The sequence below is a fragment of the Melozone crissalis genome, unplaced genomic scaffold (assembly GCF_028551555.1).
Source record: "Melozone crissalis strain CALT ecotype California unplaced genomic scaffold, PUWL_Pcris_2 ptg000019l_1, whole genome shotgun sequence".
Lineage (NCBI taxonomy): Eukaryota > Metazoa > Chordata > Aves > Passeriformes > Passerellidae > Melozone > Melozone crissalis.
In genome coordinates, this window is record NW_026535797.1 from 3,861,242 (window position 1) to 3,989,556 (window position 128,315).

Sequence of the window (128,315 nt, forward strand, 5' to 3'; positions counted from 1 at the left end):
GGCTGGAGCATGGATCTCACATTTTCCTGCCCAGCCTGAAAATTCTGCCAGGCTTTTATTCCTTGGGCTGCCCTTCAGAGACCACCATGGGAGGGAGAAAGGAGAGGCAGCTTTTCCATGCTGCTCTCCTGCTCTTCCTTGTGACGGTGCTCACAGGGGTCTCAGGATGGGGGAAGAGATGAGGATCTGACTCCATGTTTCAGAAGGCTGATTTATTATTTTATTATATATATTACATTAAAACTATACTAAAAGAATAGAAGCAAGGATTTCATCAGAAGGCTAGCTAAGAATAAAAAGAGAAGGAATGAATAACAAAGGCTTGTGACTGACCAGACAGTCCAAGCCAGCGGACTGTGATTGGCCATTAATTAGAAACAACCACATGAGACCAATCCCAGATGCACCTGTTGCATTCCACAGCAGCAGACAATCATTGTTTGCATTTTGTTCCTGAGGTCTCTCAGCTTCTCAGGAGCAAAAATCCTAAAAAAAAGATTTTTCATAAAACATGTCTGTGACACTTCCTAATTTCCCACCACAACTCTGTGGTGTCCTTATCTCCCACAAACCCACAAAAATGTTGATTTATGGCCTTTCATGTCTCCCCACAGAGAATGAGGTGCAAAGGATAAGAAAATTAGTTTAGATGGAAGGGACAAATCCATGAGGGCAGGATCAGTGTGGGGCTGGAGGATGTCTTGTGAAGTTGAGGCAATTCTGTGCCTTGGATGGACCTTGCTGTGCTGCATGGACAATTGTCACTGCCTTTCATTGGCTGGGTCAGGGACTTCTGGACAAGGGATGGAGTGACAGGACAAGGGACAATGGATTCAAACTGACAGAGGGCAGGGTTGGATGGGATTTTGGGATGGAATTGTTCCCTGGGAGGGTGGCAGGCCCTGGATCCCTGGAAGTGTCCAGGCTGGACGAGGCTTGGAGCAGCCTGGGGCAGTGGAAGGTGTCCCTGCCCATGGCAGTGGGTGGAAGAAGATTTTTGAGTCCCTTCCAACCCAAACCACGCTGTGATTCTGTGATTCAGGCTTCCCAAGCAGAGATTTTCCAGCAGTGCTGCTCTCCTGGCTCAGCAGCAAATCCCAAAGGCAAACGTGAGAGCTGCCTTTCCCCCTCAGGATTTCACACCTTGCTGCAGCGTGGGCAGGGAGCACAAATTGACCATTTCACGCTGTGCTGCGCTCCAAAGGCTGCTGAGCTGAGCCCCCAGGTGTGCTGGCACAGCCTGGAATGCTGCTCTGCCCTGTCACCAGCCCTGCTGGGCATGTCCTGCCTGTGCTCAGCCCTGGCTGCCCCGGGATGGAGGAGCCAGAGGGATGGAAAGTCCCTGAGAAGTCCTGGGAGAGCTGCAGGGCACAAATTAAATAGAAAATCCACCAACAAATGACTTCTACCTTTGTGCTGTGCAGGCACTTGAAGTTGGTTTTTAAATCTTTCTAATAGAAGGTTGTTTTTTCCCCTTCTAATTAACATTTTACACTTCTCTTAAGATTTGGTCATAGCCAGAAAGGAAACTTTATATTTTTGTTTCTTGGGTTGCAAAGGAGGGCATTAAATAAAAGAATTGCTTTCTCTTCTAAAAGCATTTACGGCACACAACACAGGGAAAAAGGCAAAAATCAATTGTAAAACCTTTTGAAATTATATTTATATTTCTGGAGGGGTAAATAGCCTGGGACTCAGCGGATGTTTCTTTTCTTAGGAAGCAGAAAAGCACTGGAAAGGAAAACCAAACTCTTCAAAACTTTATTTTCATAACAAGGTAGTCTGACTACCATAAGAACCATCTGCTAAAACCAGGCTTTTTTGTCTTTTTTTGACAGAAACTAATGTGAGACTGGATCTGGTTTCAACAACACACAGTTTTCAAAATATTTTTGTCCTCAATAAAAGGAGAGTTGTGACACAAGACGACATCTTCCCACAAAACTCAAAGGCTGGGCCTTGCTAAATCCAACTCTTTTGGTTTTAAATCACTTCCTTTGGTTTTAAATGACCTTGATGAGGATATAGCATTTATTGGGCAACATTTCACAAGAGCTGACCTTGCAGGTGATGTGGTCATAGGGAAAAGATGAGGTGAGGGGAGCTGGCAGGGTGTTGTTAACCCTGAGAGTTTGCATGCGAATAGTCCCAGTGAACAATTAAAAACTGGAATTTGCAAGAGTGAGGATAAACCAGCCCCTCCTGTGCCCACATTTTGCTCCTATAAACTGTGAAGTGCTGTTCTTGCTGGAGTGGCCTCTTTGCCCCCTTCCTTCCTGCACTGCAGCTCTCACAGGGCTGCTCTTGGCTAAGAACACCCCAGATTGGGAGCATTTTATACCTTTAAGTAATTGAAGCAGTCTGCACAGCCAGGTACCCAATGAACTATGTAAATGCCAATACTAAAATGAAATGGTTAATTGAATTTAATTTCCCTGCGCTGCTGCTTCTGCATTCTTGCCGTGTGCTGCCCTAGGACAGACAACCCTTTCAGGAACAAAGAGGGGCTTTGCATCCAGTGGAATAGCATGAAGCCCATTAAAATCCCTGGGAGTCTTTCCATGCTGTTTAACAGGTCTGGCTCATCCCATTTATGAGCTCTAGGGAAGAGTGTTGCTCTTGGCCCTTTCTGCAGAGGCCCCTCTCAGGGGTCAGCCCCTCATCCCACGTCTCTGACTTGGGGGGATGGACCCTTGGAAGGAATTACAGCTCAGGCAAGAGGCCAGAACACTTTTTCTCAGGTGATTTTATACCTCCTGAGAGGCGTGTGCTGGGCAACTCTGATTTATTGCAGGAGGAGCTGGCACCTCACATAAAACACCCAATGTTGTGCTAAAACAATTCTCACAACTGCTCTCTCTGAGGCAGCGCTCCTGTTTGCTGGCAGCTCGGGGTAATTCTGATGACAGATGAGTGTGAATTTGTGCATGCTGAGACCTCCCCAGGCCCCGGCACAGCCTGGGAGCTGCTCTGCAGAGTTCCAGTGGCCTGAGAGCACAACCAGCCCTGTCAGAAGGGATTTGGGGATCCAGAGGTGGAGGAGACCTGCAGTGCTGAGACTTGAGGATCCTCAGCTTCTAATGCTTGTGCCAACACTTCCCAAGGGACACTCAGCATTATCCAAAGCTGCCCTGGGGACAGAGGTGGCCCTGATGCTGGTGGGGTCACAGCTGCAGGGGCTCTGGCATTAGGGCCTGTGATGGTGTTCACAGGGGTTCTTGGATGAGGGAAGAGATGAGAATGTTGACTCCATGTTTCAGAAGGCTGATTTATTATTTTATGATATATATTATGTTAAAACTATACTAAAAGAATAGAAGAAAGGATTTAATCAGAAGGCTGGCTAAGAATAGAAAAGAAAGAATGATAACAAAGGCTTATGTCTTGGAGAGTCCCAGCCAGCTGACTGTGATTGGCCATTAATTAGAAACAACCACATGAGACCAATCCCAGATGCACCTGCTGCATTCCACAGCAGCAGATAATCATTGTTTGCATTTTGTTCCTGAGGCCTCCCAGCTTCTCAGGAGGAAAAATCCTAAGGAAAGGATTTTTCATAAAAGATGTCTGTGACAAGTGCCTCCACTTGAGGCTTGTTGTGCACAGCCTTAAAAACTTTTTGTTTTGGACTTCAGATTCTTGTTAGTGGAGTTCTCCATCTGCCCAAAAGTAACACAAGTGTGATCTTTCCCTCCCCTTGCCTTCTCTGGAGCATCTTTGATGTGTTTCGGCAGAAAAACATCAAATTGGAACAGCAGCAAGGACTGTCTTGGTTGTTCTTGTGCCTTCCTGTCCCCAGCTGCTTTTTGTGGGCTCTCTGGCACTCCCACACAGCCCCTGTTCTGTTCCCAGTCCCTTTGATAATCCACCCCTCCTGCTCACTCTCATTTTTGCTCCTTTTCCCATTCTCACTGGATATCCATGGCCCAAATCCTTCTCTCCCAGCAGTCAAGCTTTTAGGGATTTACTGCTTTGCTCATCACTTCCCTTCTCTTCAAACGTGACATTTTAAAGTGGCCCATTGCATCAGGCTTTTGGCCAAAAAATCTCTGATGACCTGGAGCTTTAAGGTCCATATGGCCACATTCAGCCCTAGATTTTGGTGATTCCTCAGTCTGGGAGTGCTGAAGCTTTTCTTTACTCAAAGGATGTGAGGCCCAGAGCAGCTGTGGCTGCCCCTGGATCCCTGGAAGTGCCCAAGGCCATGTTGGACAGGGCTTGGAGCAGCCTGGGACAGTGGAAAGTGTCCTTTCCCATGGCATGGGTGGCACTTTGAGTCCTTTCCAACACAAACCATTCCAGGATTCTTTAATCTTAAGGCTTTGCTGGAGCTCACTATAACGATAGGAGCACCCTGCCAACCTCAGCCTGAGGGACAGAGCATGCTGGGGACAATTAGGAGGTGGATTTTGGGGATCAGCCAGCTGGAATGCTTGGCTGTGGCTTGCTCAGGCTGCAAGGTGAGTGTGACTGAGCCCATCTGCAGGATTCTCACTGCCCCAGGCTGTCTTAGCTGTGCACAGAACCTCCCAGCAGCACAGAGCCATTCACAGCACGTCTGCAGCTCTGCATATTCCAAAATTCCCTGAGAAGCCACCTCCATCCCCACAGCTGCTCTTGGCAGCTCCTTCCAATTTATTTTCAGGTTGTACCTGCTGGCTTCCCCTTCCAGAAAGGATGAGCTCTAATTGTTCCAGTTCCTTCTGAGTCTCTCAAAAGGCTGAGCCACAACTTCTGCAGCTGCTGCAGCCCTGAGCTCCCCACGGCCATCAGGTATGCAAAATGCATTTCCTCCTGCCAGAGGCTTGGAGATTCCTGTGCACCTGTGAGGAGCTGGCTCTGGTGCACCTTTCATAGTGTTTCATGTCAGATCAGAGCTTTTCCACCCTGTGATATAATTCTGCCTGAATTATAGGAAGCTCAGTTCTCAGCTTTTTGTTACACAAAATTGAAGTTGGTGACATTTCATGCTTTGAAAAGCTGCTCCGAAGAAGCTAAGATATTATTAGGAGTTATTTCAAAAGCATTTAAACTGTCTCAGCTCCATTTTTTCCCTCAGACTGTTGGGATGAGAAGTTCTGGCATGGTGTTTAATCTGGAATAGCCAAGGTCCTGCCTGCAGGACAGATGACCAGGGGTGGGCAGGGTCCTCTCCTGGCTTTCTTCTCTGGGAAATCCAACTGTGCTTGGCCTGCTTTGAGGTGGGATTATCAAAAAAGCACATTTGCAGGGAGTATTAGTAAAGGAAGCATTAAATTGTAGCCTCTGCCTGCAGCATGGAGGCATCTGCACTGCAGCTCCTTTATGTCTGGATCCATCAATATGGATCTTCCCCAGCCTGAATGCTTTGGCAGATTTGACACATTTCATCACTTATTTTTAATTTCCATAGTCATCTGATGATGGATACGTTGTACCCTGATGTTTCATTTATGCTTTTCTATTCCTGTGCAAAAATCCCATAGTTCTTGAGAATTAACCATATTTTTAAACCTATCTCTACCTCCTTTTTTTCCCCCCAAAACCTAACAATCTTCAAAGGTGCAATTTCAACTTTGACTTAATGTCTTAGGCTACAGAACCCTTTGGTAGTATTTTTTCCAATATAATATTTCTGCTTTACTGGCCTTTCTGGTTGATTTTTAACACTATTTTCTGCTATGACACTTGCCTGAGTACCAGTTTATGGCACACCGAAGCTGAATTGTTCTTTAATGAAGGATTTCATTCCTCTCTACAGGATTTTGTGAACAGGCTCTCAGTGTACAATTCCCCTCTCCACCAGTCTGAATGGCCTTTGCTGGATTCTCATTCATTTCTGCTCATTTGGCTGCAAATACTTGGGAAAATTGTTGCATTTCTTCCAATACTTGCAGTCCTTTCCCTCAAAATTTGCCATCATGAAGCCTCTGAAGTCCATGTTTGCTGCTCAGCAAAGAAGGGAGGAAAGTTTCCATGTTATTGGCAGCACGAGGCATCCATCACCTGCTTCCCATTGTGGAAATGTTTCCACCCATTTTTCACAGTGAAACATGGATAGGAAACCCCTCCTGGGACTATTTTAAATGCCTTGTGCCTGGATTAATGACTGACTTGCTCAGTTCTTGGCTCTCCAGGTTTCTTGCATCAGATGAAGAGCACAGATGACACGAGAGCACAGCTCCTGTTTGCTGCAGAGTTTTACTTTTGTCTGCATTTCATGCAAAGAGCTGTGGCCTCAACCAGCCCGCTCCTCAACACTGACTCTGGTTTTCAGCAGGATAAATCCTCCTTCCTGTGGCCTCTGGGGTGAATTAGAAGCCCTGACATCTCCTGGGGGTTTGGTTGGGCCTGGCTGAATTCTGCTGCTGCGGAACCAGGAACTGGCAATGTGTTTTAAGGAAGAGCAATAAAGTGTCAGGGTGAATAAAGTGTCAATAAAGTGCTGACAAAAGCTGGCCCCTGTGTGCTCAAACAGCCTCAAGTCTCACATCCTGATGCTCTCAAACCAGGCAGTCCAAATTTTCTGCCTAAATTGCTGCTTGTGGCTGAAAAACCAGGCCAAGCTGCCTGGGCATCTCTGTTATCTCCCCCGGTGTCTGGGTCCTGCAAGCAATTTTCTGTGTTTTCACTTGAATTTCATTTTGCATCTTGCACAGAAAGGTCTCTGTACATTTCATTTAAGCTGGGATTTACCATTCATTTCCCTGCTGAAATTAATTGAACTGTTTGCCTGGAAAAGCTGCAGCATGCAGGAGCTCTTGCTCTGTAACACATCACAGATTTCCATGTGCTTTGGTTGAAAAATTGTCACTAAAAAAACATGCAAATAATTGAAGGTAGCTGGGGCTGAAACTCCAGGTTGTGATGAGTTTAAGATTGAAATTCCCATCTCCACTTGTGGCCCCTGTTTGCAATTTGTATTTTTTTTCTTATTTGTAATATGAAAGCAACATTTTTCTGCCTAGAGGTGGATGCAAGTGGAGTTGGTGGCTTCACTGGAGTGACGGCAATATTCTCACCTTTTCTTGTTGATTCAAGCTGCAAGTCTTTTCCACTCTGAAGGATTACCACGAGTTTGGTTTTCCAGCCTGGCTAGGAAACGTTTTGTATCCTTTGAAAATAGGAACATTCGAGTTGCAATTGGCATGGACTGAGAAAGGCCTTATTAATGAACCATCCTGTTTTTTCTGCTGTAACTCCCATGCCCTTGGAGTAGGGGCAGGAGGTGACGCTTGTGGACATCAGGCAGGGTGGGAGATCAGCTCAGCTCCTCTAATAAATCAGCTCTAATTCAAAATGTGGCCACAGATGAGGTGACCATCATGCCTGGTTGGGACAAAACTGGAAGTCAGGAGTCTGTTTATTGATAGGAAGAATTGCTGTAAAGCTGCTGTGGTGTTGGGGTTTTTTTAAAATAAAAAATAAAGACACATTTGTTCCAGTAAGAAACACTTCATGCAGCTGAGCCATGAATAAAAGTAGAAAGGAATAGTGGAATTCAATGCATGATGTTATTTATAAAAATGGCCTTCACATTTCTGTGGTTTCTTCAACCTGGAAAAGCAAATTTGCCCAAGTTTTCCTTTCCTAAGAGGAGATAAGAGCCCCACTCCCTGGAAAAAGCTCAGTGAAAGGCTCAGCCTTGATGTGTGCTGGCTCATAAAGCTCTGCTATATGTAAACCACAGAAATGGAATGTAATTGCCAACTCCTGCTCCATCCTACATATACAGTGCCCAGACAGTCTGGTCAGCTCTGCCCAAAGCTGGGGTTTGTTCTGAGGGAGCCAAAGCTGTCTGGGTGTCTGCTCACCTCTCTGTGCCCCCTCCCTGCCTCCTCCCTGTGCCTCCTTCCTCATCCTCCCCCACGCCTGCGGAAGAGCTGGTGTCTTCAAAATAAATGAGAGCTGAGTGCAGGGAGGGTGATTTACTCACTTTGCAATGCTCAGCAGGGCTTTTTCTCAATCTAGCAGAAATCCTGCTGTAAACTGTGAATTGTGGCAGCCCTGGGTCTGCAGAGGGGTGTCAGAGAACCCCCCCTACATCTTCCTTCCTTCCCCCTGTTTTCACATTTCTCCACTCTGAATCTGAGCCCTCCTCACCCCATTCAATATTTGATGTCTGAGCAGGTGATACAATTCTTTTTTTGGTTTGGAGTTTGGAGATCAATGGCCCCAAATGGGATCAATTGCCCCAAATGGGACAAATTGCCTCACATGGGATCAATAGCCCCAAATGGGATTTAATAGCCCCAAATGAGACAAATTGCCTGCTGTTGCTCCAGCCCTCAGAGTTGGTGTTAGAAAAGGAGCTGTTGCCTGCTCAGCCCTTCTGTGTTGCCCCCAGCCACCTCCTCTGACCCCAGATCCCAACCCCTGCATCTCTCTCACTGGAAGGCAGTTCTGGTGCAGTGCCACCAACACTTACCTCAGGGCCTAAACCCCTCACACAATCAGGTTGGAAAAACTCTCTAAGATCATTGAGTCCAGCTGCTCCCCCAGGGCTGCCAGGGCCACCAGTGATCCGTGTCCCAAGTGCCACATGCACATGGCTTTGGAGCATGTCCAGGGGTGGTGGTGGGCACTCAGTGTTTAATATTCATGCAATGGGCAGTCAGTGTTTAATATTCATGCATCACTTCACATTGCTCTTCCTATCCAGGACCATTTGCTTGGACCTGTCTACATTGCTTTTATTTGCAATTATTTGTGTCCTGGTTATCATCAGATAACTCTTTTCCTTTCCTTTCCTTTCCTTTCCTTTCCTTTCCTTTCCTTTCCTTTCCTTTCCTTTCCTTTCCTTTTTCCTTTCCTTTCCTCTTTCCTTTCCTTTCCTTTCCTTTCCTTTCCTTTCCTTTCCTTTCCTTTCCTTTCCTTTCCTTTCCTTTCCTTTCCTTTCCTTTCCTTTCCTTTCCTCTTTCCTTTCCTTTCCTTTCCTTTCCTTTCCTTTCCTTTCCTTTCCTTTCCTTTCCTTTCCTTTCCTTTCCTTTCCTTTCCTCTTCTTTCTTTCTTTCTCTTCTTTCCCAAGTACAGATATAACTTTGCTCTTTTTTTGTCTTTGCTCCCAGCTGTCTGAAGCAGTGATTTGGATGAGCCATGACCTCTGCAGGACTGTGGCCTTCACCAGGAGCTCAGCTGCAGCCTGTGGCAGTGCCAGGCAGGCAAGAGGACGGGGCCACCACTGCCCCATTCCTGTGTTAAACCACATCCTCAGGGCTGTGTTTACTGAACTGTGCAAACAGCACCTCCAGCTAAATGTTGGGTACTCTAGGAAAGGCTCATTCCCTGCAGGGCAGAGCACCTGGGGTGGATGGGCTGGGCTCAAAGCCATCCCCTCTCCCAGGAAAATGGTTTCTGGAGGAGGCTGTGCCCCAGTCCCACTGGGTTTGCCTCTTGTGGGATTTCTGCAGCAAACCCCTGTGCTCTGTCCCCCCCAGCTCCTGATCCTGGTGGATCTCCAGGGCTGGGAGCTCCTGCAGGCCACAGGAAAACACCCAGATTTTACCTGCTGATGGCTTGAATTGCATTGAAACTGGAGGAGATCTATGAATAAAAGACCCTCCCTATAAATCTATAAATAAAGCCCCTCCAGTCCATTACCAGCCCTCTGCAGTTCAGGCCTGCCAGAGTCACTGCATTTCCAGTGGAGCTGTAGAAATGAACCCTTACATTTTCACCTCAGCCATTTAGGATCACATGAGCCTTTAAAAGCTTTCCCAGGCTTCAGTTGCCTGAGCTGATTATGCACAAATCTGATTTGGGTGCTGGCTCCTGTTCCTGTTATCATCCTATCCTATTTCAGCCACCCCTTCCATCTCTCCCAGAGTTATGGAATCCAGATTTAAGGGGATTTGTCAGAAGGCCCATGAAAACCTGTCTTACTGAATCTGAAACTGATTCCAATAATAATTAATCTTTCCAGCAAATCTTTGCAAATGTTCTTCTCTCACTTTGCCCAGCTACCAACATCCATCCCAGTCACTTTATTCCTTCCCTGCTCTGTTTTATGAGTGTTTTTCTAAGGAATAATTGTATTTTATAACACAAGAGCAAGCAGGATTAGCTGTATTTCAATAAAAGAGACAAACAGAAGTTAATTTACACTTGGCAAGCACAGAGATAATCTGGGACTACAAAAATCAGGTGCTGAATTTTAGGTTGTCAAGTAACAAATGTTTAATAGCAGAGGATTTTTAATGGAAGGAAAATTACATGTACTTCTCATATTCTCTGCTGGGACTGTCAAAGTTTGGGGGAAAGTGCTACACAAGCACTTTTCCTCCTGAAGAACAAAAGAACTGCCTAATCTTTCATTTCATTCTAACTTTTGTTTAAAGCTGCCATAATCCTCACCCCTGCCAGCTTCCTCTGGGATTATTTCTGAGTGGGATTTCTCTCTTCCTTTATTTTGCAGGACTAGCTGGAGCATCACCTGTGCTCCTGTTTTTGGGGGGTTTCACACAAGATGCATCAGCTGCTCCCAGACATGAGGGTGGGAGAGCTGCAGCCCTTCCCTACAGCACCACTGCTCAAGGTTGTCTTCTAAAACCTCCACATAAAGGATGTAAACTTTATTTTTTTTCCTTTCTCTATAAGCCTGGGGAGATTTAAAAGTCATTGGGAAAATGTCCAAAAAAGAGATGGAAGTGTTTAATAATGCTATTTTTGTCCTGGACTCTGTGAATTCCTCACATCTTCCCCTCCTCCCCTCTGCTCTGATTTGCAGGGTGGGATTAATGAACTGATTCAAGTGCAGATTTTGAACCTCAGAGGTTTTGCTTCTTTCTTCTGCTGAGGTGTTTCCCCCTCTCAGCCCAGCCTGACCTTGGATTGCAGCTCTGCAGCACCCAGGAAACTGCAGGGGGGATGCTGGGGTGCCAAAACCAGGCTGGATTCAAAGGGAACCTCGACCCACAGCACCCTGAATTTCTCCTCTGCTAATTCAGGATTGAATGAAGCCCTTCAGGAGAGGGGACAGTCCCATTCACAGGGACCTGACACAGACCAGGCCTCTCTGGTTCCCTTTCTCTCCTCTTGCTTTTCCCTGTAAGCCTCCTCACAGCTTTGCCATGGCTGATGGAGAAAATTTTTTTCCTTCATTCATTTCTTCTCATGCGGAACAATGTTTTAGCTTTCCTGCTTTGCTGGTTCATACATTTCCAAATTCCGCCTGTTTTCTCCCTTGTGCCCATTAAATTCCCTCCCTTCCTCGGAGTATTAATTAAAAATATTAAAATTTTAAACCTGATTTGTGATAATCTTTCAGAATCGGTGAGGGCTTTGGGGATTCTCTGGGTGATCAGGTGTTGGAGACAGAAAAATCTGCAGTTTGATGCTGAGAGTTGCCCTGGTTGCTGTGCACCTGAGTGACTCCAGCCTGAGGCTCTCCTTGGGCATTTGCTCTTTTTAGGCCAGGTGAGGAGGAAATGCAATAATTCTTTCAGTCCAGTCTTCAGCAGGATTAAGGGTGTATAAAATATTGTAAATTAGCAGTACTTGTACTTCATATTCTGCTTAAAACTAATTTGAGCTAGAATAAGACTTAAGTCTCCTGATTAAAGCTTAATGAAATATGAGAAATTACAGAGTTAGGAGGAAGGAAATGAGCCTCTTTTCTTTGTGAATGAAGATGATCTAGAGTATACTTTATACAATTTTTACATTACTCTACTCTAACTGATGGATCTTCCAGCTTATTTAGAGGTAATTTTCTAGTCTCTGGCATTGTCACCACCTGGATAATTAGTAATTTGAGAGAGAAATAAATCTATTTTGTTTTCAAGGTAACAACATCACTCTTAAATAAAGCAGATACTTTTTGCCAAACTTATTCCAAATTGCCTTAAGGAGCTGAATCTTCCTCTTTGAATATTGTTAGGAAAATAAATAATTCTCAGAGATGCAAGCAGTGGTATAAAACATGGAAACCATGTTGTGAGGTGAAGTTTTAACAGGAGTTGCACAGTGTATCACCATTCCAGCCCATCTTTGCCCCAGAAAGCATTTGCTCTTGATTTATCTTTGTTTGGCTTCAGTTTTGCACTAGAAAACCCAAACAAAATGATTTCATGTTTGTGTAATATTTTAAAACTTACCTATCCAAAAACCAAAAAACCCAAATAACTCTTCCCCCTCATTTTTTGTTTTTATGATGTGGTGAAGCACAGACTTATTAGAGGGAACACAAACAGCACATCCTACAGAGAAGGCATTTGCCACGTTGTTTATCCTAAGTTAAAATGGATTTTGGGGGTTGAATGGGTTGAAACCATGGGAGAGGTGAGAGCAGCTGTACCCAGAGCTCCCAGAGGGATGGGAGAGGGTTTTTTATCACCCTATTTAGGAGTATAGGTGAATTAGAGCTCCCAGAGGGATGGGAGAGGTTTTATTTCACCCCATTTAGGAGTATAGGTGAATTAGAGCTCCCAGACAGATGGGAGAGGTTTGATTTCGCCCCATTTAGGGGTATAGGGGGGCTCCAGTGTCTCTCCTTGGCTGTCACAGCCCCTCCAAACCCACCCTGTGGGTCCTGCTAGCCAGGCCTGATGCTTTCCCTGATTGTCCAAGCTTTGTTCCCCTGTTTTTGGGATCTGGAGCTCAGGGATGCAGGGACAGATCCTGCCAAGCCTTTGGAGCTGCCAGGACAGCCAGGGGAGCTGCTCCTTGTATTTGCTGTGCAATTGTGATTGTTGAGCTTTGATTCATCTCAATCCCATTCTGTGCTGGAGGAGGAAGGGCAGGGCCTGCTGGAGAGGAGCTTTCTGCTGTGTTTGAAGCAATATCTGATCATTGGGATCAGCTCAAGGATTTCCTCTGTGGTTTGGGATCAGGATTTCCTCTATGGTTTGGGATCAGGAATTCCTCACTAGTTTGGGATCAGGAATTCCTCTCTAGTTTGGGATCAGGAATTCCTCACTAGTTTGGGATCAGGATTTCCTCTATGGTTTGGGATCAGGAATTCCTCTGTAGTTTGGGATCAGGAATTCCTCTATGGTTTGGGATCAGGAATTCCTCACTAGTTTGGGATCAGGATTTCCTCTATGGTTTGGGATCAGGAATTCCTCTCTAGTTTGGGATCAGGAATTCCTCACTAGTTTGGGATCAGGATTTCCTCTATGGTTTGGGATCAGGAATTCCTCTCTAGTTTGGGATCAGGAATTCCTCTATGGTTTGGGATCAGGAATTCCTCTGTAGTTTGGGATCAGGAATTCCTCTATGGTTTGGGATCAGGAATTCCTCTCTAGTTTGGGATCAGGAATTCCTCTATGGTTTGGGATCAGGAATTCCTCTGTAGTTTGGGATCAGGAATTCCTCTATGGTTTGGGACCAAAGCTGCTTTGCGCAGTGCTGGCAGTGCAGAGCAGCCTAAGCCTGGCTTGGGCAGAGCTCTCAGCTCTGTGGGTGCTGCTCAGCACCCGTGGCCAGGGCCCAGCAGGGATCCCAGCACTGGGAGCACTGGGAGGGCTCCTGTGATCCCAAAACCAGGGAAATTTTGGTGTTTCCCTGAGCAAAACTCAGCGCTGCTCCAGCAGAGCTGCCTGGGCATCCTTGTGAGGTGGCTTGGGATGGTTGGTGCCTTCTGAGCCTCCTGAAACACCCCAGGGGATGTAAAAATGGGTAAAAACCCATTTAAAATTTATTGTTGAGTGTTTAACTTCGAACGTGACTCCAGCACACAGCAGTAAAATGCCTCATATCAGCTCTGGGGTTTGTGTGTGAGCTCCCTGTTAATTCCAGAGGCAACAGCAGCATTTAGGTGGTCAGCATCTACTTAAAAAAAATCAATCCTAATGATACTTGATACATTTTTCCTAGATTAAATCAAAAATTTAAATCCATTTATTTCCCTTCCCCCAAACAAACAAACAAATAAATAAATATGACATTTTTACTTTTAATGCTTTTAAGCATTTCTCAAGAAGTTGCAAGTAGAGATTTGTTACATTTCATTTCAGAAGATTTATGGCCTGAACTCACTCCTGGTGAAAAATGAATCAGGTTTTTTCAGATCTCTGCTGAGGGTTTGGAGGAGTTTTTAATTATAAAAATGAGATACAGAAAGAGAAAAGTACATGTGTGTTTTCAATGCTTGAGAAATATTTTCTCTGAGTTGCACACACACTGCTGGACTGGTCTGCTGAGCTTTTGCAGCAGCACAGGTTTGTAAAAGCCTCAGGAAAACAGTTGCATAATTGTATTTACTGAATTTTCCCATAAAGAGCAGTTTTCCTGCCTGAGAAAAACGTTTTCATTACAAAAGGTCTAAGTAAATACAGTCATGTTTCCAGAATTTATTACTTCTTGGGGAAAACATTTTATTGGGAGTTTTATTCCATTACAAATGTTGAATAGGAATTCTGGAGGGGTTGTGTTTGTTTTCTGAAGCGTGCTTAATTTCAGCTTCACCATTGGCCACGACTGCTTCATTACCATACTCAGTAATGGACTTGCATACATTAACATCCATTTCTATGTCCCTAAGAAGATTTTCAGGGGGAAAAAAGTGAGCATTACATTAAATATCCCATTTTCTAGAAGAAGAAAAGTTATAGCCAATTAGGGATGCAAGATCCCAGCTCCCAGTGATGTCAGAGAGCTGAGAAAAGAGGAAGTTTTTTCCTATTTGACAAATTCCCTCAAGGAACTTGTCATTTCTCAGCTTTGTTTCTCTCTGTGAGCAACCTGAAAGTGACTTAAGGTTTTGTTTTATTCAATTTGCAGTCAGCTAATTCCCTCTGATGAACAGAGAGGGGGAAGTTTGGAAGTCCTAAAAGTGGGAAAGTTCAGGGGTGGCTGGTGAGCTCAGAAATGGGTGAGCAGAACTCCCAGCCCTCCTGTCTCCAGAAAGATGGGAGAACAAATGAGGCTCAGTGCCAAGCCAGCAGACACAGATTTGAGCTGTGGGAGGGAAAAGTGGGGGTTTTGTTTGAGGCTGGGTGGAGGAGCAGTCCCACACTCAAGTGGGGAGATGCATGTCCTGTGTCAGCTCATCCCTGTGCACACAAAACCAAGGGACAGGGCTCAGGAGGTGGATTTGCTTCAGAATTATGTTATTCACTTGCAGGCTTCCCAAGCTCTTTAATTCTTATTGGCTGATTTGGTTTTTTTGTTGTTTTTTTTTTTTTTTTTTTATTTTGTTTTTTACCTGGCATTACTGCACCACAAGTGGACTGGTGGAGAAGAATCTCATTAGCAAGGGAGGAAATTCTATCAGATATCAACAAAATAAACCAGAAGAGTCATCAGCCTTTAGAAGAAAGCTTCAGGTGGTGGAGACACCCTGAAGAAGCAGCTGGGGAATGGTTCAGATGAGGGAATCTGAGGGTATTGGGAGGCAAATAAAAAAGGCACAACACTAAACACCAGGATGGAGCATTTCTATGAGCAGCTACAAGGGTATAATGGCCATAGCTAAAATAATGACTTTTGAATGATCTGGGGGCTTCAGAAAGCTTGAAAAAGAGAGAAATAAAGCAAAAGTTTTGTGTGATGCTACACCTGGGCTTGGTGCTGAGTGAGGAGAATTAAGGTGAGGGCTGGCATGAGCTGACACTGCCCAAGGAAGGGTGCAGGAGATGTGATGAGCTGTGCAAAGAATTGTTCAGGAGCAGCAGAAAGCAATTTTTGGCATAAGAACCACTGAAGGGTGCATGAGCAAGAGAGCTGCTTCCCACAGACATTCTCAATATCATTCAGTGTGGTGAGAGTTCTGAAAAATCTGCACAACCATAGAATTGTTTAGGTTGGGAAAGACTCTGGGGTCACTGTGTCAATTCACCCAGCACTGCTACCACTGTTACCCCATGTCCCCACATCCTCACAGCATTTAAGTCCCTCCAGAGGCTGTGAAACCCCTGGCACTGCTCCCCCCCAGGTGCTGCCAGCCTTGCCCTGTGCCAGTGCCACCCCCGTGGCACCACCAGGACCCACCTGCACCACTGCTTCTGGCGGCCACTGGCACTGCTGACATCAAGGTGCTGAATTATTTCAGCAACAGCCAGCCTCAAAAATCAACCTGGGCTCGAGTTTCCTGTGCAAAAAAGCAGATGATGAAGCCTGAAGTGCTAATTGAAGTTAATCAGTGGGTGTTGATGCTGGAGTTGCTGCACACATCTGTGTGTGACAAGCAGGTCTAGATCTGACCACCAGACAAGGAAAATAACTTGCCAGCTCCATTTTCCTCTGGGACAATCTGTCCTTTGCAGGATCACACAGGGGTTCCAGGAGTGCTCTGGCAGGAGGGATCCTGCAGCCAGCCATGGAGGTGCTGTGGAAGGAGCACACAAGGCTCTGCAGGCTGCGCCACAGCATTTATGCACCTGGAGACCACAAAAACCCATCAAGGAAGAAAGGCCCTGGGGCTCTGGGGGACCTGTTGTAAAGGAAGGTTGGTACTTGGTGGGATTTCGTGTCCCTTCCAACCCAAACTACTCAGTGATTCTGTGATTCTATGAAAAAAAGATGAACATGGTTGGGATGACCATGAATAGGATGGGATGGCTGGCTTGGCAACCCTGGATTGCACAGCATTTCTGGTTTGACAACAGCTCCTTGTCCCCAGAAACTGGGATGGATTAATCATTCCCTGCCACGGGGACAGCATCTTCAAACAAACACCCAGAACCAAGGCTGCTATAAACAGCAGCAAAACCAAGAGGCTTCCAGCTTGCAATTACATTTTCTTTGCTAACCACTTCTGGATGGGGAATCCCAGCCCTTGCTCTGAGCCCTCAGGATCTTTTCCCTCTTCCCTGTGCTCGATTTCAGCAGGCCCCAATCCCTAACCTGACACACACACCCAGCCCTGGCCATGCTTGTCTGCTTGGAGCCCAGCCCTCCCCTGCTTTTCTGGGATGTGGGAAGGGAGAGACAAGGAGGCTGGAATGACTCACCGAGGAGACAAAAAGGATTGGGGATGTTTTTCACACTCACTTTGCATGGCAGCTGCTCACATCCCCCTGGCTGTCTCAAAGCAAGCAACCCAGAAAAAGGTGGGAGTCTCCCCAAGCCAGACGTGTTGTCTTCAGAATAACACAGAATCGTGATTTATCTCATTTTTTTAAACACCCAAATCTTCTAAACTAAAGTCTGTTCTTCTGAAAGACGTTTTCAACATTTAAATTTTGTCTGGACTGTAGCTACAGTGGGATTTAGATACAAATCTGCTACTGATAAATTAGAGGTATTAAAATCAGGCAGAAGAGAAAGGCTCCCAGCTTTACTTAATTGAAGTGGATTTATCTGAAAAGGAAGGCTTTCCTTCTCGACTGAAAAATGAGATTATATAAAAATCCACCACCGGAATGTGGCAGGTATCACAAAATTGGCCTTCCATCTTTGAATCCGTGTATGCAGGGAAACAATCTCCTCAATCCCTGACTCCTCACCCACGCAGGTGCTGGGACCCATCCAGATTTTATAGCTTGAGGCAGCTGCAGTGACACAAATCAGCAGCAGCTCCTGGCCTGGACCCTGACGCTGTGACATGGAGCACTCAAGGCACTGAGGGTGAAGCTGCATCTGCCCCTCTGACAAATTAAGTGTTAATTCTGCACTCATGCTCTTCTCCAGGTCATAAAATGCACCCACAAAAAAGTTCTGCAGAGTTTAAACCAAAACACTGAGAGCTTTTGGGGATTTGATCTGTGAGCAGCTTTCACCTTTGTGGCTCAGTTCCCACCCCTGTGTACCTGGCACCAATTCCATCCCAAAAACACTGACAGAAAGGAAGGTTGGTAGAAAATCTGTAGCTCTGCAGTACAAAATTTGGGGGGAAAAAATGGAGGGGGAAAATATGAATCTCTGATTTACATCTCAGCCAAAAGTTTTCCTCCTCTCTTGGCTGGTTTTTGTGGGCACAAAGTGTCTTGGTCAGGGATGTGCCTCATATTTAGTGTGTACCCACAGGCAAATCCAGGTGTGTAGGGTCCCCCCAGCATTGCCCTGTGTGTTTCCCTGTCTCTGGACACAGAAACAAAATTTTCCAGGCTTTTTGAGCCACCAAATGATGGGAGAAGATTGCATTTCACAAATCTTCAGCTGATTTGGTTCACCCCTGTGAATAGGATGGGTGTTTTCTGCCCCAGCAAGAACAGACCTGAGGACAAATCACTTCTTGTCTGCGTGGCAGGATCACCCACGCAAAAATAGTTCTGATCAAAAAAAAAAAAAAAAAAACCAAAACAGGTTTGTTGCTTGCTAATTTTAAATCAAATTACCTACAGATTTGCTTGTTTGGAAACAAAGCTCGGCTGATTTCAAACCCAACATTTCAACAAAAATGTGTGTTGGTTTTTGCTCTGAAAGAATTTCCTGTATGAAAACCAGGCTGCATTGTTACTGGAAGTAAACAAGGCAAATGTTTACAAATACCCATATGCAGTTTTGGTTTGGGCAGGACATTTTCATTCCACCCATCAAACAAGTGCAAAATCCATTCTTCTTGCACTGCTCTCTTTTAAAGGCAGTGGAGTCAGGACAGCAGAGCCCAGCCTGATAAATATAAAATAATACACAGCATAAAATTTGGTCCTGAAATACACACACACCACAGTACTTGACTCCATCAGCATCTTGGAGTTTACATATAAATGAGAATATGGTGAGTTAATATCCACTGATGTACGAGGGCAAGCTCTGACACACTGTAGAAGCAGAGAAATCTCTTAAATGCAGTTCACATATTTCATTTCAATCCCAAGAACAATGTGTTTAGGGAAGGAGGATCAATAGCTCCGTTGCTGCCAGCCCTCTCAAATGCAAACTGGGCTGCTTTCTCAAAAGAAAAATCTTGCTTCTTGAAAAATCAGAGTCATGGACAGGCTTGGGTTGGAAGCGACCCTAAAGATCATCCAATTCCAACCCCCCAGAATGACATCATGGTGATGGAATGCTGTGATCACCACATTGCAGGATTCCTCTGGGCATTGCTGGAGTTAGGTCAAGCTGAGCAGCAGAGCAGCACTTCCCTAAAGGGGCCAGCAGATCCAAGGTGGGAATTAATGTCAGGTTTCCCAACGAGCGCACAGGTCCAGAGCTCCAGCTCCAGCCTGAATTTCACTCTCTGCCCCCACTGTGTGGGTCCATGCTGAGTTCAGAGGGAGCACAGCTCATCCCCAGGGGGGTTGATGTGCTGCCACATGAGTAATGCACACCCACTGATGCTGGACCCCTGTCCCTCCTTAAAACAGCCTCTGCAGCAGGGCAGCCTTCCCTGGGGAGGAATGGAATGAGAAGGGGACAGGAGGGAAGGAGGAGAGTGGAGATGAGAGAGGAAACCCTCCCACCTCTCCCCTCTGGCTGCACGGCCCATGGGAGACTCGGTTGCTTCTCCACATTTCCAATATTCCACTGCAGGCTGAGGCATGGAGGAGTTTTATATCTGAGGCAAACACAGTGGAAGGGAAAGGAGAAGTCTTGCCAATGTTTGTGTAGCCTTGCTGCCTGATGTCCTGCAACTCTAGTACTGGGATTTGCATCATGTGCCAGAACTTGATGAGAATGATATTTCAAGATCAGCTCAGAGCGTGGGTGGAGACTGCTCCAAGACATCATTTTTTCTGACTTGAACTAGCATTTACTTATTGGAGAGTCTATTTACACTGCTGGTAGGCCTTTGTGTTCTAAGGACCAGGTTAAAATAAATGTTATAAGGAGTACAGGCAAGCCAGGGCAATCAATTGAATAACTGTGACATTTCTGGGGCACCTCTGGAGTCGATCACAATCAGAGCAGTAATTAACTCCCTGTTATTTATAATAGAGTCAAGCATTTGATGTGAGTGAAAGATGTAGAAGAGTTTTGACTGACAGCCTTCCATTATAACAGACTACAAAGGAATTTGTAGAGCTGTCAAGCAGGAGATACCCGGAATGTTGGATTTGTCAAGCAGATGTCATCATATCTGTCTGCTGATTGCTGGGATTGTGGGCTTTACAACTCAGGAGCATTGCTCCACCACCAGGAGCACTGGAAGATGCCCTGAGGAGCCCCTCAGCCTGGAAGATGAGTTGGCACAAGGGCTGGTGGTTGGGGCCATGCCTGGGTGCACCACAGCATCCCACTGGTCTGGTGAGCTCCCATCCCAAACAGGGAAGGATTGGAACCCACCAAACAGCTGCTCCCTTAAAACAAACAGAGTGATTCACACTATTAATACCCCAGTGACATTTTAATTAACTTCAGGATGTCCAGAGTGCAGAGAGCTCCCTGCTGCATCCCCATCATGCTGCTGTCCCTTGTGTGGTGAGTTAATGCCACGTGGTGCATCCCCAGCGCGCTCACTCAGAGTTTATTTCTGACTCTGACCAGGTCAGCCCACGATGCACAGGCTTGTTTGGGAAGCTGATTTGACTCATCCCAAATATTTGCTGGGGAGCTGCTGCCTCCCCACCTGCGTGGGTGAGCCCTGCAGCTGCTCAGCAATCCTGGGAAGCACCCATGGCATGGGATCCCAATGGGATTGGGAAATCCCAGCTCTCAGTCATCCTACACTGGCTGCTGTCTCCTCAAGGCTCAGGAAAAAAAAAACCCTCACTCAGGCTTTTTTTTGTGTGCAAATTAACAAATATGGCAGTGAGAACATTTTTTTTGAACTTGAGGTCTATGGAGAAGAGCTCTGGGAAAATGGGAACACACCCTGATAAACAACAGTTCTGGTATGAGTGTGATTGCTTTAAAAGCTGTGCACAACTGGTTTGTGCTTCCCAGGTAGTTCCTTTGGGATTAATTAGTGCAAGATTGTTTGTTAATCTTGTGTCAGGGAGGAAGTTTGGAAGAAACAGTCGCTACTGACCTCAAAGTTCTGGATTCTAGGAAAACCTGAAGCAAATATATTTAAAAGAAAGTGAACTTCTCTCTTTAATTCTCTTTGGACGAGTGCTGTTTCCCTGAGTTGGAAAGTGACATTTGAAAACTGCTGATGGAGATGAGAAATCTTGGAAAGAGTTTGTCATAGATATCACATGGAAACGGAGAGAAGCTTCAGTATATTTATGCTAAAGCATTTCCATGGAGGGAGGACACAAACTGAATGGAGTGATATTTTCTGTGATTCCAAACCTGATAAATAAGGAAAGCACAGGGAGCACAGTGCAGCATCTCCCCACTAGAATCTGAGAAAAGCAGGCTAAAAATAAATGGTTTGGAGATAAATACTCTGTATTTATGTGCTGAGTGCTGGAGGCTGTTGCTGGCCCTTTGTAGCTGTTGGTTGCAGCAGTGAAAATCACACACTGAGGGAATGTCTGAACACCACGAGGTTTCAGCACGAGCCCTGAAATTACCAAGTATTTTTAGAAGGTATTTTACACCACAGAGAACCCATTGGATGTCCATTGGGTTGCTCAGAGAGGCTGTGGGTGCCTCAAACCATGTCCAAGGCCAGGTTGGATGGGCTGGGAGCAGCCTGGGACAGTGAGAGGTGTCCCTGCCGATGGCAGGGGTGGCACTGGGTGGGATTTAAGGTCCCTTCCAGCCCAAACTATTCTGGGATTCCATGAAAATCAATCATTTCAATCAATCAATCATTAGGATCTTCCTAAGATCCCACCACAGACAGCAGGGCTGGGCACCTGGTCACATGAGATGTCATGGATTAAAATCAGCAATTCTCTAGAAAACATTCCATAAACCCCAGAATTCTGGACACCACAAAGGCAAGAAAACCCCACTGCTCCCACCATTCACAAGGACTTTCTGGTTGCTCCCTAAGCTAGGAGGGTTTTTAACCAGGTTGCCATGGTTTGTGTTCACCACCCCAAATGATGAAGGCACATTATTAACCTGAAGATTTCAGCTGAAATCTCCTCCAGTGTCCAGAAATTCATGGAGAGAGCACCCAAGTGCTTTAGGAGGACCACAGGGGACAAAGACCACTGAGAAAACAACAAGGGAATATTAAAAATATTTGTTTTCCTCCATCAGTAATCACTTCTCTCCAAGTTACCACTAAAGAAAGCAATTCCAGAGCAGAGGATTTTGAACAGCAGTGGAACCATAACACCAGGGAATGTTATTTAATTACAGGGCCAAAACAATGCCCAGCATTTCAGCAGCCTTACAACATAAGTCTTAGCTCAGTAACTTTTAGGGTTTGTTATTCTTTGCCTTACCATCCAGTTGTAACATCATCCAGGTGGTTATCTCCACAAGGTTTAAATTTCCAATCTATTAAAGCAATCTTAGCAATCTATTATTTCTAGGCCATTGAGGGAAGGTTAAAATGAAAATTACACTGGAGGGAGTAAGTTCTGTTCCAAGTACAGGTTGAAAACACCTCAGAAGTGGAAAGCAGTAAGGTTTCAGTGGAAGAAGGGAAATGAAATGACTGATAACAGTCATTTAAAGTGATTTAAAGTGATTAAAGCAGCTTGGGAGAGGTAATGTGAAAAGATTTTTCCCCCCACTAATGTAATGGGGAATTTCCAATGCATGATTTAGACAGCTTCTACCTCTGAGCTGTTTTTGTACAACTGAGTTAGGATTTAAGCACTACATTACAGGAATGGAAAATCTCATTTTCAGGAGCACACGAGAGGAGCAGCATCCATCTCCACACAGCCATCCACACAATTTAAATAGAGCTGTGTTGCATGGGAGAAGCAGAAAATAATAGAAATATTTGGGAACAAGAGTGAACCTAGCTGAAGAAAGATTCTTTGACATTAAGACATCATGGATCCCAGCTGGATAAATCACCTTTAGCTGTGATGGGCAGAATCACAGACTGGTTTAGGTTGGAAAAGGACCTCAAAACTCACCTCATTCCAACCCCTGCCACAATCAGGGACGCCTTGCACAGAAGCAGTTGTGCCACAGACATAGCAAAGCTCTGTTTTGGCCAGGCTGAGTGTCATTTATCAATTTCCCCCTGTTCCTGCCAGTGAGATAAATCCCAGGGAACAAAACCCATGTGTACCTGTTGGTACAGCAACAGCAGCAGCAACACAACCTTGAATAAAAACCCCTTAATACCAGCTCTGTTTATACCAGGTCTGTTTGGTTTTTTGCTAGAATAGCAGCAGTTTATTTTATTAATTTTTATGGTGCTATTGGGAAATTTAATAGTCCTATAAAAGCCAGTTTAAAACTTTCTGATTGTCTTATCTCTTCAAACAAATGCATACTCTGGGAATTTAAACATAAAAAAAAAAGGGGAGCATCAACTGGATAGGGCCATTACTATGAATAATTTCCCTCTTGCTCAACTCCAGAGCCCTGACACAATGGACAAGAGCCTCCATGGGTATTTTTGGGGGGGTGAATATGCCAAAGCTCACAAAAAGGGTGTTTTGTTCCCTGTCCCCTGCCTGCTGAGGGCTCCCTGGGAGCTGCCACGTGTGCAGAGCAAATGGCAAGGCAGCCAGGGCTCCTGGCAAACCAGGGATTGCACAGCCAGTTGTTTGAAAACAAACAATTCAGTCATTTAATGGATTTTCACACAGTGAAACTGGTGAGTGGCTGCTGGGCATGAATGGCTCAGTGAGGGGAACAAGCAGGCTGGGGCCCCTGCAGGTGAGGCTGCAGGAGGCGGAGGTGAGGGAAGGCCTTGGGGGTCCCAATTTAGGCAGAGGGAAGAGGGAAATGGATATTTCATGAGAGTGGGGTGTGAGGTGACAGCACCTCTGTGTGCCCTCAGAAATGTCACTGTGCTCATACAAACCTCGATGCTCTGTGATTTGTAAAAAATGAAGTGGTAGGTCAGATGTGAGCAGTAGAGATGTGTCTGTATCTGCAATTTCCCTGTACAACATGCCACAGACACACAAGAGGGTGTAAAAATCCGTTTTCTCCTTTTTACTTTATATAACCACAAAGCTACACCATAGAGGTAAGTAAAATTACTGCCAGGCCCGTTTTGCTGCAATTTTTGTGGCTTTCTGATCACTTCAAAAGAAAGCCAAGCCTTTCTAGCTCACCCCTTCTTACAACACACAGCAGGCAGAGTGGTCCACCTCCATCCCAGCACGTCCCAGTCAATCCCAGTATGTCCCAGCTCCATCCCAGCATGTCCCAGCTCCATTCCAGTATTTCTCAGCTCCATCCCAGTATGTCCCAGCTCCATCTCACCACGTCTCAACTCATCCCATCATGTCCCAACTCCATCCCAGTATGTCCCAACTCCATCTCAGGATGTCCAATCTCATCCCAGCATGTCCCAGCTTCCTCCCAGTATGTCCCAGTAGCCACTCCAGCATTCTCAGGGCTCACCACCACTCTGAGTGCCCAGTCTGCTGCAAACAGGGTTGGTTCCCCATCTCCTCAGGGCAGGGTTTCTCACAGATCACGTTTCCATTGAGTTATTCTTGGTTCTGACAATGCCCTTCACAGCTGCAATTTTATCTGAGGTAAATGAGACTTTTGAAACAGAGACTGTAATGAGGAGGTTTTGCCTCCTGCGATCACCTCTGCTGCTGACAGAAGCTCTAAGATGGATGTTTAATGCTCTCCTGTGCAAGAGAGAAAATGAGAATGAGAGCAGCAGATCCTGAATGGGGTTTCTGTCTTCCTCCACGAGCTCAAGCAGCTCCTCACAATTCCCTCAGGCTGGTGCCAGGGTGGTTCTGCTGTGGGCTGGAGCTGAGGGATGGGGAAGGACATGGGGCAAGGAGGAGACAGAGCAAGTTTTGGAAGAGAACATCCCAGGCTTGCTCTGTGTCCTGAAGGGCTCACAGATCACCTTCTCCTCATATACTTTTATTTTACATTTTATTTTTTACTTTTTATTCTACTTTTAAGTTACTTTACTTCCACTTTTTAACCTAAAAGAGGATTGATTCAGGTTAGATAGAAGGAGGGGATTTTTCACAGTGAGATGAGGTGGCACAGGGTGCCCAGAGCAGCTGTGGCTGCCCCTGGATCCCTGGCAGTGCCCAAGGCCAGGCTGGACAGGGCTTGGAGCAGCCTGGGACAGTGGGAGGTGTCCCTGCCCATGGCAGGGGTGGCACTGGGTGAACTTTAAGCTCCCTTTCAACCCAAACCATTCTGGGATTCTCTGCTCTACCCCAAACCTCCACAGGACAGGAATAAATTGGTTTTGGCCCATTTGTGTAAATACTTAAGATGCTGTTCTCCCTTCTTCAGCCTCCTCTGCATGCTGAGCATGCAACAGGCAGATACAAGCTACATTTTTATTTTATTTTTCTATTTTTTTCAGAATGAAAGACACCATCTGTGCCACATCCTCCTGTTTATGTCTGCTGCATCTCTGCAGGCTGGAGCCACTTGTGGCTGCCAAAACAGAGCCTCTCCAGCTGATCAACTTCTGGGTTTGGGTTTTGCATTTTCTTTCTTTCTCACACAATAGCTCAGAGTGAAAGAATTTCCAGTTGCAGGGCTATTCCTGAAAGTGTGCTTGGCACCTGAAATCTTGCCTGGAAGAGAAGGTGTAGAGTCCACAACACCCAAAGGCAGAGTCCTGATGAATTCCTGATGAATTCCTGACAGGGAGCATTGAGTGGCAATTCATCCATCAACCTGGGGAAGACTCTGCACCTCTCTTCCAGATAATTGAACTTTAATTTATTTAAATTTAATGGAAAACCATATGGAGAGGAACAGAAAACTAATTTAAAGCACTGCTCAAAGCAATCAATATGTTAACAGATTCCTTCAACATTTCACACTCGGTTGCTGAAAAATGTTTAAAATGTATGTTTTTTTTAAAATTAGTATTATGAAAACACAGGATTTCTGGCATGTTGTATTCAAAACTCAAGAGCCAAAATAAGCCTCTGTTGTGAAAATTGAAGTATACACTGGAAGCACAAATCATTTTATTGGAAGTGGAAGTGACAACTGTTTAATATTTTACCAAAAAATGCACATCTCTGAAGACTTCTAGGAAGACACCTATAAATCCTGAGGGCTCACATCACTGGGTTTCATATGGCCCTGAAATAAAAGCAGTAAATTAGTTGTAGGAGTTGCATTAAGAGATTGAAGTTGGCAGGAAGAACACACTAAGGAGCAGTTCAGTGTAAATGGATTAAACACAGATTAAAGCAGACAAATGCAAAATTCCCAATTATGCACATCAAAATTTTAATTATTTTCATATTTTCCTGATTCCTTTGATGCTTCTCAAGGTCAGTTCTCTCCATTCTGGCTTTTGAAAACAAGATTTTTTCCAACAGAAGGATAATTAACACTCTCCTACTCTTAAATGTTGATCTCCTACCATTGACCATACTCTGCCCCACAGCCAAATGCTTTTTTTATTCAAGGTACAACTTAATTTACTTTTATATTAAAAAACCCCAAATGTGTAGGCAATTTAAGGTCCTAGAAAGGAATAAATGTCCCCATTCTATTTTATCTTATAAAAATACAAGGGTTTAATGATGACAGTGATTCTTATACCTGCAGTTTGTAATTTTCATTATGGTTTCATCTTTGTCAAGCTCGAAGAGTGCAAGCAGTAAAAATAAGTGAAAGGTTCTTTCAGAGGGTTTAATAACTTGGGGTTGTTAAGAAGGCTGGAATCTGAAAGGAGCAGCAACTCCCTGCCATGAAATTTCAGCAACTCGAACAAAGTCTTATGGAAATTCCATAAATAGATTTTAGTCAAACCTCACTGAGGGCAGGTCTGACTTTCCTGTGGCTTTTTTAAAGAGCAAATTATTTTAAGCACCCTTTTTTAAAAGTTTTTTTTTCCCCTTTTGGTAGGCAAATGATCCTGCAGCATTTTTCATGTCAGATTTGCCAAGTCCTCTTCCAGAAACTTATTAGCATGATGGCTCAACTTTGCAGAGACTAATAGCTCCAATGGAAAAAGAGCAAATAATGGCTAAAATATCTGATTTTATTTTATTTTATTTTATTTTATTTTATTTTAATGCTATTTTATTTTATTATTGTAATGTTATTTTACTTTATTTTAATGCTATTTTATTTTATTTTATTTTATTATTTTAATGTTATTTTATTTTATTTTATTTTAATGTTATTTTATTTTATTTTATTTTATTTTTTACAATGCAGTATTCATTCATTTTCTTTGTATCTGTTGCCCCTGGATTTTCAATCTCTTGGCATAGTCCTGACTACAGAAAAACAGACAATTAAAATGCTGAGGTCTTGCAAACTCTGCTTATTTCTTGCAAGATCAGTGTAACAGTAAATGGGGGATGCCAAATAAAAACGAGGGGCTCTTTTAAATAAAATGCATCATAAAACTGGTCTAATTAAACAGAATTTGTCTTTCATTGGCCAGTCTGCTGGAAGGAATTTCTCTTACAGTGGAATATAGAGGAGCTGGAAATTGCACTTTCTATAAGCATTTTAAGGCCCTGTGAAGTAAATCTGAATGATCAGCAGGAAAAAAACCTTAAAGCCACTAAAATTGCAGCAACACCATAGGGAAAGGGACACAGCCAGGTTCCAGAATGGATGGGAAGGGAGGTGAGACCTGCCCTCTGATGATCAGGGTGGGAATTCCTCCCTCACTCCAGGTGCAGCTGCAGGGATGCTCCTTCCTGGGCTTTCAGACCTTTGGCCATCCTGGAAATGTTTCTAAATCCACTTATATAATATTTCTGGGGATGGCATCACACCCCTCCAAATACCCCAGCTCAGAGCCCCTGCTGATTTGTAGGAACACAACAAAACCTCCTCCTATCAAAAGCTTCTCATGTTCCTTCAAGCAACCAGAGCTCAGAACAGAAATATTTAATAGTCTGAAAATGATTAAATCAAAATTCATTGACAACTACTCAGCAAATATCCTTTCATCTCCCTGTGGGCAAAACCATCTTTCAAAACCTTTAATTTCTAATTTAAGAACCTTTCTGTTCTGTTACCAAATCCCACCCAGAAAGCTGCCAAAATGCTTAGGTTCCTTCTCCCAGCATTATATTTGATAGAGGGTTTCTAAAATTCAGTGTCGTGATTAGAGACCTTCTAATTCCACACTTAAATGTATTCAGGGCACATTTATATATATATTACATATATCTATATATATATATGTACATACCCACTTGATCTTATCCTACCCTTCCACTCAGATAATTCTTCTGGTTATCCCCAGATGATTTTTAGAGAAAATTATCATTTCTTTCTTGCTCTTTAATCTCCTGATTTCTCTGTGATATCTGAGGAGCTGAGCTGGGTAAGCCACAGGACTCAGCTGCAGCACGTGAGGCCCTGTGCTGATTTTCCTTTGCACCCTTCCTGCAGTTCTGGTGGAGCAGTGCCCACTTCCACTGCCCTCCTCAAATTTTTGTGGAAAATTTGGGGCAGTGGCAGTGGGCAAACAGAGACAGAGCATTGCTCTTTTTGCTGAGCAGATCCCCTGTGGCAACAATGGTGATGGCTTTATGAAATTAGAACATTGAGGGGCTGAAATGGTGAAAGGAGCAGCCAATGAGATGTTAAGCAAGTATTTCACCTGGGATTTCAAGGGTTTGCTCGTGGGCTAGATAGGTGTTTGTATTTTTATGCAGTGAGCAGTGATTTATTTTACTGGCTTGAATCCTCTCAGAGGCCTACACCCAAACTTTGAGTCCTCTAAGTTGGACACCTGGCTTTGGAAATTATTTAATGGCAGAAGGCTCAGCGAGCATCATTTAGGGTGGACACTGAAGTGGTTTCAAACCCTACAGGTCTCCTGTTTGTTCTTCTTCAGCCTCCTCTGAGCTTGGCTGTCCAGACACAGAGCACAGAGCATCTGTGAGGTCTGGAATGGGGAAAGGACCATGGAAAGCAAAATTCGTGATGGCCAAAGGCCCCTGGAGGCTCTCCCTGCCTCTGGAGCAGCAGCAGTGTGCTAGGGGAGTGAGCAGAGGCTCTGGGGCAGGGCCAGGGAAGCAGATTCCAGAAGAGAATGGTGGAATATGCACAGGAGGAGCCTGGCAGAGGGATGGAGGAGCTGGGACCATGCTCCAGGTGGGAACAGTACCCCTGGAGATGTGGCACAGCCATCAAAGCTCGCCTCAGTGGCTCCTGAGGAGTCCCCAGAATGCTCTGAGTTCATAAAAAACACTGAAATCTCTCCAGAGTCACTCAGAAGGTTTGGATGGCATCACACAGCGCTGCCAGGGACTTGCTGGGGTTACAAACTTCATGTGTGTGTGAGTGTGCCCCAGGGCCATCCATCATGAGGAAAGCACATTCAGGGACAAGCTGAGGGCATCATGAGGCCTTGATGTGCTGGATGCCACCAGGAGTGTGTCCTCTCCTCAGCCTGAGCCTGCCTTGCTCCTGTGAAGTGCTCCTGACTCAGGCCTTTCCATGTTTTCAAGAGCAATGGTGAGCATTAAGGGAATGGTACAGATATAATCATTTCTGCTGTGGATCACATCTCTGCTGTGATGTCTGAAGGCATTTGCATAATTAAAACATGCAATTCAGCAAGAGAAGTTGCCTTAATGGATGACTCCCCTCACCCTCTACAACCCAGCACCATCTGTCATTTACAAAGAAAACTGGCTTTTCAACCAAGTTCTTTCTTCACTGGAATTCAGTATTTTTTTATTTCCATGGCAGGAAGCCTTTTCTGGTTCCCAGGACACAATTTGGGATCTGTAAATCGAGAAGTGAAGGAAACTGTCTGCTGCCTAGAGTGTGTCTGGCATGTGCCTGTGCCCGAGACATGGACTTATTTCTGGAAAACCTTGCTGAAATTGGGAAACTCCTGCTCTGACTGACCCTCTTATCATTTGGATAGCACACGGGAAACAAGTCCTTTCCTCCTTCAGGATTTCCTTCCCATCATCTGTGCACTCCCTCCCACCTGCCCTCACCTTCACTCCTGTCTGAAAGCAGAAATAACATCAGCCTCTTCCATCAGGTTTTTCCAAGCTGGATGGAAAGATTGGTTGTTTTGCTGTGATTCATTGTTGCTATTTCCCTTTTTTTCCTGCCTCAGTGTGGGAATTTGTGTTGGACACTACCTGGCAGAGAAAGCTGAATGGAAGAGGAGAGGCTGGGGCAGGGTGGGAGTCTGTGGATGAAAAAGGAAGAATCTCAGATCTTTCAGCACTTCTGCTCCTTTTAGGGGAGGAAAAAGCCAAACTGACATATTTTCAATTCATTCCCTTTGAAATTTTCTGGGAGCAATCCTCAGAAAAAGGAAAAAAAGCCAGAAAGAAGCAACATTCCCCTTACAAAGATTACAGCAGGCAAAAATGGAGATCCCAGCATTGTCCCCCAGATGTGGTGGTGTTTGCAGGGGTCTCAGCAAGAGGGAAGAGATGAGAATCTTGACTCCGTGTTTCAGAAGGCTGATTTATTATTTTATAATATATATTAAAAATATATATAATATATAATATATTAATTTTAACATATACACTATATATAATTATAATATATAACAATATATAATCGTATATAAATATAATATTATATAAAATATAATATATAACAATATATTATAATATAATATTTAATATAATATATAATTATATGTATTATAATAATTATATAAAATACAATAAATATATTATATATAAAAATATTATAAATATACTAAAAAAATAAAAGAAAAAATTTCATCAGAAAACCAACAAAAAATAGAAAAGAAAAATAATTAAATCTTATAACTAACTAGAGTCTAAAACAAGTAAACTGTAATTAACTATTAATTAAAAACAACTACATGAAACTAATCAAAGATGCACTTGTTGCATTCCACAGCAGCAGATAATTGTTATTTACATTTTGTTTCTGAAGCCTGGGTTATCACCTCTCCCTGGGCTCTGTGCTCTGGCTAAGTGGAGTCTCCCCATGGGAGCAGCTTTCCCATTGCTGTTCCCAATTCCCAAGCCCCCCACAGTCCCTGATTTCTGCAGATTCTTTGCTCTTGTAGAACACACAAGAAATTCCTGTGGTGCTGTGTCCCAGTGCCAGCACATGTGGGCTGCTCCCTGGGTGCATATTTGTGCTCCTTCCATTTCAGCATGATTTTAAGGCTCTGGGGAAAATACTTACAAAGGGAGGGAAAAACAAAACCAAACCCCAACCTCTCCCAAACTCATACTCACCAACCCAAGCTTCTCTGAGATAATTAGCCTCAAAAGTCAAAAGAAACAAGCCAGATGTTCCCAAACCTGTTCAGCAGAGATTCTGCCTTTGATTGTGACAGTTTAGCATATGAAATAAAACTGTCTAGAGTTGGAACTGGAGTTTAATTTCTAAGATGGTTAAAAAAAATATCTGCTTCATAGGACAAAACTATCTCAGGAAGGAGCAAAGAGCTTCTGAAAACCAGCAGGATAAAAGGCACAGTTAAGTAAAAAATTAATGTATTTTACCCTCTGTAGAGTATAAGTCCCAGCTAAAACAGAAATTGGAGTACATGAAAAGTGATTATGCACACAAAACTACAAGTAAAAATCCTGGTCCTTACAATCTGCATCTATAATAATAATAATAATGGGAAACAAGTGTACAGGCCATCCCTGCCTATCGAAGAATTTGAAAGAAAACACATGGGAAAACCATGATACTTACAACATTTCAGCTGAATTTTCAGTATTTTTCATTTACCTTCAGTATTAGACTGGATTAAGTCAGCAATGGCACCATGAGTTATCCCATCTGAAGAACTCACCCCATTTTATTTGTTGGGTTTTTTTGGTGGATCTCAATTCTGGAAGCAACTGATGGGACTGTAGGAGGATTGAGAAAGGAAAAAAGAGAAGTATGAGAGAAGGAGCTAATTAAGATTCTAGACTATTGGAAAATCCCAATGCCACAGAATGTGAAAGGTCAGGTAACTAAGAAACAGTCAAATTAAATTTACTTTCCCCTTTGGCTTTCCAAGAAAACCTCTGCAGCCACAGAATATTTAGCCCAAAGGAAAACTGCATGGAAATATTAGGTGAATTTCAGAGAAAGGGCTTATTGAAATGCTTTCTCAAGAGCCCTGGGACAGTGCAGTGGGCTCTGAGATAGCTGGGCAGTGCTGGGGCAGAAATCAGCGGCAAAGCAGCACTCAGGGTGATTATCTGATTATCCCTCCCGATGAGGACACTCAGCCAAGCCTGAGCTGCTCAGAGCCCACTCTGTGTGTGACCTTTCCTGCTGCACTGCTCTAATCCAATAACTCCCAGTGCTTAATGTGAAACGTGTGGTCACGGATAAAATCTCTCCGGAGCAGTCAGGAAGAGGAATGAGTGCGGCTCTGCCAGAAGGAGAGAGGCTCCCAAGTTCAAGTCTTTATTGTGTTTGACTGCTGGGGGAATCAGCTCCATCCTGCCCAGTGGCAGCCGGTGTCAGAGCTCACCCTCTGACCAGCCAGCACTGATGGGGCTGATCTGTAAATCTGGGAGCTCTATTAATCACTTCCCAGCTGGAATCATTTGCTGGGCTGACAGGATCTAATGGTTCACTGCAGTATCACAGGCTGTGATATGATTTCCTTTCTGATAATGTTTTTAATTCACAGTCCATGCTGATTTATTTTTTTTTAGATAAAATATCCTACTGAGTTTGCACATCTGCCCAAGGTTATCTACAGTAAGTTTGCCATAATTTTGGGTAGGATAGTTTTGTAACAGGAAGGGTGATTTTGTAATACACTGTTGTACAATAACAAACAAATCTCTTGCACCTACAGCTACCCAGGATTGAGCGGAGTCCTCAAGCAATTGTTCCCAATTTGTTCTCATTTTGCTTCCCTTTTTAAAGACATCCTTATCTAGATTTCTGCAAACATGCTAGCAAAGCCCATCTGAGAGCCATTCCTAAGAAAAACTGACTCAAATCTGAGTTTAGCTGAGCTTGGTATCATAGAATCAGAATGGTTTGTGTTGGGAGGACCTAAAGCTCATCTCATTCCAACCCCTGCCAAGGCCATCCCACCCATCCCATTCCTTAAAAAGTCAGTGTTTTATCAGGTGACACCAATGAGGATGGACCAAAGGACAAAAGCCTTAGACATAAATATATCTAATTTTCTAATATTGTCTTGTCTAATGATGAAAGCCCCAGATTCCCAGTAAAACTGAGCATTTCTCCTGCTGTATCAGAATGCAGGCAGCAACCCCCTGGATGGCTGCAGCTCCCACATCAAAGGTAGCTGGGGACGATTGATGGCTGCTAAATATTTCTTCACATAAAGCTGAACAAAACCCTGCAAGTCGAACCAAGTTAATTTTCAATAGCAGTGAGAAGACCTTTAAAAATGTGACTCGCGGAAGAAAAAGCATCTGCAGAGGATGTTCTCTTTAGATCCCTGGAAAAAAGCCACTGCTGTTTCTTTGCTGCTTTTCTGGCTGATATCTACTCACTCCGCTTGGTTAAAGCTCATCTCTTCCCTGTGAAGGAGAGAGTTATCTCAATTTTTCACAGAGCATGGCTGAGTTTCAGACACTGCCTTATCAGGGGCCACAGGATGACAAAAGTAGGCACAGAAGGACATCCAGACCACTTGAAGCTGAGCATGTTGAAGCTGTTGAACTTCTTCCCTGTGAGCAGGAACTGGACTCATAGCTGCATAATATCCTGTTTATTAGGGCCACTTGACAGAGAGAAATGTTTTCAGGGAAAATCCATGTTTAATGAATTAGTAAAAAGAAAAGCAGCTTTTGAAATAGCTTTTGCCTCTAATTATAGTAGGAGAGGAAGAAACACTTCAGCTTCTTCTGCAAAATTCTATTTGCTTTAGTTTGAACCACAACAGAACTCAGATCCTGCAGGAATACAGTGGAAGATTATGTGTGTCTTATTTGTATAGTATTTATTGTCTTTAAAAAATATATTTGGCCAAGACTTCTCTTCATAACCACCTTCCTCCAAATAGAGCCCACAGAAAATACAACTACAGTTATTTGGAAGAATGTTTGTACTTTTTAGCACTCACTGGTCTGACAGGTAAATGTTAATTGCCTGAAAATGCCTCCCAATTTAATTAGGACAAAAAATAGTCTGTTACTATTCTATTGATCAGAAGAACACACTGAAATATAGCTGAGCAACAGACACAGATGAGTGTCATTTCCGACAGCCCAAATCAAAATACACTTCTATTTACCGCATGGAATGCTGTGTAGAAATATGATCAATGGGGCTATGAGGGGGCAATTCTGGCATTCAGAACTTAAGGGAAGAGATAAAGTTTTACAATACATTTTGAGGCTTTGGTGGGTGAGGACAAAGCAAACACAACAGGTCACAGTCCGAGCACGTGCTGAGAGCAGCAGTCCCTTGGTGTCCCTTGGTGTCTGCTTCATTTCCTTGGGTCTGCCTCCAGGGAATTATTCCAGACAAAGTTTGAGCTGCAGGGAGGCCTTTGGGACATTTTCCTGGCCCATCCCAAGCATGTCTTGCCCTGATGGCAAGGCTCTGGAACAAGCCTTGCTCCAAACAGAGCTGGCGGCTTGGTGGGCTCATGGCAGATGGGGAAAGAGGTCTGTGAGTCAGGGGGGAAGTGGGAGCTACATCATCTGCGAGCTCCACAGGTCACATTTGTGACAGGATGGAGCCAGCTGGACATGGGCTGCTTCTCCATGGGCTGGAAAATAGATGGATTGTGCAATTGGTGAGGGGAATCCGGCTGTGACACAGGAAGGGTCACGCAAGAGAGGACTCATCCCGGGAAGCGTGTGCAATCCGCCAGGATCATCTCCTGTGGAATGTTGTTATCAAGAGAGACAAAACCCACACAAAGCCAACCCAAAGCTCCTGTGCTGCTGGGGATGTGCTCCTGGGTTTGGGAGGCAGCAGCAGCAGCAGCAGCAGTGTTTCATTGCCCAGCACTCACCACCTTGCAGATAAACAGGAGGGAAGGAGCCCCTTGAGCTGTGAGCACTTTCCTCCTCTGTGTCCTCCTCTTCTGACCTCTCTGGGTATTCCTATTTGGCTTTTGCAACACTGATATCTTGATTTCTCCTCCTCCACTCCCAAGCACTCCTGTGCAGAACCAGGACTTGGTGATCCTTGTGTGTCCCTTCCAACTCAGGATATTCTATGGTTCTGTGATCTCTGATTTTTAAGTCCCTCTGTGTGTTCTTCCTCGACCCAGATTCGACCGCTTGCTGCAAGACAACAACTTGTTCATAAAATGTTTTCTGTCTAAGCCAGTTCTTTATTTAGGCAGCTGCTTTTCTCTTTCTGTCTGCATACCATGCTAAAAAAAAACCAACCAAAAAAAAAAAACAAAAACAACAAAAAAAAGTTGCAGGTTTTGTGTATGGTGTAAACCTCCCCAGTTCTGCTTTTTACTTTCAAGTCTTGCAGTAAGGCTTTCACAACAAAGATACTCCCACCCTTGTGGGGTCTCCCCGTTTATCCAACAGATCTTTCCTGTGTTTTCATTTGGGGTGAAAACTGGAGATGGGTGACTCTTCAGGCAAGCAGGAAAGAGAACATGAAAACAGTTAACAGTAAATTCCCTGGAAAACAGCTCAGATTTTTAGATATTCCTAATTTGGTTCCTTAATCTCCTTTTCCAGGCTGAAAAATGCCCCAAGTGAGGACTGCTTTTCACACATCAAATAGCTCCCCACACCTCTGCTTTGCTGGGAGTCTTGGAGAAAGCTGGGCACTGTGGAAACAGGAGCTATAATATGGCCAGGAATTCTCTTCAGTCCCCTTCTAAACACCCTGTGCCACACTACTGATCTCATAGCCTGTGTTTTGGCCAAATTCCTGCAAAATCTACCCCTCATTTCACTAAAGAGTGCTATCAGCACATGCCAAAGTGGAAAGGGAAGACAAGGAAATGGGGCTGAGCTCTACAGCATCTTCCAAGGGTAATTGGATAACCAGAGCTCAGGCTTGGGGCTGGATCTTTAATTTTTAAAGTGGTGCAGGGAGAATTGAGCATTAACAGGAAGTCCTCATGAAGCAAACCAAAAAGCCTGAAGATGTGAGTTTAAGCACAATAAGTGCCAGCAGAGAGATAATTGGGTGCACTCCTGGCCTTATCTGCAAACCCTGCTGTACACGGAGTCATTAAAAGCAATCTCCCGGTGAAGAAGAACGCCCGCCTCATATTGAGCTGTTTAAGTGGTTGCTGTAACTGTGCTTACAGATGTTTTAGGAATTCATCTGTAGGAAACTGCAGGTCTTTAATTATAGGTAGGCTGGCACAGGGTGCAGCCTGCTCCACTGCAAACAAGCCTGGCTGACCCGGGAATCGCCTTCCAGTGTCTGTTTGGGAAGGCAGAGGCTGATTCCTTCTGCATCCCAAACCAGCTGCAGGGACAAGCAGCTGCTCTGAAAGGACTTCCCTGCTCCAGATCTCTGTGCTGATCCCTCCTGGGAATGTCACTGTGCATGGATGGATGGATGGATGGAACCATAGATGGGTGATGGATGGATGGATGGATGGATGGATGGATGGATGGATGGATGATGGATGGATGGATGGATGGATGGATGGATGGATGGATGGATGGAACCATAGATGGATGGATGGATAGAACCATGGATGGAACCATGGATGGATGGATGGATGGATGGATGGATGGATGGATGGAACCATGGATGGATGGATGGAACCATGGATGGATGGATGATGGATGGATGGATGGATGGATGGATGGATGGATGGATGGAACCATGGAAGATGAAAGACAAACTTTTACTGTTCACTTTCTTCTGATTTTCTAATTGTAGACCAATGTACTCAGGGTGTAAAAAAAACTTCCTGAAGAAGATTAAGCCTTTTTTAAAATGAAAATTAATTGTTTGAAGACAGTGAATACCACACAATTGTCAAGAACATATTGCTCATATTATTTTTTTCTTCTCTCTTTTTTTTTTTTTTTTAATCTGGAAAGCACTCTGAAATAATAACTTTCCCCTCTCCCAGGCTATCTGTGATCCACAGGTGTGGTAGATCCACCTTTATTTTGCAGAGAAAGATTTTCACATCCAGGTACCTATTTTTGATTGTTGATTTCCCTTTGAACTGAGCAGTCCTGCAGGGAGAGAATGCTAAAGAGGACCCTAAAGAGGCTGAGACTGGTGGAAGTCCTCAAGGAGGTCTCCCCTTATTTTATTAATGGAAAAATACCCAATAAACAGGAAGGAAGTGCATGGGGAGAGACCACAGTAGATGGAAAGAAAAGGGAGAAAAGGTTAAAGGGTGGTAGACAAATTTAAATGTGAATGTTTCCAGACTCTCTTGGAACTGGATGAAAGGTGCTGATCTCCTCCAGGCTATTCTCAGTGCTTTGGTTCAGGACTGAGATTCTGCATTATGTAAAATATGCTTTCCTGCTACAGCTTCACCATTTCCTGACCTTAAAACCCAGAATAATTTAACTGTTTCAATTGGTTTGCCACAGTGATGTCTGCTGATAACTTGGAGTTAAGGCCTTTCCCACATGTAAAACCTGTCAGCTTTTTTTACTAAAATTATACCAGTTTTTTAGCGAATGCCTTCAATGGCAAAGAACTGTGTAGAACACACATAGAACCATCTGGGTGAAGAGAATTGCTGTCCCAGTGTTGTGGGTTTAGTAGAGGAAGGTACACACATAAATGAAGCTTTGAAAACAGCCCTAAAAGTAGTGAATAATAATAGAATGAAATTCCAGGAGGATCTGGGCAGGAAAATACCTTAAATTCTGTCCAGTGCCACCCCTGCCATGGCAGGGACACCGTCCACTGTCCCAGGCTGCTCCAAGTCCTGTCCAGCCTGGCCTTGGGCACTGCCAGGGATCCAGGGGCAGCCACAGCTGCTCTGGGCACCCTGTGCCAGGGCCTGCCACCCTCAGAAGGAACAATTCCTTCCCAAAAATCCCATCTAACACTGCCCTCTGGCAGTTTACACCCATTCTCTCTTGTCCTGGCATCAGAGGAGCTGATTCTCCTATTCAGGAAAACAGTGGGTCATTCTTTAGCCCTTCACCCTACATGTGGATTCATGAATTTTTGGCTGGAATGTAAGTGAGCACCATCTTGGACTGAAAGGTCTAGCCTGGACACTTCACCAAAATCAATGAGCTCATCCTGTGGGGTTTTAAAATTGAACTCCATTTCAGTGTACTTGAAATTGTAATTGTAATTTTGTCTCCAAATCTGGTAGCTCATGGGTTACGAAATGTCAGCACCATAAAATGCCTGCAAGCTCCAGCCTGTGCTCCTGGAAACTTGGCTTTATTCTCACACCACTGTCCACGAGAGTTAATGGAACCCTCCAGTTTCCGGAGGCTCTGGGGGAAGCCTTGCGCCTAAGGGTCAGCTTTTCCTATCAAATGAGGTACGGGAGACAGAGAATCAATGGAAGCTTCAGAGCTGAGACACATCCTGCAAACACCACCTCTGACTGGAGCTACCCTCCCTTCCCCACTGAACTGCAGTGAGGAGCACAGCCAGATTATGCAAGAGGGCTGTGCCATTTCTGTGCATTCTGTACAAATCTCTTTAGATAAACAGATTCCCTTCTCCTTATCTCCATCAGCATCTCTGGAGCTGGCCATGGAATTTCAGCCACGACAGTCTAGGGTTTAAGTGGGGTAAAGGCTTTTAGGAGGAGAAAGTTTATCTTTTATTTGATTGCTCTGAGAGGACAGATAAGCATCCAGGCATGCAAGTCTGAATGTTTGGAAAGGAATTCCTTGTTGGAGACCTTGGCCTTTCCCTCCAGCTTTTTCAGCTTGTCTAATAGAAGTGTTTTTCCTTGCAAAGCTCGCCATGGCTATTCCTGAAATGCTGCACGGAAGTCAGGGAACAGCAGCCTGGGTTCCCAGTCAGGAGAGGCTCAGGGGCAATTTTTGAAGGGCTGGAACACCAGGCACAAACATGAGTTACACACAGGTCTCATGGGCTCAGATAGGAGCAGGTCTGAATTTTTTTTTGGCTGCAGACACTCAAGGCCATTCCTTGGCAGTGTTACAGGAGCAATATTTACACAAGGATGAAGGACAACTTTGTCAAGGCATTTGCACAAATTAAAAACGTTATTTTTCCTTGCTATTATTTATAATAGCAGACTGAAAAAAAAAACCCAACAAAAACCAAAACAAACCCAACCCAAAGCTGGTTTCCCCATGAAGGAATTTTAATTGGTTTTCATGGTAGGATTGAGGGACACTGTGTTTTCAAAGCACAGGCAGCATCTTGAGTGAACTGTGAGGATGAAGAGGAAAAGGAAAGTATTTTTCATTCTTATTGGGATTTCTATATTGATAATGAGGAGCAGAGGCTTTAACACAAGGGATCAATGCTGAGTGATCTGTGCTGATCTGGAGAACAAACCATTTTTCCACTCATACTATGAAGAAAATTTAGTTTGGCTCCAGGCTGATCCCTGAATAGATGATAATGTAGATAAAAATTTATTGAATTTAGCTTCAACTTTAAAAGAATAAAATAAAAAGGAAAAGTCAGTATTTAAAATCTGTGACCACATATGGACCTTGGTAAGGTCTGTTGATATTGAACACCCTGCTGGAGCTGCTCAATACACAGGAGATACACTCTGTGCACCAAAGAGCAGAAAAATAACAATGAACTACTGAGTTAACTCCCCTGATTGCTCTAGAATTGAACATAAGACATTACATAAGTTTCTGAAATGAATGATCCCATAGACCTTTCACACAAGAAATAAATCTGTATTATTATATAAATCTGAAATAACACCTGCATGGTTCATGGTGGCAGAAAATGGGACAGTGTCCTTGGTGGCTGATTAGAGCTATTTAGAAAACAGCAGTTCCATTCTGTAGGTGAATGCTGGAATTCCTTAATCCCTTCTCATTCGAAACTGGAATAAAAAGTTAACATTTGCTGGTGCAATAATCACTGAGTTAGCAGTGTTTTGGTTTTATAGTTGGAAAAACCCAAACAAACCCAAAGAAAAACTGAAGGTAACATCTTACTGAAATGAAACATTGACAGATTCATCAGGAAACCAGAAAATGGAGTCCAAATTCATTTGTCACCTCAAACACTGCTGCTGTAAAACCAGCCTGGTTCAAGTGCTGGCCCATGTCTGTCTTAGCAAGGATTTTTTGATACAGCCCCAGACATTCTCTGTTTCTGCCCCAGCAGAACCCAGAGGGTGTGAGACACAGTGAGCTTCATCCTGAAATGTTTTGGGGTGAAAAACCCAAATATTTGGGAATCTACAATATCTGTATTTCTACTCCCAGCCTCACTTCCTCTCTGAAGTGCAGATTTGATCTCACACTTCAGTTCTACCTCAGCCCTGCAACGAAGCAGTGCTGGAAATGGTGGGAAACTTTATGGCTGGTGGGCACAAAGGGTGAAGCCAGTCCCAGAAAGTCCATTTTGCTCCAGAGCTCTTTAAAGTGAAAAGCCTCAAACATTTATTCTTGCTGACAGAGTCAGAAATGAATGAGGCTGTCAAAGCCCAGCTCAGATGCAGTGTTGTGTCTGTCACGGTGTTGGTGGAGTTTAGATAGGAATGAGAAAAAGAATTTGTCTCCTCGGTAGCAGAAAATTGCTTATTTTACAAGGTGCCACGGAGAGTGTTATCTACTTGGGATTTATGGGGTGGAGGCTTTAATAATGCATTTCAGCAGGAAAGGAATATTTTGTTTTATGACATCCTTCCCAGGGTGGTGCTTGGCTTTTAGATGCACTGTGGCTTGGAAATTACCAACGCACCTATCAGGGAGCTGAGGCACCATTTAACCCCGGGCAAGGCAGGATGTGCACAGGGGTGGGAGCCCTGATTTCTCCCCAGACTTGGGGGCAGCTGGGCTGCAGAGGCACCCTGGTGGGACAGAGTCAGGGACAGAGCATCGAGGCATTGAATGCAGCTCATTATTTTGGACAGCACCTCTTAGTGTGGAAGCAGCATTAGCTACAGCGGTGGGGCTGGAGCTGTAAAAACCAATTCCTGCAGGGCAGCACCGGTGTGAAACACTGCCCGCTGGTACCTGATAACAGCAGCGAGATAGCACGAGCATTTTGAGCCAAATAAGGATAAAAATGTTGCTTCTATATTGAAGCCAGGGGCTCTGCAAACAGGCTGTAACGTGAATTTTTTTGGCCAGCAGCAGCTCTGTCGGCTGAGTGGAACGGCCACAGCCGGCTGAGCAGGGGGAAGCGCCTTGTGACAAACAGCCAACAGGAGGGCAATAGCAAGGAGGTGCAGAGAGTTATTTGTTGCTTAATGAAGAGCCTCTCGAGGCTGAAAATTTACAGTGCTTTCACAGTTCAATTTGGTTGGAGGAGGGAATGAAAACAAGCCTTGAGTGGAGCGCGGTGAGGTTGCAGCGCGCAGAGGAAGCGGTACAGACCCCGCAGACCCCGGCCCAAAATTGAATAGACAAGGGAAAGGCAGGCTGAGAACACGAGCCAGCCAAGGGCAGCCAGGGCATTGTATGGGGCTGGTAATTAGGCCACTAATTAGATTCTCTAGGGCAGGCTGGGGAAGTAAGAATGCTTTACAGTAGGAAAAGGAAGAAACAAATTCCTGGCGCGCTGTCAGATGTGTCCCTTCTGACCAATCTGCCTCATGATGGCCATGGTGAGCCAAGTCCTGGGGGAAATGAGGAGCATCCTGAGCAGCTGGGGGTGGGCTACAAGGACCTTTTGACAGGGGTAGGTAGGTTTTCTTCACCAAAGAAACAGGGAAGTTCAGAGAAGGACCTGCTGTGAGTCCTCTACCATCCCCAGAGGAAAGTCCTTGGTCAAACAAGTGGGGTCAAAGCTGGGTTTGGTGAAGGAAGGGGAGGATTGGAGGTGTTCAAGACAGGAATCTTGAGATTCCTGGAGAATTGAGAGATAATTGAGATTGGAGAGATCTCACTGTCTCTCCATAATGTGCAGGTAATGAGAGTGACGTGAATTAAAAAGGCTGAAAATATTCCCTGGAGAAAACCAGGTCCCCAGTGAGGACAAGAAACTGAATTTGTGTCATACAAAGACTGCAAGTTGATTTTCTGAGGTGGGTTCTTTGCAGAATCACCCTCCCCACTGACTTGTGCTTGGTTTCATCCTGATCCCCTCCTGGTCAGATTTAAAAATCACATTTCATCTTATTTTTCATTTCCCGGGCTGTGAGATCAATAGTCTAGTCACATATAAACATAATCCAAATCTTCTTTTTGTACTGTTTTTGTTGTTATCACAGAAAGGACTTGGACTGAAAAGAACATTTTACAAAAGATTGTTGACTCTGCTGGGATGGATCAAAGCTAGAGCTGTAACATTGAGGGAAGAGAATTCAAACAGAAAGGAAAAAAGTGAAGGCATTTGGGGCATACAACAAATGCATCACTTTAGCTATGATTTTTCACCTCTGTTTCACTTCCTGTTGATAGGAAGAAATTCTGTGAGGGTGAGCAGGCCCTGGCACAGGGTGTCCAGAGCAGCTGTGGCTTCCCCTGGATCCCTGGAATTGTCCAAGGCCAGGCTGGACAGGGCTTGGAGCAGCCTGGGACAGTGGAAGGTGTTCCTGCCCATGGCAGGAGAGTTATAAATATGTGAACATATCTCCAATGTATCCACAAATAAAATCAGTCAACTGTGCTGGGCCAACCAGACAGGAGGGAAACTGAGCCTGATTAACATTACACTCTACTCTTGTGGTGTTTCTTATCTCTGTACAAATTTAAAGTAAAATTTGGACTCCAGGTACAGATTTTATTGAATGTACAGCATGGAAAATCCTCCCCACAGTCAATTATCTCCAACATTCAAATCTTAGGGGAACCAATCTTTTTTGTGGATGGTCATTGGAAAGCACACAATGCTTTCAACTCCACTGCAAAGAATTTCCTATAGAAAAGTTGCACTCCAAAAGAAACCCCCAAACTTGGTGGTGGAACTTTTCTGGTTATATCTTGTTGGAATTTGGATACTTTGGTCAGAATTGCATCCAATTCAATTAAGCCCATACATGTCAGCAACACTTGTGCTGTCACTTTTTTGGCCCAGCGCTGGGACGAAAAGAGGGAGACTTTGGATAAGGGAGAGGACTTACGGAGCAGTTAAAAACTGAGCTTTGCTCCTTGCCTACAGTGAAAATAAGAAGTCATTGGCCCAGAAAGTTAATCAGAGGTCACCTTTTCAGCTGCCCAGAGCAGAAAGCACCAGCAGCCTTCGCTCAGCTGGCGACCAGTTGAAAAGGAAAAAAGAGATTGTCATTTTTTTCGGGCAGCAGCCCTTGCCAGCCTCAGCTGCAGCCAGTGGTGAGATCCCTTGTTGCCTGAGGAAGTGTCCAGCAGAGCTGCAGGGAACACAGAGTACGGAGGAAGGGCTGGCTCTGTGTTCCTGGGGTTTGGGAATGCTCTCCCTCCATGGAGCTGCCAGTGTCAGCGGCGGAGCATCAATCCAACCACAGCTTCTCCTGGCAGAGAAAGAGAAGAGAAAAGGAGCGAGAATAAAGCTTGATTGTGGAATTGGAACATGAGGGATGTGGCAGGAGGGAGAGGAGTGCCTGATTTGGCAGGGCAGAGGCACAGGGGGTGAGTGGAATCAGAGTGGAGCATCCCACTGCACGCCCTGGCCAGGACAACAGGAAAGGCTCAGCTAACATGGAGCCTTGGGGACTAAAGCAAATATTACAGCTTGGGATGGAAGCACTGATTTTGTTGTATGACACAAATTCAGTTTCTTGTCCTCACTGGGGCCCTGGTTTTCTCCAGGGAATATTTTCAGCCTTTTTATTTCACATTACTCCCATTATCTACACATTATGGAGAGACAGTGAGTGCACTCTGGCTTGCAAGGGAAGATTCCTGTCTTGAACACCTCCAATCCTCCCCTTCCTTCACCAAACCCAGCTTTGACCCCGCTTGTTTGACCAAGGACTTTTCTCTGGTGATGGTGGAGTACTCACAGCGGGTTCCAACCAGAGCAATGATGGGTTATTTTTATTTCCTTCAAGGAATGGACAGAAATGGGGAATTTTATCACCTCCCACCCTCAAAAGATGTGCAGGGAGTGCAGAGGGAGCTCACAACACCCCGGTGGCTGCTGAGAGCTTTCCCAAGTTCACTGGGCAATACTTTGTGTTATTTGCAGGCAGTAATTGACAGCAGCAGTTTAATTAAACAAAAACAACAAGACAGTTTCTTGCTAAAAGGGCAGGCAACAATAATTTTCCAGAAATGGATCCTTCCAGCTTTCACTGAGGATAAACACTCAGAGCCCTTGCAAATCCTGATAAGTGACTTCAAGCTTGCCTTGTTATCTTGCTTTTTTTTTTTTTTACTTTAATACTCTGAAGTTGTTGGGAGGAATAAAAAGAACCAGAAATCTTTATTATTCTTCCTAAGGGATTCATTGCATTCTACTTTGCATTGCTTCATCTTATTACCAGTTTTCACTGTACATGCTTTTAATAAATACTTATTGCTATAGAGATAATAACTTTGTTATCACATTAATGGCTTTGCAGTGGTGTAAATGAAAATTAATATTAATAACATTAACAGTAACCTTGATACAGTAGAGCAGCGGTAAGTGGGAAATATTTGAGTGTTTTACAGTACAAGAAACCTTTCTTTTCTGGTTTTTCTATGCCAGCGCTGGAAGGGAAAGTAGGAGAGACAGAAATTTAGATATTTGTGGAAAAGGCTTGGTGATTATTTCCCATTATAGATCACTGCAGTCTGGTTTATTAAAAATATCTTCTCATTCCCAATTCTTCCCTGAGGTATTTCTGCTGCCTACCAGCTCTGCAATGAATGAATGCAGACACCATATGGGCACTTGTCTTCCAGCCTGTGTGTGGGTCTTCTGGGGCTCTGCTCAGATTCAGCAGATGGGTCAGACTGACATTTCTTTTCTGAACCAGAAGGAAAAAAAAAAAAAAAAAGCAATGGGGCTACACTGCCATTCTAGGCAGTTCTTGCATCTTCTCAACCAAAAAGCTGAATGAATCAACCACAAAGAATTTTAAATTGCATCCCTTTGCATGAAAGAAAAAGTCACCTGCGAGTAAATCATCAAATATGGTGATTTTTGCATGCTTGTACATTTCCCAAACATTCCCCTTTGTTCATGTCTAGGCTGAATTTGAGATTGGGAGCACATGCAGCTGAGCACCAAAGCTTTTTTAAAGAATTTTTTTCACCTGTGTTGGCCTAAAAACTCCAACAGGAGCTGCTGATAGCAGTGGTTGTGTGCTCTGCAGCAGAGAAAAGAATCAATTCTGAGCAAAGAGCTCTCTGTTAGTACAACACAGAGGAAATTCCACTGTGCTGGGAGTGAACACAGAGGGAATAAGTATTGCAAGATTTCCAGTACTAAGCAGAGATTGCAAACTGTAAAACCAAGGGTTTACATGAGATTAAGCCTTGAGATTTTCAAGTCTGAAAAATTTGATAATGTCAAAGTTATTGTCTTCACTGGGCTGAGCCCTGTCACACTGCTCTTTTGCTTTCATAGTTTGGGGACATTTTACACACTAAGGCATAAATTTAACAGAATAAACAGCAATGTAAAAACCTGCAGATGGTAACTGCAGAGCAAGCAAGCATTGGCTCCAATGGTGAATTTAACTTTAGGGTTCCCTGCTTTAGCAGACGGCAGATTTCAGGCCTGGCTTTGCATTGATGTAACTTTCTTAAGTGCAATCTTTTGGTGAGGGGGGGTCAAATTCACCAAGATTTTGCTTTAGCTGAAGTTGCCTTGAACATCAAATGTATGTTTGGGTATGTAACTCATCTCATCTCAGGTGTTTGCGTTTGGCTTTTCAGTTTGGGGAAGGCAGCTGGATTTTACAGCAGGATGGGGAATGTCAGCCAACACCTGGTGACAGAAGTTACAGGACATGAAATGAAGAATTCCTTCAATATGATCATGTAGAACAACATATTGCTCTGCTTCTAACTGGAGATGGAAATAAGGAAATGTGGCTGTAGTACTGTAGGAACCTTCATTTACTCCACCAATGACTCCTACAGAGCCTGAAGAACTGTGCAAGAGCCTGACCCTGCTGTCAACATATCCTACATATCCTTCTTTGCCACAACATTATGACAGTGTTCCTATCACTAGCTATAAATGAAAAGTAGATGCATTTTACAGGAATATGTAGATCCCAGCAGGCACATTCACCTCTCTAGGCTGGCACCACTAATCTGTCTCTCTCCATCACTCTGATTTACAGCAGTCCTCAAAATGCAGACTAAGGCCTCTCAGTAGTGTTTATCTCACTGTCACTTTGTCACTTTGTCTTGCTCCTGTGCCTTCGAGCAGGCAGGAGCTGGCAGCCACTGTCTCCAGCATAAAAGTGGATTGAATAGATTAAAAGTGGCCAAAGGGTGTTGTGGAAAGCAGAGGTGTGAAGGAAGGTGGCCAGCTCTCCAAACAGCATGATTAAAGATGGCAAAGCAGCCTTGGCGGGTTAATGCAGCATCCACTGCCCACAAATAACACCATAATTTCACCATCCAGAAATGCTCCAGGGAAAGAAACATTTCTCATCATTGCCAGGAAAGAGGAATCATTAAGGAACAGAATGGTGATGAAATGCAGAAAGTCTTGCTTCTTGAGCACAACACATTAGTTTCTGGGACACGAGGCTCATTTGTAATAGGGATCTAATTCATATAATCAACACCAAGGCTAAACACTGAAGAGAAGATTTTCTGAAATAAAGATTGATTTCTGTGCCAGCCTTTCCATGCTAAACACAGTCCCAAATTGCATTTCTGTGTCCAGGAGCGGGGTGTTTAGAAGCCTAAATATCCATTTGTGCATACCAACGGGCAGCTTGCCTGTGCAACATGAAGAAAAGCAAGAGAGGGATGGGTTTTCCAAATCTCAGCTCCCTGGTGGTGCTTCTTGGCTCTGGCTGAGGGCAGAACTGGCTTGGTGTCCCTCTCTGTCCCCAGTGCTCCTGGGCAGGATCCACAAGGCATTGAAGTGCTCCGTGGCACCGCTCCGAGCCCTTTGGATCGGGATCAGCCTCTCGCTCCCTCTCATCTGCTGCTACAGCAATGCTTGACATTAATATTTCCCTCTTCAGCACAAGTTCTCAAAGCCCTTTTCAAGCCTTATTAAGGTTCACATCACACTCAGGGATGATGCAGAGGGCCTAATGGCAAGGAAAAACGAGGACAAGAGAAGTGGCTTGCTCAATGTCAACGTTTGCAACCCGGAGACCACAAAGGGAGGATTTGAGTCTCAGTAGTTTGCTCTCTGAGCCCTAATGAATACTAATGACTGGCCATATTGATAATTCATAGTGCTTCCACTGGATTTACCACACACAAAGTGCTGTTGAAATGCTCATTTTGTCAGTGATCCCTGGGGCTCTGCAGGGTGTTCATCCCACAGCCCACTCCACTCTGCAGATGTGGAAATCCACTGTGTTATTCAGAAATTGCTCCACCAGTGGGAAACTGAGCGTGGAAGTGGTTGCAGGATGAGCCATGAACGAGGATGTTCACAGTGTCTGGCTCCTGGCATGTCACCCAAAGCCTGATGGAGGGCAGATGAGAACTTGGTCTCCCTGGCTGCCACAAGAGGAGCAAGCTCCATTAGAAGCCCATCCAAAGCATCTGAATTAGAAACTATTTCTCTCTGCTGAGCCTCTGGAGAGATGAACATTAAAGGTCTCAAGCTAGACATGTGAACATTCTCCCTTAAGTGCTTATTATTATTCCCATTTTGCAGGTGGGTGAACTGGAAAGGACAGGACTGTGCTAAATTAAGCGAGCTGCTTAGGCTCCCTCTCCGCTCCCTCATAAAACTCCTGCAAATGTCTATGAGAGAAAAGAATGTAAAGCTGCATAAATCTCCAGGGGAATATGTTTAGGTTGTAAAAATACAGAGACAGCATGGAAATACCTCCAAGTGCTCTGGGAATATATGGTGAGTCATGAGCAGTGTATATTAAATGGTCAAGGCTTCTCCAACAGAAGCAATTCCTCATGCGAGACCACAGGAGTCATAGGAGTTGGCTTTGCCCCAAACTGCCTGATTCAGCAAGATAGCAGCAGTGTGCAGGAACCCTGCTCCTGTGCTTCAGCTTTCAGGCACTGGGAAAAAGGAGAAACTGAGAGATTTTTGATGGATTCGAGCACGGCAGTGTTTTAACTGTGTGAGTAGGAAGTTACCAGAAAAAATAAAATGCAGTAAGAATAGATAATCACAGAAGCACAGAATGTTTTGAGTTGGAAGGGATCTTAAAGCTCATCTCATCCAACCCCCAACACCTTCCACTAGACCAAATTGCTCAATGTAATTATTGCATGAAGTGCATCCCTCCCATGCTATTTCTTCTGTCTCTCAGTTTTCTGCCATCTCTGGCATTCTTCCTGAAGCCAGAACTCAGTTTGCAATTCTGGTAGTCATTAAAAATTATCATCTAAGAAAGTGTTTATCAGCTCTATCATTGCAGGTGCACTGGAAGAATGATTGCAAATTAAAATGGCTTTGTAACAAGGCCTGAGCTAGCAAAAAAGAAAAAAAAAAGAGGCAGAAAAAAGGTATATTAATTTTTCTGAAATTAAAAGGTAGAATAACACTCACAGGAAACATTTATCATTATGTCAGCAAGGAGGTTACTTGATAGATCTTTTTAATAATGGTTTTCATAACTTTGAAGGTAAAGACAGTTGGTCTATCTTGGTACCTTTCATAGAACATCTAACAAGTTAAATTACTTTATTTGTGTATGTAAAATGAAGGCTAATACAGCAAAAGCAGGCTTGGAAATTAATCTCTTTGCAGTTGTACAGGGGCAGGGCCCATCCTCTGCTCCTGAAGGAAAAACCAGGATGGCACAGGCCATGTCTATACAAGTAGACCCCACAAACTCAACATTAACAAACCAGCCTTGGTACTTGAAATATTTATAAATTATGGCTAAAAGAAACATTTTTTCCCCCTCAGCACTCTGAGATGTTTGTCCAGAATGTAAATAATTTTTAAGGAAAGATTCATATTGCACTCACACGACTTGTATGTAAATGTGCTTCATGCCACAAGCTGTTTTATTAATTCTTGAGCCACAGCTAAAGGCTGGGGTTTGCAAGGAACTTCATGAATGAAGAGCAACAGATGGAAAACGGGAAAAGACTGGGGTGTGTAGGGAAAAGAGCCTATATAATGCAGTTAATTTGTTTTTTTCTGGGTAGGGTAAAAATCACTTAAGGAAACAAGGCACACATATAATCCAAGCACTCATTAGAACACATCCCTGATCAAATTTTAAACGCTTCATTTTGAATTCAGAGGCTGGAGGAGGAGTAATAAATGACATGAAAGTGAAAACTCAGGGCGTTGGAGTGCGAATGTAAAAGCCCAGTGACCTTAAATTCCCTACCAGAGGCTCAGGGACCAAATGTGAGAACACAAAATACACCTGGAGAGCCACAGCTTGTGAATGGGACAGAAAAGGAAAAATGTTCTGTAAGAGGAACTAAACAGCTCCAGGAGTGACAGCCTTCCCTCCTTTTCCACCAGAGCAATGTGAAACCAGGGGGTTGCTCAGATGGGAAAAGAGAACCAGGAGCAGAGATCCTCTGGACTCCAGTGTGTGCCTTGAATCAAAGCCAGACATGATAGTGGGGACACAGAAGCCACCTGATCATTTTAGCAGATCTGAGAAGGCTTAGAGCATCTTTCATCATTTAATCTGCTGCTCAGCTACCTCAAGCTCTTCATTAATCAAAGCTCAAAAGCAGTGTGGATTTCTAAAGAGTTCTGGGTTTTTTTAGTATTTTATTGAAGCAAACCATTTAAACAGAGCTTGAAGCAACCTAATGTCACGCTCTGGGCTGCTGCCTGCCTCAGTTTTGCCAGTGCTGTGATGAGCCCTTGGGTGCTGTCACCTCTCTGGGAGGAGCAATGTGGAGCTGTCACACATGACCTGTTTTAGGTCCCAATCTGGATTGTATTTGTGGGGGGAAGGAATGATAAATCTGACTCCATGTTCTCAGAAGGCTAATTTATTATTTTATGATGCTATGTTATATTAAAGAATACTAAACTATACTAAAGAATAGAGAAAGGATACTTACAGAAGGCTAGAAAGCTAAAAATGAAAACTGGTGACTCTTTCCAGAGTCCCAACACAGCTTGGCTGTGATTTGCCACATGAAACCAATGAAACAATCACCTGTGGGTAAAAAAATCTCCAAACACATTCCAAAGGAGCAAAACACAGGAGAAACAAATCAGATAGTATTGTTTTCCTTTTTCTTTAAGGGTTTTCAGCTTCTCATGAGAAAAATCCTGGGTGAAGGGATTTTACAGAGAATGTGAATGCCAAAATCTGAACCCATCTCCAGCTGTCTTCTGGATCATAACTCCTCCTTCAGATCCCATCAGAGGCTCACAGAGCTGTGCATGCAGCAGGTTTCAAAGCTTTGCCTGCCCTGGGAATCACAAGCACGTGCTTCCAGAAGCAGCAGGTATTCCCAGGCTCCAAGGCTCCACAAAAGAACTATAGTAACTCTGAGCACTGAGCCATTTAAATTCTATTTTAATTGATTCCCAGCTACCTCACAACTCCAGCATATTGTTAAATCAGTGGTGGATGAAAGTAGCAGGAGGTAGCATCTTCTGCATTGCTGCAGGGAGAGCATATCTAAAACAAGGCAGTAAATCCTGGGTGCCTCATTGCCAGAGAGATGCAGACAAATTGGAAGAAATTCATAAGAAGAGTAATAAAAATGATTAAAGGTCGGAAGAGACTGAGTTATGAGTGAAGATTAAAGGAACTTAATATGCATCACTTGGCTAAATGATGACTAAGAGGGGAATGATACCCTTCAACAAGTACTTGGAGGGCATAAAGATCACCAATAAAAGGGAGCTCTTGAGGGTGCTGAAGGACACACAGCTCAGGATGAAAGGATGGCATGAGGCAAAAGGCAACTGAAATCTAAAAATCATTAAAATCTAACAGACCATTTGTGGGAAACCAGATTCTGCCACATTTACCTAATCGAGTTTCAGTTTTAATTTTTGCCTCTTCCAGGGACAAAGGCATTGTCTTCAATTAAAGGCTGAGCATGGATTCCCAGAGGCATTCCAAGGATGTGCATGCCAAGAGAAATAATTCCCAGCTCAAGTTGGGAAAACAGCAAAAAAAAAAAAAAAAAAAGGCATTCAGAGTATCTGAAGGTTGATTTACCCTTTACTCAGAGCTGAAGGATGTACAAGATATGAAATTAGTGATGTGAATGTGCCTGTTGCCAGGATACCAGGGGCAAAATGAGAGTAATAATGCATTTCTATAAAATACACACATTCCATTAATTCCAGTGAGAATTACACCAATATTTTAATGGCAGAGCAGACGACTAAGAATAGCAAATCTCCTTGCAATTTGCCCGCAGCACCAACTCCCAGCCTTGGAGGTGGGAGAAGAGCTGAAAGCATCTCTGGGGGTGCTGGAGGGCTGGGGCTGCACATCCTAAACCCTGCCTGCATCCATCGGGATGGAATTGGGCTGGAATTAGGCTGAGCTGTGGCTCTGCTCAGCGCTGAGCTGTTAAATACAGCATCCATAGCACCTGGTGGTTTTCCAGGCTCACTGCACGGAAACACCCGCTGGATTTACAGGGTTTTTGGTGTTTTTTCCCCCAGGAAGTTGTTTGCTTCCAGCTCCACCGCACCTCTGCTTTTCCTGAGAAAGGGGAGCCCTGAGGTGTCTCTCAGGGAATGTTGAAGGTCCCTTTGCTCCCAGCACCTCGTGGCACAAAGGGGACTGAGATGTTTTGGGGAAGTTTTAGTTTTCCCTGTCACTGCCCGCGCCTGTTTCTGGTGGAATTAGGATTTGATGTAGGGATATCCCTTTGTGCTGGCATCCTGCAGCAGCATCCCTTGAGAAGGGCTTTGGGAAGCACTGCCTGGGGATGGAGGTCATGGGAAAAGGGCTCCCCAAAAGCAGCTGGAGTGGAAAGCAGAATCCTGTTCGGCCCTTGCGGGCAATGAACTCCTTCCTCTGCTTTATGAGCTTGGGAGAGAGGAAAGCACAAAGCAGAAACATCTGCATTTCTGAGCCCTCTCTGTGAGAATAACCCAGAGATGCTGGGAGAGGCACGTGGAGGGAAAGCAGCCCTTTTCCTGGGATTAGCATCCCATTACAGCGGTGCTCTGAGGACACAATCTGATTTATTTATCCCACAGTTTAATCTGGCTATAAATGCACAGCTCTGCTACTGGCAAACACAGCCACTGGACCTGTCCACCAGATTTCTGCCCCGAGCCACAGCCAGCAGCAAGGAGAAAGGACTCACATGGTTAAGAAAATCACCTTTTAAATTCACAAGTTTGCACCACCAATTGCGGGCCTGCTTTTCAACACTGCTAGAGGACTCGCCCATCTTTTTCACCACATAAGCCTGCTCAGAGCTAAGAAATATGTACAAACTTGTTTTAAAAGTGGGATAATTCTTCATATGTTGCAGAGTAAGCATGGCAACCAGCAGAAATCAGATTTACAGAGGTGGAGGTCAGGACCTTTCTTTTTATGAAAACCAATCTAGTCAGAGATAGCTCTACTATAATTTCTATATTGAAACTTCTTCATTTCCTCCCTCTTTGAACTCTGAATCATGAGAATTAAAGGTCAGTCTCAGCTTTTAGATTTCAGGCTGTTTATTCTGATTTTCCTTCCTCTGGCAATCATTACAAGAGCGTGTAGTGACAGGACAAGGGGTAATGGATCCAAACTGACAAAGGGCAGGGTTAGATGGGATATTAGAAATAAAATTCTTCCCTGTGTGGGTGGTGAGGCCCTGGCACAGGGTGCCCAGAGAAGCTGTGGCTGCCTCATCCCTGGAAGGGTTTAAGGATGGGTTGGATGGGTTTGGAAAAACGTGGGACAGTGGAATGTGTCCCTGTCCATGGCTTAAAGTCCCTCTAACCCAAACCATTCTATGATTCTGTGATTTTTCCTGATAGCACTGTTCCTGGAGAGGGATTTATTATGCCATTAAAGTTTGTGTTTTCCTCCCCTTCTCTCCAGAGCCTGTAAGTGTCTGTGAGATGGGCACACTCAGCCTTTATAGAGTGCCTTTATGGAAGTTTGAGGCACCACGTGTGGAGAACACCACCAAGATTTCTCCTCCAGCTGCTGCTTGGTGAGGAATAATGCAAACAGAGACTTCCCCAGGGAATGAAGATCTTGTTTTCATGACAGCTTCTTTGATTTTTTTTGTTTTTTAAAAATACAGAAAAAGGAAGGGAGTGTAATTACACAGAAATCTGGCTAAGGATAATTGCTATTCAGAGCATCCCACGAGGCCAAAAAAGGCCTTGGAGGGCAGCATATTTAACTCAGAACAGAAATGCTGAATATGTGTGAGTATTTTATAAATCACAGGTGTCACCTCGTCAGGGTCTTTATTCTGAGTGGTTTTTTCCCCTAAAAACCAGGTGAGATTCAGATGTGACCTGAACAGGGATGCATACGTGGTGCTGTAGGAAATGTGTGCATGTGCGGTTTTTAAAAGGTTTTAGAAGTTCTTATATGGTCTTACAGGTGCACAATCACCTGCTATGTAATTTATAAACTTCTGCTTTGCATTTTGCTATTAAGGTTCATATGGTTTCACTGCAAAACAGATTCCCACAGGACTGAGTTTTAGATGCTTCTGAAAGTTAAAACCAAAGATGGGCTTGATCACAAAAGGAAGTACTAAAATAGAGAATTCACTGTTCTTTCATATTCAGCTCGTGCTTCATCACTTCAAGCTCTTAGAAATAATATTGCTGAACATTAAACACGTGGATTTAAGCTTAACAGTGTCAGGAGGGAAATATGAAGAGTTTTCCTTTGGATAACATTGGCTTTGCAAGTGTTGCATTAAACCTTTGAGGGAAATGGTGTGTGCTGCATGTCAGAAAGGATGTGTGTGCGTCACAGATTTAATCACCAGACTATACATTTAACCATAAATTTATCATCATAGAACCACAGAACAGTCTGGGGCGGGAGGGAACTTAAAGACTCAAAGTTGTTGCAACCCTTCTACTAGGGGAAAGGACATCTTCCACTATCCCAGGTTGCTCCAAGCCAAACTTGGCCCTGGGCACTACCAGCGATCCAGGGGCAGCCACAGCTGCTCTGGGCACTCTCAGGGCCTGCCCATCCTGAACAATTCCTTCTTAAAATTTAATCTCAGCTTGCTCTCTGACAGCTTAACAGTTTTTAGGTATATTCACTTTACACATATATGAATAAACATATATTTTTATTTTTTTTTTTGGTAGGATCTCTTGTTTGAGAACAAACTTTGCATTTAACTGAGTAGAAGTTTTTAGCTCTTTAGCCACGTTGGTGGTGCTGCTGCCATTCTGAGCCCGGAGCAGGGCAGAGGATGCTCTCTGCAGCCTGCCAGGTGTGCAGCAGGACAGTTCTGTCCCCAGCCTCGGCAGCACCGGAGTCTCCTCGGGCTGACCTTTACCTGCACACCGGCACACGGGACAGCCCGAATTCCCTTCGGAGGGCTCAGGAGGGGCCCAACTCCTCCTGGATTCTCTCCATCCATGGTAGGGGATGCCCGGGGGATGCCCTGCATCCCTCCGCGGGGGGTTCCGGGGCGCACCCCCCGCTCTGCTCGCAGCCCATCCCTGCACTCCCATCCCGGGGGTTCCGGGGCGCACCCCCCGCTCTGCTCGCAGCCCATCCCTGCACTCCCATCCCGGGGGGTTCCGGGGCGCATCCCCCGCTCTGCTCGCAGCCCATGCCCGCAGCCCATCCCCGCACCCCCACGCCAGGGACACCCCCTGCACCCCCGGCAGCCGCGGGGCAGAGCCGAGCGCTGCACTCCGCCTCCTGGGCTGCGCAGCGCGGCCGGGGAGCGGCGGGGCTGCTCCCACCCCCTTCCTCCTCCTCCTCCTCCTCCTCCTCTCCTCCTCCTCGTCCTCCGCCCCCCTCCCCCAGGGCAGAGCCGGCGGAGGCGGCGGGCGCGGGGCAGAGCCGAGCCGAGGCGGCGGAGGTAGGAGCGCGGGGATGGGATGGAATGGGATGAATGGGATGGAATGGAATGGAATGAATGGGATGAGATGGGATGTCGGGAAGGCAGGGGGGTCCCCAGGCCGCGGCTCCCCAAGTTTGCAGGCAGCGGGACTTTGCGGGAAGTTGGGCAGCGCCGGGCACGGCTCGGCTCGGCTCGGCTCGGGGGACGCGGGGCTGTCCCCGCTCCCCGCAGGCTGCGGCACCCAGGGCGCTGCCAGGGCATCCCGGAGCCGCGGCTGGAGCGGGGGAAGGCGGCAGGAGCGGGGCCGTGCTCCCGGGACCGCGGGGACAGCGCACAGACCGGGCACAGGGCGATGCTGTCACTGCCCGCAGCCGTGCGGGGTCGGGGACAGCGGACACTTGTCCGGGGGCTCTCTGACAGAGCCTTTCCATCCCGGAGCGCATCCCTCCCAGGAACCAGCGGGGCGTGCACGCTGCCCATCGCTGCGAATGTTTTTGGGTGAAAAGGGGGATTTCTGAAATGCAAGCTGCTGGCTGTTAAAAATAGCTTCATAGCTGCTGAGAATGCAGGCAAGGTTCAGTGACGGGTTATTATGGTCAGAGTCTGTTAAGCAACAATTCACCAGCTGAACTTTGGCGGTCTCATATATAAGGGCTTCTCTTTTTCTTCTTCTTCTTTTTTATTTTTTTAAATTTTCCTCTGCTGCTTCATTGTAATACTACGGCCGTACTCTGCAGGGATCTCAGTGTCTTAGGCACAGATTTGTAGGTTAATAGGATATGTGAGAGTATTGCTTGGATGGTGCATCCAAACACCTACCAAACTCTCAGATTTGGAATTGAAACAATTTTTTATTTTATTTGTTACATCATTCTGTGGCCTAAAGTCCCCTTCACACCGACTTCCTTGCATATGACATCAGAATGGTTTCACTTCTTGAATTGTTAGCCAGACCAAAACCCCATCATCATCATCATCATCTCCTGTAGAACAAACATGTTCTTTTGTGTTCTGAGACTTAAAAGAAAGAGCGAAGTGGCCAGCTGGGCACATCGCAGATTAAATCTCAAAGTTTGCTGGAACTGTTCTTGAAAAATAAATATTTTTAAGGTTTAACTGCAAATGGTATGTGCTCGTTTGGATAAACAAACACCTGATTGAACAGCACTGCACTTGATACTGACTGGGGACTGCTTGATCTTTGGCAGAGAGGGAAATTTCCACCAATAAAACATCCCCAAGTGGACATGAACCATACATATATATTTATATCTGTGCTATTTATAGACATAGATATGTTTTTTATATACAGTCACTCACAAATAGTGAATCTCACTTAAAACCAGCAAACACTAACAGAGCAGCTGCCTTGAAGCCTCTTTTTGTCAGTCATTAAAATGTTGTCACACGTCTCGTGCCCTGAGAGCTTCTCTGCTGCTGCTGGTGCCATTTCACTCTTGGGCATTGAGTCAAAGGATTCATCTGGCTCTTCACGTGCCAAAAGAAAGAAAATCAATTTGAATGCAGAAAGACTACTTGTATGAAGATTTAGTAGTGAAACCACCTTCTTTCTTTCCTTTTTTTTTTTTTTTAATAGCACTTAGATCCCGTGTCTGTGAGTTGCAGCCACTGTGCAGTTCTGAAATCAATAGGAAAATAGTTTTATGGTTCAGATTTTGTCATAGGAGGACTAATCTCAAATTCAGAGTGTTTTATTTGGTGGTTTGTAACAGGAACATGATCAAACAGTGGAGATTTACATTGCAAAACACTTAATTCCACTAATGCAATGGAAGGCAGTAATGGATTTTTATCTTCATTGCTAAACTAAAAGCAGGTATCTGGAAATCATATAAATGAGAAGGGTGAAGCAGGCTACCATATTTGAATTATTTCATGTGGTTGGAAGGGAAGGAGGAAGGTGTGTAATCCACCAGCAGCATGAGCAGGGATTTCATGTAGGCATAATCACAGAGATGCAAATAAGGTACTGCTTATGTTCTATTTTAACATTATTTCAAGCAGGAGCTCTGTGAGAAGGGGGAGTTTCAGTGCTCAAAGCTTTTGTTGGCAGCCCAGGTGATCTCACTTTTAGGGATGGGCTGGTACTAAAGCACCTCTCAAAGCACTGGTTTGTGTTGAAGATCAAGTGGGGTGGCAGCAAACTCTGCCAAGGATTTTATGTGGAATTCCTCTGCTGACTAGGAAGGGAATCCTTCCTTTTATAAACTACTTTTCCTGCACTGATTTCTTCCTTATTTGTGCACAGAGCAAAATCTCAGTGTTGTAGCTCAGGGCTGTGTCACCACCGGGTGCTGATGGAATTTGCCCCGAGGTGAGCTGGCAGCAGAGGGCTGATCTCACCTACATGACACATGGATTTAGGAACTTGGAACACCCAGCTGTGCTTCTCTTCCAGCACAGATGCATCACTTAGGTAAAGAAAAACCATGACATAAACAGATACTGATATCCCCCTCTCCCCCCTAATTACCCCGACAGTTAATGTATATCCCACAGTCAGAAATTCCAAGGGGATGTGCTCTTAAATCACTCAGTGCTGCCCTGGGTACTTACCTGATGGGGAACACTGCTTCAGACATCCCAGAGGGTTTGCAGAAGATGCACCCTGATTTGATCTGGGCTTGTTAATTGCTGGTTTTAGACTCCCATTTTCCCCTTTAACCCACCTGGTTTCCTCCATACCTCCCACAGGGAGAGGTAATTCTAAATTCCCAATTTACTCCTTGGCTGGAGTTTTGTTGCTCAGCTAGAAGAATCCAAAGTGCTGTGGAAAGCCACGGTAGATTTCCAATAGGAGAGCAGTTTTTTCACCGCTTTCCCCCACAAATTAGCATTTCTTATTTATTTATGTTTTTAGTGAAGTGCCCTATTTTTCTTGTTGACCAAGTGAGGTGTAAGATCTGGAGTCTGTACAGGGGAAGGGATCTGTAACCTGCAAGTTCTTGTTGTGAGGCAGCCTGAACTGCATCCATCTCTCCCCTTACACTGCAATTTCACTAAAATTCTAGATGATTTAGAGCTTTGCTGACCCATTCTCTTAAAAATTTGTGTGGCTGTGTATCTGACAGAAAACATGTTGTGTTTGTCCCCACAGCCTGCTGGGTTGTGTTTCCCAGGCTCAAAGACATGACTACAATTCTGTCCTGGTGCCTGGGCTGGGTTTTTACAGGAAAGGGAGCCAGGGAAGCTCCCGAGGAGGTGGAGAGCCTTGCAATGGGAGCTCTGTAATCCTTTGATTACACAGCTGTGCCTGACATGCCACTAAACAGCACTTCAGGGGCAAGCAGTTAATGTAGCTTTTCCATGGAATATTTATTAATTTATGTTACACCTGGTTTCCAGCAGCTGTTGAACGTGGATTGTAAGCTTTAGATTTAAGGAGCATCCTCTGAGGGTGGAGAGGCAGGTGATGCCTTGCAAGAAGGAACAGAAGGAAAAGTGTTGTGCTGGTGGCAGTGCCAAGGCAGCTGTGAGGAGGATGAGAGGCCTGGTGAGGTGGTGGATGCGGACAGGAGCGAGGCACACTCTGTCCCCTCTGGTGGCGGCACACAGAGGTCACAATCTCAGACTGGTTCGTGTGGGAAGGGAACGTGAAGCTCATCCAGTTCCAACCCTGACACCTCCCACTGTCCCAGGTTGCCTCAAACCCATCCAGCCTGGCCTTGGGCACTGCCAGGGATCCAGGGGCAGCCACAGCTGCTCTGGGCACCCTGTGCCAGGGCCTGCCACCCTCACAGGGAACAATTCCTTCCCAATATCCCATCCAACCCTGCCTTCTGTCACTTTGAAGCCATTCCTCTTCTCCTGTCATTCCATCCCTTGTCTCTCTCCAGCTCTCCTGGAGCCCCTTCAGGTGCTCTAAAGTCTCTCTGGAACCTTCTCTTCCCTAGGCTGAACACCCCACTGTGACGGTGTTCCCAGGGGTCCCAGGATGAGGGAAGAGACGAGGATCTGACTCCATGTTTCAGAAGGCTGATTTATTATTTTATTATATATATTACATTAAAACTATACTAAAAGAATAGAAGAAAGGATTTCATCAGAAGGCTAGCTAAGAATAGACAAAGAAAGAATTATACCAAAGGCTTGTGTCTGGGACAGAGATTCCGAGCCAGCTGGGCTGTGATTGGCCATTAATTAGAAACAACCACATGAGACCAATCACAGATGCACCTGTTGCATTCCACAGCAGCAGATAACCATTGTTTACATTTTGTTCCTCAGGCCTCTCAGCTTCTCAGGAGAAAAAAATCCTGAGGAAAGGATTTTTCAGAAAATATCATAGCTACACCCCACTCCCAGCCTTTCCTCACCGGACTGATGCTCGATCACTCTGAAATCTCCTGCACCAACTCTCCAGCCCCAACCTGCTGCCTCTTCTCATTCCCAAATCCACCTTCCCCCAACTCCCACCACAGCCTGAAACACTCATTTCCCAAACCTCTGCACCTGGCTGCTGCCTTCCTTCTGTCCTTGCCCAAAAATGAGGTGGCCCACCTCAACTCCAGGCACATTTTTGGAGCTCCTGGTGGTGTGACCCTTCCCCTGTTGGTTTGCTGAAAGCAGCCACAGCTCCTGCAGCCTTGGGGATGGTGGGGGGCACGTGGCTGCCTCCTGTGCCATGGGTTTCCTTGGAAATGAACCCAATTCTGTGGAGAACTGATCCCAGAACTCGCTCTCTTATTCCACTGCATCTGATGGGATGGAGTGAGGGAGCAAGCCAGGCTTTTATTTGTTTCTATATGAAGCAGCACCAGATACACACTTAATGTTCTAAAACTTACTATGCCATCATTTACTCATAAAATAAGCTCAGTGTTTTATAAATAAATGGGGTTTTGGGCCAAATTTGTATCTAAGGTGGGTTGTTCCTCACTGTAAAAGGTGCAGATCTTTACCTAAATAGCAAAATACTCAAACTGACATTTTCCATTTGCTTCACGCCTTCCAGTAGGAAAAAATAAGTTTCATGAGGAGATATTTTTTTCCTGTAGAAAAACCTTGATTTTCAGTGTGGGTGAATGTACCCTGCTATCTAACCATAAAATTAGAAAAACTGATGAGAGTGAAAAAGCCTTTTGTATTGTTATATTTTGCTTTGGTTTTTGCATTTATTGGTGTTTGGCTTAGATACAAGTTGAAGCTAGACTTGTAACTTCTCAGGATTGCATGGAAAAGAGGGAAGGTCATTTCTTTCAAACAAGTCATTGAGTTACAGGTGAGCGTGAGCTTGAGCTGGGAAGAACTCTGAGGTCAGACAAGAGTGAAGATAAAATGCAAAGTTCAAAGTCATACAGAGGAAACAAGATAAGACTGCTTTGAAAAATGAAAAACTACAAGATACAAAGGCAAAGAAATATAAAGATTTATGGGCAGCATGTATACTCCGGAGATGGAAGAAGCCTCACAGTGTTGAAAGAGTGCTGTGAGATGGGCAGCACATGGATGTGAGTTTGTAATATTGGATGGTTTGCCCAGTTTCAGGTCTTGGAACAGTGTGGAGAAAAACCACTTAATTCAAGTGCTTTAGAACTGGCACCAAATGAGTAGCGAGATACCAACAAATAGGAGAGACCTCAGGAAAAAAAATGTAGCAGAAATTAGGATTCTGCAAGGTTTTGCCCATAATTTGGAGGAAATACAAGCCCAGTGTCAACCTTGCTATGCCTAAATTTGGATATAATGGTTTGAGTGCCAGAACTTATTAATCCAAAGAAAAAGGACTCTCTGACTAGGGCAGCCAGGAGGTTTGTCTGTGTAAAGCTGGAAATAGGAGGAAGTGGAGAAAGATGGTTTAATAGTTTATTAGGAGAATGTATCACATAATGAGATGGGTTTGCCTGCAGGCCCAGCTCCTCACAGGGGAGCTTCATCTCCTGAAATTCCTTTAGCAGCTCTTAAAACCAACACTTCCTTGCAAGCCCATCAAACACCTTATCTAATATTCCTTCCCTGCCTCTTTGATTTTGGCTGCTTTTTAGTTGTAATTTGTCTTTTTTGCTCAGCTCTGTAGATATTAGATAATGTTAAACAGATATTGGTAATGTTAAGTAAATTAAATGGATAATGAATCTCAAATTTTTAAGTTCATAATTTTGTAGATGTATCTCACTGTGTTAGGCTGGTGATTGGGTTCCTGCTCTTGTCTTCCACCCCTTCCTGGCACATTTTTAGGGCTGCTGCTGTACAGCTTATCCTTGGGATTGCTGAAGCCTTAGGACATTTCTTGGGGCTGCTTCTGGAAAGGATTTTGGGTGCTGCTGTTGCAATAGGAGAGGAGCAGGTTTTGAATGTGTCCATCAGGTGTGGAGCCCGTGCCCAGGTAATTCCAGGGAGGGAATGCTGGTTTACACTCTAAGATTGACACTTTCAGGATCAGGGATCCTCTGCTTGCTTTGTGTCTCCCTGGAGCTCCGGGCTGGGATAACACCGAGACATCTGGGTTGTAACTGCATCCATTGCAGGCGATAAAAATTCAGATAAAAACCCTGCTGTGTGTTAAAGGCTGCCAATAGAAACTGCAGCACGAGATGCAGTGATGGGCTGTTAATTTAAGAAGACAAAAACATGTTCTTGAGCACTCCAGCATGGAGTACTACAGCTTCATGCCCTGAGCGACCCATCGGAGCTGTTCGCAAAGTAAATAATTTAGATGAAAAGTTTCATCAATTATAAAGCTCTGAAAACACTTTCTCAGCTTCAGGATTAACTTGCCTGAGGATCAGATAAGGATAAATCAGAATGAAACCACTATTGTACTTGACACTTAGTATTAGAATTACTTTGCAAGGCTATTTATACCATCTTTTAAAACAAGAACTGAGATGTGAGAGGTGAGCAGGAGGGAGGGGTGGAATCTGAGCTGATCCTCTCGCTGAGGAAAAAGGAAATAAAAATTTGGCTGATGTCACAGGCACATTTTATGAAAAATCATTTTCTTAGGATTTTTTCTCCTGAGAAGCCTCAGGAACAAAATGTAAACATTGGTTATCTGCTGCTGTGGAATGCAACAGGTGCATCTGGGACTGGTCTCATGTGGTTGTTTCTAATTAATGGCCAATCACAGTCCTGCTCTCCAGACTGTCTTTGTTATCATTTCCATTCCTTTTCTATTCTTAGCTAGCCTTCTGATGAAATCCTTTCTTCTCTTCTTTCAGTATAGTTTTAATATAATATATATCATAAAATAATAAATCAGCCTTCTGAAACATGGAGTCAGATCCTCGTCTCTTCCCTCATCCTAAGACCCCTGCCAACACTGTCACAGTCTGACATCAGGTTATTTTAAATAGGGAAGTTTTTAACCCTTCAGAGTAGGTTTTTGAGTGTTTATGAGGAGATCAGCAAAATGAAAATAAACAGCAGAGTAAATGCAATCTAAATTGGTATCCATGGAAATCCCATGTGGATTTATCTGGCATTAGGCTGGATCAGGAGTAATTCACCTTTTGGGCTTCACTGGTGTGAGGGGACCAGGACGTGGGAGTGGGAACAGTTTTCCATTTGTTTTGGAGGGATTCAGAGCCCTGTGCTCAGCAAGGAGTGTGGCAAGGCTGGGAAATCTGGGTAACAAACCAGAGCTTGTCAGGGAGCAGCTTTGCCTTGAGTGAATACCTCTCTCAGATGGCTCCACTCACCTGCTGCTCATCCCCGTTTCAGCTGCACAGATTGAGCATTCTCCTGGTTTAGCAGCAGAGCTGGAATGGTGCAGTAACTCATTCTGCTGTAGTACAGGGGAATGCATAAAAAGCCTCTGCTGAGTTTTGATAGTGTTTTCCTGTAATGATACCCATTAAGTGAGTGTAGTAATCTCTCCAGTTTTCCATTTTTTTTTGTCTTGCTGTGCTGGTACATTGGATAATGAATGAAAAAAAAAAAAAAGAGAAAAGCCCTAAAAATGTGCCATGAAAATGCTGATAAATATGTAAATGCCAACAGTATCTTTTCTGGACTATTACAATTCCTACAAGCTAAAGCTTTCCAAAACTGCAAAATGAACAGGCACTTGATGACAATTAATATTTATGCATTAAAAACACGCCTGTTAGTGAAACAAGAGTATCCCATCCATCATCACTAAACATTTTGCAGTGCACAACTTTAATACCCTCCTTTCTGTATTGTGACAGCAAATAATTCCAAGATAGCAAATATCATTAAGTTGCATTTAGCAGAAAACTTGGAAGGTTTCAAATGAGATAACATAAACCCTGTGTTCATTCCAAACAGCAATTCTCTGGATGAACCTCTGCCTTCATTAAAGTCACTGAAATGTCTTCCTGCTGACTTCAGCATGCCAGCATTTCAAAAAAATAAATTGAAATGGGATCTTTAAAAGTTTTCCTCTTGATGAGTGGCTGGAGCTAAAGCCATTCAGCTGTGCTTTGCTGTGCATATGTTATTTAGCTCAGCCAGGAGGGCTCGAGGTGAAGATAATGTCTGGTGGGGATGAGGGAATGTGAGCAGGAAATAATATTTCCCTTTGAAATAATCCATCAGTAGCTGTGCTGTCCCAGAGGCCCCTTTTTATGGAGATGCTGCAGATGTGGAGCCCCCTTTCAGTGCTGAGGGAAGCCAAGCCTGCAGGTGGACATTCCTCTTAAGGATATTTAGGCCTTAAAAGTGATGGAAAAGCCCCAAAGTCCAACTCTTTATTTATTGCACTGCGGCAGGGTAGAAGTGCAGACTTCAGGCATGGCTTTGGGGACATTTTTAGCTTTGTCCTTTTGGCATCAGGGGGTTTCTGTGCAGCAATTGAATAGGAGGAAGGAATTAATTAGATTTAGCCATGTCAAGCTGAAAATGAAGTTCCTCCTTGCACATCCTTCGAGGAACCCTCCATGGTCTGGATTTAGCTGCCATCCGCTCCATTTTTGCTGCTATATTTTTGGACTTCCTCTGCTGATAAATATTTAGAGTCTGTTTATCTTTCCTCTCATTTCTGTTACATAGTGCTTGCAGTTATTTTTCCCCCCCCATAAATACTTATTACTGCAGAAATTAGTGTTGCAAGGCTTGATATTGCAGTGCCAGCAGTTTTGTAATTTTAATTGAGGCTGGCTGACAGTACTTCTATTAATTATCCAGGAGAGGCTTGTGGCTTTCTGAAAGAGAAGTGTATTTCTGGCTGGAGGAGTTTGAAGGGGAGTAGTAATTGCTTGATGTCTGGAGTGCAGGTTTAGGTGCAGGAGGCTTGGCTGGATTAGATGTGGCCATTGCTGAGGATCAATAAAGCATGAAAAGGGGAAAAGCTGTTTCAAATTTGTAAAAGTTGTAGCTATCAGGATGCTGCTGAACTCAGAATGAAAAATGCAGCTGTTTCTTTTGGGTTTAATTAAAATCCAATGAAAGACAATTCAGAGAGACCTAAGTTGATATTAATTACTTTGAGCATGTGAATAATTGGACCAGGTGAAGGATTTCCTTCACAAAATTCTGCACAGCCTTTTCTTACAGCCTGGTTCTATGTGATTCTTACTGATCCTGCCCAGCTAAATCTTAGTGCTCTTTTCCTGTGCCTTCCAAATTCCTTTGTGGAGTTGTGTTTTTCCTGATGTGAATATGACAGTCCCACTTTAATTCGATAACAGCAGTTGTCACCCTGCAAGAGGGATTGTGATGCCCAGGGGCCTCAGAAGTATCTGCATGAAAATAAATAAATAAAACATCTGAAAAGCTTTGCTAAGAAGCAGTAAATTTAAAAACTGATTTGGTTACCAGCATTGAAATGAGGTGCCTTATTCTATTACAGCATAAAGCCACCAGATGTCACTTATTTTGTGCACCACTCTTCTGGGCAGAAGCATGTCTTTGGCATGGAAAAGATTAAAACAAAAAAGGACAACATACTTTAAATGGCTTTGTTTCTCTTTGTGTTCCTAACTGGCAACTGTCTTCCTTGATAAATATTTTCATCTTAAAATAGATCATATAAACTCATTTCTCACAGATCAGACAGACTTGCATTTTTTATGAGCCTTAAATGTCAGCAGTGCCATTTTGAGAGTCAGTCTTTAAGAAAATAATTAATACGCTTACTCCATTTTTCAGAAGGGGGAATGCACATTTTACGGAATGGATGGTTTTATTTTTATGAACTGTTCTGTCATTAAAGGCACCTCAGCCAATGGCTCACACAGATATTCATCTTCAGCCAAGTTAAAAGCAATGGGGGAGTTTTAAAGTCATACAGAAGGTGGAAGTCCTTGTGGATGGAGGGAAAGGAATAATTCTGAAATCAGAGCCCAACACCTGCTTGTGGAGTGGAGCAGCTCATCCCCAGGTTTAAAGGCTTCAAGGAGAAGAGGAGCAAAGTGGGGTAGGGATGTGTCCCTAAAGAGGAAAAACACTCGGTACCCAAGGCAAAGCTGGATTTCCCGGCTTGGCTGGGCATGGCCAGTGTCAGGGAGCTGGAGCAGGGCACAATTCCTCACCAGTCCTGGGTGTGTCGTGTTCCACTGTGGGTTTTCCCTCCCCTTACCAGAGATGCCAAATTGAGAGGTGCACGCCCTCTCTCTGCTCCCTGGTAACATAATCCTCCTGCCCTTTCATTCTTTGGCCTGTACTCAAAGGCAGCACCATTAAAAAGAGGAAATTTAATTTGCTGGACTTGAAGCAGAAAGGCTGAAAATTGAGTGTTTTCCTGAAGGATAATGTTGAGTGATTTTTTTCCCCAACTACTAGTGGTAGTACTGTAGTTTGTTTTTACATTTTAAATTTGTAATTTTTTTTACATTTGAAATTTTAGATATACCTCCTCCCTCAGATTTCAGCTTGGGATGGAGTCCTACTCACTCTGTGGATCTCATGCAGGTATGAGGATGTAAATCCACAGCTCTGAGTGAATGATGTGCGAGTTCCTCTCCAAATAATTTTCCATTTCAGTCCTCAGGAGCAGCTGTGCTGAAAGGCTACCTGCCTTCATTTTTCATCCGAGGTGAAAAATGTATTCTTGCATGGCATTCTCTAGCTGGAGGCAGAGTACATGACACATTTCCCCCTCCCTTTTCCCTCTGTGCTTGAGCAAAAATAGAGGTGAGCAAAACACTCCTTAACTAATAGAAACAGTGTTGGCTTCTAAATGCAAAATTTGTATTTTAGGACCTCATATGAAACCAATTATATTAATGAGGGCTCCAGTTCTTAACTGGTGGTTGTTTATGACTGGGAGGGTTTCATTTCCTACTGCAGGTCTTGCACCATTGCTCCTGAAAGTGCCATCTGCCAGCTTTGGACCCAAAAATGCTCCCTGCCACTGCTGTGCAGGGAGATTCTGGCACAGCTCTGGGATGGGGAGCATGACTGCAGCTTGGGAAGCTGGGGAAATTCACCTTGTCGGTTGAGCTTATGAAAGGCTGAAATTCATTCTGTTTAATGTGGTTACTGGGGGAAAGTCAGAGTCCATGCTGTCTGCCTTAGGTGGTTTATTTAGAAATTGGATTGCTGCTGGCTTTCTGTCTTGTGAAACACATATCTGAATTTCATTCAAAATCCCTTGATTCCCAGGTAATGGGATTCTGGATGGTGAGTTAGGAGATCTAGGTTTTCCTTGTACTTCTATCGTGTTATTCCAAATGAGATTACAGGTGACACATGTCAGAACTCTGTCATTTTGTCCCCCAGAGGCGGAGCAGCACCTTTGAAAAGCACTCTGAGGTCTGATGTTGGGAGTTCCACACCCTTTCTGGACCATAACCTAACCCCAAGGTACATCTGGGTGCACTCTGTGGTTCCTGTGTATGGCATGAATTGTTACAGCTGCATTTTCTTATTTAATTACTTTTCACCTTGGGCAAAAGCATCTTTGTAAAAACACTGATAAAATAATACATGTTGTATTTAATTGTCCATGTTTGGATAAAACATTTTGTCCGTTCCAGATCAGTTTTGTTGGCCCTGTATAAGTATCCTGAAGGAGGAATAGTAAGAATAGCATCAAATGCAAGTTTTCATGTGCAAATAAAGAAGCCCATATAATTGTAAGGTTTCATTCTGATTTGCTATTCTTCTCGAAGTGTAATTTAAACCAATGAGCCATGCAATAAAGAAACTGAGGTGTGTTATCAGCATGTGATTTATTTTTTCACCTAATGAGGAGAACTGTGGAATTTTTTGAGTTTATAGATTATTCTGAACTTCTACAGTCACTTACTTTGATTATAAATGGTTTGGATGCTGAAGGCATTTTCCAAGATTTAAATATGCAGGAAAACGTCAAATTAAATCAAATTATCAGTGGTGAGACTTATTTCTCTCCTGCACCTAGGATGGTGCTCTAGAATGCCTAATTTTCCACATACTGGTGAGGTAACTGCTGTAAAAGTTGCAGGACTTGGTTATTCACATGGAAAAACTGTAAAGTCACAGTGTGGTTTGTGTTGGAAGGGACTTTAAAGCTCGTCTCATTCCAGCCCTTCCACCACCCCAGGCTGCTCCAAGGCTCGTCCAACCTTTCATTTTTGTCCAGGAGGGTCAGAGAGCCCATCCCTTGTCTTCCTTCCCTTGTGGACTCTGGTCTGGAGCTCTGCTCTCCTCAGGCCTGATGGGGATGCACCAGGGGATCACCACACTCCAGCTGCCATCTCCCCCTTGACAGCAGCACAGAGATGAGCTCCTGGAGCAATTCTTTGGCCAGAGCCTGGAGGTTTTCATGGCAGAGCCACCACAGCAGTTCATGAGGCAAAAAAATCTCAACCAAAATTACCAATGTGGCTCCAGGCTCAGGAGGGCTCTCCCAGCTGGGTGGCAGTGCTGGAGTGGAGATGGTGGCTCAGTGGTGAGGGTGATGCCTTGTAAAGGCCCAGGACGAGTTATTAATGAACAGATTTTGCTATCCTTGGTGCTGTGTGGCTACTGTTGATGCCTTGTGAAGGCTGGCCTAGAACAGAGACTGGACAGAGCTAAAGAATAAAGCAGGGATTTATTAAAAGGCCTCAGTGGAACCACCTTGGGCAGCACAAGAGACCAGCCAGGGCTGCACCCAAGATGAACCAAAATGGCCCCAAAATGCACGGCCGGGCACGGGGTCTGTCCCTGGGATCAGTTCTGCTCCATTTGCACCTTGCAGTTCATTGTCCCATTCCAGCTTTAGCCCCTGCAGTCCCACCCTGCTTGTTTTTCTCTCTCCAGCCCACGGGGTTTGTGCTCCTGGGCTGAGATTTGGATCATTTGTCCTTGGTGCCCAGCTGGAGCAGGAATTGTTTTGTCTCCCTGCTCTGTGCACAGAGCTCACCATCCCCTGATGTGAAGCCAAGACCCACACACTAAAGCAGCACAGAATGTGAAACATAGAAAAGCTAAACATGAGGCATCAAAGGTGGCAGCATGAGGTTGATGGTTGGGCTCAGTGATTTTAGGGGTCTTTTCCAGCCTTAGCAATTCTCTGATCAGGCTGCTGAGCTCACCCTGGAGCTGTTGCTGTTGGAGCCAGGGCAGGCCAGAGCTGCTGGGGTGTGGGCAGCCTTGCTCTTTGGGCATCTACTGTAGAAAACAAAGCAGGATGGAGGGGCTGCAGTGCCCAGAACTGCTGCAGCCCAGCTGCTGAGTCACACTCCCAAAGATCTGATGGAATACGTGGCATTTCTTGGCATTTTGTTGCAGGTTGCTGCCTTTAGCTATGGGCGTGGAGTGATCTTTGCAGGAGACAAGGATTGATACAGCTCGTGGTCTATCAATCAGCACCTGCTGTGCTTTTTAAACACCATTTTTGAGGGTGGATAGTGTTAAGGAAGCTGAGCACGGGGCAGCTTCTACAATGCCTTATTCCCAAAACCATGCAGCTCCTTTTGGTGCCCACTAGAAAGTAACTCGGCAGCATTAGTGATAGGACAGCTGAGGATAGAGCCGTTTTTCACATTTCTCTGGATCTGAGGTACCAACAGAAGTGTTTCCTCTTGTAGCGCGATGCATGAGTTGGGCTGAGCTCTTCTGCTGACCAATACAGCCTTTTTCTCTACAGGTATCTGCATATAATATGAATATTTTATTTATCATTTTGCATTGTGGCCAGGTGTCACTTTTGAGACATGAGCGTTGCATTCATCAAAGCTTGAGTCCTCACTTACCTCATGAGGCTTGATGGGTTTTCCTTAGTGTTATTATTTAGGTTATACAGCAGTGCTTAGAAGGAATAAATGGGCTTAAAAGCCATCTCTGCCAGCCTAAGACACCCCAGGAAGCTTTTATGTAAGTGTAGTCCTTGCTGCAGAAATAGATTAAGGAATTTCTAATTTATTTCACATTAAAAACATCCCCTCCAAATGGATCTGTATGCTCTTGATGCCATCTTAGTCTCCTGCATATTTGAGAGCTTTGAATGCATTAACAGTCTAAACCAAGTTATTACATTAATCTCATGAAATCAAAGATTCATATCTTTGACTGAAGGTAAACAACATCAGCAACAGAGAAATTGAACAGATGGAAATGTGTTTCAGAACTTGGGAGGCGTTTTTGCTGGAGATTTTTTTGTTAGATATGTTAATTCTGCTTAAGTTGAAGTTTGTAAGTTCCTGCAAAGTATTTTGTGGGGTGTACTCTGGAGATACTTCCAGCTCTTTGCAGTTTTATAATGTTAACAGTTTCAGTCTTTCTGCACTAGAAACTGCTTTTTGGGTTATCATTAACAGTTATGCATCTGTTCTTGAAAATCTGGCTGCCAACTGCAGTTGATGGAATTTGTGTCACTTCAGATTCCTTGTGTGATTTGCCTCAGCAAAGGGTTTATTTCAAGCACTGGTGCCATTTCAGCTGCAATGTCCTGTAGCGACTCCACGTCCTCCTCTATTTGTCTGGAACCAAATACATCAACAAGCACTGCAGTTTAGAAATAAAACCTCATTTTACCTCCCACTGGTCACTTTTGTGCTCTGCTGCCTCCAGGGACGTGGGGTTTTCCATGGCAGTGAGAGATTCTGGCTGGAGCAGGGCATTTGGGAGCAGTTGTGCTCTTTTACCCTTAGAACTCTGGGCTGTTTCAGGGGATGCTCTGCCCCACAGAGCAGATCTTGGAGTATCCTGGTCCCAGGCATCCCTGTGCAGCTCCCCAAAGGTGCTCAGGTAGGGATCAGGAAGGATCTGAATAAGGCACTTGTGCTATCTCCATCAAGGGTGGGCTTTGTTTTCTCAATTTCTCACTTAAAAACCTTTAAAAGTGAATTTTGACCCCTCTGCAGTTGAAGCAGAGGGAGAGTGGAAGGTTAGTTTGGGACAGTTTCCCAATAACAGAATTTAAGTAATTAACACATCCATTGGAAAAAAAAAAAAGTCTCTTGGAGCATTTGCTTTGGGTTTCCTCTGCCCACAAATAAAGACCATCTAGTTTGCTAAGCTAAATGTTGTCTTTATATTGCAGAAAATGTTGCAGAAGAGGCATGGTGTGAGGGAGTGCATGCCAGATTTCCCTTGGTACATTCATCATTATGCAGAGTTGGGGTTTGGGTTTGCTTTTCTAATTTCTTTTTCCCCTCGGTTTCTTTTCATGGAGATTGAGTAAAGAACATTCTCAGATTTTTATCTTGTTTGTTTACAATCTGGAGGCCTGCTAAGTGCAGTGTAAGGCATGAAAAGGTATTTGTGGTTGTGTTCTTTCCAAGTGGAAAACAAGCACACTGAAGCCAAACATGAGAGAAACCTGAAGGAAGAGAGAGGGAGTCAATGGTTCAGTGGCTGAGGAACAGATTATTATTATTATTATTATTATTATTATTATTATTATTATTATCCTGGATTTTACAGTATTTACTCACTGGATTTCATATGTAGCATGGAATTTTTCCCTTTTGTTGTAAACTGGGGGCTTTGTCAGCTGCAAGATTCCTGGGCTGGATTTTGCCCTTTTATGAGAACAGCACCAAGAGCTGTGATATTTCTGAGATGCTGGTGGCAGAGTGCAGCACATCCTCTCCCCTCCACTCGTGGAAATCAGTGAGTTAAGACATTTGAACTTTGAATATTTGATATTTGATCCTTTGAAGCTTGTGGTAGAAGTGTTGTTCTTTAGATGTGGTGGTGTGAAGACAGGAGAGGACAATCAGGAGAGTTTAATCCATTTTCAAATGGCTTTAGCTTCCACATCGAGTGTGTTCTCCCAGCCACACACACCTCAAAGCCTGGGCTGCAGAGCTGCAGAAATCTCCTCAGAATGATAGAATCTTATAAATTGTTTAATAAAAATGTGTTGCACTTTTGTATAGTTAAAAGCACAGACTACAGAGGGGTGAGTGATGGAGCCCAAGCCTTAGCTGAAACACTTAGGAATAGTGGTAGGAGACTTTGGAAGTAAATGTTGCCCGACTTCTACAGAATAAACACTTATCTAAGAAGCTGGAAGCAGTATAATGAAATTATATCAAAAAGGTTTTGCTTAATTAGGTGTAGCCAGCAGTTAACTGTAAAAATTTTATCTGGTGATATTTTAGAGATAACTAATTAGAAATTTCTTGAGACCACTTAGAGCTTTCTTGGGTTTTCCACTTTGGGCTCTGAGTCTGCTGCACTTTGTAATGGACAAAGTGGTTTCTTGGTTAATGGACTGAGGTTTATCTGATGTGTCATTGCTTAAAGAATTAAAGTTGTTGAACATTTAGAAAAGTTACTACTAAGCTTGGAACAGAGTTGTGTTTTTTTAAAGTGCTGAAACAAAGCCCCAGTTGTGATTTGGCATCAATGAATAGTTTGATTTGAGTAATTTTTGTTTGAATTTACAAGAAACTTTAATGACAGACTCTAATGCTGAGTTTGTCTTTTCAGGATGCAGCTGTGTATGTTTCCTTTCACCCACTCAGCACTAGATGAAAGATGAAATGCCCTATTCATGCAAAAGCACTTACATGGTACTTATGTACAGATGAGATACGTTTTTCCATCCATTTCAATGCATGTCTCACAGAGAAGGCACCGTATATGAGTCACAACAAAAAGAATTCAGATGACTCTGTTAAGATAGTAAAGTTTATGGAGAAAATTCAGCTTGGGGGTGGAGGAAAATCCCTTCTGAGCCGCTAAAAAATCAAATGAGCAGCTGCGAGCATTTACGTTGCTCTAGAATTGCCGTAACTCTATTGTGTTTAAAGCAAAGTTAAGCCTCACATAGAATGGGTCCCCTTTCAGAAAAACTGCTTATATATGAAGTGTGAAGGTGTATCAGATGAATTCTAGTTGATACCACTTGGTTGCATTATTGCATCCAAAACCATTTTACCACAGGATGAGATAAACAGGAACCGAAGACATTAAGTGATGCAAATTCTATTTATTCCATACAATGTTATTCATCCCTCAAAAGCAGCCTTAAATTAGCAGCTGATCTCTCACAACCCACAGGATTTAGAAATTTGGGCTGCATACCCCTTGCAAAGTGGCAGAAAAGTATTAGAGATCAGATGGTGGATGGAATATGTTCCTCACTTCAAATCAACCTGAGGGAGCAGCTGATAAAATCAAGGAAAATCAAATGTGTAAAAGGAACAAGATGGTAATCAGAGTAGCTCATAACTGTGAGTTATGCCCACTATTTTGCAGCATGTCAAGGCTGAAAACGCTTGGCAGGACGTTGGAAATACTCTCAGAACATTTTTCCCCCACGTGCTGGTTCTGGACCAGTAATCAATGCAAAGAGACAAAGAGCTGGGCTTAAAATATCCCTTCAGCACTGACAGATCCCCTCCTGCAAACCCAACTGTGCTGCACCAGCTCTCCTCCTCTCCCTCGGGTGACAGTCAGCTGGCACACTGACTCTAAAGGTTTATTTTCTTTTGCACAGTGAAGCGATTCCATTATCCCAGGTTGCTCCAAGCCCTGTCCAACCTGGCCCTGAGCACTTGCAGGGATGGGGAATCCACAGCTTTTTTCTGGTGCTCAGGTAGAGTGATGGAATCACTGTGCTCACCCTAATGAGCTCTGCATGGAGGGAAACCCTCGTGTCTCTGTGGAGTAAGAGCTGTTAGAATAAATTGCAGCACAATCTTTCCAGAGAGTCAATGAAGCAGCCTTGGGAGCCTGAAATTAAACAGCATTCACAGTGGATGGGAAGAGACAGGTAACTACAGAACAGCTGGGTCTGAGACATCAGCTCTGTCAATACCAGACCAATTCTTTGCCTTGGGCGTTTTCTGAAGATAAACACTTATTTATTTCTGATTACAGCCTGACTGCAGGGCGGATGAGAGCTGTATTTAGAGATGATATTTTTTTCCCTCTTGCCAACCCCCAAACCTCTTCAGTTTGTTTGATAAAAATAACTGCAGTGAAAGAGCTTCATAACAGATTCAGCCTTCGTGCTCTGTGCTTCCCTCTTGCACTCACACTCAGAGCAGGAATGTGGCTGATTTGTGGGACGAGAGTGGGATGAATTCCTTGAAAGAGCAGGCAGGTAAGAATTTCTATTATTGTAAATTATTGTGATGTCCTGTGTTGGAAATGAAACTTCAGCTGCTGCTTGGTTTTATTAAAAATGCAATACAAACATTTATGGCAAGACCAGCCTTGTCACATTCCCTTTCTGCACCTGAAGTTGGATTTCAGGTGATCCCTGTGCCTTTCCAGGCAGCTCTTAGCTTATTTTTTTCCCATAAAACAAAAGAAAGTACATAGGGCAAATTGAGACTGAGCAATTCTCACGGATATGAAATATCCGTCAATATTGCATGAATTGTTAGACCTTCTACATCTGTCTTTATCTAATTGTGGTGTTGGTGTCTCCCTGGACATTTAAATAGGTGCACTTTTTCTTAGGAAGTGGTAAAAACTACCTCCCAGTGGCATCAGTCCTTTATCCTGGCTCTTGGTGAATCAATCATTTTAATGAGGGACTGGCTGGGTTTTGTTAAATAGATGCAATTTCTGGTTGTGTTCTGAATGTCAGAACTTTCTAATGTGGCTCCAGATTTTCGGGAAAGGAATCTGTGAGCCCCACAGGATGGGTGCCTTGGTTTATCCTTGTTTCCATGGAAGGACCCCCAGGACCATGTGGGGTGTGTTGGGAGGATGCTCACAGTTATTTTGAGGATTGAAAATAAAGATACTAAACTTTGACCATGCAGAATGATCTCTGAAAGTGGATTAAAGGGGCTTTTTTGTGAAAAGAAATGCACTGGAGTAATTTATGTAAAGACTCAGTTTTTTTCTTCAGTGTGCAACTCTTTCATATTCAATATAAACCTGTCAGTGATTCTGTAGCAAGGCACTATGTGAGATGAATAGGAACTAAGGGAAGGGAAAAGATGAATTGCTGGAGCTGTTGCACATCGTAGGCAGCAAGTTTTGATCAGGAGTTGAGAAGCCAGTGTGCACTGCAGGCAGAATTCTGCTCCAAACATCCTCAGAAATGTATGAAAACAGCACTCTGCTCCCTGTTTGTACAGAGGGAGGATTTAAACACATTGATGGGAGCTCTGCCCTGACACAGGAGCTCCAGGCGTGTGCTGCCACAGGTTGGGTGGCTGCTGGTGCTGCTTTTTTTTCCTTCCAGGGTTTTTGGACCTGTATTTCTGGAGAAATTGCTGAATTGTGGTTCTGTTTTATTTTCCTGCCTGCAATTTTTATCCTGCAAGCAGCCCAAAAAGTAAGATTTTTGATTTAGACTGATTTAAATCAGATAGCATAGAAAGAAGGAGCACTGAAGTCATTAAATATAATTGGTGGGTTGGCTTTTTTCCCTGCTGGAAAAGGCTTTAATTTAAAAATGGGTAACACTGAGTTTTGTCATTTTCACATTCTCGAGGCAGACCAAACAACAGCACATCAGAACATGTGGCTGTGGCATTTTAGGAGTGCAAGGAGCTGGACCTTGGCAATTTCCAGGAACTTGCACAAGACTTGAGGTGCAATAATGCATTTCTGGGGGAGGGCACGACCCTGCTGTCACCGATCCAGGTCAGGGAGCTCCCTTTCCCAATCCCCACTCTTTTTTCCTTGCTTCCAACAATCTGTTTATTCAGGCAGTGTTTATGCCCTAGCTGAGTGGTGATTCAAGCTCAGTAACCATTTCCTGAGCATTGCAGCCCAAATAATAGAAGTCATCCTTATGTGATTGAAATGACTACTGTTATGCTGATTTTAGGGGAGTTTGCTGATATTTTCTTTTTGCATGAGGAGCAAGGAATTTGTTCCATTCTCACTTTTTATTTGGAAGTGTATGGATGAGGAAGGAGCAGATTGTGTTTGGATTAGATTCTGAGGAAGGAACCAGCTGGGTTGTGGAAGAAACCACTGTTGTTTTTTAGGCGAGATTGCTGATTCAGTGGTGATTCAGGAGGTTTTCTTTGGCTTTAAAAGCCATGAAATGCTTTCTTTAAATAAAAATTTTAGACTTGAACAAGTGTTCAGCAGTTGTTCAACAGGTTGAGTGTGTAACCATGGGCTGTGGCCACCTTTTCTTGCTTTTAGGATGTACCTGTTTTTCAATGGAGTGCCTTGAAATTGGTTCCATGGGTTTATACAGCATCTTGGGAGTTGCCTTTATTGATGATTCTTTAAAAATTACGGGATTTAAGTAAATAAAGGAGCTTCACATAACTTCAGTCTGCAGGAGGTTGCTGAGCTTTGTAATGAGTCCTGTGGCTTTTCTAAATCACTGCAATTGCTTTTTGCTTGTTTTTGTTGTTTTGTTTTGGGCTTTTTTCCCTTTTTTGTTTGCCAGAAGTTTGCAGAGCTCAGTGATTCATGATCCTCTTTTTATTGACATATCATCTTTCTGGCATCTTTCTGATTTCTCTGAGGTAAATAGATGTGAGTTCAGGCAAAGTTTATTTCCAAAAATGAAAACTTGAGGAGCCAAATGTGTCCAAGAAGCGTCAGAGAGAAAATCTACGATTATTTCTCTCTTTTCCTTACATAATGTTCTTTCTTTTTAATTTAGCTTAGATTTTATTCCTTCTACTGGGCTATTTTTTATTGAAATGGTGGAACCTGCCCACTCACAGGATGAACTTCCTCCTGCTGTACAAATACTCCCCTACCCTTGTACAAATTCTTCAGATTGTGTGCTGCCTGTAGTCTGCTTCAATTCTAACCATTTCCAGTAAGCTTGATCGCTAAAAAATACCTGTCATTGTAAGGTTTTGCAGGTTTTTTGTGTCCAGAGGTCATAAATTTATCCTGCCTGGGCTGAAGAATTGCTGTTGTACATGGAGAATGTTGCACTGAGTGATGGAGGAATGGAAAAGGAATTACATGGTTGTGCTGCACTGCTACTGAACATTCTTGGGCTTTTTCTTTCCATATGAAAATGTTATGAGGATTTCACTCCAGCAGCCTCACTTTGCCCTTTCATGTTTCCATTCCTCTTGACGTGAGTCATGGAAAGTTTGTGGTGGTAGGACTGTGGGCAGCCTTTCCCTTCCAGAGCTGCATCTCAGACTAATGACAGCCTTGTCTTCACAGGAGCTCCTCAGGGGAGACATTTCCACAGGGAAGTTCATTTCTGGAGTGTTCTGTGGGGCGTGGGATGGGCTTTGCTCCGAGATTGCAAAAAACATCAGCGGCGCAAACTGAGAACTCGATTTAAACAAACCTTCCTGATCTGGCAGGGAAGGCACTTGGGCAGAAGGAATATTTATCCAGATTAGTGGAAACAATTAGGAGACTATGGATAGAATGACATAGCTGTTACTCTAAGATATATTAAATTAGGAGCAGTGTGATGTTCCTGGCCAGATGATTCAGCAGTATTATGTTTTGACTAATCTTTTGTTTGGTTTTTTTTGGATAAAAGTGTTTAATCCTTAATTTTATAGCATCTGTAGCTTTCTAAGTAGGCTTCATCCCATCTAATCAGAGAGCTGGTGGATTATTTTCTCACTTGCCTTAGGCATCCATTTATTTTAGGTTGTGAGCTACACATCAGGACTGATTTACCTGAAATGTTCAATTCTTTTGTGTGAAGGGAGGAAACAAAGTACTGTAGCTCCACTGACATAAATTCAAGAAAACATTTATACCCCAGGATGAGAAATGTCCTCCTGGTGTACCTGAAATGTGTTTATAAGAGCTTAACAGTCACCTTTTCATGTGGTGGGAGGAGAAGCTGACTGTGATTAGAAGTAACGAGGCTACAGAAAAATGTGACCTGAGCAGCGCCAGCAAAAGTTTGATTTATCTTTATTTTAAAGAGTTTTTAAAGAAAGGCAATCATATTAAATATTAAGGAACTGGTGACCTGGAAAACAGGTCATACACATAGGTGTATATATATGTGTAAAATCTGTTCAATTTGTTTTATCTTATTCATAGAGGAGCAGAATTTTAGCTATGTGACTGAGCATAGGAAAGTAATTGTTTTTTATAGCCTGTTGGTCTCTTCTCCCCAGGGACAAGCATTAGGACAAGAGGAAATGGCCTCAATTTGCAGCAGTGGAGGGTTAGGGTGGATATTAGGGAAAATTTCTTCATCCAAAGCCCAGGGCAGTGGTGAAGTCACCATCACTGGAGGGGTTTAAGAGCTGTGTGGATGTGGCGCTTGGGGACATGGTGGCCTTGGCAGTGCTCAATTAGTGCTTGGCCTTGATGGTCTTGGAGAGCTTTTCCAACCTCAGCAATTCCATGATTCTGAGATTCTGTAGCCATTTTGGTTGCAAGCTTCCCTTACAATCCTAAAGAGAAAGGGGAGGAATTTCATGAAATGTTTATTTAATAGGAATAATACAGAATTTCAGATACTTTCCATGCAGTCAACAAAACCCGTGTGGATGATGAAAAATCTTGCATGTTTTCTTTTGAGGGGAATATCTCTTTTTACCCTATGGATGAGATGAGTAGGGCCTGGTGGGTGCTGTATTTTCAGTGCTTTGGGATGAAGTTTTGTGGTTTGCTTTTGTGGTCCCTGCCAGTGTTAGCTGCCAACCTCCTCTCCTGCATCCTGAGCCCCCAACAGCCCCTCCTGTCATGGAATTGTTCAGGAAAACTGCCATTGAAAGGTCTCACCTGTTTGCTATTAAGTTCTGTTGCATATAAATACCTTTGTTAGCTTGAGCCTGCTCCAGTTTGGAGCAAAGCCCCCTCTGGCTTCAGTGGGAATTATTGAAATCTAGGAGAGCTTTTCCTTTTTCCCTCCATTCCGCTGTGTGTCATCTTGTATATCCACGTTTCCTCCTCAGGCTATTCACAGAGATCCTGATTTTTATGAGGGGGGCTGCTTTTGGCCAAGGAGCCTGCAAAGGTTGCTGTTGATTTCTGCTCTGTGGTTAGGGCTGGCACGCATTAATGTACAGCAGACAAATGCAGTATAGACGTGATCATAAATAATTCACCCTTCCCTTCAACAAGGGGAAATTACATGCTACATTATTCAATATACAAAGACACTGCTTGTTGTGTAAAGAGAGTAATTTTCTGCCAGTGAACAGCCAGCAGCTTTGCAGCTAAAATATATAAGGAGACACACATGGTTTATTACCAGCTCAAGCCTCATAACCTTCCCTCTGCCTGCAATCCACATCCTTCTCCTCTCAGCAGTGGAATACAAAGAGCTGACGTGTGCTGGTGGCTGGGGCTGCTGGGAATGGTGGATGGAAGGAACAAAAACAGGGCACTGTAGATGTCTGGATTTCATGGGGTCAATGAGGAAAGTGAGGCCTGGGGGAAGACCATGCCCTTCTGGTGAGCATCCTTCATGCCATGGTGAAATCTTAGGGAATGAACTTCCGTCAAAAACTGCTTGGGAAAGAGAAGGGAGTGGCACTGGGGAGTTAGATCCTTTCATGTGTTTATTACAATTCAATTTTTAAATTTCATGAATGTTGACAGTGCAAAATCATGTAAAATGGTGTGTTGGCAACTAGCAACTAGCAGTTATTAAAAAAATATGAGATCAATGTGTTTGTTCTATTAGCTGAGTGATCTGTCATTGTCCTGTGATAGGGCATCAAACTGATCAGCTAATTAAGAGCCGGATGCAGTGCTTGTGCATGAGCTGGCAGAGTTACGGTTGATGGTGGAACTTTAAATTTCCCCTCATGACTGGCGTGATTAATATCTCAGCTTCACTGTAGCCTAAACATATTTCTGGCTTTTCCCCCTTGTATCAGCTTCCCGATAAACAGTTTTCTTCACCTGCCAAAGATGTAGTTAACATGGTTTTTCCTTGGCTTTGTAATATTTTTGGCAGATTTTCATGAGAAGTGTCTGCAGCTGGGAAGGGTTCAATAAATTCCAGTCCATTTTTTAACACACAAATGGACATAGGACAGAGAAGGTTATGTGGTTTTTCTAAGGTCTTGTGGTCTGCATTCATTAATGTATTTCTGATTGCTCTTTTTAAAAATTTGAGAATTGATGTCAAACACACAAAGCTGGAATTGATACCATAACCTTATCTCAGATAAATCTGTCCAGTCAGTGTCACTGAGCAGATTGCAGATGCCTGTTAGAAGAGGACTGGAAGATAAATTGGATTTTTTCTTTATTTTAAATAGCCAGTGCATAGGAATTGGTCTATGAAAATAAAAAGCAAGGAGCTGGAGACCAGAGGTCTGAGAGGGTACTGACCCATATGAATCTAATTTAATATCTCTCATTGTTCAAACTTCTGTCAAGGTCATCACAGCTTTGCTCCTTTGGAGAAGTTTTTAAGTCTGGTCTCTTCGAGAAGTCTTGCACTGATTTCTTTCCCTTTGGTTTAAATATAGTCAGTTGTGATTATGCTGTGATTTCTGTTTGCCTCATCTGGCTAAGAGAATGAACTCATTAAGGAAATGAACTTTTTTGGGGTGGAAGGAAAGCATTTTGCAAATACTTTTGTTCAATATTTATCTAATTATTCTTGGGTCCCTGAGACACAGCCTACTTGCTCTGATTGCAGGAATCCTCCAATATGTGACAGTGTTCAGTGAGAGAAACATCAGAATACACATAACTTTTACAAAAGTACTTTGTCTCATGCAAAAATGCAGGCAGAAGGATGATGATAAATGTGGGATCTGAAGTGACTGCCCCATTTGATCAGGACACTTTTGTAGGAATGAATCACGAGTTATTATCTGGAATTATAGCAATGTTGCTTAAGCATTAAAAATAGGTGTTGATAGAGCTAAAGGCAAAACAGTCAAATTGTGGGACTCATAATAGTAATGATTATACTTCTCTGATTTGGTGAGTAATAAGAGAACCCATCATTTGGTCCAGAAACCTGAGATCCTGTCATTAGCCTTTTCCTTGTGTCTGTTTTTTAATCTCTTCACTTTGCTGAATGTTTTACTCATGGCTTTTGATATTTTTTTTTGTTTGGCTTTTTATCTCCCATGTTTGAAAGGAGATTGTTACTTTATCTCTGCCTCAAACAGGGTCCTACCCACTTCAGGACTGTTCATTTAAGGTCCTCAGGAGCAGATAGAGTGCAATTATTTAAACCTGTGTCACTGGATACTGTCCAGAAATGCTCCCATATTTCAAGAGCAGATTAAGATCTGTTGGGTGGGTTAGTGAGTCGTGTAGTGTTACCTGTAGTAGCAACCAGTCACTGATGTGAGCAGATGGGTGATGGAAAATCAGGGGCAGCTCTCTGTGAACCTGGAGCCAAATGTTCCCTGGGTTTAATGTCCTGAGTGCTGTAATTAACAGGCTTGGCAAACGGCAGGCATCTCTCAAATAGAAATCTGAAATGCCTGGTGGTGGGGTGTGCTTTGCTATGGCTGTGGATGGTGTGGATATGATGCCTGGCTGTGTATAAATATCTGGGTTTGTTTCTCTAGGTTGGACCATGCATCTCTTTGGAGCCACCTCTGGGAAGATGAAGCTTCCAGCAGCAGCAACTGTAGTGTGGTTTGGAACCTGCTTGTTTTAAGGGAATCTGGAAATTTCTACCCATATTTGCCTATTCCAGCAAAAAGCAGAGGAAAATGAGTTATTTTTATTTTTTGCATATTTTCACACTACACAACAATTTTTTTCCCTTCTCATTTTGTTCAATGGGAAAAACTTGAGCCAGTTTTGTAGCTGATCCTTACTTCGCCACATTCCTCTTACTGAGCCAAATTCCTTGGAGCCACATCCAGAGAACATCTATTTTTGTGTGGTGGTGGTGGTGGTTGGGGCTTCTTTTTCTTTCTGTGACACATGTCACTTTTTATTCTGTTTTGAACCTGTCCTTTTGCATTGCTGAGTAGTTGTAGAACCACTCCAGGAACGAAATAATTTCAGACTTGCAGAAGATGACTCATATGCTTCAGAAACATTTTTATGGCTGCGCTTGGCTCATTAACGTAGGAGTTTAACAGTAGTAATATGAGGCATTGCATTAATTGCTGCATACATTTATTACCAAATGACTTGCACAGACAGTGTTTCAGATGCCGTGGACCTGACCACAATAACCAGAAGTGTCCTGTGTGCAGAGGAGAGAATAAAATCCCTTTGTACACCGACAGCAAGCAGATGAAGTGGCTCGCGGTTCTGGAAGTGAGGACTGATCACTGTGAGAGCTGGAATGGGTTTTTCTGCCTGAGGAAGGGCAAGCTCTGCAGTTTGATGTTTGGGTTGATCATAATGACTCTGGTGATGGTGTCCTACATACTGACTGGAGCCAAGCACGGCCTGCTGCTGATCCCATCTCCCTTCCACTACGGAGCTTTTGCTAGCAATCCCAGCCTAATGGACAATGAAAGCCTTAGTGACATGAAAGACTATTACCAGCCTTCAAAAATGAATATTTCATATGTAAGGGATTATCCAAGCATTAAATTAATTATTGACACCATTACTTCAAAGATAGAGTTTATAACGAGGCAGCGCCCTGATTTAGAAGAGCTGAGGAAGCAAGAGCCACATGTGAGTATGAATTGAGGCGTGTCTTAAACTGCTTTTTACATCCTTATTTCAAGGCTTGTGGATCAATCTTTTGCCTAGATATAAAAAAGTGCAACTGCTTGGATGTTCATGCAGTGATTTACACCATCTAGAGTCTCCTGATTCACAGCAGCTGAGGAGTTGATATTGGAGATCACATCCCTCTGAGTCACGGGCAGGATGGATGGGTTCTATAAATGCTCTTGACACCTGAGGCAAAAAATCAGGCAGTCTTGTGGTAGCTGTACAACATCACTGAACTTTTACCTTCTCTCATGCAAAATCATTGTGACTTACATTTACCTGTCACCAAAATGATAAATAAGAAAGGAGCCTTTCTAATAACTGCTTGCCAGGGCACCTTCCTGAAAATCGTTGCAAACCTTGTATTTCAGAGTTAAAAACTGGGAGGTAATTTGATTTGAGTATTGGGTGTTTGACTTTAAAAATCAGTTCCTGGGATTGCAGAGGAGTTGGGGCGATTATTGAGGCCCTTTGTGGCCTTAAAATAAAAGGATTTATTTCTAAATACTTGTCTCCCAGCCCAGTGGGTTGCACAGGATTTGGTTCATCAGAAGCAATGAATGGGGTCAGCTTTTTAGGTAGGAATAGTGTTCTGTCCAGGTAGTGTTTCTGTTCTCTCACCGTGCTAAGTAACAAAAGTAAGTGCTAAGTAAGAAAAGTTGATTGCTTGCTGCCTTGACTGAAACTGTTGTTCTTTATGTTGCAGATGTTTTCGGTAATTCCTAACAAATTCCTTCCAAACAGCAAGAACCCTTGTTGGTACGAGGAGTACCGCGGCAACACGACCGCCGATCCCTACGCCACCAACTCCTACGCGCTGTACTCCAAGCGCTTCCGGATCATTTTCGATTACCTCAGGAAGGTGTTCTGGAACCACCTGTACCACTACAAGGACAAGCACTACCGCCTGCGCTGCCTGCCGCACTTCTACATCATCGGGCAGCCCAAGTGCGGCACCACGGACCTGTACGACCGCCTGCGCCTGCACCCCGACGTTCGCTTCTCCGCCATCAAGGAGCCCCACTGGTGGACCAGGAAACGCTTTGGTGAGTCAGAACGCCCTCTGCCAGCCAGGATAGTTGTCCCCCTTAAAATTTTGTAAGTATTCGGGATGAGGTTTATACATTTGATGGGTGTTGGCTTGCCTAGAAACAGCTGGAGTTGGTGGTTTTGAGAAATCCAGTTGCTCCACCTGCTTTTGTTCAGTGGTGTTCTGGATTAAGCTTCTTGAGAAAATGCGCATTTCATTGGGTTTATTTGGAAAATCTAAGGGAAAACAAAACCAGTGCATAAGACCGACCTTATGAATTTATAAAGGCAAGAAGAGAAACTGTTAGGTTGTCATGGGGGAGTTGAAGAGAAGCAGGGATAGTTTTGTACTGCAAAATTCTGCAAAGCCTTTCTTACATCAATAAATGATGGGTCACACTATTTAAAATTTGAGTCCTTATGGTTCAATAAATGCAACTGTGGCAGGAGCTTCATTAGTGCCACAGCTCTGGGCAACACTGATCAGTAGAGAATAAACTGCACGAAGAAACTCTCTCACACTGGGGGCCCTGCACGTATTTTTGATCCTTTTTCTGGATGATATCATTATTTCCATCTCTGAAGGCAGACTTGACTAGCTGGGGTTGTGGCCAGCTGGAGCAAAAGGCATCCATCCCTCCTGATTGCACCTCCAAAGGGTGTCTCAGGGGTTGAGCACAGAATTTCATCCATCTGAAGTGTTTTTCTCCTTCTTCTCTCTCTCTGGGTGCTGAGGAAGGTCAGTCTTGTGGTTAGAGATTAGATGAGCTGCAGAAGACCCGTTTGAGTTTCCTAACTGCTTCCCTGTAGATGTGTCTGAGTGTTGTGCCCTCTGTATTCCACCCAGGCACTGGATTTTCCTCTTCTTGAGTCTGGCTGTTAAGTGCTGGTGTGCCCTCACTTTGTATGACTTTGGTATGAAAAATCAAAGACTTTCCAGTGATTTTACTGTTTCCAAGAGGAAGATTCTGCTTATTTTGGTGACATCTTCATTTCTGTTTCTCATTTGCTGTTGCTTTATTGCAGACAGAGGCTTTGGAACAGGAAAAACTGGCACTGGAGTGTAGATGAGGACTTTGATCACTACTTTCTTTTGGTGCTTTTCTAAGCTTCCTTGGAACGGGAAAATGATGAATTTCTGTGGCTAAAGGCAAGAAAGGACACTTTTTGAGTCATTGGGACACTGGCAGTGCTACTTCAAATTCTTTATTTCTCCTACATGTGATCTTGTCATTTCCATCTTCTTTCCCTGTGCCCTGGATCCCAGAAGCTCCTGCAGACAGGGTTTTGTTCCTTGCTTCTTGCTGAGGTGCTCACAGCCACAGAGATGGGGTTTCATGATTTTGCTGTTAAATTTTTAGTTTTCTCCCTTTGCAAGGAAAAGTTGAAAAAAGAAAGTTGCCAAACGAAATATTTTGAACATTTTCTAAATACTTTTTGTAAACTTAAGATGTAAAGCCATGTGATGAAAATGCAGCTTTGCTTTTGAGATAACTTAGTCCTGTTTGAGAAACACTGGAGGCACCAGTGTGAATGGAGGAGTGAAACCAAGTCAAGCAAAGAGAAGCATCGTGGTGCTCCTTGAAGAGCCATGAGAAGGGACTTGTTCATCCCAGTCAGCAGCTGACTGCAGGCAAAACATGGGAATTATGGAATAGTTTGGGTTGGAAGGGACCTTTAAGCCCATCCAGTGCCACCCCTGCCATGGCAGGGACACCTTCCACTGTCCCAGGCTGCTCCAAGCCCTGTCCAACCTGGCCTTGGATGCTCGCAGGGATCCAAGGGCAGCCACAACTTTTTCTCATGTTCAGATGAAGTGATGGAAAGAAGGGATTGTCAGCAAAAACTGTGGAGGATTTTGTGTTCCATGGTAGTGCTGGCAGGATAGGCTGAACCCAACTGATACCTTAAACTAAAATGTTTTACACCTCCACTTACATTAACCTCAACATAAATGTTTGGAATGAATTTTAGAGGTGGTAATGCACCCAGCCTCACTTCAGCAAGACTGGGCTCACTAAAGCTCTGAACCTGACCTACCAAACAGCAGAAGAATGTAAAAAATCAGGCTGGAGTGCATCTAACTTGAGAAGAAGGGTGAATTTGAATTCCTGTCTCTGTCCTGGCATCCACAAGCCTTCCACTTGCAGAGTCTTGTGGTCAGCCACTGGAGACCAAGTGCTGCTCCTTGAAGAGAACATTCTTTGCATAATTCAGGTTTTTTTGAAGTTGTTTTGTAAAGCTGGAGAATGAAGAAACATTGCAGAGCTCGTGGTCTCATGGGAGAGGGATCTGTAGGAATGACCTTCTGATCATCTCAGCTCTCTGCCACTGAGAATGAAAGATCAAGTTTATTCCTGGTGGCTCAGTCCTTTAATTCTGCCTTTAAAGTACATTACCTAATGGTTACTATTTGAAAATTAAGAAAAGAAAACCAGAGGATATGACAAACACTCTCACAAGTGAAACTGAGACAGCCAGCAAGTGGCTATGACTCCTATGCTCCTGGCTATTAACTTGGTTTGGTTTCTTACACTTAAGCTGGATAAGAAAGTCTCTTTGTTCAATGGCATCCTCTGATTCAGTGGATTTCTGTGAGACTGACTAATTTCAGCTGAGGTTAAACAGCCCTCTGGGGAGGCCCCATTTCACAAATCACTCCTTTCCCTTCTGCTGGGATGGTTGATGCTCCACAGGACTTTGTCTCAGCTTGACTGTCTCTCTCTGCTGGCTCCTTGCCACTGTTTCTGTTCCCAGGAGTGGGGTGGCAACAAACCAAGGCTGTCTGTAGCACCACTCTTGCACTTTCACCCCCCCCCCCCCAAAACAAGTCAAAATATGCTGTTGAACTTTCTCCTACCCTCATTAAATCCCACTTTTCCTGAAGGGGAAAATCAGAGGCAATGGACAAAAGAACTCCCTTGCTGAGCTTTCCTCTCACATAATTGATAATTATTGACCTTGTGGGAACAAGAAAGGGAGAGCTGAGAAGTCCTGTGTGGGGAGCATGTGCAGCAAATGGAGAAGTGAGACTAGATTTGGAAACAGGAGTGGGAAAAGGAGTATAAAAATCACAGGATGCAGCTGAAGATGCTGAGAAACGCAGGGGGAAGGTGATACTGAACTCAAGGAGAGGAGAAAAACAAGATACTACCGTGGAGCGTTATTTGCATACCTGTGAAAGGAAAAAACCCATGAATGATTTCCCAGTGTGTGTTCATTTGCATATTTGGCATCAGAGCCTGTGCTCAATCTCAAAACAGTAAATCTAGTGGGAGTCCAATATTACTGCAATTTACATGGGTGCAAATGGAAGCAGAATCTTATCTTCTATATTCCTTCCAAAAGCTAAATTTAGAAGAAGATAAATCCAAGCTCATTCATGCAGGGACTACAAAACAGAGCACTTAAAATATTTCCTATCACTGCGAATTTATGGTGTAATCATTCAGTATCTCAGATCTCAGCCACTTCATTACCGGCACTTTTATCTGAGGGTTGCACTTGGTCGGTCTGGTCTCGTGCTGATGTTGGCTGGCTTGGGGCCAACCACCTTGGTTTGCACCAGTGGTTAGCCTTGCCCTGTTGCTGTCATAATTGCTGATTTTAATTCTCCTTTTCTGGCTGTTTTTCCTCAGGAATCATCCGGCTGAGGGACGGGTTTCACGACCGCTACCCGGTGGAGGATTACCTAGACCTGTTCGACCTGGCAGCACATCAGATCCAGAGCGTGCTGCAGAGTGATGCAGTGAAGGAGCATGGCAAGAGGAACAACATCATCATTGGTAGGGCAAAAACGGCCCCAAATTCTGTGTAGCTCCATCCACACTGACACTGCTCAGAGCTGAGGCACCAGAGGGGGATTTTGTGGCTGGTTCTCAGCACAGAGCCCCTGGTGTTCTCTTCTCTGGAAGCTCTTGGCTTTTTTTCCCTTCTTTCTTTGTTAAGAAGCTGTGATTATCTTCAGAAAATTCCTGAGCAAATGCTGTATATCTGATGAGCATCAGCATTTAATTTATCAGTTTGTTTGGTTTTTTCCCCCAAGAATGAGAATGACTTTGGTGATTTGTTCAAACACAGTTTCCATTTTGTTTTCACAGAACCATTTAGGTTGGAAAAGCCCTCTAAGATCATCACTCCCATCCATTCCCCCAGCACTTCCAAGGTCACCACTAACTCATGTCCCCAAGTGCCACATAAACTTTAAGCACCATTATGAGGGGATTGCCTGTAGTGCTGGGATTGTGGCTTCACTTCCAAATGCTGGAGCAATGTCTGGGGTAAATCAGTAACTGTGGTGCTATGACACACACTGGGTGCTGCAGAAATCCTGGAGCTGCTGGGAAATGTGGTAGCAAAAGCTCCCAGTGGCTCTTAAGCTCCAACAGAAGAAATTGATATAATTAGTTGGTGTTAAATTACCTAATTACCACTAAGAATGGTCTAAAAGTGCTGTTTTATTGTACTTTGTGGAAGTCCATGGTGAGCACTGGGCTCACAGGAGGGATCCCTGGATTGATTTCCATGACATCCTCTGGGCTCATCTGCTCTGGCCTATGGTGTGCTGGTTTACAGTGCCCATGAGGAACATCACAAACTTCTAAATTCTGCTTTTGCTGTCTGCTAAAACCGGAAAAGTGAGGGGATGGGAATTTTACCAGTCTTATTTCACAGGGAAATCAGACACATTCCTTGCAAAAAGTAGTTGTGAAAGTGACAGTTCCCTGTCAAAAGGAGACTTTTCAAGTAGGCTTGAAGCCACAATTCTACAGAAAATAGAGACAAGATTTTACTGCCTGCCCTCAGAATTACTGGGGGTTTGGTGTCATTATAACCTAAAATTTTAACCTGTTGCTGGCTGGATGAGATGGTGATGATGCCTTAGGTTGGTTAAACCAGAGCCTTGTCTGAGTCACATTTCTTCAATACTTCCCCAGCCTCCATTTAAGTCCATCATTCACTTTATTAAACATTGCAACACTCAGCAATACTTACAAGATGGGGTTCTTAAGAAATGCTGCCATCAAGGACATCTGCAGATTTTCCTGCTACTTACAATAATATCTCCTGTCCTTTGATGGGTGAAGTGCTTATACTAATTAAATTCACTAATCTAATTGGCAACGTGCATCTTTGATTACCCACCTCCAGTTGCAGCTTTTTGTAGGGTTCACTTTGTGTTTCTTTTTCCTGTGGTCTCATTTCTTGTTTCATTAAGGTTCTGCTGGGTTTTCTTATTAAGTTTACAGGAAAAGTCTTGAATGATTATAGTCATTAAGGCAGTCTTTTATGACCTTGGTAAAAAACCAAACAAAGCCATCTAGCCTAAAATGAATCTGTATGAAAATCAGGTTTTCTCATAATCTTCCTTTTCTTATTTCAGATGACTGTAAAGAAAAATCAAATTAAAACTGTAAATATTTCAGTAGTTCATCATGTTATATTATTTTAAAAAGTGAGGCTTCTTTGGATATTAAACCTAGTGGATAATAACTGCATTTTCCTAAAAAAAAACCCCATTATCTGTTTAGAGATGAACCCCAGAGGACAGGGCTGATCCAGCCCGAGGCGTTCTAAACAGGATTTGTTTATGTGGAATCATTAATAAGATAAATTCAGAGGAATGACTTGTGAAAACACAATATGATGCTAATCCATTAATGACTGAATGAGGAGGTTATGCACCATTCTTTAGGCAATTTAATAATTCATGTGATCTTTAAGTCCATGAGAAAAAAAGCCAAATCAGTTGCACCGGCGTAATTAAACGCAATTAATTGTTGGTGATTAATTTATCTCATGTTTAGTATGGCTTGTTCTCTTTGCAGGTATTAAACCTGTATTATATTATAATTACATATAATTATAATTATATATATAATATATAACATATATATAAAATATATATTATTCTATATTATATATTTTATATAATATATATTTTATATAAAATATAGAATAGATTTATATGTTATATATATAATTTTTATATATATATATATATAACATATATAATATAATTATATAATATAATTATATTATATTAAACCAAAACCAAACACTGTCAAATTGTCAGAAAAATTTTTGTTTGCCTGCCACAGGAAATTAAAATTTTGAAAGTCAGCAGGGACCAGAATGGTTATTATATTTTTTTAAATATATATATTTTTTCCCCTTTGTTAAATTCATTACAGTCACCTTGTGGGAAGATTTTGCCTCTTGAGCCCAGGTTTTGCTGGAGCAGCTCCTTGAGCCCTGTTAATGCTTTAGCATGGATTGGTTTTGTGCCTGTGATCTTGGGTTGGACTTAACAATCTTGGAGGTCTTCTCCAACCTTTATGATTATGGGATTTGTGTCCCTGCCTTGTGTCCTGCCTGCAGATTTGAGGTGGTGGAATTCACATTTTCTGTGGAATGTGGGCTCTGATGTTAGGAGAATCTGCCATTTATGTGTAAATGCACTGGGGTTTTTTGTGGTTCCCGCTGCAGCAGTGTGGGGAGGTGTCTGCACATTTGGCCATGCTGATTGGGATAAATCCAACAGAACACCTGAGGTGATCAGGGAACAGAGCAGAGAGCTGAGCAGGATGAGCAGATCCAGTCCAGACCGGAATAGGTGGCTGGATGGGGTCACAGATTTTAATTAATTACCTTTCCATGATCGATGCAAACACTTTTGAGGGAGCTGTTGGAGGCTGTGCCTGCCAGGGGCTGGAGCAGGGACTTCCCAAGGTCCCCCCCATGCCTGCAGTGCCCTCCCCAGCAAATCCTTCCCCCTGCTTTCCCCACATCCTGGTGGTCAGCAGAGCTTTCTGTGGCAGGGCTGTCCCAGCTCCTGGCCTCTGCTTAATCCCTTGTGTTTCTGCCTCACCCAGCGTGGGAGCTGGGCTAATTGAGTTTTAATTGACAAGTGGAAGCCTGCTGTGATTAGGCAGTGCTTTGGCTAATTAATTTAGAATGGAAGAGCGGAGCTGTTGTGGACACCCAGCTACAGCCAATGGAGCTGATCTCCTCCTCCTGAAGAGAGGCAAAATGAACGTGACAGAAGATTAATGTGTTTTGTAACAACTCCCAGACTTTATTAATGAATCACATTATGTTCAGCCCAAGTTTGGAGCCAGTACCTTTCTCATGTTGTGCTTTGTCCATCTTTTTAAATCTTTATTGGGCTTTCCCAGCAGAGGAAGGAAGAAAAAAATAGGGAAATAATGTACAAGTCCATAAGCCTACAACATTATTATTTTTTTAATCTCCTTCCCTTTGATTTGGAAAACCTCATTAGCAAGAGTTAGCTTTCATTAGACTGTCAGAGTGTGTAAGTCCCCAAAAAGCTTCTGCACATGTTTTATTGAACAGTACTGTGTCACATAAATGCCGGGATTGCTTAAAAAGACAGAGAAGGTTACAAAATTCAAAACAACATATCAGATCATTTATTTAGCAGCTGAACCATCATATATCTCACTCTGGCAGAGATTTTTACTGAATATATTTCTCCCTGTAGCATTGCATTCCGAGTGAGCTTCTTCAGACACTGAAGATACCAGAATCTGATATTTTACCAAAGTGTGCTATTTATTCTATAAACCCTTTGTCTATTTATAAATAGTTGACTTGTTCTACATGAATAATTATATAAAAAATAATCTTTCAAACCTTAATGACGCATCTCAGCTGCTTTTTAAATATTTCTTATATGCTCAGTGATTCTCCTGATTATGTTTTCCACAGTGTTGATCAGCAGGGGTGATGGATGGTTTCCACATTCTTCTGTGGGAAATTTTACAATTTGTTAGCAAGCTGCTTCTCTGAGATTGGGAGCAATAAGGCCAACCTGTGGGTGCTACAAAGAGCATTGCAAGGCTTCAGCAGGGACAAACTCCTGCCTCCTCAAGGCTGGGTTGGATGGAGTTTGGAGCCTCCTGGCGCAGTGGAAGGGCTGGGAACAAGATGATCTTTGAGATCCCTTCCAGCCCAGATCATTCTGTGATTCCATTATTTCCATGACTGGAAAAGGTGCTAAACCCTGAGCAGTCCATTCCAGCCCAAATTAAATCTATTTGCATGTGTTGGCCACCAGCAGGAAGCAGTGTGGTCATGGAGAGCAGCATTTCAGGTGGAATTGCATAAAACCTGCCTTGAGCATCCCTGCATTCCCAAAGGACAGGGCAGTGGGGTTGCTGCAGCTCTGGGAGCTTCAGCCACAGCAGTCTGCAAGAACCAGGGTGTGCTGGAATTCATTTTGAGTCAATTTTGATCTGCCTTATAACACTTAAAAACTCAGCCAATTTCCACTCCAGCATGAAGAATGGACTGAGTTAGCAGCAGAGATGCTTTTCATTTCCAGGGGAGGCCAGTGCCTCGACAATGTGGGACAACAACGCTTGGATTTTCTTCTATGACAACAGCACTGAAGGAGAACCTCCCTTCCTAATCCAGGATTTTATCCATGCCTTCCAACCAAATGCCAAACTTATCATCATGCTGAGGGACCCTGTTGAAAGGTGAGCATGAAAATTTTCTTGTATAATAATATTTTCAGCTCTCACTCTGTTGCATGCAAGTCAATACTCAGTAAATACTCACGTGGTGTTTGAGAGCTACTTGGTTGTGACAAGAGGGGTTTTATTCTGTGTATTTTGGCACAGGTAACAGTGATAATGTTTTAAAGAGAGGCATGTGAGTGTGAATGCCATGAGTGCCATGCCTGGACTCCTGAGCTACTCTGAAGAAAAGAATTTTTATGTTTCCAAATGCAATCTAATGCCATTACCTGAGCTAATGTGCCCTGGTTCTCAGCAGGGCTCTTTAGACTAGAAGGGCCCTGTGTCTCCAGATCTCAGCAGCAGTAGTCCTGGGAAATGTTTCATTTCATTTAAGTAGTAAAATCTATGTTTTCATGGGGTTTGCAGTTTAAACTGATTAAATAATAATGATTAAGAATGATTAAATAGCTCCAGAGTCAGCAAATGATACAATTTTTAAAAACTCTTTCAAGTGCTTAGTGGGACAGTCATGTGAAGTTTCACTGGGCATTTGTAGCTTGCACAACAACTACAGGAGTTCATCCTTGGTCTTCCTAACACTGTTTGCAGGGAAAGGGCTGGGCTTTTCCCGAGGTATGGGCTGTTATAAATGGCTGTGGAGAGTCAGGAATGCCCAGCTTTCCACTTGCATTTCACTTTTTCTCTCCAGTCTTCCTCCAGATTTCTGGCTCATTCCTTCCCACTGTGTCCTCTGAAGCAGGATAATGATGATGAAGGGGAAGGAAAGGGAAAGGGAAAGGAAAGGAAAGGAAAAAGGAAAGGAAAAAGGAAAAGAAAAAGGAAAGGAGAAAGGAAAGGAAAGGAAAGGAAAGGAAAGGAAAGGAAAGGAAAGGAAAGGAAAGGAAAGGAAAGGAAAGGAAAGGAAAGGAAAGGAAAGGAAGATGGGATGGTGGGGATGAAGATGATGATGGGGGATACAGGTGTGATGGTGGGGGGATAGCGGTGATGGTGAGGATGAAGATGATGGTGGGTGACGCCGGCAATTTATATACAGACACGAATTTAGATACAGCCAAACTACACAGCTCTATTGTTCTATTTGTCATGTCTTCTCTACAGCTTAGATATTTTTTCTGCTATTTTAGCACTGTTCACAATTCCGCTGTATCTGAAGCCTATCTTTTTACCATCTTCCTAAAACCCTCTGATTTTGTAGACTCCCACAGTGGGGATGAAGGTGATGGTGAGGAGCAGGCTCTGGTGGCTCTGGCAGAAGAGCAGCCCCGTGCTGTGTGTGCAGGCAGCCTGTACCCACTGCCCAGCAGCCTCCAGAGCTGGGGGATGCTCCCCAAGGAGCTGCCCTGCTGGCAGGACGTGGCTGTGGTGGGAGCAGGGCTGGGAGATGCTTCCCAGCTCCTGCGTCAGGAAATGCAGCTCTCCACATCAACGGCATCTCCTGACCCCAGGAGTTAACAGATGGTAATTTTATGCAAGAGAGTGGCTGGAGTGGCTTCCTGATGTAAATTAGTGACAAACTCCCTGATTGCCTTAAGCACCCTCTGTAATGGAGGTGTAGCTCTTTGCCAGCTTTAGCAGGGGTCACAGGAAAAGTCAGCTCCATCTCCTTGACTGTGTTTGTGACAAATTGGCTCCTTTTTGTTTGCAGTTCTCTGCATTTCTGATGGCTCATCTGAGCTGCAGGAGCAAAAGCAGAAGGGACAGCCCATCCATTGGTGAGACAGGTTCCTTGGAGCAGCCAGAAGGGCAGAGGCTGGGATGGGCTCTGATCTAACCTGCACAAAGTCTGGGTATCCCCAGCTGGGAATATTTGAATAACATCTTTTTTTGAGGTGGTTGTTGTCAACTGGTGTCATTATTTCATTGGAAAGGACAGAGGTGGAAGGGAAGGACTTCAAGTAGCTAGAACAGCTGAAATCCTAATCAGCAAAGGCAGATGTCCTCAGAATTAAAAACAGATGGGGAAAAAAAGAAAAAGAAAAATGGAAAGGAAATCTCAACTGCCCTGCAGAGGGAGAACTTGTCCTCAAGAACACAGTTTTTCATAAGATGCCAAGTCTGAAAAATGATGCATTTCTTTTGATGGATGGTTAGAAACACCCAGCTGTCATATTAAACCTTTTTAATGACACTTTAGCCTGGCCCATGCTGTGCCTGCTGACTGATTTTTCCCTAGAAGAAGCCTTTCACCACTCAGCCCCACCATACCTGGGTCCTGATATCCACATTTCCTGGCAGCAGGAGATGCTGTTGTGTGTCTAATTTAGGTGGACTCAGCTGGCCTGGTCCTTCAGCTTTTCCCTTTTTCTTTCTTTTAAAATGAACAGAGAGTCTTCATTTGTTTCACATGGGAATTAAAATTCTGTTCTTGCAAAACACTGACATAAATAATGAGTGCAGAGGGGCTGTTCCTGTGCTTAAGTGCTTTGCTGGATTTAGGCCTAAACTTTCCAAATGAGGTGTTTTTAAGTACCCACGGAAATACAGGGAAGTTAAAGGATAAATAAACTGAGTGCAATACAGAAGGTTATTGCAGTAATAATTGAGACCTAAATAGATTGGTGTTTTTATTTCTTAAACACCTGTGGTTTTTTGAAAGAGGCTGAAAAATATGTAGGATTTCTGGAATTTTATCAAGTGAGGGGTATTGTGGAGGCATCAGATCTGTGCTGCAAACAGACATACAAAATTGTCTTCAAAATCCTGTGGTATTGTTGTGGTTCTGGTCATTCTAAGCCTAATTATGAATGGAATTTAAAATACCATGTTCAGCAGATCTAATATTTGTGTCATGTCTAGGTATTTCCTTTGTCTCTTTAAAACATGTTTATCTTGCAAAAGCCTAATCAAGGTTTCGGGGCTTAATGCTAAAATTGATGTTTTCCTTGCCTGTAGGTTTTGGTCTGTTTTACTGTATCCTAAAGGAATTTGAATTTACATAATCTTTTTAAAGTAATTTTAAGTAATTGTGCTAAAAGTGAGCAGTGAGGGATAATGCTTTGTAACTTAGAGAAACACCTGCTTCATCTTAAAAAGAAAAAAGAAAATCAACAGGTAGACTGCTGTAAATTAGAAGTTTTTTGTTGGAAAGATGGGAGGTGAAGCTTCCTGTGAAAGGAATGGGAAATCTGAACTCTTTCTAATTCATGACTGTAGTCAGCTTGGTAGTAATATAAGAATTACTCTTTCTAACCCACCTAAAATTAAAGTTTCTAAAATCAGCTTTAAGTTTTAGAGACAGGTGTTCCTGACCATGGAACACCAGGTGTAGAGGGGCAGCAATGCCTCAGCTGAGACCGGTTCTGTTTGCAGAGAACATGAATTTAAAGTCTCAATTTTGCCTTCAGGAGAAAACATTGGCTCACACGATTTCTAGGGTCAGGTCTCCAGGGATGCAGACCTTGAAAGTGGGGATGCTGTTCAAAATGCCCTGGAGAGGGTTTTGCTGTGAATGAAATGAAATGAATGAAAAAAATGTCACTGGGTGACAGGTTGTGGGCGGGATGCTGTTACACACACATCCCCTTTCCCTGGATTCCTGTAGCTCATTGGAATTGGTAAATCTGTGGTGTAAATAGATGTTCCTCCATTCTCTCAGCCCCTCAGTGCCACGTTTCTCTCTCACAGGCTGTACTCTGATTATCTGTACTTCGCCAGCGCCAACAAATCCGCGGAGGATTTCCACGAGAAGGTGGCGGAGTCGCTGCAGCTGTTTGAGGGCTGTGTGCTGGACTTCTCCCTGCGAGCCTGTGTCTACAACAACACCCTCAACAACGCCATGCCCGTACGTATCCCCTGCCACCTGGGGCTCCTTGCTCTTTTCAACAATTCACAGAATTGTTTGAAATCTTCCAGGTTGGAAGAGCCTTCAAGATCATTGAGTCAACCCAGGCCCAACCCCTCAACTGAACCCTGTCCCCCAGTGCCACATCCAGGCTTTGTTAAACACACCCAGGGATGGGGACTGCACCACCTCCCTGGGCAGCCATTCCAGAGCTTTATCACTCTATTTTTCCTAATATCCAACCTGCATTTCCCTTGAGGCTGTGTGCTCTGGCTGTGTCAGTGCTGCTGCAGAAAGAGCCCAGCCCCAGCTGATCACAGGCACCTTTCAGGAGCTGTGAGAGTGATGGGGGCAGCCCTGAGTCTCCTTTTCTCCAGGCTGAGCACCCCCAGCTCCCTCAGGGGCTCCTCACAGGGTTTGTGTTCCCAGCCCCTCTGGATGTGCTCAGTGTCCCAAGGTCCTTCCCAAGCTGAGGGGCCAGAGCTGGGCACAGCACTCCAGGTGTGCCCTCACAGTGCTGAGTACACAATGACCTCCCTGCTCCTCTGGCCACACCATTCCTGACCCAGGCCAGCAGCCTTTGGCCTTCTTGGCCACCAGGGCACTCTGCTGGCTCATGTCCACCCTGCTGTCCACCAGGTCCCTTTCTGCCTGGGCACTGTCCAGCTGGACAGCCTGATGGGAAGGTTGTCAAAACACCAAAATCTTGTGCAAGGAAGCAGCGAGAAATCAAAACTTTCTCCCTCTTCATTTGTAAAGTGGAGGGTATAAATATATATGTAGACATGCAAAAGATGGTGTGGGGGCCCAGCTGTCTCCTCAGCCTGTTCCCTGCTGAATGCCAACAGGGATAACACAGCTTTCCTATTGTGCAAGTGCATGGAGAGCACATTTAGTGAAGATTACAATTTAATGTGCAAGCTTTTTGCAGATGTCTCCAAAAAAGTAGCTCTGGCAAAGATCTTTGCAGTACCAAATTGCCTCAAAATCAGAATAAATTATGTGTTCTTTTGTAAGAAAAGGCTGCCAATAACTAGATAAAATCTTTTTTTTTTTTTTAATTGTCCATGCCAGAAAATTATACAAGGAAACACAAAAACTGCTGGCAGGGGAATGGATAAGTATTACAGGCTTACAATTCCAAAATTCACAATTTTAGCATAGAACTGACTTCAGATTTTGCTCGAGGGCAGAGAATAATATGGAAGAGATGGACTGGAAGTATCTCATCTGGCCAGTTTGCCATTCAATCCCCTTTTATTTGCTCAGGATTTGGAGGGAATAGTTCCCTCCTTTGCCTCTGGGGTGAAGTTATTGCCTCTTCCCCTGGATAAAATAACAGTACAAGTGCATTCCATGGGCTGGGGCCCTGCAGCAGCAGCAGCAGAGCAAACAGGACACTGCTCTCTCTCTCACCAGGTGGGCTGGAGCTGCTCAGCCCTGACTGAGCCCCCAGGGCTCCCTCACACACCACTTGCTGCTGGGCAGCATCACAGAATTTTCCAGCCATCTGCTTGCACAAATGTATTCCTTCCAGTGAGGCAGAGAAAGGCAGAGAGAGAACCAGAAGGAAAGATTTTCCTCTTTATGTTCATCCTCAGGGTGCAGAACCCGTCTCCATTTGTTCTCTTGAAGAAGATGCTTTTGGAATTGAGCAGAGGAGGCCTCTTTCCTTCCATAGAGCCACAAGCAGGTGCTTGTAATGAAACCCACATGCCAACTGTGCTCCTCAGTGGCCTTTTTTAGCTTCTTCTTCAGCCAAGTTGCTAAATCTGTTGTGCTCGTGGTTTGCTGTGCACTGAAGGAGTGAGGATTGCTGTCCCTGGTGAGCTCATTAGGTTGCTAATTCTGTGCCTGTGCCAGGAAAAGAAGGGGTTTGCTGTTTGTTAATGTGTTTCTGGAACCAGAGAGGTGTCCTGGGCATCCTGGCTGCTGATGGATGCTGAGGGGTAAGAAAGGGGTGTTTAGCACTGGAATCAGTGGCAAGAACATTATCCAGAGAAAGGCACAGTGACCAGGGTGATCCCAGCCTGCCAGCACCAGGAGTGCACAAGGAAGATGGAGAAACTATTTACAAGAGCCTGGAGTGAGAAAAGAAACATTAAACCGCAAGTTTGCCCCAGTGCTGAGTGGAATGAGGCACTGACTGAGGGCTGGGGACATGGACACATTTTATGAAAAATCCTTTTGCCAGGATTTTTTCTCCTGAGAAGCTGAGAAGTCTCAGAAGAAAAGAAAAACAATGGTTATCTGCTGCTGTGGAATGCAGCAGGTGCATCTTTGATTGGTCTCATGTGGTTATTTTTAATTAATGGCCAATCACAGTCCAGCTCTCTCAGACTCTTGTTAGTCACAAGATTTTGTTATCATTCCATTCTTTTCCTTTCCTTGCCAGACTTCTGATGAAATCCTTTCTTCTATTCTTTTAGTATAGGTTTAGTATATAATTTTCTTTTAATATAATATATATCATAAAATAGTAAATCAGCCTTCTGAAACATAGAATCAACATTCTCATCTCTTCCCTCATCCTGGGACCCTGCAAACACCACCACACTGCCCTGCCAGAATTATTTTGAATTATCCCATCTTAGCCTGGTGTCTTCATCAACTAAAGAGTTCCAGGTTCTGGTGTAGCACATTTATAAAGAAATCTGCTAAATGTGGAGACTTGTGTTATAAACAGGCAAAGACACGCATCAGAATCACTTGGGATAATAATAATTCAGCAATAATTCAAAATAAGGCTTTTTTAGGGGAATTTAGGTATCATTGTATGTCATGGGGCAGTGTCAGGAGTGAAAGGAGCTGTTGTCTGACTTGATGGGCTCTGTGGTAATGTGAGCTGAAGATGTTAAGTCTCTTTTATGAAAGATACTTAAGACTGGGGATTCATGTTCCTCTCCTCTGAGCCTGAAGGGATTTAGAAAAATGTTTATAAGCACAGTTGGAGGTTGGACTTTTTAAGAACACCAAGGCTACTCTTTTTATGTTTCAACTTGTTATGTAAAATTGAGGAGGGAAGAAAAACAGAGATAAGGGCAGGAGAGGCTGAAAATCTGCTTTTTCCCCCTCTCTGATCTGGCTCTCTGGGTACTCAGACAAGGCACCATCAATGCAGCTGCAGCTGAGATCTCAACTTAATTATTGCAATCAGGGGATGCAGCAAAATGCACCCAAATCTAACACCTGACAGTGAGGCAGAATATTTGTCCTGCTCATGGCAGTGTGACCTGCAATGGAATCATTTCGGTTGGAAAAGTCCTGTAAGGTCACTGAGTCCAAGTTTTAATGCAGCACTGCCAAACCCACCCCTGAACTATGTCCCCAAGGTGAAATCAAACTGAAATAAGCAGCCTTAGGGTCTGGAGAAGGGGCAGGACTGAGCATCTGCCCTTGAATTGCTGTTCATCAGGGGCTGAGAGCCCTCAGTGTCTCCATGAAGGCTCCAAGCACAGAGAGCTTGGCTGAGCATCCTTCTCCAGATAATTGTGTCTGTGCAGCACTTCTGCACACACCTGTGGCTGCTGCACCTTGGTAAAATGACATCTCTCACCAGCAGAAAAGCTCTTTGCGAAGATTTCTTTAAGCTGTTCAGAAAATGAGAGGAAGATTTAAAAATATTCACATTCTTTCTTTCTGTCATTCCTTAAAAGCACATTTTTGGGATTTTTTATTTTTTTTGTCCCCAGATAACAGAGTTGAGTGTTGTTTTGTGTTGTAAGGTGAACTAATTTGGTTGTTTTTGTTCTTATAGGTGAGGTTGCAGGTAGGGCTCTATGTTGTGTATCTCCTGGACTGGCTGACAGTTTTTAACAAAGATCAGATCCTTGTTCTTCGCCTGGAGGACCATGCCTCAAACATGAGGTACACCATGCACATGGTGTTCCAGTTCCTGGATCTGGGTAAGTGCTTGCTGGCTGGTTTAAGTGTGCAAAATCATTATTATCCTCTTTCTTTTAGGTTATTTTTGCTTTAATAAGGGACAAAAAGAGAAGCAGAGGAATTTGGCTTGAAGGATGCATTACTCTCATTGCCTGGAGTCAAGCAAAATTAAATTCTCAAATGCCTGGCGTTAGAAGATCTTAGTAAGAGTATATAAAGGAAAAAAAAAAATCCAGACCACTCAGAATGCAGGGATTTATCTTCCCACACAGGAGCCAGCCCTGCTCCTGAAGGCACCCAGGGCTTGTTTGCCACGGGCTTACGGAGATGCAAAGTTATCCCTCCCAATTTTAACAAACTGAAGTGCTACCAGCCCAGAACCTGAATCTGAGCATGATGAAAGGTTGTGTTTGTAGCTGAGGAGAAGGGAGAAATTGTGTTTTTGCTGTGCTGATTGAGACATCTGTTGCTAATCCTGGGAAGAAATGCCGGCAGACAAAACGTTGCCCAATGTTGATTTGACAGTAGCAAGAGAATGAAAATGTGGCTGAAAAATCGTCTGTCTGGTCCAAGGCTTGGTCTAGATGATGGGAAAGCTTGGATGGAGCAGGCTGAACAGATGAAAAGCTTGGCATCTGCTTCCTGAGTGTGGTTTGTGCTGGAAAACTCCCTAGGATTTTATCTTGCTCGTGCACATTTGTTCCCAAAGTGGGGTGTCACTGCACCTGTGTCCACTGTGATCCCACTGCCAGCCTCCAAAATAAACAAACCAGAGCTTTCCTGAGTGCTGAGTGAGGCTTGTGGGGTTTCTGTGGGGTATTAGTCAGCTCACACCATGCAATGAAACAGCAGCATAAAATACCTGCAGCTCCAGAGTGGAGGGGAAGTTGCCTTCAATCACTGGGTTTTTTCTGAAAATAGCTATTTTCCTCCAAGAGTGATTTATGCTGCTGTTTATAGAGAGGATTAATTAATAGGAGAGGAACATGTATTATTTCCATATTTACCAGTAGTGATTTACTTTACTGATCTAAGCCTGTATTCAATATTCTGAAACATTCTGGCTGCCAACAAAAATTACATTTTTCTCCCCATGGCAAACCTTCTGATTCAGTCATTAGATTTCTTTAGGATGGGGATTCTGGGGGGAAATAGTTGAAGGTAATATTCTCTTTTTCCACAGGACCTCTGAGTGAGAAACAAGAAGCTCTGATTACCAAGAGTCCTGCATCCAACGCACGAAGACCTGAGGACAGAAGCCTGGGCCCCATGCTGCCAACCACCAAGGCAATTTTAAGAGATTTCTATAGGCCTTTTAATACAAAACTGGCACAAGTTCTTTTTGATGATGCTTTTTTATGGAAGAGGACATAACGTGTAAATTTCTTGCCACAGCTACAGTGCTTAACGGAGTTTTTATTTTTTTAAATTCTATTTTTGTGCGTGGATATTTTACTTTTTTTTTTTCCCATTCCAAAGAGCAGCCGATGGGTGAGCTGAGAGTCTCACCTTCAGCCAGCACACATCTCAACAGCTCTGCCACATTTTCCTTGGGAGAATGGAAAGCATCTTGCTTTAATCAGTTTATTGCAGCTTCTCTCACCCCTGCAAAGGAGTGGACAAGCATCAGGACAATGATGTCTTACACTCTTCCACAGGGGTGTTGAAGTGGAACCTTCTCTGAGATGCTGCAACACAGAGTCAGCATCAGTTTCCTACAGTTACACTTATAATCTCTCATTTCATTTTCAATATATGTTATTCACTCATTTTTTTTCAAGCAATCAATGTCATTTAGTCATTAAAATTTTTAATTGAATTCAGCCTGAAGTTCTGTTTCTTTTTGTCAGCCTGTTTAAAAATGGTCTGCACTAACACTGAGTGTGTTTCCTTAACTCTGAAAGAAAGATGAAGTGAATTCACATAAATTTTCAAGTCTCATTTATATCTTCAAGATAAATGGACTTTCCTAGCCACAGTTCTTGTAAAAGAAAATTTTATAATCCAGGTGAGAATGGATGGCTGAAACCTAAACAGGCCAATTTGGTGTTTAGCACAACGAATTCATTGCCTTCCATATTTTGTTCATGAAAGTATGGATATGTATAATTTACTCATATCACTCACACATTTTCCCAGGAAACCACTTTTAAATCAAAGGCCATTCCTGGCCATGAAGGGCTTTTATGGATATTCCTGCTAAATTCTGCAGAATTACTCTTCTCCACTGTGAAGGAATACACATTTTAAAAGCCATATGACATTTTGTTATTAAAATCAAAAATGAGCAGGATTCTCAATACCTTGCAGAAAGGATGTGTTACCTGACGAATTAGGTTATGTGTTTCCCTCTTCAGGAAAAATGTCCATATTTAGTTAAAGAAGTTGAGATATGCAGACTTGTGGAAAAAACCCTAATATTTTGAAAGTTATGGAGAAACTTTGGACTACCTGAAAGTTTTCATTTGACAAAAAAAGCAGTTTTTTTCTATGGATGTACAGCAATTCAATCTTTAATTTCAAACACAGCTGGTTAGGTCACTGTCAGCAATAATATGCAGCCTTCCTCAGATGAAAATCCCACCTAAGCAAGAGATTTTTTAAGAAACAAATATGAATGCTACCTGTTGATCATTTCCTCTCACGGCTAACCTATTTCCTCCTGAATGTGTGTTGAGTGGGTCAAAGGAAGCTCCTGTCCAGCTGACAGCTACCAAACCCCCAGAGAATCCTCTCTGATTGCCTTCACTTGTCCTTTCAACCACAATGCAGTTTTATTGATGGTTTCACAGTATTACAAATATTACAGGTAACTTCTCCCTATCCCCCTCCATGGGGACTTACTATTCACTTCACATGTTTCTAAACTGAGAATTAATGCTGAAAACTTGATGGATCCTGCACATTTCACACGGGGCTATGATTGCTGACATGTGAGATGTTGTGCAACAGAAGACTGTTCCTAGGTTCTTTGCCAACTGGTAATGTGCTGTTTAAAAAAGGATTCAATCTGGGCTTTGAAAAGCCTAAAATAAGTAATTTAATGAAGTATTCTAGACAACCAGAACAGATTAGTTCTAGTTCAAAAATGCTCAGAGACCAAAAATGGTTGGAGAGCTGAGAATGGACTACTTTAGGTAAAGTACAAATAGAAGTATCATGGGACTGTGAAACAGGGACTCAGAATAACTTGCTACCATTTGTAAATGTAAAAAATTTAATCAACAACTTATTTACACCAAAGAGTTCACTCAGCTGTGCTTTGATTTGGAATCAACACTGTGTGGTCAGGATAACTCTACACAGATGTTTCCTAACCTGGCCTGCCACAGTCAAATATTTCCATTTAGTTGTCAACTACAGCCATGATCTAATGATATAATTTTACCAGCCCTAGAAGTTAATTAATACATCTGTCCTTTTCATTAGCTTGAGCACTGAACAGCTCACACACTGATTTGTGCCTGTGGTCCTTCTGAAAGTCTTCAGTGAGGCTGATTTTATGTCTCCATCTCCTCCATGAGCTCCGAAATAGGCTCTCCTGCTTTTAACACATTGTAGTGTGTTGGGTTGTGGCATGACTAAGAATCAGACAGCAGCAAATACTGGTCAAGTCGTCGTTTTGGAGGTAAGGATATCGCTCTGTAGCTCAGGCTGTAAAAATAAAATTGATTTGGTGACTCAGAATGAAACAAACCAGCGTTTCTTCAAGTGATGTGGCTGTGCTGGTAGTCAGAGCTCCTCTTCTTCAGCCACAGCCACCCAGTGGCTTCACAGCAAATCTCTACACAGGACAAGGCTCCCCCAAGCTCTTCCAGTTCCTTTTACCTTTCTGCTGACAATTCTGGCTGTGAAAAAAAATCAATCTTTTTTGTTATTAGTCACTGTAGCACTGAGGTGACCCGCAACCCCAAAAGAGCAATCTGCCAAGAAATTGGAATTAACATCAAGACAACATGTTTTCATTTTTGGTGTCTTGTGCCAGAGCACAGCAATGGCTCCTTGCAAAGACCTCAGAAACTCCGTGTCTCACGCTGTGCTTTTGCTCTTATCTCTGCTGAACAAAACTAATCAAAGATGCAGCTTTCCTGAGTGCAGAGGCACTGAGGAAAGGGTTGTTTCCAAATGTTCTCGCTGCTACTGCAGAGGAATGTGAAATGTGTTTTCTGTGAGACCTTGAGTGTTTGGGCCAAGCACCTTGGCTGTCTGGAAGAGGGACAATAAAAACAAAGGGAAACAGGCACTGCTTGACGTGGAAAAGGATGTGTTGTTATCTGCTGAGTCCAAGCCACAGACCTTGAGCTTCAGCTTGGAAAACTGAGGAAAAATTGTGAAGTTGTTGCAGTTCTGAATGTGTCTCTCTGCCAAGAAATTAATCTGTTTTCCAACTAGGCCAAACGTTCTTTTGTTAAAGACAAGGCACAAGAGTGTCACAAAAAGTCATTTCTGCTTGAGCCCCCTCACACAGGTGAGGGGACATTCAATAGGACCACAGGACAGGGCCTAAATCTGCATCAGGGTAAGTTTAGGTTGGATTTTAGGAGAAATTCCTTCTGAAAGGGCTGTCAAGCATGGAACAGGGCAGAGAAGTCACCAACTCTAGAGGGATTTAGAGGACCTGTGGATGTGGGGACATGGGTTAGTGGTGGCCTTAGCAGTGCTGGGGGACAGTTTGAGATCTCAGAGGTCTTTTCCAATCTTAATTCCACGAGCAGTGTGTTTCCAACAGGAATTCTTGTCTTGCAGTACCATCTCGTGGCCAAGCCCAGCACTGCCATGAACACGGGTTTTTCCTGCTCTGGAAAAAGAGGCAAATGCAAAAGGAAAAAATAATTTCTACTTCTTTTCAGATGCTCACAGGAATACAATTTCCAGTGCAGCTCTGGAGCTGGTGAGCGTGTGGGGAAGTGCTGGCTTGGCACAGCCTCAGCATTGTAGAATCACAGAATCATTTAGGATGGGAAAGACCCCTGAGATCATTGAGACAGAGACCCCAGCCCAGCCAAGGCAACCACTGCCCCATGTCCCCAAGTGCCACATCCACACAGCTTTTAAATCCCTCCAGGGATGGAGACTCCACTCTTTCCATGTAGAATTTCCCCCTAAAATCCAATTTAACCTCCTGCAAGCTGAGGCCTTTCCTTGTCCTGTCCCTTGTTGGGAAAAGAGACTGACCTCACCTTATTCAGGGGAAGATGTCACCAGGAGCTGCTCCCCTCTGCTGGATTCCTCCCTGTCCTGCTGGGGACAGATGCTCAGGAGCCACAGCTCCTGTGAAAAAAAAACCCTGCACTGCCTCAATCAATAGAGAGACCCTCAAAAAGATTGCCAGCGTGGCAGGGGCCTAATAGGCCACCAGGCTGCAAGCCGCCATTAAAATTAGAGGCCTGCTGTGTCTGTATTAAGGCACAATTAGCAGAAAATAAGGTCTGTAGGAGACATAAATAGTAATAACTGCATCAGAGGAAAGTCACTTTGCCTCACCCTCGTCATTTCTGAACTTGCCTTTGCTGGGTGAAAAACTTCCAGCAGTTGATGTGATGGTGCCTCAGCTGGGCTGGCAGGGGTGGAAGATCTACTGAAAAAATGCTAAAAATACAACTCAAGTGATTGGAAATTGCAGTTTAGTCTCTGAAGGAGCAGTTGGTGCGTGACACTGAACAGCAGGGCAGCTGCACAGGACACCTTCCTTGAGGAAAATGGGGCAGATTTCCAGTTCTTTCCTCAGTCTGGGAATGTCTCACACACTTGGAAAATTATTTCTTCCTCTATTAATGAGGATGAATGAGGAAAAGGAAAGGCTCTGGTGTTATTCAGAAGGCTACAGTAGCTGAATTACCTCAGAGCAGCTCCCAAAACTTCATTTAATTTAAGCTACAGAGGCCTAAGCAATAGATGACTTGCAAATAACTTGGGGTTTAGCTTTTAAAGAAGCTAAAACCAGCACATCCTGATTATTGAACACACTGGGTGTGTCAGAGACCAAACATTTGGGGCTGCTGCTGCACTGTCTGGGTGGTTAATTGGGACAACACACATTATTTCCTCCTCTAGATTGTTGAAATTAGAGATAGAAAGCAAAGAAAACTTCTGTCCATCAATACAAGCTGGGCACCCCTACAGGGCAAGGAGGCAAAGGCTGTGGTAAAACAGCTACAGAAAGGAATGGAGAAATGGGAAAAAAATAAGAAAGGAATCCTACAGCTGTGTCTAGTGAGATCCTGGAATGCTGAGAACAAATTGCTGACACAAAATTGCACAGAAAAAAGTAAAGCCAAGCAAGGCAACCAAAAAAAAACACCCAGAAGAAATAAGACAGAGAAATAAGCAGAAAGGGATGTGTGGCTGTAAGATGAAAAGCTGATTTTTTTTTTTTTTTTTTTTTTTTTTTTACCATCTGAAAAGGCTTAGGAAAGGAAAATAATGATATCACCTGGGAAAGTGTGTTGGCTTGACTGGAAAGGATCAGCTGAGCCCACTGCAGACTTTGCTTTTGTTGTTCATTGCACTGAGAGGTTTAAATTCAGCATCAGGGGTGGGATCCATAGAAATGTGGGTTCCTCACTTCCTCTGCCTGGATTGTACCAGACTCAAATGCTCCATTTAAGCTTGGGAAGGAGCAAACGCTGAAAGGGAACAGAACAATTATTGAGGGGAAGGTCTGACAAAAGAGCAAGAGGTGCTTGGCTGGATTAAGAGTCTGAAGGAGAGGCTAAAAGCTGCATTTCTGGCTAAAAAAGAGGAAAGGATTTGCATTAGAGATGTCTCAGGTATCATCTGTCCCTGAGTGCAGCCTTCCGTGAGAGGAGCCATAAAAGAGCAAGATGTATAACAGGTGGCAAAAATACAACATGCCTTTTATTTTGGGCTCTGTCTGGGGGAAAACTCACTGGTTTCAGGTGTTGGGGTGTGCTGCTGCTGACAGAGGCAGGTGGGGTGCAGCACTTTGCCACCCCAGCCCTCATCTGCAGCTCTGAGGGGTCACCAGGCAATTTTTTATTTTCCAGTGATGTAAAAGCAGCAAGAAGTAAGCATGACTGGGCCAGCAGCACACCACGAGAGGGCAGGGCATAGCTGGAAATTCAGCTGCAGCTGGAAATCCAGTGCCACGCCAGAGGCAGCCCCTTGTCCTGCATCTCAGGACACCTGGAAGGTGGGAAAAGGGGAAAAGGAGGGACATGGCTGCTAGTGTGCATCTGGTGGGCAAAAACCCCAGAGATTTCACCAGAATTGCAGCAAGTGGGGGAGAGAAATTGGTTCTCATGCTATGGAACATGATCACACACACACAACATAACACAATATAACTCATAACTTATGCAAAACATAACTGGGAGAGTTAGAAGGGCTGAAATACACTCAGCAGTGCAATTTACACACAGTATTATAGAAGTTTTTGTGTTGGAAAAAACCTTTAAGGCCATCAAATCCCCCCTCATGGCATTGATGCTCCTCACACAGAGCCAGTGGCATCACAATCCTGTGACAGTGTTCACAGGGGTCCGAGGATGAGAGAAGAGATGAGGATCTGACTCCATGTTTCAGAAGGCTGATTTATTATTTTATGATATATATTACATTAAAACTATACTAAAAGAATAGAAGAAAGAATTTCATCAGAAGGATTGCTAAGAATAGAAAAAGAAAGAATGATAACAAAGGCTTGTGGCTCGGACTCTCTGTCCGAGCCAGCTGACTGTGATTGGCCATTAATTAGAAACAACCACATGAGACCAATCACAGATGCACCTGTTGCATTCCACAGCAGCAGATAATAATTTACATTTTGTTCCTGAGACCTCTCAGCTTCTCAAGAGGAAAAATCTTAAAGAAAGGATTTTTCATAAAAGATATCTGTGACACAATCCGACTTCTCTCTCCTGCTTGAGCCAACCAGAACTGGGGGAACTTAAACTCACTCTGATCCACACTGCTGAATTCAAACCCCTTCTCAAACCTCAGTGCAATTTTGGAGGTGCCAAATAAAAATCCCAATTCCTTGCTGTCAGTGGCAAACATAAGCCCATCTCCTCTGAGTTTATCATTTCAGTGGGATATTCAGTTATCCTGTACCAGGATTTGTCAGGAAAAGGAGCCATGAACAATTGATCCCCACTGAAAGTCCCTCCTGGGACAGTGGCACACTCAGCAGCAAGCTCAGTGTTCATGGAATCATTAACAGCATTTCCTGAGGCTCTGGTGCCTCACAGTGATATTACCAAACCAAGCACTCTGGAGCATTTCTTGCTTCAGTAGTACTATTAATCCATGAAAAAAAAAGTTTCTTAGACTGAAAAAAAAAAAAAAAAAAATTAAATAACACCTACCAAGCTGGCAAATGTGAGTCAGTCCTTGGCAGTGCTGTGTCATACAGCCCTGGGTGAATCCTGGAACATTTGTTCCCAGTCCAAAGCCAAATGAACAGGAAGCCTGGCCTATCCAATGCTTAATATGTGCCTTTCTAAAACTGGATTTAAAAATATTTCACTGCAGCAGGTGGTGCTGCAGAGCAGTCCTGTCATTCTAACCATGCCTGAGCTTTTGTGCTGCTGCGTTTGAGAAGAGCTGAATTTATACATTTTCATTGGGCTGCTCTCAATAGTTTGCCTTTCTTCTGTACAGAAGTGAATATTTCCTAATGAACACCCCAGTAGGTACCTCTTGCTCTGGAATTACAGGCTGGGGGGCAAAGGCAGCACAGCGGGAGCTTTGAAACAGAACAATTCAGCAAGAAATCAAAGCCCTGAGCTTCTGAAGCCAGGAGGTTCAAAGCACTCGGAGGAGCAGCAGTGAATGGTTGTGAGCACGATAAAACCTCAGGAGGCAGGAGCTGTAGGTGGCCAGCACTGCAGGAGCCTGGGTTTGCTCAGAGGCAGCAAATTGGGAATTTTAACACTTATATTGAGGAACTGATGTGCTGGAGAGCTGAAGAACTCAGGGCAGAGAGGGGTGAAAGGCTCCAGGTGCAGCCCTGTGAGGGTGAGCTGATTCATTGTAGGGAAACTGAGGCACGTTTCTCTACAACTGAGGCAGATTTGGTCCTTCAGCTGCAGAGAGAACCAGCTAACCAGAGACGTTTGTTTCAAAAATCTGTTACTGCTCCAAGGACTCCTTTTTTTAAGATCCACACATTCTTCATTTTTTACATCTTTTGTATTTTCTTTACTTCCAGGATTGCTCCATCATGGATTTTCCCACAGACAACAGACCCCGCTCATGGTTGTAATCACCAAACCTGAAGGAAATTATGATCTTGCAGTTATCCTCTGCTTCCTTGGGATTCAGAAAGCCTCAAGGATCTTATCCTCACATCCTCCTCAAACCTCAAGGAAACCTCAAACAACAGCCCTGGGCTAACCTTGCCTTCCCCTCAAGGCTGTCTAACCTCAGGAGGCAAACCAGCCATGCTGGCTTGGCTTTACACCTAAACTGGGAGTAAAGTAGCACAAAAAGTTCCTTGTCTCATGAGATAAACTGGAAAAAAAAATAAAGAAGGTAACCAAGTGTCGCAGACATGTTTTATGAAAAATTCAGGATTTTTCCTCCTGAGAAGCTGAGAGGTCTCAGGAACAAAATGTAAACATTGATTATCTGCTGCTGTGGAATGCAACAGGTGCATCTGGGATTGGTCTCATGTGGTTTCTAATTAATGGCCAATCACAGTCAGCTGGCTCGGACAGAGAGCCCGAGCCACAAACCTTTGTTATTCATTCTTTCCTATTCTATTCTTAGCAATCCTTCTGATGAAAACCTTTCTTCTATTCTGTTAGTATAGTTTTAATGTAATATATATAAAATAATAAATAATATACATAATAATAAAAGTAAAAAATAATAATAAAATAATAAAATAAACATTTTCTATTTATTATTATTATTTTATATAATAAAATAATAAAATAAATATTTTAACTATACTAAAATTCTTTTAGTATAGTTTTAATGTAATATATATAAAATAATAAATATAATACATAAGAAAAATAATAAATAATATACGTAAAATAATAAATCAGCCTTGTGAAACATGGAGTCAGATCCTCATCTCTTCCCTCAATCCAAAAAGCCCTGTGAACACCATCACAACCAAGGTAATCCAAGTTACTCACACATGGCTCCAGGTGAGTCTGAAGGACAGTGGAGAGAGTTTGGTCAGGTTTGCATCCAGGCATGGGGAAAAATTCCCCTGCTGCAAGGAACCAGCCCAGTGTTTGCTTTCTGGTTGCTTTAAAAGGACAAGGCAAAAGGGGATATGTGGAATGTAACTGATTAGAATGAGGAGCTTGAACAACATCCTGAGATTGTTTTGGTACATGGAGCTGTTCACAAATCTTTGTGAGGGTAGCCAAAAACTGGTTGTCATTAAGTCCAAGAACCACTAAAATACTGAATTTGTTTTCTTATAAAAATATTTTATATACTTTGAAACATGTACATTGTTAAAAATGCACATTGTTATTTAGCTCCATCCAGGCCTGGGTTTCCTAATATATTTATCCTGATTTTCCCTGGAGCAACCAATCTCCACACACATGCTGCAGATTTTCTGCTTTGCCATAGAACCCATTTCCCAGAATAAGCTGGGCTGGTTCCTGGCTGTCCTTGAAGCATTTCCACACCAGCCCAGGTTTAGTGAGCAGATACAACACAAAGGGCTCAGGTTTGCAGGCCAGGGAGATGCAAACACTTGCAGAATGCCAAAGTTTTTTGATGGAATCACAAAAAGTGGAAGGGACCTCAAAAACCACCAGGTTCCAATCCCCCACCACAATCAGGGACCCTGCTAATGTAACACATGCATTTTAAAACCCATCAGGAAGAATATTGAAGTATAAATATTTTTTCCCCCTGAACTACAATCCCTCAAAGTTACTCCATGTTAAGGATAAGGAAAATGCACACATTGACATGCAAAGCCCTGAGAATATTATTCAAGAAAAGCATCTCTAGGTGAGTCACAATAGGAAATGCATATGCCCAAAATGTGCATGCAGCGCTGTTCATTGCAGTTTAGAAATCATTTTACGCGTTTAAAGTCAATTTGAATATGACTGTAAGGGGCAGCAGCAGCAATTCCCAGTATCTACAATTTTGTTTTTGTATTTTATTGAATGTATTTGGGAAAAGAATTGCCTTCCCTTGCTCCAGCATGAAAATGAAATGAAATGAAATGAAATGAAATGAAATGAAATGAAATGAAATGAAATGAAATGAAATGAAACTCACCCTTGCACAGCAGAGCAGAAGCCTGGGTGTTGGACAGGAGTTGGTGCCACCACATTCTCACCAGCAGGGACATCCATCCCTCCTGCAGACAGCCAGGTGTGCACTGCAGGGAACGTGGGACAGCTGCAGAGGGTGGGACAGTGCCAAAGTCACCCGTGGAGAGCACAACACAAGTTCTCCAAAGCCCTGGTGTCGCAGACATCTTTTTATGAAAAATCCTTTCTTTAAGATTTTTCCTCTTGAGAAGCTAAGAAGCCTCAGGAACAAAATGCAAACAATGATTATCTGCTGCTGTGGAATGCAACAGGTGCATCTGGGATTGGTCTCATGTGGTTGTTTCTAATTAATGGCCAATCACAGTCAGCTGGCTCAGACTCTCTGTCCCAGACACAAGCCTTTGTTATCATTCTTTCTTCTTCTATTCTTAGCTGGCCTTCTGATGAAATCCTTTCTTCTATTCTTTTAGTATAGTTTTAATGTAATATATATCATAAAATAATAAATCAAGCCTTCAGAAACATGGAGTCAGATCGTCTTCCCTCAACATAAGACCCCTGAGAACACCATCACACCCTGGGCCTCCTCTGGGTGCTTATTTTGGTGAAAAAACACTTCCTTTCTTCTCCACTAATCCTGCTTCAGCCAGCCCTAGCTGTTTTCTCCATTGTTTGCTCCACCCAGGGCAGGTCACAGCTCAGCAGGTCCTGGGCAAACAGGAGTGCATCCAACACACCTGCTGGGACCCAGCTGGAGGAGCATTCCTCACACCAGGAGTTTGCTCTGACCAGCACATCCAAGCTCCAGGCGTGGGCTGCTGTCTTGGCTGCGTGAGTCAGAGGGCTGGAGTGGCCTAGTTCTAGTAAAAGAGGCACTTTGGGGTGAAATGTTCAATCTTCTCATCCCTGGAAGAAAATGTCTCATCAAAGTTTTATACAGCCTTGGGATCTTGGTGTTTCATCAACAAGGCCTTTCCAGATGCATAAATAAGTAAAGACTGGAATATCATAAATTGATGGTCCAGAGGAAAACTGAAAAAAAAAAATCAAGCATTTACTCAAAATTTATGAACATTTATGTACACATTTGGAAGTTCATCCAACAGCAATACTGCTGCTCTTGCAGGAAATAAAAGTAACTGGGAATCTCCCACATCACTCCTCCTTTCTCCCTGGGGTATTTCACCTTTGACTGAGCTCCTGAATGTGTTTCTGGGATAAGTGGTGGAGAATGTGAGGCATAGGTCACTCCAGATGGGGTTTTAGGGACCATCCTAAAGTGAGCATCCATTTATAAGGCAACCTTGCATTTCATGGGATGGGAGTTGATGACCCAAATGGTCTTTTCTAACTTCTTATTTAACAAAATTAGTGAAAGAAATGCTTGCTGTTCTGGGGCTCTTTTTAATTGCCAGGATGAAGCTCTTATATAATAAAGAGAAGATTTTAATTGGCCATAATAATGTAAAAGGTTTGATCTCTTTGTACTCATCATCCACCTCCCTAGTGAAAATAACATTTTTTTTTTCTTTACAAGAGCAATAATTAGACAAAAATTACTGTTTGCAGTGAGGTTTTTTCAGTCTACCTCTACAGAAAATCCAGTTCTACAATGCCCCATCCCTGGAACTGCCCCAGGCCAGGCTGGATGGGGTCCTGAGCACCTGACCTAGTGGGTGGTTTGCCTACCCATGGCAGGGGGTTGGAACAACATGAGCTTTGCTGTCCCTCACAGCCCAAACCATTCTGTGATTCCATTAAAAAATGATAATTTTCCAAAATTACAAACTTTTAAGAAAATTACAAGCTTTTTAGAAAATAGAGATTTGGGCTGTTAAAGTACTCTAGGGTGCCTCAAACACTGCATTTATTCCTATGCATTATTTTCCATCCTTCCCAAATATCCTTGAAATTATTCAGAATCCTCTGTTTCTCATGGCCCTGCAGTGCTGCTTGTTGGGCCAACACAGACTGGTAGAGGGGAATTATCAACTGCAGGGTGGTTACCCCACCCCAGAAGACAAAAATAACCCAGGCTGCTGTTAATTGAGCCCTTGGGGTGGATTAGAGTGAGATGACACTGAACAATCAGTGTTTGTAAATATACACATAAAGAGTATTGTAGATATATTGTAGATATTGTAAATATACACATAAAGAAAGTTAATTGTAGAAAAATTGGGTTGCACAGGAAAACAGGTATGGAGCTGGTTGGGTTGTTGCTATCCATAGGTTTATGGAATATAAAAGCATAAAAACATCACTTAAGAAAATGTAGAAGAAGAGAGGGATGGCAACAGAAAGATTTCACCACCTGTAAGCCTTGTGATGAGACGTATTGAAATTTTGATGAGTGTTGGTCAAAGCCACAGTTGCAGTCTGGATCCATGGGGTGGTGGGAGAAATCCTAAAGAGAAATCCCAAAGATGCAGGGGCAGAAAGCCCCAGGACCATTTCTATCACTCAGGTTTAATGGGAATGCCCAGGTACCTCCCCTGGGGCAGGGAGATTCAACTGGATGATGGAATATTGTGGATCAGATACCTCAGGAGCCTTTGACACCTTCCAAGGGGATTCAGCTGGTACCACATCAGTGCTGCTGGGTCAGCTGTGGCCCATCAGAGAGGGCAACACCTTCAGGCCATCTGTGGGTTCACCACAGCTGAGGACAAAGACTCAGGTCCTGCCTGCCAGGGCTCTCCTCCTTCCTCTTCTCGATCATCACCATCTCTAGTCTGACATGGGCTGACATATAGTCTACAGTCTGACATCCTCTGTATCATTCTACAGAGGATGGGATTCAGCCAAAGCAACCACAGAACATTCATTCTGTACAGGTACTGATAAATGTCAGTTTTACTCAGCACTCCTACACAAGGTTCTTGGACCATGGTGTTCTACAAGGCAAAAGATCTCTAAAAACCATTTGGTCACATAAGAAGTTCTATATTTTCAGATCATTACAGATTAAATAAATGAAAAAAACATAGTATAAAACATGTGAGCTGCTGCTAATGCCATGTATTGAAAGAGGCAAAGTCCAAACCTATGAAATATGAGATTAATTAAAATAACACATTAGTGCTTTTTCTGAAACTTGCATTTCCCTGTTTCCTACTTCATTTTCACGCTTGCCTTCCCAGCCACATAGGCTAGAAATGAACCTCTTTTTAAAAGAAAGTTGAGACTCTTGCACATTAAATAAGTTCAGCTGAAGGAGCCCTAAAGAAAATATTCCTTGCCAGGTGAGCTGTAATAAAACCTGCCATGGGAGTGCTGGGTGATCTCCTGGTGCCTGGCTGATCTCCAGCCCTCTGCCAGGTCAAGGCAAACACTGGAAACCAAGGCAATGAAGAAATCCCATGGTTTTGTTTATTCATTACTTTTGTTTTATTTGTTTATTCATTACTGCCTCATTATTTACCCCATTACTGCTGCAGGTGATTCAGTTCCTCAGGTAGAGTTCCTCAAAGCCAAGCATTTGCGTTCCTCTGTTTTCACAAGATTCTGCTCAGGCTTTGACCCTAAACCAACATATTTCTGGGCTTTTACCATGACAAACACCATTTAAATAAAAAAATGCCCTTTCTGTTCTAGCACCTGAGACTCTCAGGAAATACCAAATCTGTGCTGAGCTAAAGGAGGAGGAAGTGCCAGCTCAGGAAAATGGAGCAGGCCTTGAATCAATTAGCACCACATGGTTTTATTTAATGCCTTTATTATGGTTTCTACTCAAAAGCCAGCCCTTGCCCAGTTACATAAAGCTATCATTTTCTGGATGGCAGGACTGGAACTGTCTCTACAAAATCTGATATTATTTTGGTTCATTATTCCAAGAAATGTTACTCTTTACTTTTGCTAAGCTCAAGGAAGCAGAAAGAGGCTGACACAGTTTGGAAGAAAACAGGCATGAATTTTGTAAAGCAGTGATTGCATGGGTGAATGAAATGTACAGAGAGACACTGTCACAATTCCAGGTGCCATCGTGTTCAGTTGGACACATCCATGGAGAAAATGGGACAGATACACAAATCAAGTTAATTTATTAATCCATTAATTACACAATCCATTAAACCCCAAACTTTAATTTTTATCCCTGCTCCTTCCCAGTCCCTCAAGGCAACCTCCTGGAGGGTGGTGGAGCTGGTGAAGGATATGCTGAGACAGAAATCTTGGCACAGATTTCTGTCTTCTGGGACAGAAATCTTGATTTATCAACCTATCTACCAATTACAGTCTTAAACTCAGAGGAAAATTTTGTTACATAGTAATTTTCCACAGATTTTTTAAAATAGCGATATACAAAGCCAGTGAACATCACCCTTTGACAATTTTATCCAATGTTATAATTTTTTAAATATGCTTTTGATCCACTCTGAAAGTGGAATCGTGTAAATCCTGAGTTATCCCCCTTGGCATTGAGGAGCTGATACCAATGTACAGCCACAGATTTGAGTCAGCTGAAGATCCAGCCTTGGGGATGTTCCCATATCCTAGGAATATTATAGAGCTCATTGTGTTCCTGCCCTTCTCTTCTTGTTTCCTCCAACTCTTCCTTTTTCCCAAATAATTTTCCCAAATATTGAGGAAAATTTCTTGCCACTTCTCCTCCCCCTTTAACACCAATTCCCATAATCAGTTATATCATACTTATTTTAGAGTTTGTACTGTACATAAAATCTCAGACTATACATTTCCATATATTTTCTATACAAAATGCCAAATACTTCTTTAAACTTTGGCTTACATGAAGAATAAAAGGAATAAAGTCAGATAATTAGAAATTTTGAAGGTTTGAAAATTAAAGGAAGAGTATACATATTTAAAAAAAAAAAAAAAAAAAGGAAGAAATCAGCATTTGAACACATCTTCCTGAAATCTCCTGTCTGCTTACTCTGCTTCATGGTTGAACTGTCAAAACCCTCTACAAAATGATCTGTGGATCTACGATCTACTCTCTTTGCAGAGCTGACATTTTACAGCTGGAAACAAGCACAGAAACAGGGGTTTGTGTTGCTGTTGAATACAGGACCAGTTTCACTGACTTCCAAGGTGTTAGCCAAGCAATATGTGACTTTTTGATATAATTTTTATTTAAGAAAGAAAAGAAAATTCAAATTAAAATCTGAACTGAAATCTCTATTTTAGTGAAAAATACTTTCAAGGCCTGACCCCACTCTGCCTCATGCCTGACAGTGCTACAGACTGAGACCTCATAACTGAGAAGTTGTTTATTTAAATCACCACAAAATCACAAATAACTGCAAATAAAGTACTTGAAGTTTCCAACTGTCCATGACCAGAACCACAACCACAGCCTGAGTTTTGAGTCCATGGTTTCACTCCAAGTTAGTTAAATAGAACATGAGTTGGTTAATCAGAACAGTGGGGTTTTGAGGATATTTTCTTTGGGAATTCCTGCAGTAGTTACTGTGGAATAGCACATAAAATAATCACAGCCTTCCAAGTGTTAATTGCTCTAAAAAGCAGGATAAAGATTATACTCCTGACATGCAGCCAACTTGGAAATTATCCTCTTATTAAAGCTCTGACCTGAGAAGAAAAAACCTGTGACTCAGGACTCATGAGAACATGAAAAAATACAGTAGGAGCTTTTCTACTTTTTGTTCCCTCTTTCCTTCAGGGATAACAATAACAGCAATAACAACAACATAGGTTCTACCATTTTTAAGACTGAAAATGTTTCCTTGGTTGCATCATAATGACTTTGCTTGGATTGCCTGGGCTCAGCATGGCACCTTATAATGAGCCTTTTTATTAGTGTTTAAGGGTAATCATATATTTTTTTTGCAATCAGAAAATTGGACTAATTTTACTTTTTTTGGATGAAAATCCAGATGAGATCAATGGCACATATGTCTGACTGCAGCACAGTAACAGCACAGGATGCTGTGTCACACCATGGGTTGTTCTCCACAGAGAGCAGCATCTTCTGCTGGGCGCCTCAGAGACTGCAGGGGTCAACCTGGGGAAGGCTTTGGTTCCTTTTTTTAGGGGAACCAACCAGGACCAGGATTCAAACCTGTACAGATTGAGGAATGCCACTGAAACCTCTCTGCTGGGCTGAACTTCTTTGTTTTTCTTTACTTCATTAAAGAACATATCTGCATGTGCTTTTTGTTCCTGGGATAACCTCTGGAAAGCCTAGACTGACTGCAAGCAACAAACCCTATTTTATTAATGTACCATGGGTTATTACCAAGCAATGGTAGCAAATTCAGAAAAATCTGTTCTTATTTAAATAAAATAAACGAGCCGGGTTTGAGATTTGCAAAAGCTTTTTAATAATATTTCTGTCTCAGAACGTGCATTTTTTCATGCTGATAGATATGAGGAATAACCTTATGGAAGTTGCTGGAGAAAAATGAACGTAGTGGGAGAACTAGGGAAAGTAATCTAAAGCAGAAACCACAGCCTCATGGTAAGGGAAAAAAGGAAGTGTCTGTTGTTTCTTGTAAGTGAAATTTATCTGTTATACTGACATTTTGAGGCTGTAGTTGGAGGTCCTTTGAGAGTAAATATTATTACACAAAGAAAAAGAAATGGTAGGGTCCTGACAACACAAGTTGTCAGCAATTTGATTCATTGCCTCAAGTAATTCTTGCATGTAAACAGAAGCCCCCCAAACCCACTCCCAAACACTGCTGAAAATGTTCTGTGTTTTGTTTTGTCAGCTGGATGAAAAGCCATGCCACAGTTTGTTTAAAGAAAAAGCTTTTTATTTCACAAAACATACTCCTCAGGAAGCCACCAGAGACCAGCCTGTCGAGCAGAAAGTACAACAAACAGATCCAGGGTAATCCTTACCCTGAGAATACGAGGGTAAGCAAAATACATCTTCTAACATAAAAAATCTCTGCCTTCCTTGGACATATTGCGTGATGAAGCCACCATGGATTTACCTTCTAAAACATGAACATGGATTTTCAAGAAAAGAAAGTTTAATTACTGTTTATCCTCTTGAGTGTGTTCTGGGGGTGTTATTGATTCTCTGTGTTTTTGTATCCACACCAAGAGTGGATGAATTCAGGGATATTCCCACACAAGGAGAAGCATCGTGGTGCTCCTTGAAGATACATGAGGAGGGACTTGTTCATCACAGTCAGCAGCCGATTGAAGGCAAAACATGGGATTTATGGAATGGTTTGGGTTGGAAGGGACCTTTAAGCTCATTCAGTGCCACCCCAGCCACGGCAGGGACACCTTCCACTGTCCCAGGTGCTCCAAGCCCCAAGATCCGTGACCCATGGCCAGGCTGCTCCAAGACCCATGAGAAGGGACTTGTTCATCACAGTCAGCATCTGACTGAAGGCAAAACATGGGAATTATGGAATGGGTGGGTTGGAAGTGACCTTAAATCCCACCCAGTGCCACCCCTGCCATGGCAGGGACACCGTCCACTGTCCCAGGGTGTTCCAAGCCCTGTCCAGCCTGGCCTTGGACACTGCCAGGGATCCAGGGGCAGCCACAGCTGCTCTGAGCCCCCCATTCCATTGAAAACCCTCTGCCATTAATGTACTGCTGACATTTTCCTAGTCAATTGTGATATCTTTGCCTTTAAATGCTCCCCACTCCACATATTTGTGTTCCCATCCTGGTTGGGATCTGCCAGAGTCGTTTCAGACTCATCCTTTGCTGCTCAGTGGGGAGGATAAAGAAAAATCAAAGCAGCCAGAAAGTTCCAGCTCCTCCAAGAGAACAGTAAATAGGACACCCCAACTTGAATTACCCTGCTGGATCCTGGGAACATTTTGAATACTTCTGGCTTGGTGTTGTCCCAAAAAGTCGAAATTGTTCAGACGCATTAATTAAAAAAATAGAGAACAATCCATTTCTTTTCTAACTGGAGCAGATCAAAAAAACACTCTCACATCTATTTTTCTTGTCCAAGTCCCAGACAACATCCCTCAACTTTGTGTTCTTGGTTTTGTGCGACTGAAATCAGACAAAGAGTGAAAAGCAGCCAAATATGGAATAAACATTTTTCAGGGAAGGCGACTTTGAGAGTCAATCCATGGTAACTTCCTGAATTACAATCTTCTTAAACTCAGAGGAAAATTTTGCTCCATAGTAATTTTCTACAGATTTTTTTAAGTGATATGTAAAGCCAGTGAACATTAGCCTTTGACAATTTTATCCAAAATCTGCAATTTGAAAATATGCTTTTGACCCATTCTGAAAGTGGAATCAGTTGAATAATCTCTTATTCAACTAAAATATTATTTTTATTAAAAATGGGTGTTTCCATTAATTTTTTTTCTCTCTTTTTACAGTTGGCTCAAAGGCTATAAAGGCAACTCTGCTTGTGGGCTTCATGGGCTTTGTCCCAAGACAGAATTCTGCCAGTTTATCATTCTAGTAAAGAATTTATATTATAATATAAGGTACAGACAGGCAAAAATAACTTGATTTTGATGTTTCTGAATAAAAAAGTAATTCAGATGACAAATCATTCAGGCTAAAGAACAATGACCAGACTGAAAGGAAAAGTTTCTCCCCTGGGTAAAAGCCTAAGTTGGTGAGGATTTGCATTCAGCAGTTTCAAAGCATGCTCATTTTGGTTGGGGTTTTTTTTTTTCTTTTTTGCATAAAAGTCTGAATGTTCTGCTGAGGGATTGAAGTCAGAATCTCACTGAGCCTTTTTCAGCAGAGATCTTTGCCACCATCTACTGAGGGGGATTTTCACTGCCAGGGAAAGCAGGAGATTGCAGTTCAAACACAGCTCTCTGCAAAGGCAGCTGCCATTCCTCCCCTCATCTCTGAACCTGAGATTGATCCATTTTCCCCTCATTTGTGGGAAAATCTCCTGACTTCTGTAATTAAAGCATTTTAACCAGAGGATGGGAGAGAGAAGAAAACAGAAGCAGTCAGGGTAAAATAATTTGCCTAACCTTTATTCCTAAATTCAGATGGAGATCCTGAGGAGACCTCAGAGCCCCTTCCAGCACCAAAAGGGGCTGCAAAAGAGGTGGAGAGAGATTTTGGACAGGGGCAGGAGTGGCAGGACACAGGGAATGGCTTCCCACTGCCATAGGGCAGGGTTGGATGGGATTTTGGGAAGAAATTGTTCCCTGTGAGGGTGGGCAGGCCCTGGAACAGAGCAGCTGTGGCTGCCCCTGGATCCCTGGAAGTGCCCAAGGCCAGGTTGGACAGGGCTTGGAGCAGCCTGGGACAGTGGAAGGTGTCCCTGCCATGGCAGGTGTTGAAATTAAATGAGCTTTAGGTCCCTTCCAACCCAAACCCCTCTGTGATTATGTAATTCTATATAATAATATAGATTATATAACTCTATATAATAATACAGATTATATAATCTATATAATTCCCACCTTCCTACCACAAGTTTCAGCAAGATCCTAGCATTTCTCCCAAACCACCTCAAAGCATCTTTCAACCCAACAGTGCCAGCACACAGCAGAGCCCTCTTCTCCATCAGTGCCACCTCCACAAAGCTCCTGTGCTGGGACAAGCTGGGGGACAACCTGCTTGCTTTTATTCTGCACTTTTGTGACACTCAGGGAGACAAAAATGAACAAGCCAAAAGTCTAGGAATTCCTCTGAGTGCAAGTGGTGAAATTATCAGATCTCAGATCAGCACCTCAATCCCTCAGCATGGGAGAGGCATTTCTTGGCATTCCATGGCATTTCCTGGCATTGCATGGCATTCCATGGCATTCCCTGGCATTCCCTGGCATTTCTTGGCATCCCATGGTACAGCTGGCTGATAGTGATGACCAGAGCAGTACAAAGTTGACAATGGATATAAAGAACTGCTCCCTGCACATTTCAAAACCTGTGCCACATAGACAAAAATTGTTATTTTCTTTCACCCTGACTGATTCCAGAGAGGCCCTGGAGCCTGCTGGGTCCCCAAGCTGGTGAGCTCATGATACTTTTAATAATCAGCATTTATTTTCACGGGGCTTGGCTGACAGACAGACTGACAGGATTTACCTGCAGGGCAGAAATTGCTCTGAAACTGTAACAGCAGCATGAGGGATTGCTGTGCAGAGGTGCTGGCTCTGTCTGCAGGGGCAGCATTGCTCTGTGCCAGGGCAGGATGAGAGGTGGGCTGAGAATCTGAGCTAGAAACAAACTCAGTGTTTCTATTTTTTGGGGGGTTTTTTTGTTTTGTTTTTTTTTTTTTTCCCAGGAGGTAAGATCTTTTAGCCGGAGGGTTTTGCTGGAAGGTGACAAGAACAACAAATGGGATAATTTAATTTATTTCTTATAGTTTTTGTATTTTGGGTTCTTTAAATCAACTGGACCAGATCTCTGCCCATCACAGCCATGGCAGTGCAGCTGCCATGAGGTGGCTCAGCAGTGACAGCCACTTTGGGGGTCATGCCAGCATCCTTTGGGGGTCTTCAAGCAACCACAGCCTTCTGGGGGATCAGGGACTGTTGGAATTTCACACTGGGTGCTGAGAATTTCAGACTGTCTGTGCTGGCAGACACTGACCCCCAAGAGAACACTGCACTGACCTGAGGCCGTGGAGAAGCTTTCCAAAATGGAATGATGGAACTGGAATTGTGGGTGTGGAGTTTGAATAGAAGTGTGTGATATCACAGGGTGGAAAACTTAGAGTTTAAGGGTTTAGAATACAGTAATATACATAAAGCAAGATTGAGGTTTTAGGGCAGAGGCTGGTCCTTCTCCTTCTTCTCCCCTTTCTTCTCCATGGGTTTGGATGGTTTTTTTGTAATTGGATAAAAAAGTCCACATTGTGGGGCATGGGTGGTTGACTATTGGGTTAAAAGTAAAAATAATTTAGGTGTCATTTCTTAATTGGACCGTTTATCCTTAAAATGCCTTGTAGAGAAAGAAATAGGGCTACATTTTTAGTTTGTTGGAGGGAAGTGCTTTAGAACTCAGGGTTTGTGAGACTGTAACATAGATAAGAACTGATAAACACCTGAGTCCCAACAAGAAATTCCATCTCACACATTTAATCCTGACCCTGGCAAATAATAAGTCAAGACTCCACAAGGGACACTGCTGTTTTCTCCATCCCCTCTGCCTTTGTGCCCAGAGAATTTCCTTTCCTGAGTTTCCTCCTTCTAATTGCCACCATTTTCAGCACGAGGGTTTTAGTGTTAATTTGATTTTTGCTTCAGCCTCGCTGTTTTCTTCTTATCCCCTGAACTCCCTAAGCTTTTCATCCTAGCAGGGCTGTTGGATGCTTTGTTTCTGCTGGTAAATCTAAATTATATTCCCTAACCCCATTTGTATGGAAGATTAGTAGCAAAGCGTGCTGAGGAGAGGGGGTAAGTCAATCAATGAATTAACCTCCTGGTTGAATGCCACAACACGTGACAGGACAAATGCATCATGGTTTAGAAATGCAAATTTCAACAAGGGGGATTAGTGCAGTTTATAATGACCCAGAATGTTTGCCTTTAAAAAATGATGCCCCAGATGGATTCAGCCTCTGGAGCTCCAGCAATGTGCCTGCCACATGAAAAATGTGCTCCCACTGAGGAGTGCACACTCCAGGCTCAGTATTGATTGAAATTTATCAGCATGTTTCACAGGCTTTATTTAGTGCAGACAACTGGCTGAAAACAATATTTAGCTGCTTCCCAGGGCTGAGCAGAGAGGTGTGTGGGCAAAATTGTGCATGGGGAAAAAACCAAATCCTTCTTTCCAAGTCATAGATCACTCCTGAGCCTGAAGGAGCAGCTCTGGCACAGGAGATGTGATTTGTGGCATTGGGAATGTGGAATTGGGAAATCAGCCACGGGACAGCTGGAGTCTGGGAATCTCTGCAGTTCTGCACCTGGGGGAGAGGAGCTGCTGAACCCTGGGGCACCTGGAGGAGCTTCCAGGATCTTCTAGAAGCACCTTCTTGCTCATTACTGAGGGAGGAGCATCCTGTTCCTGTCCTGGCACTCCTGAAGAAGGGACAGCTTAAGAGAATGATGAGAGAGGATCCAATATTTGTTGTAAATGTCCCCATTTCCCTGGATTGGCCAGCTGGGGCCAGGAACTCTTCCTGAGAACACACAATTCCCTGTTTTCCATCATGGATTGTCTCCTGGCATCCCCTTTGGCAGGCTCACACTTTTCCTTTAGCTGTGTTTAAACTGCCCCACAGGTCAATGACACAAGAAATTAGGTTGAGGGAAAACCTCCAGCTTGCAGGAAAACTCCTTTGGATTTTACTATTCATTGACTGGCACAGACTCATTTCTATTTTAAAATGGGAATTTTGTCAGTTAAATATTTCTGCAACTCAGAAAACATTGACTAAACTTATTCTTCTTCTTATAAATGGAAATTTTGTCAGTTAAATATTTCTGCAATTCAGAAAACATTGACTAAACTAAATGGAAATAAAGCACTATATTAGAAAAGCTGCACTCAAGTTCTGCTTTAGAGTGTATGTACCTGTCTTATGTATGAGAAAAACTTTAACCATCTATTGACATATCAGAGGCAAAATGTGGCAGAAAATACAAGATAAAACTCATGGTTTAGGTTTAGAGTGAGATGCAGCATCTGGTGATTTAATCTAAATCAAGCTTTTGGAAAAATAGAGCAGAAAGGACAATTACTTTTATATATTTTCAAAATAATTTCATTAATCAATTAATAATACAATCGAGATTATCTCAATAATTTAGCAGCTATTTATTTCTACTACTTACAATATGGAAAATAAAAATCTGGCATCTTTCTCCAGTCATATTTTCTTGTAGCAAATGCATCTGTAGTTCATAAAGACTAAAGCAGCAGAGAAAGTTGAGCTGAAAAACACAGAATAAAAAGCTAAGTTTGTTATTTAACAACTTCATAATAAAGATTCTTGCTGCTCATATGACACTCACTGTTGAGTATAAAATGTGTTTTAAACTGGGACCTTTCTCCTCACCTGGGAAGTGCTGCAGCATGAGGACACTGAACTGAACTCTGCAGAGACACCCGTGTTATGCACTCCACTCTATTTTGCAGATAGACCCTGAAGAAAGAATTTCTCACTTAAAGGGAGACTAATTATATGACCTTTGCATTTTGAGGATCCATCTGGAGAATTTTAATCACTCAGACAGCATGAATGGTTCAAGTCAGCTCTACTTACAATCAATTACAGCACATAAGCAGGTTTATCATTTGCACAAGCCAAAAAGAGGCACCTTGATGGAAAAAAATGCTGTTTACATTCATACTGTAATTCACTTCAGATTCATCTTTTCCCTGATTGCAATCAGGAGATCAGGATGCCAGCTCTGATCAATATGTAGTAGCAGGGACAATGTTTGGACAAAATCTGGGATTGAGAAGCAGTGCAAGACATTTTCTAGATCAAGAAGAAAGGCTTCTATTGATGTTTGAAAAAACCAAAAAAAAAACCAAAAAAAACCCCCAAAAAACCTAAAAAAACCACAACATTTGGTGGGATATGAAGCACTGTGCTCTTTTACACTGCAGTCCAGAGCCATGAAACTCCCAGAGATGCTCAGTAAAATCATCCTGGTGCATCCTCAGAATTACTGTGCCTTTGGACAGAGCAACACAGCCGGGTGGGAAAGGCAGGGAAGGAGATGGGATGCATAAAAGGAAGGAGATGGGATGCATAAAAGAGAGGCAGTGAGTGGAGAAAGTGCCTTGGGATGGCAATGGAAAAGCAACGAAAGACATCAGTGCAAGTGTTCTGAAATGCTCGTGCTTCGTCAGCTCTGGGGAGGTTTTCTGTGTGCATTTCTCACAGTCATTAACTGCCATCAGGCTCTGGAGAAGAGCTCTGCATGTTTTTCCATGAACTTGACAGCTGAAGAGCCCAGTAAGATCACTTCTCCCCTTTCAAAATGCAAATTAGATCAGAGATAACTTGATTATCTCTGCAACTTGCAAAGATGTTTTCAGTGCAAACAAGAGGCTCTCAATCTTCACTTTGTTAGGCAGAACAAATGTGAAGTTTCTCATTAGAAGGCATCTCTTCTAGGCTTTAAATTATGTATTGCTTCTTAAAAGTTCTGCTTCATTTCCTTTTCTTTGCAAAACTTACATTTTGCTATGGAACATCACATTTTACTGCCAATTCCCATTAAAGTTAGGGCATCAAACTACCACTGAAGATCTTGGCTGAAGAGTTTACAGGTTTCACCAGTGATTGTCACAGTTCTTGTCAATCATCTTTATCTTCTGACACCTCACATTTGATAATATCCAGCTGCCTCGGCCATGTGGGCTGAGATTCACTGAATTTTAATGTTAAACTTATTAAAAGATATCACTCCTATGGCTGCTGCTCAACAAAGGGTTAGTGTGGGGTTTCTGTGCTATTGCTCTGTCAGTAAAGTTGTTTATTATTAAAACACTGCAAGTGTAGAAGGCAAAGAGCCTTTTACAGCACCAGAAATGCAAAGAAGGTGCATTCTTTAGTTCTGGAGCAGTTCAGTAATTTCCCTAAAATACTAACTCAGCCTCCTTATATTCATAAAGATGAATAGATTTCACTGCTCATTATCAGAGAAGCAAATACTGACTCAGTACTGACTCACAGATAAGAAAACATTGCAAAAGGACAAATTAAACTGTTGGCATTGTTGGGAGTTTCAGACATAGAAACTCTTGCCTTGCCATTGCACTAATGATAAATATCAGTTTTAGGGAGCACAAGGCAGGTCTGTATCTCCAGACTGAATGAAATGAATATTGCAATTTGGAATTGAGCTCAGCTCAGAAATGAGAGTTATCTCACCTTTGGGGCAGATCCTTAAACTTGGGCTCATGTGTTGTCTTTGCTTCCCAGAGGAATCCAAGAGCAAGGGGAATGTATTCCTGATTCCTCTAGGACAACAGGTCTTAAATCAATAGCTCATTCTTGAGCTTTTGGTAGAAGATTTTTTATATATGCATATTGCCAACTGGTTTTTGCCAGAGGATCTTTGTTATTTTCTTAAATATTATCAGTTCAGCCATGGGAAAAAATATTAGGAAAACAACTGGGAGATTTTATTTCAAGACTTGGTTTTCACCCCAGTGTCTGAAGCTGAACAAAACCATTTCCCTTAATTGCAAATCCATTTTAAGATATTTCATCACATTTTGGACAAACTGACCCAGAGCCTGACAAAGAATCTCTACGTCTCCATGATTTCTCTGTTTTCTGCTTTTCTGCTGAGAACATGAGAGGCAGGACAGAGATACCTACAGATGATCCCTGAAAACTCATGTGGAGGTGATCTAAAAGATCATTTCTTCACCTGGCCACTGTCCTCTTTGCTGTAAGAACTTTCCATGGCACATTACAAAGCTTTTTCCAGCTGTGCTATGATGTTGGTGACCTGCAATGGCCGTGGAGCCTGAGCATCTTGGCCCCTGTGGAGTCTGTGGGGTGGAAGTCTCTGCGGATACCTGGTGCCAGGTATCTGCATAAATATGGAGACACCAGCAGCAAAAATTGTGGATACTGACAGCCTGGTCAGAGAGAGAAAAAGTCAGATAAACTTTCCCAAGAATTGTTCTGAGAGAAATAATTAAAACAATCTCGCAGCTGGTGTTTTGAACAGTTGTTTTCTCATAAGATGTTTTAGCAAAGGGTGTTTCCTTAATTAGCCAATCATGTGAGGTGTGTGGATTAAAGGAACAATCAGGTCCACCTGTGTCAGAACAGTGTATAAAGAGGAATGGGTTCCTAATAAAATGATTATTAGCATCCTGAAGTGATCTGGAGTGTGTCACTCATTCATCTGTTCCTGACTCAACAGTGACAAAAAATTGGGTGAGATATTCCCTGGTACAGAGCACCAAACCTGTTCAGATTTCAGGAGATGAGCACTTCCCTTTAATAAACCAGCAACTGTGATTTGTTTATCTTCTGCATCCAAACCTGAAACCAGAAATTCCTGTGATGGGCTTAGGGAAATCTATAGTAGGAATAAAAAATAGCAGCACACTGCTGATGTGAAATGCATGATGGTTTTATTTCCAGAGACAGACTCTGCTATCAGATGACAACAGCCATGAGTGAAGCCAGGAGGTGGTTAAAAGCAACATTTATGGGATAAACATCACCCAGGCCTTCTGCCCCTACTGCTGATCATGTGGGAAACATGCTGGTAGGGCTGGGGACCTCACAGAATTTTTAGTTCTATGTTTCTGTATAGGGGAAAATTAGATATTTTTCTGTTGTGACAGCTGTAGAAAATGCTTAGATGTACCCTTTAATTTCCTCCATCGATCAGCTCAGATTGTTTTTAAATGGGGATCTTAGGGGAGCCATATGCTCAGAGACATTCTCAGTACATTGCTCAGTCAAACCCAACTGCACTTGCTCCTCAGCAGGCTAATTTTTCACTGTGATGCTGATTTCTGATGGAGCTTCCCAGCAGTTGTTCACTGTGCAAGGGCCACTGCAGTGAACTCCAAGCTCATATGGCAGAAGAGCTCTTCCCACTTCCCTCTAATTGCTGCAGACCTCTCCAAATGCCAAGGATGCCCACAGGTTGTGAGCAGTGACAATGCACACAGGTTTTCTGCTGCTGAGCAGATCAAAGCACAAGATTGTTGTGAGGTGCTGTATTCATCATCTGAAGGAGTCTTTCCTTTGTCACAAGGCTCATGAACGGGGCTGGATCTGCCTTTAGCTCCCAGAGGGACAATGGGTCCTTCTCACCCCTCTGAGCACTCAGCAAAGTTTGTGAGCTCCCCCCTACCTTCTCCTTTAATCTGCAAGGTTTTCTCAGCGGGATTCAAGCTTTGCAGAATTCACAATTTGAAGAAGATCCTGCCTCAGATCCCTTTGTGTGTGAAGAGCTGCACCTTCTTTTTATCTCCAAAAGGAGCAGTTAGCTCTGAGAAGTTGCTGGCACTGAAATGCCCACAGTTGTTATGAGAGATAAATATTCACAAATGCCCTTTTTTCTTTTTTTTTTTTTTCCCTGCCCAGCCTTTTATTGCTCATGATAGGAGGCCCTGGAAACAAAAGGAGGGTTAATCGAGATGAGATGAAATTATTAAAATTACATAAGGATGAAGTTTTACACAGTGAAGGTGGTGAGGCTCTGGAGCATCTTCCCTCATCCCTGGAAACATTTGGGTTGGATGGGGCTCTGAACAGCCTGGTCTGGTGGAAGGAGGGGGAAAACAAGACAATCATTCAGGTTCCTTCCAGTGCAAACCACTCTGTGACTCCATAACCTGTTCATTTTCAGGGATGTGCAGCTGGACCCTGTTCCCTGGGCTTTTTTTCCATGAAAAGGAACACGTTTCTGCATGAGGCTCAGCCTTCAGTGCCTGGGGGCTAAAAGGTGGCATCACCTCCAAGGAAGAGGAGAAAGAATTGTTTTTAAGGCTGATGGAAATGCCAGCACTGGGCATTGCATAAATATCACCCGCTGCTTTCTGGGTGTGTAAATCAAGACAGGATTCATTCTGAGTAAGAGATAAAATGTTATAAAGTGCTGTACCTGGAGGGGAAAAAGGCAAGAATTCTGTTTCTTTTGCTGTCTGCAGCCTGTAGTAACAGTCCCCAGCATGGGAGATGTTTTATAGAACAACATCTGGTTACAGAGTGCAAACAAACCAACAATTTACACAGGGGCATATGAAAAGGTTTGACATATGGTATTTATTTATGAAATTCAAAGAGCTGCCTGTATTCAGTTTACATTCAAATATTCCCCATGTCCCACAAAGAGACCCTACGTGTGGGCTGAAATAATTTCACTATATTCACTTATGATGCTGAGCTAAGTAACCTCTCATTGGCAGACTCAGATTATACAGACATGAATCACAATTTTCCCCATAGAATAGATGGATACAGCAATGTTTTCTACAATAAATATCAGCAACAAATTCAGAACTGAGGAAAAAAAAAACCCTTGATAAAATGTGAAAATTCTGTGGACAGCATTTGCATCAAAACAAATTTCTAGAATGCCAACATAAAAAATGCAAGAATTAAAATCATATTGACCACCCAATCCTCAACTTTTAACATTTCTCACAGGGGAATAAGAAGCTATAAATTTGGAATGGATTGTTAAGATAATCCATTTTGATCTACTACATAATACTGGCTAGAAGGAGTGTTTTATTAGGTTATTTCTACAGCAAAATTCACTTTTAAAGACACTCTCACTTTTCTATCACATCTGTCAGCAGTTGAGCTGTTCCAATAAAGTTTAGCCTTGCTGTTTAAATTCACAGCTCATTTCTGTTCTGCTTTTAATTTGTTTTATCAACTGGTCTCAGCTACTAGGGCTGACAATTCCATCATTTGCTGAGCTAAAAGAGCCCTCTGCTGTTGGAGACCTACTTCCACCCAGGGGACTTCTAACCCACA

The 128,315-nt window shown here is 43.3% G+C and overlaps 1 protein-coding gene across 3 annotated transcripts; it reads left to right on the forward strand.

The window, feature by feature from the left end:
- Window positions 1-54,724: 54,724 nt before the first annotated feature.
- On the forward strand, window positions 54,725-100,600 carry CHST15 (carbohydrate sulfotransferase 15). Of its 3 annotated transcripts, none has more exons than XM_054277333.1 (8): window positions 54,725-54,767; window positions 80,459-81,533; window positions 82,282-82,621; window positions 86,243-86,389; window positions 90,952-91,108; window positions 94,736-94,892; window positions 98,650-98,797; window positions 99,961-100,600. In XM_054277333.1, exons 2-8 carry the CDS (start codon window positions 80,991-80,993, stop codon window positions 100,149-100,151), a joined length of 1,683 nt encoding a protein of 560 aa, XP_054133308.1. In that variant the 5' UTR covers window positions 54,725-54,767; window positions 80,459-80,990; the 3' UTR covers window positions 100,152-100,600. The 3 variants fall into 3 exon arrangements, with proteins under 3 accessions (XP_054133308.1, XP_054133309.1, XP_054133307.1); XM_054277334.1 differs by lacking the exon at window positions 54,725-54,767 and adding an exon at window positions 72,651-72,810; XM_054277332.1 differs by lacking the exon at window positions 54,725-54,767 and adding an exon at window positions 73,059-73,143.
- Window positions 100,601-128,315: the final 27,715 nt, after the last annotated feature.

Coding starts and splice junctions, on each gene's coding strand:
- CHST15 (XM_054277333.1), top strand. CDS start 80,991: ATGAGGCATTGCATTAATTGCTGCATACATTTATTACCAAATGACTTG. Junction 86,390..90,951: donor GAGGAACAACATCATCATTG/GTAGGGCAAAAA, acceptor TTTCATTTCCAG/GGGAGGCCAGTGCCTCGACA. Junction 98,798..99,960: donor GTTCCAGTTCCTGGATCTGG/GTAAGTGCTTGC, acceptor CTTTTTCCACAG/GACCTCTGAGTGAGAAACAA.